Source organism: Heterocephalus glaber, unplaced genomic scaffold, assembly GCF_053883595.1.
Source record: "Heterocephalus glaber isolate CG9 unplaced genomic scaffold, H.glaber_assembly_v1.0 deba00001569, whole genome shotgun sequence".
Classification (NCBI taxonomy): domain Eukaryota; kingdom Metazoa; phylum Chordata; class Mammalia; order Rodentia; family Bathyergidae; genus Heterocephalus; species Heterocephalus glaber.
Window position 1 is genome coordinate 5,428,468 of NW_028258354.1, and position 144,179 is coordinate 5,572,646.

A 144,179-nucleotide genomic window follows, 5' to 3' on the forward strand; every position below is an offset into this window, starting at 1 on the left:
TTGACAATTCCTCATAAGAAAATATAATATGATAACAAGAATTCTTTCCCGTACAATGCCTATGAGAAGTAATAATTGTGGGAGCATAAGAATTCTCTGCAATAAAATGCACAAAATGCTTAAAATTCAAATATGCAATTCACTCCAAAGAACTTGAGATTAAAAATGAAATAGTGCTTGGAATATATATATTTACACTTATCTCTTGTAGAGCATATGGTTCCTTCTAAGCAATCCAAGGATTTACCATTTGCCATGTTTTCACACATTAAATATTGTTAAATCCTCCAAGGCACTGTTCTTAACTACTTCCAAGATTAAAACTAACAAAAAATCTATTTTAAATACATCCTTGTTATTTGACATTAGTTACTCTAAATCATAAAAAGACAGTCTATTTCACTCTTTTACAATTTAATACTGCAAATGTTAATCTATTAAATATTAATATGATGAAGAGAAAACCTCCAATCTAATTATCTATCTAATTCTATATTGTAATATAGTCGATACTTTTACAAAACAGGGATGGATATTAAAGTCTAGAATATTTTTTTACCACATTTTTCCTCCTCTATGTACAACTATGTGTTTATGATTTTGGCATCTTTTGCTTTATTTCTAAAATCTCTTATGAAAACAAATAATGATTTAATATGAAAAGAACACTTTGTATAACTTCCACGTTTCCTTCTTATGTCTTAATAGTAGGATTACTGAATTTGGAATTTGGGAGTATAATATTCAAGTGTCATGTCTAAATTAAAAATTATTTCCTTAAGGTAAACTACAATGTAAAATTATAACGCATGCATTGTGACTGCAGTACTGCAAATAGGGCAACTATATGCTATTTTCTGTATGCCTGTTTTAGTAGTTTTGTAATTTATCATTTTTATAAAGAAATTATTTTTGCTTGGCCTTTTCATATATATATATATATATATATGTATATATATATGCTAAAAATAAGAAACTTGACTCTTAAAAATATGCACTACTCCAAAAATTAATCATACAGAAATCTACCACCTGATAGACCTACAGCTAAATACTTGATATAAAACATCAAGCATTTAATAACTTCAGGATATGGACTTTGGTTCAACAGAGAATGATATTGAGTGAATTTTTATTGGATATTTTACAGAGGTTTTTATAATGGACCCATTTCTTTAAAAGTGTTTAGTCACAATTATTGTAGTCATGATATACATGGAAGAACAGATTGAGAGTTTCTTTCTAAGGGGAGTCTCACTCTTGTTCATAAAAAGTCTTCCATTCAGTTCTGGGAGGAATTTCAAAGTCTCATCTAGAATCTTGAAAGAGCTACAGGTGTTGGTAGACTTCCTGTAGAGCCTTTTCCCCAGCTCAGATGTGGGAGGAAACAGCTTTCTTATCTTAAAATAAAGTTCAACCAGTCCTTTCCTCAAAAGATTATTTTGATCATTAGATAAAATATTTGAAGCACTGAATGTTGATACACAGTAGTCAGTAAATCCTGAGTAAATATTAACTGTTTTGACAAATTTATATTAATATATTAAAAGCTCTAAGAAGTCTTGAGTGAAGATATTTTCTTCGCTTAACTTTACCTCAGGATCTGATTTGAACCTATTCACCATTCTCTATTTAGGAAACAGGAGTTTTTGACAGCTGTCTGCCTGTCCATGTTGTTTTTCCCTTTTTAGAAGTGTGTCTGTGTGTTCATGTGTGTGTGTAAATTGTCATCTACAATTACACCATCAATCAAGTTGAAGACCGTTTCATAAAACTGGCGTATAGGACTTCAAAATTTAGATATGAGTATTAAACATAGTAACATTGTGTCTTCTTTATAGGAATACTATATGAATTCCTGGGTCTCAGAGCTAGCGAGAGTCTCCCATGAAGTGATTTGTTCTTAATAGGTTAAAAATGTAAGTAAAATAATTTAAAGTCTAAGTAGCAAAGCCTTTTTAAAATGATACCTTCAACAGCTATATAACTCAGAATAATAATATTTTATTCTTAATTTCTAGCAGAGTCCTGGACAATGGTGTGAAACCAATAAATATTTTCTATTAACAGAACAGAAGCCATTAGCTATCACTACTGTTATTTCATCCAGAAAATAATTTTTATAATTTTATATAAATATCTATGGAAATTATATTACTTAAAGACATCCAACTGCACTATATTCTACACTTGAGCCTACCTAGGCAAGTCCCCTTTCCACCTCACCTCTTTCCGCCATTTCGCCTCTTCTTGACCCATCCAAGGTAGAAAATACTGTTTTGTCTAAACCATTCACAGCAGTTTCATTTTTCCAGCTACACATCTTTAGGAAAAGGAATAGGTGTAAATACAGTGCTCAGAGAACTGTCCATCCACATGTTGAAGATTGAATCTAGACCAGTATATTTTACCATGTACTACAGTTAAATGGATCAAAGATCTAAATATTAAAACAAACACTTAATCTGCTGAAAGATGAGATAGGTAAAACTTTAGAAGTTGTAGACATAGGCAATGACTTTTTTTTTAGCAAAACATTTATTGGTATGTTTTAGATATACATAATGATAACATTCATCAGGAATTTGTACCAGTACATGATATATCTTACTTCTTCTTTTTCCCATTTCCACTCCCTCCTCTATGTACAAAAGCTTTGTTTCCATTTTTCCTTTGATTTTCTCTTTTTTTCTTGTCTCTTCTTTCCTTTCCCCCTCCTCCCTTGTTCCCCTTCTCATTTGAACATTTTCTTCCCATTTCCCATTTCTATTGTACATTTTAGTCCTTATTTCCACTTTTGGTTTCTCATACCAGAGAAACAATGCAGTATTTAAACATGTGCATTTGATTTATTTCACTTAAGAGTATGGTGCATCCATTTAACTGAATGTCTCAAGCTCATCCTTCTTTATGGCAGAATAGTATTCCATTGTATAAAAAGACACATATTCTTTATCCATTCATTAATTGGTGGACATTTGAGCTGTTTCCAAGATTGAGCTATTACAAATTGTGCCACTATAAACATGGGTGTGCATATATCCTGTGGTATGATGCTTTTAATTCTTTTGGGATGATACCAAGAAGGGGAATAGCTGGGTCAAATGGAACCACCAGTTTTAGTTCTTTAAGGAATCTCCAAATTGATTTCCACAATGATTGCACCAGTCTACACTCCCACCAACAGTGGAGAAGGGTTCCTTTTCTCCCATAGTCCCACCAGACTTTGGTATTAGTTGATTTCTTAATAGCAGCCATTCTTTCTGGAGTGAGGTGGAATCTCAGCATTGTTTTAATTTTCATCTCTCCAGTGACCAGTAATGTTGAATGTATTTTCATCTATTTATTTGCTGTTTCTACTTCTTCATCTTAGAAGTGTCTATTCATTTCAGGTGCTCATTTTTGGACTGAGTCTTTAAATTTAGGGGATCTGACTTTTTTGAGTTCTTTATATATTCTAGATATTATTCCTTTGTCTGAGGAACAGCTGAAAATTTTTTTCCCACTAGCTGTACAAAAGCTTTTTACTAAGATGAGGTCCCAGTTGTTGATTCTTTGTGCTAGTTCCTAGGTGACTGAGGTTTTGTTCATAATGTATTTGACTACATCAATGTCTTCGAGAGTTCTTCCTATTCTATCTTCCAACAGATTAAGTGTTTTTGTTTTAATATTTAGATCTTTGCTCCATTTCAAATTTAGTTTAGTGCATGGCAAAAGATATATGTCTAGTTTTAATCTTCAGCAAGCAGAAAGCTAGTTTTTTCAGTACCATTTATTAAAGAGGATATGGCTATCTTTCTTCCAGTGAAGGTATTTGGCTCCTTTGTCAAAGATAAGGTGGCTGAGAATATCTGTAGTTATTTCTGCACCTTCCAATTTGTTTCATGGATTCCCAGGTCCGTTTTATTTTCCAGTATTGGTATAGGCAATGACTTTCTGAACAGAACCCCAATAGCACAAGAAATAACACCAAGAATCAACAAATGGGATCACATCAAATTAAAAGCTTCTGCTCAGCAATTGAAACAATCAACAGTAAATAGACAACCTACAGAATGGGAAAATATTTTTTCCAGTTACTCAAACAAAGGACTATTATCTGGAATATACAAAGAACTAAAATTTAGACCACCTGAAAATAAAGTCCCTATCAAAAAATGGGCAACTGAATAGACATTTCTCAGAAATACAAATGGCCATTAAATACATGAAAAAATGTTTAACCTATCTGGACGTTAGAGAAATGTAAAGTAAAGGAACCCTGAGATTCCACTTCACTCCAGAAAGAATGGCTATCATCAAGAAATAAAACAATAACAAATGCTTGCCATGCTAAAGGGGGAAAAGGAATCCTTTTATGCTGTTAGCTGGAATGTGAACTGGTACAATCAATGTGGCAATCAGTGTGGAGATTCCTCAAAAAACTAAAAATAGAAATTCCATTCAACCTAGCTAGCTTCTAGGTATCTTCCTGAAAGAGTTAAAGACACCATACTACAGGGCCGGGGATTTAGCTCAGTGGTTTCAGCGCCTGCTGCGCAAGCTCAAGGACCGGAGTTCGATCCCCGGTACCAAAAAAAAAAAAAAGACATCATACTACAGTGATATATGCATATAAATGTTTATAGCAACATAATCCATAATAACTAAATCTTGGAAGTAGCCTATAAGTTCATCAGAAGATGAATGAATAAAGAAAATGTGGTATTTATTAGCAGAGCACTACTCTACCATAAAGAAGAACAAACTTGTGTCACTTGAAAAGTGGATAAATCTTGAGACCATAATGTTAAGTGAAATAAATCAGACACATGAGCTTAAATACCCATAGTTTTCCCTCTATGAGAAATACAAAATATATAAAAGAATAAAATAAAAGATAAATGATAGAAAATAGGGAGATCAATCTTTTGCATAGGGGAAAGGGACCAAGAGATGAGGGATGAGTAAAGGTGGGAAGGGGAAAGGGATGAAAAAGGAGTTATGTACATGTACCAACTCTCCAGGAGGAATGTAATCATTATGTACCACAAATATGTACTAAAAGAATTGAGAAAAAAAATCTGGCAGCTTGTATATGGAGGGAAATTTTTTGAGGGAACATAGATTTTTTTTCACTTTAAAGTGAGAGTTTCTCTTTTGATGGTGATCATCATGCCATGTTTGAGTGTGATGATAGATCTTGCATAAACCAAAAACCAAAGCCAAATTTGTGTGGTTTGGAGAAGAGTGTACAGATATGGAAATAATAAGAAATATTTTTATTTTCTTACTGAATTAATCAACCCTGCATTTGTATTTTCCTGTTCTCTGAAGTTCTTGTTATGTGATTGATTTTCTTGTTAAATTAGTAAATTTTCAGATAAAACCCAACTAAGGTTATTTAAATTGTGATTTCTGTTGTCCCAGTCAGAGCATTCTAGTTGCCATACTTATCTAGCTCCCAACACTTTTACTCAGACCATTTAATCTCCCAATCTACTTTTTTGTATTTTAAATTTATTAGATGTGACACTTTTATTTTACTAAGATTATAGATGTTAGCTTATCTTCTCAGATTCAATAGCATTTTGTTATTACTGTTTATCTTGTAAACTATTCATGAGACTAGAAATGTTCTTTAAACATAAACACTTCTTACACTTAAACTTTCTGAATAAATAAATGCACAAGAATTTTATGAATTCTGAGTAATCTCATTGATGAATTTCCTATTTTTTAAATATGATGCTTTTGTTTCCTTCAATGAATATACAAAATACTGAAAAATTTAGCTTCCAAATTTAATAAAACTTAAAGAACATTCCAGAACTTACCACCTGATTGTAATTGAGACACTCTTTATTAATATCCATAATTGTGCATTTTAGTACTAAGATCTCTTGGGCTTGAAATTCTTTTGAGAGGGGATATTATGTAGGATTTAGTACTTACATGGCTCTTCAGTTCTCATCTCAGTATCTGTATGTCTCAATATTTCAGAATTTGAACACTGTTGGAGTCTGTCTTTATTTTTCAATTTGTGAAACATACATGAATAATATATTGCTATTTCTTTGGTGGAAAAATATAGCAAAAGCAGTGAATTTTCTTTATATGTTGAAATGAATCCCTTTCATTAAGAAAAATCCATCATATTAAGTATTGAATACACTGACATCTAAAATGCATATTTTGCTGGATAAAATAGGACTTTGAAAAAGAAAAATAAAATTCAACATAAAAGTATAAACTGGTGGCATTTTCATTAAGCTGTGAAATGATTAATTTTTACCCACCCTAAGCTTCTTTCAAGATTTTCTATTGAGACTCAGATAAGCATCAACAGATGATAAATCTTATTTATATGACTTTTTTGTTATCAATTTCACATAAAGATAGGCAGTTATTGAAGAAGGTAGTTGTAAAGCAGAGAAATTGTTTTCAAACAAACTGAGCCCTCCCCTGTAAGTTTTAAGAAGGAAAAGCAGTGAAACCCTATGGAAAGCAGTCATATTCTATACCCATGTTGAAAGGGAGAATTTACATTTTAAAAATTAGCTTATCTTATATGAAAATTACAGCTTAAAATATGATTTCTTTCTGTCTTCCTGCCTTCCTTTCTCCCTTCCTTCCTTCCTTTCTTTTTTTCCTTATTGCCTTCTCTCTTGTTTCTCTTTCTCAACGCTCCTCCAATGCTGCTATCTGATGTAAATTGTTACCCAAATATTTATGTGCATGGAGCATGATCCTCAGTGTGGGTGTAGGGGTGGTAGAATCATTAGGAGGTGGGGCAAAGTGGGAGGTAATCAGGTCATGGGGAATCAACTTTTATAGAGAGATTAGTTCTCCCACGGTGGGTCTGATCTCATAGGAATGGAATAGTTCTTGAGAGAGCAGATGGTTACAAAAGAATGAGCCATATCCTTCTGTAATTTCTTGTTTCCTGTATCATCCTATGATCTCTTCATTTGCCTACATCTACTTCCCCATTTATTTCTTTGTCATACTGTGACATGGCCAGGGACTTAGTATCAGCATGGGGATGAATCTTCCAGCTGCCAGAACTGTGAATCAAACAATCTATTTGTTTTATAAAGCATCCAGACTCAGGTACTTTGTTATAGCAACACAAAACAAAGACATGAAACTTTGACTCTAACATCCTTATCTCTCTCCTTAGCACAGTACTTTCCAATTTTTACTGCTGTTTTACCAGGGTCTTAAAATATCAATATTTATTAGAAGATTTTTGTTTTACATGCTGCCTATCCTAGGTGAGTTCACATGGCACCCTGCAGATGTAACTGTTAGTGAGACTGACCCATAGCAATAAGAACAGAGGGTGACCAAAAGTATTCTCTGTGGGCTGCTTGTGGTAGCCACAGAATGAGAATGGAATGGATTTGTCCAAGGTGTGAGGTAAAACCAGACATAAAGATAAAACAGTGAATATTTTCCTAATATATTAGGATAAAGTCAGAGAATACAACATGTGATTGTTAAAATGTATTTAACAAATATGTACTGAGTATCTACTGTAAGCTGTACATTGCTCTAGACTTTAAAAATGAAATAGGGAGATCTGGACCTTCTTTCACGAAACTTATCTTCTATAACTTTTAGTGAAGAATACAGCAAATTATACCACATACAAACATAAATTGTAATAATGCAATTGAGGTAAGCAAAGAAATGTACATGGTATAATGAGATCGATCCTACAATAGAAAATTGACCTGATCAGAGAGGGAGGTCAGTTTATTTATTTATTTTTATTTATGTATGTATTTATTTTGTACTGGAAATCAAACTCAAGGCCTTGCACTTGCTAGGCAGGCATTGTGCCACTGAGCTACATCCCCGGCCCAGGAGGTCAGTTTTACTTGAACTGAAATATGAAATATGAGCAAGAATGTACCAGATAAAGAGGAAAAGTGAACACCACAGACAGGAGCAGCATGTGCAATAGCTTTCAATTTCTGACATGATATTTGAGGAGCCACTGAAGTACTTGAGAAGAGATATCAAGATGTTGTGCATAGTAAAATACATAATTCACATCAAGTATATTTAGGAGAGAATCCGAAATATGATCTGAGACTGGGATGTTTTTGTTTATGACTTGTGTTTTGAGTAACATTGTGGCCATTCTCTTAATATTGTGATGCACAGTGTATTAACCCTTGTTATTCTTTATTTTGTTGTGAAATTTTATTTTAGTTTTTATAGAAGTAAGCAAAATTTTTTCTAATATTTTCTTTGGTAATACGTACATGTTTCACATTTAAAATTTTTTTAGAGAAGTATATTGAACACTTACTTGTGATGTGAAGTATAATAAGACATTAGGGCAATATTAAGGCTTGGGCATATATCTTGAGAACTCTAGACCTTCAACACTAATAGAAGAGAAAAAAACAAGATATCAGAAAGTAACCCAGCAAAAGAGAAAATCCAGAAGAATTTTGAGTTACAGACACTGAAGGGCTAGCATTTCCAGAAAGAGGTTCCCATTATTAACAACAGAAGGACTGAAGAATGTCAATTGCACTGAATAACCTTGTATTTATTGGGATCCTTAGAAAGAGTTCATTTGGTAGAGAATGAGAAAGTCTGTTGTAAACAGTTTGAGCAGAGGGTAAGGAGTGAAGAGATACAGATAAGTCTCCTGAAAACTTGTATTTTCAAGAGAACTGTAGTCAAAGAGCTGGTGTGGTGTTAGTAGCCAGGAAAGAACAATATTTTAAAGTTGTAATTGTTTTAATGTGCAAATTTAATGAACAATAGGAATAATACTTTGAGAGAAAAAAATCTTTATTTTATGATTTTCATAAGGCACTTGATTTTATCTTATTTCCTTCTTCTAATTTCTCCTAATTCCAATACTTGTTAATCTTGTTTACATCATCATTTGGCATTTTAAAATTTTGAATAGGGAAAGCATCATATGATAAAACTCGAAAGTATCAAATTAAGGATGTTGCTCAGCCATGAATTATCTGAAAACATGTATCATTTAAAGACTTCCTTCAGGTATTGACCTTATTTATTCATAACATAGTTAATGTCTATCATCTATTAAGTTTTTTCTAAATACTACGTATTTTACAGATATCATTTCTAATCTTTATCACAAGCCATAGAAGCAGGCTTTATAAATGTCATCTCATCAATGAAACCGTTAAGACTTGGAGACATCAGAAAACCTGTCCAAGGTCTGTAGCTTACATAATGATTGTACTGATTTAACCTGAATCTATCTGACTCCAGTGCACATGTCCTTTAATATCATGTTGCCTCTACTCCTTAAAATCACCTTTTCTAGTGAGATATGATCTGAAGAAATGTAGGGACAGGCTAGATACCTAACATTTCCTACAGGATTATTGCAGTTCTGACTGTCTAGTAACAGTTATTCACTTATTGCTTTAATTTTTCTATTAAATAACTTCTAGAAAATTATTAAAAATACTAGGATCACAGTTTAATAAATATTTGTTCATCAAATCTCTTTCTTTGTGAAAACAGTGCTCAGAGATCAGGTTTATTTGATTTATGAAAAGAATTGAGGCAAAAAAAGTAACTTTGAAAGACTGTATTCTTCCTAAACTGTATGCTTCTTCACGGGACATCACAGTGAATAATATTGATTTGTGTATAAGTTCTTGGTATTGTAAAACACAAGAATTTAGAATATCAGAAATTATAGATAGAAATAATTTATAAGCAAAACACTTTCTTCATAATTTCATTCGCTATTAATCTTACTTTACCCATCATTCTAAATAAAAAATAACATACACAACCAAGCATGTAATGTTTTCTGCCAACAAAAGATGACCAAAATATTTCAAATCATGCTTGATTTTTGGTATGTTGAAGATAATAAATGTATCTTCCATTTTTCCTGCTTCAATGAATAATTTTCCAAATAATTTTACTTACATACATATTTTTAAGGAATTTATTTTTATAGGAAATAATTTTTCAGTCTTTGGCAGGAATGAACATTAAAACAAAGTGGCTTTCATCTCCTTTTATTGTTTTATTGTCACACAGCATCTGTGTATTCTCTTAGGATGTATGCTAATTGCCTAAAAATGTTTGCTTTCAGGGCCACAATAGATTAAATTCATTTATGAAAAACAATAAGGTGGATGATTTCAGTATTATTATTGATATTAAATTGTATAGGATTATCCTTGATAAGTTTACCACACATTTATGAAAGTGATAATTTATAGAATTTAATTATCTTGGTTAAAGTACAATATCTCTAAAAGAAGGTTATGAATATATTTGTATTTACCTGTGTTTATATAAGTGTGTGTGCAAAGAAGAGGTGCGCTTATCTGGTTTTGGGGGGAATTGAACAAGGCCTTATGTGTATTAAACTTATGCCCTACCACAGAACTGCACCCCAAACTGCCTTTCTCTGTTTTGTTACCAATAAGTGTTTTGTTATCTCAGAACTGCTTCACTAAAATCTGACGAAATCGGTGTCACACACCTTAATACGGACACTTTTTAAAAAATTAATTTTATTGGTACTTTCAGGTATACAATATAATGACATCATTGGAAATTTGTACTTTTACATAATCTCTCTTGGTTCTTATTTTTTCCCCCATTCCCCTGCCTCCCTTCAACCCCTCCATCCCTCCCTATTTACAAAGACTTTGTTTCCATTTTTTCATTTTCTCATATTAATTCCATTCCCTTCTTTCCTTTCCCCTACCCCTCCCACTTCCCTTTCCCTTTTGCCCCTCTTCTTCCTAATACAGACACTTTTAAGTAAATAAATGTTGATTCTCTTGGATAGTGATGGTGAATCTTTTAGAGTTTTCAATAATACAAATTGCCCACTGCAGCATTCATGTCATAGTTTTACCACCACTGCTCTAGGTGATTATAAGTCCTGAAAATCCTAGATGCTATTTATTTTAAGACTTGCCTTCTTCAAAGGAGGTCCATTTTGGTTTAATATTAAAAGAGGAAATGAAGAATCACAAGATACTACACACATGATAAATCTATTCTACTCTTTACTCTTCTCATTCTCTTCTCCTTAAATAACATATGATGTAGATATACTTTTTCTAATTCTTCAGAAAATAAAATTTAGAGCTCATGTGGGAAATATATTATAAAATAAATAATTAACATTTCATAATAGTCTACAGTTACTTTACCCCCAATTGTCCATACCTTGATACTAGTTTACTTATTATAATTTGTGTTGCCATCCATAGTCATAAATATGAACTGAATTTATTTCTAGTAGTGTAGATCATTACTTATAATTTTAAAACATAAGCAAGTATTTTTAGAAAAATTAGAATGTTCTTTATCTTTTCCAGTCAATTGGTAAATCAGGGTTTTAGGTGATTTGGGTTTAAAGTTCAATTTTTCAAGTGATTGGCTTTGACTGTGACACTTGAGCAAGTTTCTTTCCACTGGTCTCTTCACTTGAAAAACAGGAAAATAGCACAAGGTCCCAAGTTTGATCCCCTGTACCAAAAAAGAAAAAAAGAAAAACAGGAAAATTGTGTTGACCCTGTGGAGTTCTCAGTCCAAAAAGTCAAAGAAAGAAGTATCTATTTGAGATTGTGTTGGCAAGAAAAGCTCTTGATCTGAGGTGTTTAAGAATAGAACATCGAGGTCATGACTGGGATGATGTGTTAATGCCAAACAACTGTTGGATATAACCAAAGACTTTTTTTTTCCTAACCTAATAGAAAACAGAATTCTTCCCTTAACTATGGAGGAGAAAATGTGACTTGTTTGAACCACTTGAACAAACACAGGAAATGAAGGCAATTCTTGGAGATGGATTTTAATAATCCTTGGTCAGACTTTTCATTTAGAGTAATAACTAATTCCTGACCCTCTATGATGTATCATAGCCCCTTTTCATTGTAACACAGAGAAAAAACATAAGTGTAATTTGAGATCATCTGTCACTGTTCATTGTCCATTATCTTTCCTTTTAGACCAATATTGTAACTAATTTATCTTATATATTGGTAACAACCTATTAATTTTGGGAAGTATGGAGTCAACAAATTGGAGAGGACAGTTAAGATATTGTGGGAATCATTGTTGGCTAAATGCAGGACAACTATTTAAAAGACAATTTTCTCTGTCACCATTATAACTTATCATTATTTATTAAGGGATCCAGGGACAGTGACATCATTTCAAGCCAGGATAGCCACATCGATATTTCATAAATAAAAATGAAATCTAAAAGTAAAAACAGTAACCAAATGAAATGCTCATAAATAAATGATCCCAAGACTCTTCCCCCTTTTCTAGCTTAGAAGAATTTATCATTGGACAATTTGCTTTGTTTTATTCTTTGGTTGTTGTGAGAAATAATTTAGATAATTTGTCATCTAATATGTTGTAAATATTGTATGTGAAGACTTTTAAATAATATTTTATAAGATCCACATGATAGAGTTTAAGAAGCACTAAAAATGGTAGTTATAATTTTTAGAGTGTACATACATTTTACTTAAAATCCTGAGGAAGATAGGACTTCAGAGGAATCAAATAAAGGACAGGTATACAAACAATCTACTGCCTAAAAGTATAGTGTCTAACATATGAAGCTGTTTCATGTTTATCTTGTGACACTGTCTCAGCCCATAAATGCTTTTCAATCTTTATTCTCTTCCAGAATTCACTTCCTTCATATATCTTAGCATCTTTTTCAAGCTTGTCTGACAGCTCTCTTTTTTTTGATGATTTCTTGCATTTACAATCTACCCTCGCTTCTGCAGCTCTTCCAAGGCTGGTTAAACATTGTGGTCATTACCCTTGCTTCTCTGATGGGCTATTGCCAATGTTTGACCTTCAGACAACCACAAACTTACTATGTTGACATCTAGCACTATGGTTTAGAAACTTTACTTTAGGTTCATCTCTATTATTCTCCATTCTAGTGAAAGTTGACAGTTTCCTCAATCCAGCTCCTGTAGTAAATCAGCAGTAGTATCTGGGCACGTACTCTTGAATAACTTTTTCTTCTTCACTCTTGCTATATGTTGGTAAGAACTAACACTCAGGTTTAAGTCACTAAGTAACATTTTCCATGGGGTATTCTATAGAGGATTATCTTTGAAAAATAGTAATGGGCACTCTTCCTCCTATTTCTCTGTGGATCCTCCTATTTCTACTGTGGTTCAGAAATGCTAGATCGCAATAATTCTCAGAGATTCACAAGGATGGTCTAGAGCAAGAGTGACAAACCTATGGCACACATGCTGCAGCAGGCATGCAGAGCCCTCTCTGTCAGCGTGCAAGCCAAGTCATCCCAGCAACCAAGCATCAGACAATGTATATAGGGGCCATGTGCATGCTTGGAGAGGAGTAGCAGTGTCAGATGATGATGTCATGAGGCGTGACTTATTAGCAATGACTTTTCTGAGCTTTTGCATGGCTGGTCAGTTTGCTGCCAAGTTTACAGTGGTGCCTTGGTTCACAAATTTAATTTATTCCACGATTCTTGGGAAGATGACCATAGTTGTGTTCATTATCTGATGTGGAGTTTGCACATGGAAGCAAATTTTTGCCAAACGCTTCTGTTTGTAAACAAAATTGTTGTTCATAAACAGAATATATATATATATATATATGCTTGGATTGGCTGTGAGAGGTTTTTTTTGAAATGAGTGCTTTGGTTTATTACTTCTGTGAGTTTTAATACGTTTGTTTGTATTAACACAAGATTTAGGTGTGAGTTTTCTTATGAAAATTTAAAATCTGAAATTCTTTTAATGTTGGGCTATCCTGCTGGCTTATTTGGTTTATATATTTATTTATTTCTGAGATAGGGTCTTACTATGTAGTTGAGGCGGGCCTTGAACTTACATAGCGCAGGCCAGCCTCGAACTCATGGTGATCCTCCTGCCTCAGTCTCCCCTTGAGTGCTAGCATTATAGATTTGTGTCACTGGGCCAGGCATTCTGGTATATTTGAATCTGCAGCATCATATTTAGTTGTTTGTGAGGAGTTTATAAAAAAGCACAAAGATTATATATATAAATATATATATATATATATACACACACACACACACATACATACATACTTGGGGAAGCTTAGAGCGGGTCTGACTTTATCAGAAGCTCCTACAAGGAGCTTCAGGGAATAGCCAATTCTTCAGTGTTAACTAATAATGTTAGATATTTTTTGTACAGGGTTAGATTTGTATTGAGTGCTTCATTTAAAAAAAAAATTGTGTTTTTGTAGACTCCAAGCCTTGAACACTGAAAAGTGACTACAGAAAAAAAAAAGCTAAATTGAAAACAGATAGTGGAAGATCATTCTAAGAGGGGTCTGGACAGAGTCATTTGGAGTGACTGAATGCAATGGGAAAGTATTATGTATTCTGTGTAGTGAAAGTGTTGTGTGTCGCACATCTAGTGTCAGATGGCACTTTGACACCAACCACAAAAACCATTGCTGAACTTGGTGAAACTGAAAGGAAAGAATTTCTTGAAGAGAAATTGAGAAAATAACATTCCAAGTATCTTATTTTTTGCAACTATCTTTTAAAATAAATCATCTGACAGCTGCCAGATTTCAAGTTTCACTGTGTATAGCAACACATAGTAAGTCCCTTTCTGATGAGGCTTTTATCAAAATGCCCATGTTGTCTAGGAGTTATTCCCTTTTTCATGAGTTCTCAAACAAGGATAAAATTGTGCAACTCATCTCTGACATGCAACTTAGCAAAAATACAGTTAAAGATCAAGTCCTGTATATGGAATGTGATGTCAACAGTTCACCACTGACTTACAAAGTTAGCCTGTTCCTCCATGTGCTTGAATAAAAACACAGATGCCAATAGTCATGCAAAGCTAGCAGTAATTTTGCATTATGCTGTTGGTGACATCATGAGAGAAGAGCTAATGAAACTGATGTTATTGCCTAGAAGAACACAATAGATAGATATCTGCAATGCTGTGATAGAGGCTTTTTGTCACAAGACATAAGGCCAGAAAAAGTGGTTTCAATTAATAGTACAGGGCACCTTGGATGGTGGGAGCAACATATAGTTTCATACAGTTTTTTGTTAAAGAAGCAAAACATCCAGTCACTCAGTTTCATTGTATTATACATGAAGAAGCAATTTTTGCTGCGGAAAGCAGCAACAAATTAGATGATGTCCTTAAAGAGCTCACAAAAATTGTGAATTACATCATGGCTCACGCTCTTGAATTTTGACAGTTTCAAGCATTTCTTGATGAGTTTCAGGCACAATATGTTTTACTTATGTACAATAATGTCTGGTGGCTGAGCAGAGAAGTCCCAGAGAGATTTGTAGCCTACTTGGATGAAATTAGGTTGTTTATGAATGCAGAAGGGCAGGAATATCCACAGCTCACTGATATGTCCTGGCTTAACAACCTCATGCTTTTTATAGATTATTAGACCATACTTCAATGTAATGAACAAAAATTACAAGATGTAGGGAAAACAGCAGAAAACATGTTCTGTGATATCAAAATATTTGAGAGAACATTGCAGGATTTTTTTTAAAGATATGTTTTTTGTGGTTTTTTATGGTTTTTTTTTTTTTTTTCTTTTCTTAAATTCTTTTATTGGTACATTGTAGGTATACAACACATTTACATTTCTCATTGGGAACCTGTACATTTACATAATGCATCTTGGTTCTTATTTTTTCCCCATTCCTAGCCCTCCCTTCACGCCCTCCACCCTTCTCAATTTACAAAGACTTTATTTCCATTTTTTCCATTTCTCAGCATTTTTCCTTTCCCTTCTTTCCTTTCCCCTGCCCCTCCCACTACCCCTACCCCTTTGGACCTTTTCTTCCTATTTTACATTATCGATTATTCATTCTAATCATTGGTACATTTTAGGTATACAAGATAATGACATTCATCATTGGAAATTTGCTCCTTTACATAGTCTCTCTTGGTTCTTATTTTTCACCCTTGCCCAGCCCTCCCTTCAACCCCTCCATTCCTCCCTATTTACAAAGATTTTGTTACTATTTTTTCACTTTCCTCATTTTAATTCCATTCCCTTCTATCCTTTCCCTTAGCCCTCCCACTTCCCCTTCACCTTTGCCCCTTTTCTTCCTATTTCACATTACCTAGTATACATTTTAGTCCTTATTTACACTTTCAGTTTCTCACACCAGAGAAACTATTTGGTATTTATACATGTGTGCCCTATTTATTTCACTTAAGAGTATAACCTCAATGTGCATCCACTTAGCTATAAATGACTCTAATTTCTCATTTTTTATGGCCGAGTCGTACTCCATTTTATTTAAAAAACCACATTTTCTTTATCCAGTCTCCAGTTGATGGGCATTTGGGCTGTTTCCAAGTTTTAGCTATCACAAACTGTGCTGCAATGAACATGGGTGCACATATATCACTGTGGTATGATTCTTTTAATTCTTTGGGGAAGATCCCCAGCAGTGGAATAGTGGGGTCAAATGGGACTTCCAGTCCTAGTTCTTTGAGGTATCTCCATATGGATTTCCACAGTGTTTGCACCAGTCTACACTCCTACCAGCAGTGGAGCAGGGTTCCTTTTTCCCCACAGCCCCACCAGCATTTGTTATTGTTTGATTTCATGATAGCAGCCATTCTTTCTGCAGTGAAGTGGAATCTCAGCATTGTTTTCATTTGCATCTCTTGAATGACCAGTTACGTGGAACATTTTTTCATGTATTTATTTGCTATTTCTACTTCTCTGTCTGAGAAATGTCTGTTCATTTCAGATGCCCATTTGCAGATTGGGTCTTTAAATTTGGGAGGTCTGATCTTTTTAAGTTCTTTATAGATTCGAGATAGTGGACCTTTGTCTGAGGAAGAGCAGGTGAAGAATTTTTCTCACATTGTGGGTTGTCTCTTCACACTGCTGGTGGTTTCTGTTGCTGTGCAGAAGCCTTTTAATAAGAAGAGATCCCATTTGTTGATTGTTTGTGCTAGTTCACAGGCAACTGAGGTTTTGTTCATAAAATCTTTTCCTACACCGATGTCTTCAAGGGTTCTACCTAACCTCTGTTCCAACTGGTTCAGAGTTTCTATTTTAATATTTAGATCTTTAATCCATTTTGATTTTAGTTTAGTGCATGGTGAGAGATATAGGTCTAGTTTTAATCTTTGGCAAGTTGAAGCCCAATTTTTCCAACACCATTTATTAAAGAGGCTATCTTTCCTCCAGTGAGGGTGTTTGGCTCCTTTATTGAAGATGAGATGGCTGAGTGTGTCTGACATTGTTTCTGCATCTTCTATTCTGTTCCACTGGTCTTCAAGTCTGTTTCTTTGCCAGTCCCATGCTGTTTTTATCACAGTAGCTTTGTAGCAGAGTTGCAAGTTGGGGATTGTGATACCCCTGACCATGTCTCTGTTACCTAGAATTGCTTTTGCTATTCTGGGTCTCTTCTTGTTCCAAATGAATTTTTGGATTGTTTTCTCAAAGTCCATGAACTATGCTGCTGGGATCTCAGTTGGAATTGCATTGAATCTACAGAGCAGTTTTGGAAGTATGGCCATTTTCACTATATTAGTCCTTCCTACCCAGGAGCAGGGGATGTCTGTCCATTTTCTGATATCATCTTCAATCTCTCTTTTCAGAGTGCCATAGTTTTCAGAGAAGAGGTCTTTGATTTCTCTCATTAGGTTGATTCCTAGGTATTTCAGTTTTTTGGATGCTATTGTGAAAGGAATTATTTGCCCTATTTCTCTCTCAGTGAGTCTGTCATTGGTGTAGAGGAAAGCTATTGATTTTTATGTGTTGACCTTGTAACCAGCTACTTGACTGAATTTGGTTATTAGGTCTAGAAGACTTTTGGTGGAGTTCTTGGGGTCTCCTATATAGAGTGTCACGTCATCTGCAAGCAATGACAATTTGACTTCTTCATTTCCTATCTTTATTCCTTTTATTTCTTTCTCTTGTCTAATTGCTGTGGCTAATGTTTCCAAATCTATATTGAACAGGAGTGGTGATAGTGGACATCCTTGTCTTGTTCCGGATTTTAGTGTAAATGACGTCAGTTTTTGACCAATTAGTATGATATTAGCTGTTGGTTTTTCATAGATGGCTTCTATCAGTTTGAGGTAGAGACTATCTATTCCAAGTTTTTGTAGGGTTTTTATCATAAGTGCATGTTGGATTTTTGTCAAATGCTTTTTCTGCGTCTATGGAGATAATCACATGGTTTTTGTCCTTGGCTCTATTGATATAGTGTATTACATTGATTGATTTTCATATATTGAACCATGCCTACATCCCTGGGATGAATCCCACTTGAACAGGGTGTATGATCTTCTTGATAATCTTCTGCATTCTATTTGCCAGTACCTTATTCAGGATTTTTGCATCTATGTTCATTAGTGAGATTGGCCTATATTTCTCCTTCTTGGTTGGGTCTTTCTCTGCTTTGGGGATCAAGGTGATGCTTGCTTCCAGGAATGAATTTGGGAGTATTGCTTCCCTTTCAATTTCATTGAAGAGTTTAAACAGTAGTGGCAGTAGTTCCTCTCTAAATGTCTTGTAGAATTCAGAAGTGAAGCCATCAGGGCCTGGGCTTTTTTTAGTTGATAAGTTTTTAATTACATTTTCAATTTCATTGGTTGATATTGGGTTGTTCAGAATTTTTAGGTCTTGTTCGTTCAACATTGGTAATTCATATGTATCTAGGAATCTGTCCATTTCTTCTGTGCTGTCCATCTCATTGGCATATAGGCTCTGGAAGTAGGTATTGATGATCTTCTGGATTTCTGCTGGGTCTGTTGTAATTTCACCCTTTTCATTCCTAATTACATGGACTTGGGCCTTTTCTTTCCTTTTTCTGACAAGGTTGGCTAAAGGTTTGTCAATTTTGTTGATTCTTTCGAAGAACCAACTCTTGGCTTCATTGATTTTTTTGTATTGTTCTCTTAGTCTCCATTGCATTGAATTCTCCTCTGATCTTTATAATTTCCTCCCTTGCATGAACTTTGGGGTTGTCCTGCTCTTCTTTTTCTACAAGCTTGAGGTTCAGCATCATGTTATTTAATTGGGCTCATTCTGTTTTCCTAATATGCGTATTCACTGCTATGAATTTCCCTCATAAGACTGCTCTCATTGTGTCCCGTAGATTCGGATATGTTGTATTGTCATTGTCATTTAATTGAAGGAACTGTCTGATTTCTTCTTTAATTTCCTCTGTGACCCATTGGTTATTCAGAAGTGTTTTGTTCAATTTCCACTTGTTTATGAAATGTTTTGAGTTTCTTTTGCTATGGATCTCCAATTTCATCACACTATGGTCTGATAATATACAGGGGCTAACTTCAATTCCTTTGCACTTACTTAAACATGTTCTATGTGTGAGTATGTGGTCTATTTTGAAGAATGACCCATGTGCAGCTGAGTAGAATGTGTATTCTGATTTTGTGTCATGGAAGACTCTGTAAACTTCTGTTAAGTTCATTTGTTCAAGAGTTCAATTGAGTTCTAGTATTTCATTACTTATTTTTTGGCTAGTTGATCTATCTATTTGTGACAGTGGGGTGTTGAGGTCCCCCACTACAATTGTTTTAGTGCATATATGACTTTTCATGTCTGTTAGTATTTGTTTTATATAGTTGGCACACTAGTGTTTGGTGCATAGATATTTATGATTGTCATCTCTTCCTCTTGGATTCTTCCCTTTACAATGATGTAGTGTCCTTCTTCATCTCTCTTCATCAGTGTTGGTTTGAAATCTACTTGATCTGCAAAGAGTAGAGCTACTCCTACTTTTTTTTGAGTTCCTGTCACATGGAGCATTGTTTTCCACCCTTTAACTTTCAGTCTATGAGTTTCCTTTTGAATGAAGTGTGTTTCTTGTATGCAGCATATTGTTGGATTTTGCTTCTTGACCCATTCTGCCAGTCTATTTCTTTTGATTGGTGAATTGAGACCATTAACATTGATGGTTATAACTGAAACATATTGACTTATCATTTTCATGACTTTTTCTTTTTGCCACATTCTCCCCCTTTACATTTAATATCTTGTCATGCCAGATGGGTTCATTCTGGTTTGCTTCCTGGGGTTCTGATCTTCTTTTTCTGTTCCTAGGATATTGTCTACAATTTTTTGTAGTTGTAGTTTGGTTTTCATGAAGTTCCTAAGGTGCTCTTTGTCATGAAAGTATCTTATTTTGCCATCAATTTTGAAAGGTAATTTTGCAGGGTACATCAATCTGGGTTGGAGGCTGTTTTCTTTGAGGGCTTGGAATATGTCACTCCAAGCTCTTCTTGCCTTGATGGTTTGTGTTGAGAAGTCTGTTGTGATTCTGATGGGTTTCCCTTTGTATGTGATTTGTTTCTTTTCTCTAACTGTTTGGAGAACTTTGTTCTTCTGTTGAGTTTCTGGAATCTTAACAATTATATGCCTATGTGTAGATATTTTTTGATCAAGGCCATTTGGAGTCCTATATGCCTCCCTTATCTGTATGTCAAGTTCTTTTCCCCTGCTTGGGAAGTTTGCTGCCATTACTTCTGTGAAGAGTTTTCTTATGTCATCTGCACTCTCTCTCATTTCTTCTTTGACTCCAATCAGTCTTACGTTATTCTTCATTGCATCATTTAGCAGCTGCTGGACTGATTTCTCATGTTCCTTTACAATTTTGAAGCAATTTTTCTTTTCATGGTCACTAATTTCAGTCTTCTATATCTGCAGTTCTTTCCTCACATTGGCTCATTCTGCTGTGTAGACTTTCAATGGAGGTTTTCATCTCTTGGAAATCTATTTGCATCTGTTTTATGGATTCCATTTGTTTCCTATGTTGGGATTCCATCATGTTCCTCAGCTCCTCTCTAGATTTATTAATCATGTCTTGCACTAGGGGCACAATTTCTCCTGTTATCTGAGAAATTATTTCTGATTTCATTTTTCCCAGATCCCCTTTTGTTGCCAGTTCAGTGGGTCCAGGTGGTTGAGTATCAGAGTGTTCCATCTCATTTCCCTTTGGGGTTGCTGTAGGTGATCTGGAAGTCTGGTTTTGAGACTTATTTATGTGTTTTCTCATTTCAACTGGGGTGGGGAGCTGTTAGCGCCTGCACAGATTACTTCCTCTGAGGTGGGTGAGGTGGGACAGGGGCCGGGAGCAACGGTAGGGATGGTGACCCAAAAGCCCTTTCCTGTGGGCTGGGAGCAGCAGGAGGGATGGTGGCCGGGAAGCCCCTTCCTCTGGACCAGGAGCATTGGCATGGCAGCTCAGAAGTCCCTACCTCTGGGCTGGGAGTGGTGGGAGGGATGGTGGCCTGGAAGCCCCTTCCTCTGGGCCAGGAGCAGATGGACAGATGGTGGCCCCAAATCCCTTTCCTCTGGGCTGGGAGCAGTGGGAGGGATGGTGACCGGGAAGCCCCTTCCTCTGGATCAGGAGCAGTGGGATGGTGGCTCAGAAGCCCCTACCTCTGGGCTGGGAGCAGCGGCACTCAGTACCATGGTCTTGTGGTCCGGTGTCTTCTGCGTCTTAGTACTGTGGAACCAGGTGGCTGTACAGGGGAGTGGGGGGCAGGGTCCAGTGGATTGTTGCCGGGGTGCGGGCCAATTCAGCGTGTTCCGCATGACTTGGGACCTCGGTAGGGCATGGGCAGACCTGCCTGTCTGCAGAGGGGTGATTTGGCGTGTTCTGCATGACCAATTTCTGGAATCTTAACAACTATATGCCTATGTGTAGATTTTTTTTTGATCAAGGCAATTTGGAGTCCTATATGCCTCACTTATCTGTATGTCAAGTTCTTTTTCCCTGCTTGGGAAGTTTTCTGCCATCACTTCTGTGAAGAGTTTTTTTATGTCATCTGCACTCTCTCCTGTTTCTTCTTTGACTCCAATCAGTCTTATGTTATTCTTCTTTGCATCGTCTAGCATCTGCTGGATTGATTTCTCATGTTCCCTTATAATTTTGAAGCAATTTTTCTTTTCCTTGTCCTTAATTACAATGTTATCTTCTATATCTGAAATTCTCTCTTCACATTGGCTCATTCTGCTGCGTAGACTTTCAGTGGAGTTTTTCATGTCCTGGAAATCTATTTGCATCTGTTTTGTGGATTCCATTTGTTTCCTATGTTGGGATTCCATCATGTTCCTCAGTTCCTCTCTAGATTTATTAATCATGTCTTGCACTAGGAGCACAATCTCTGTTGTTAGCTGAGAAATTATTTCTGATTTCATTTTTTCCAGGTCCCCTTTTATTGACAGTTCAGGGAGTCCAGGTGGTTAGCATCAGAGTGTTCCATCTCATTTCCCTTTGAGGTTGCTGTAGGTGATCTGGAATTCTGGCTTTGAGAGTTATTTAGGTGTCTTTTCATTTAAAACAGGGTGGGGGGTGCTGTTCACACCTGAGTCGCTCACCTTCTCTGAGCTGGGACAGTGGCTGGAGCAGAGGGACAGATGGCAGCCTGAAAGCCCCTTCCTCTGAGCCAGGAGCAGTGGGAGGCTGGCTCAGAAGCCCCTTTCTCTGGGCCAGAAGAAGTAGGACAGTGGCTCAGAAGCCTCTGGGCCAGGACTTTTAAAAATATCTTGAAAGTGGGAAGAAGAAATATTTTCCAAATCTTAAAAATGCATTCAGAAAATTCTACATTTGTAGATAATCCTGCAAGTCATCAGGAAGTATAAAAGGAATTTTCTAGCATTACAGCACCTGCAATAAAAAATTTTAGTAACAGATTTTTACAGTTATGTAAGATGGAGACAACCCTGTGTTTTCTTACCTCTCCAGATAAAGCCAAATTTGAAGAATTTGATCTTTCCTGCTTACACTGATCAGATTTTGGAAACATGGAAATGGAGCTTTTGGAATTTCAAGAAAGCTCTATCTGAAAAAATAAATTCTATTTTCCTGCATGCAACACTTGAGAAGAGAGAGAAGACAGGTTATGAAGGGATTACAAAGGACAGCAGAGTTGGTAGTTCTGAAAATGAAATCCTTAAAATGTGGAATTCTCTGCCAAATAATTTTAAGTCAATGAAAGCACATGGGATTGCTCTTCTCACTTTGTTTGGATCAGCTTATGCTTGTCAGCAGCTGTTTTCAGTCTGATACAAGAAACACACTAACAGATGACCTGAGTGCTATGTGTTTTGCTCTCAAACTAACAAAGTATTTGTTAGCCAAGGTTTCACAAATTATCAACATGCATAGAGCAAGAAAGATCAGACTAACTATGCAAAAGCAAGCCAATTGCAAACTTTTACCTTTCAATAAATAGCTGTTTGTAACATTGAAAGTGCTGTTGTTATGTTTTTAAGACAAAAGATATCAAGGTATGATTTGTTTTTACTAAACGAAAACATCAGTATTGAGGTTTAATTTCAATGTTGGCCCTTTGGAATAAATAAGTTTTGGGGTTTCAGTTTGGGCACTCCAGCTCTAAAAGGTTCCCCATCCACTGATCTAGAAAATCTTTGAGGAAAGACAACTGCTTATCCGTGAAGACTTTGCCTTTTCTGCCATAATGTACACAGAAGTAATCAACTTCCATGGTAATTTCCTAAATCCTTAGTAATTAACCCATGTCAGAGTCATAAATTGTCTCCTACAGAACTCGAGGTTTCTAGGACCATGCACAGAAGGAGGCAGAAGTGAAGACTTCTCCTTACAGATATTTTTGGACATCTCTTTAAAAGGCAGATCTCAGCTCAATCTTGTATCTACTGAATCTCCTTCTCTGAGGTGGGGCCCAGTAGTGTAATCAGTACAGCACATTGGAGTCCATTCTTAGGAAAGAACATTCTCTATCACTGCAGGGTGAATGAAATTCTAACTGAAAGAATAATTTGGTTTCATAAAATGATACAATTCTAACAGGATAGACTCCTAAGAAAGGACCACGGACGGGGTAGTAGGTAGGACTAGTTAATACACAATATTTTCAATTACTCTCCAATAGTTTGGAGTCTACTTCCTTTGAAAATTACCTACCTGTTGCCTGCAATGTTAACCAAATTCTTTATTCACTCTCTTTGCTACTCCCCATGCAATCTTGGGTTGGTCAGCACATCATTTCTTTTCATGTCTCATGTCCATCCTCTTTCCATCCTTTGTATATTTTTTTTTCATCAACCCTGGTCACTATTTCCTAGAAACAGTCTCAGGTTTCCTAATGTACACATCAATAGCTCAAACCCTTACACGCTTGAATCTGTGAAAAAACATAGGGACTCTTTCACACCATTAACTTATTAGTTCATCCTATTTTGTTTAAAAACTATGATAAATATTTAGGTTAGCATCATGGAAACACAGATATTTATGGGCTTGATCTTCCCCTTTGTCTCATCTTTAGTTAAGAAATCCAAACACTGCCCTTGGATTTTCATTTGTATGCTCATTGGCTTCCTGTTTAGCCAAGAGAATAAAGAGCTTGAGAAATATGCAGAAACTATGGGAATTATTTGCATTCCACTGAAATATTTCTTTAGCTGAAAGGGATCAAATCGATAAAATATGATGAAACCATATGCTCATTATTTCAAAAAAGAGCAGCTGCTTCAGGGAATATTGGGAGATTTATTAATTCTACCACTACTCATTAAGGCTAGATATTGTCAAACCTGATTTCCTAAATAAAATGCACCTCAGTAGGAATAATGCCCTTGTAAAATTTGTATTGATATTCTACTTGGTGTATTTTCATGATTACTTTTATGGTAGAAAAATCATTGTGCAATTTTAAATTTTTAAGCAAACAGAATTCATTCCATGCAAAAGGTTTACAGCATAGTCATGGTTTGGAAATGACATAGAGCATGAGTCTTGGGAAAATGTATGCTTATTGCTATGAGCAATATATGCATTTAATTGAGTTTGTAACTTCCCAGGCAAGATGCCAAATGGGTAGTCTACCATCTGGTAAAAAAGGTAATGTGTTCTATGTTCTTGTTCTCACCAGTTTTATAGGCAAAAACCCCCCACAGTTTTTGGTTGGAAGACTTCTTTCCAAATACAAAATCAAGCAAAGAAGCCAATGCATTTAAAATTTAAATGTCAAATAACCAATGCATTTAAATTTTAATTAATTTGGTTTAGACTCATATCTATATATCCAATGAAGTTCAAGCAGTGAAATGTCCTTGCCCAAATGATTAACCCCAATTATAAAATTTTAAAACAAACAACAGAAAGGAAGCAGTTAAACTAAACACCTGTGTCCTGTTCTTTAAAACAAAAAGCAGAAAAACCAAAGCAAATAAACAGCAACAACAGCAACTCAAAACTCTAAGAGGAAGTTTCATAATCTCTATTGAATTTGTTAGGGAGATTTTAACAGTACATATTTTGGTAATATACCCTTTCATACTACTAGAAGTTAAGACAAATTGTCTAAAACTGATGCAGAGAATTCTTTTTTTTTTGAGACAGGGTCTCGCCATGTAGTTCAGGATGGTCTTGAACTCACTATGTAGACCAAGCTGGCCTCAAACCTGCAGTGATCCTCCTGCCTCAGCCTCTGGAGTGCTGGGATTTCAGGTGGCCACCTCAACTCCTTGCAAGGATTTTTAAACATCTTTATTGAGGTATAATTGACATGCAATAATTTGCGCATATTTAAGGGTTTCTTTGATAAAACTGAACATTAATATAGTCAAAATGTTCTCTTTTGGTCATTGGAAGCCTCTCCTCCTACCCATTCCCATCACTATCTCCAGGGAATCAGTGAGCTGCTTTCTGCTACTATAATTTAGTTCATTTCTTAATAGAATTTTAGATAAATGAATTCCTAGAGTATGTCCTCTATTGTTTGCTAATTTTTTAACAAGCTCTCACTTTCTTGCTTGGGACCGTCTCAAACTTGTAGGCTCAAGGGATCCTCCCACGTCAGCCTCCTGAGTAGCTGGTGTGTGACTTATACAGAATAATTGTTTAGGGTTTGCTTAATTCTTCAATAGTATCAATAGTTCATTCTTCTCTTTTGTTGAGTACTATTTCATTGTCTGTTTATCCCATAATTTTTAGACACTCACCTGTTGGACATTAGGTTATAGTTTTTGCCTATCACAAATAAAAGTCAGGAAAGATTGTCTTCAAGTTTTGTGTTCTGTGGGGGCTGGATTGCTTTCACTCTTCATGGGAAAATTCCTTGAATGACATTCATGGTTGTGTCATAAGGTAGGCATATGTTTCTTTAAGAAGCTACCAAACTATTACTTTTCCAAAGTAGTGGTACCATTTTAATTGTCAGCAGTGTATGAGTTTCCAATTGCTATAGATACTCACCAGCTCTTGATATGATCCATTTTTAACTTCCAGTAACTTGTTGATGGTGTAGTATATCTTTGTAATTTTTATTTCCATCTTTGTTAAATATACCTTCATTGATAGCATATCTATTTAAATATGTTGCCTCATTTTTAAATTTAATTCTTTGGCTTATTAGTGAGTGGTAAGTCTTACTTATAAATACTCAATATCCATACACTTATTTATTTATTTATTTTTGGTACCAGGGATCAAACTTGGGATCTTGTGCTTTCAAGACAGGCGACAGAACCACTGAGCTAAATCCCCAGCCCTATATTCTTTATTAAATAAATGATTTACAAATATTTTTCTCCACATTAGTATCTTGACTTTATTTTTTGATAGTGTCTTTTCAACAATGTTTTAAATTCTCTTCAAGTCTAATTATTAACTTTTTAAAAATAGTTTTGCTTTTGATGTATAACTTAAGAGATGTTCACCTTATCCAAGATCATGATGAATTTTTACTCTGCTATTTAGGTTTATGATTTGCAGTGATTTTTATATGGTTTAATTAGGATAAATATTCATTATTTAGTATGTGGCTGCTCATATATTCCAGAACCCCTTGTTGAAAATTAATTTTTTATCATTTGAATTACATAGTAACATGTCAAAAAATAACTTGAGCTGGTCATGGTAGTGCACATCTATAATTTCAGTTACTCAGGAGGTTAAGATGGGAGGATGGCCAAGTTCAAAATGAACTTAAATTCTGGCCATAGGGAATTTTATTTATTTGTTTGTTTGTTTGTTTATTTATTTATTTATTTTTATATTGTTTGTTTAGCTGGAGATTGCATCCAAGGTCTTTGGAATGGTCTACAATCCCAGCCTGTTTTTGTTTTTAATTTTTTAAAAATATTTGAGCTAGGGTCTCTCTAAGTTTTTAAGTTTCCCAGGCTGGATTTGAACTTGGGGTCTTCCTGCTTCGGCCTCTCAAAGTACTGGGATTATAAATATATGCCCCCACACTTGACTCATAGAGAATTTAGAAAAGGCAAAACTCTACAGAAAATCCCCTATTTATGATCAAGTTGCATTCCTGGAGAACATAAATAGGATTCATTCATAATCTGAGAAAATGAGTCTTACACAGTACACTTGTGAATCTTATACAGCATTCCAGCGAAAGTGTGCACCTGGAGTGTTCAAAAGTCAGGGAGTCCACATATTGGCAAAATGGATTAGTCATCGACAGGAACTAAAATGAGAGGCAAAGAACTTGCTGCAGGTGCACACAATAAGGAATTTTTAGGGTAATAAAGTGATTTTGGTGGTGTTTACATGACTGCATGTATTTGTCAAAAGCCCAATTATTGCACATGAAGTATTGGTAGATCTTATTGTGTGTATGTGTGTGTGTGTGTGTGTGTGTGTATATATATATATAATACTAAAATATAAAAATATGTAAAACTGCAGCTATCTTAAATATCTAATGATAAATTCAAAGTTGAGAAAATTCCATGTGATTGCGCTTTTTGTGTGTGTGTAAACTATGGTTTTTATTGACATGGATCATTATCACTGTTGTACAAGAGCAGCCTTCCCTGCGGTGTGCAGCTGTGCTCACTGTTTGCAGAAGCCATGTGCTTGGGTGTGACTGTGCTTCTCAGGCTCATAGCTTGCTTTTGCAAACTGTTCAGGATAAAACTGAGGAAGCTGTAGTCTAGGGTACCTTCAATCTAATAGATGCTACTAAGAAGTTTAACAGCAGGGAACTGTGCTTCAAGGACCCCAAGATAAAGAACAACAATCGACTGTTTATGTGCAGCATGTAGTTTAATATGTTTTTATTTTTTATTTTTTTTGGTACCTGGGATTAAACTCAGGACATTGCATTTGCAAGGCAGGCACAGTGCCACTGAGCTAAATTCCCAGCCCTAATACGTTTTTTGGTTTTTGGTGGGGTTTTTTTTGGTACCAGGGATTGAACTCGGGTCCTTGTGCTTCCAAGGCAGGTGGCGGAACCACCGAGCTAAATCCCTGGCCCCCTAATGTGTATTTGAAAAAAATATTCTCACCTAGTTCTCCCAGCCATGCTCTGAGGCACGTGGAGGAAGTCATTTATATGTATGTATGTATGTATGTATGCATGTATGTATGTATGTATAGAATTTGGTTGGTTGTTTTTTTGAGACAGGGTCTTACTATGTAGTTTAGGCTGGCCTTGAACTCACTATGTAGCCCAGGCTGCCATCAAACTTGAGGTTATCCTCCTGCTTCAGCCTTCTGAGTGCCGGGATTACAGGCATGCATCACCATACCTCCTTCACCCCTCCCCGTTTAATGTGGGAGTGGAGACTGTTGTGATAGTCTCACTAAGTTGTCCAGGCTGGCCTCAAACTTAAGTTTTACTTTCTGCTTATTTGTTTTGTGTTTTTGAGACAGGGTCTCGTTATGTAGTTCAGGCTGGCATTACACTCGCAGGGATCCTCCTAGTCTCCTAAATGCTAGGATTACAGGCATGTGCCACCATGCTTGGCTGAACTTGTGATCCTCCTGCCTTAGAGTCCTAAGTAGCTGGGATTACAAGCATGCACAACTATGCCTGGCTGTGCCACGTTTCTTTAAATGCAATATGGCTTTTCTTGGTGCTAGCCTAAAAGGGATACTGTCCCGTGAAAGACTGCTGTTTTCTTTCTTATTGTATGCCTCATTCCACTTTTCCCTATGTGTTCCACCCTTCCTCCTGTTTCAGCTTTTGTGAATGCCGCTTGCAGGACCTGTATCTATGTCTCCTCTCCTGTGACTGAGGATGGCTCTTGGCCCTTTCATTATCTGTAACTAAATCTATACTGTTCTCTTTCTGATGGATGTTCTTCTTGTGCTGTATCTTTCCGTTTCTCTTCCTATCACTTCATTTCTTTTTTGTCCTCTTTGCTGTTCTGCCTCTGTTTCAACTGTCCCTTGTGCAGAAATGAAATGTGGTCCTGAGCAAAATAACTTTCATTTCAGAAGAGGGCTTCATTTTCTCTGTTGGGATGTGTGAAGTAGATGAATGGATGGAGACCTCCAACTTCTCTTTCAGTTCTGGAACTCAATAGGAAGACATCTGTGTGTGAATCTCAGTTGTTTTTCTTCTAGAAGCATTTTCCTGGTGCATATTGCTAATTCCTAAGGGAAGGTAGCAAGGACATGTAACCACTTGTCACTGGAAAAACTGGAGCTAGTGACCAGGACATCTGGCTCTCTCTGCCTTTGCCTCATCCGACCCATTGGCCCGGGGCTGGGGAGGGGGAGGCGTCCGCGGTGGCGGAACTGAAGCCTGGAGCGCCTCGGCCCTTCCCGCCACAGCCGGGCCCCGCCGCCCACAGCCACTCTCTCTCGCCTGGTGCGAGGGCGCGGCGTCCGCGCCCTCAGACGTGATTCTGCTTCTTCAATTTAAGGTACATTGCCTTTTGTTGTTGTTGTTGTTATCGAGGATCAAACTCGGGACCTTGAGCTGGTAAGGCAGGCGGCTGAACCACTGAGCTAAATCCCCGGCCCGGTACATTACCTTTTGATGGTACGATTCCCATGCATAGCATAGTAGCTATTTAATATAATCCAGCTGCTAAGAAGGAAAATTCAATTACCAATTAAAATTACAGGAGAAATTTAGGTAACATGAGATTATTGATGCAAGCTATAAACTCATATAAACTTACTGTACCAGTTCAAAATTTTTCAGTGGAAGATTTAGAATGAAAAGACATTCATGTTATTGTTTCTAAAATTATCACTTTCTTCTGATCTTGAGGTTTACTGACATGCATCTTCAACTTAAAGTGACCACACTTTATTTGAGTTTCCTGAAGATGAGCTAATAATGTATAAGTATGTTTTTTTTTACAATCCATTTTTTCCTGTTATTATGAAAATGTTTCTCAATTCAAGAATGCTTAACATTTGGAATGGTGTCACATAGCCTTTATAATGTATCATCAACATTGGGTAATGATTTCAAAAATACTTTTGAAATGTTTACTTTAAGTTTTGTATTAAATGTTGTGCATAAAGGGACCATATGGTCAGGCATTTTATAACATTTTTCAACTGGCATTATGGCAGAACTACTGCACTGAATGTAACTGAATATACATAAAGTCTTACTAAAATTTAAATGTTCAAACAAGAGCCACATTGAGTGACAACACCAGAATATAATAAAAGCCCTTTATTTACCAGCTATCAAAGGCAAACACACTTTAAAGTTGATGTAAATCAAGAAAAAAATCTGCTTTTTTTTGCAAGAAATATGCAAAAGAAATAGATGTTTTCTTCTTATCACAAAAGCAAAATTAACATTTAGATTCCAAACATCTCCTGTAGGTCACAGATGAGAACACTATTTTCCTTTTTATGTCAATTAATTTTTACTGTGTGGAAGATAAGTAGGCTGAACCTAATTCTCAAGCTGCCTGTTCTAGAATCTACTGACATAACCTAATTCCAGTGTAGACCTTTGGGGGCAATGGCAACAATTATTTTCAGGGATATTCCTAATGAAACACTAACTATAGAACCAATACACTGAGGTGACATGGATAAAGGAGAAAAGAAAAATATTACACATGGACAAAAGGAGAATATGTTAAATATATTATCATAGCCAATATGCAAGTGAAGTTTTGAAAAATTCAGACTATTATTCAGGAATTTTCTGAAACCTAAATACAGTGTGTTATAAGGTAATGATAGTATATATTTGAGCATTTTGAGACTGATATCAGATAAGCTATTCTAATTAACAATATCTTGAACACCTGTAAACTCTTTAATAGATAAAAAGATGAATAAGACTTTTAAGTATGAGCTTTGCATTTTTAATCTTCTAGTCAATGACTATGCTAATAAACTATGATAACAATGCAGAGCATGAAAAGCTGATAAAGATTTTAGGGTTACAAAAGCTTTTGTATACAATCAAAATATTTAAACCCAGGAATAGTCACTTATCAGAACCTGCTATTTGCCAGGGTTTTCCTTGTTTCTGGTTGCTCCAGTTGGAGCACTATATCAACACTGCCTTTGTCTTCTCTGTGAACACACATTCCTGGTTCAGTTGATCTTAGATTTTCAATTATTTTTTAAAGAACTGGTAAGTACAATAGATACAAGGATGAAAACAATGATCCTACACTGACTGTCTTATATGTGGAAATATTGGCAATGCTATTTCGTTAAAATAAATACTCTGTAGAATTCAGGGAAGAAATCAAAAATGATCTATCATGAGCATCTTATTGGATGATAACTGGTTTTTCAGAGAGTTGTGATAACTTAAGTGCAAAAGTAAGGTTATTATTCTTAAATGGATATGAAGTGTACATTACATGAAAGGCTTGAATAAAACCAAAATATGAATTACCAACCTAATTCCTGAGTATGCAAAATTCTCTGAGAATTTTCATGGGAAAAGAAATTGAAAGCAAAAAAAGATAAATTCCACATTTTATTTAATACTTCCAGAAACATGAAGTACCATGAACCATGGCATGGAAAGAATAATCCATTTACAACAGACTGAAATAGATAACCACTTTGTCTTTCCATAGTAAGATTGCAAAAGGAATTTAATCAAGTATACTGAGTGTTGGTATTTCAACATTTACTATTTTTTTGTTTTTTAAAAAGTAAATTAATATAACTTGTCAAAAATACATAAGAATATTATTCCCCTTTTCTACAATATCTTAGAAAATGTTTTTGAGCAGCTATAAGATACTTGAACTTCTTTTATAAAAGTATTTTTTAAATTATTTCTTTTCTAGAGTGCCCATATATGAAATAAATATGAGATTAATAAATAATTATAGTATGTAGTAAATGGCACACTGAAGAAGCACATTATTATAAATTTTTATGGGAAAAAATGAGAACTATTTTTCTGGTTAGGTCAGGAAAGAATGTAAGGTTGAAGCAGCGCCATACGTGGGCATTGCTGTAGTAAAGAGAATTTGCCATATTGGTAAAAATTATTTTTGAAAATCTGTTCATTATACTGTAAACTGTCAATTTAGTTTAAAATATGGAAAAAAGTATAGGTAGCAATGAAGATTAAATGTAACATAATATAAGGCATAAAGCTCAGAATGCAGACTTCCTATTTATTTGTGCTTTCCAGCTGATTTTGGAAAACTAAACCCCTTTGAATTGTAGCAGTTCAGTATCTAAGTATTAAGTTTACTGTGTGCCAGGCATATCTGCCGTACCCCAGACACTCCTCTAAGGAGGTAGTTTAAGGGCATAAAAAGGGGAAGAGCTCTGCCACCAGGCAACTGGCTTTCAAATGGGGGATAAAAGTAATATATAAAATGAAATTTTCCCAGGTAAGTGAATGATGTGCAGAATTCTGCTATGTGACCTCTGGACCAACTGACATATCTGCCCAGATCCTCTGGACAAAGCAGAAGCTTAGTAAGATTCAAGAAAATTTTATGTGTGTGAAAAAAATACATTGTTTTTCCAAATAAAAAAACTTCAAGAGATGTTCAAAGCAAATTATTTTGTTTTAAGGAAATGCTTTTGAATATACCTTTGATTTATGTAAGTGCACCACTATTCATGTGTTCCTAGAAAGCAAAACTGATAACTAGAATATGAATTTTATATTAAGAATACTATTCTTATAGGTAAACCATTATGTTCTATATAAATTTTATCTAAAGTTATGTTTTCATGTCTGGTTTCCATTTTAGAAGAAATGTTTTTAGTCTTGTAAGAACTTAGAGTTCACTGAACTGTACACTGATCTTACACTTTTAGCCTTGTGTGAGTTAGTTTTCAAAGAATTGTGGACATGGTTGGTATTGAAAGCAACACTCTACAGGTATAAGCTTCATGTCACAAAAAGGTAGGCCATGAATCAGAATTGGAGTATACTTTTAAAAATTTATGTGTGCAGTTATTTGGATGAATGATTTAATTTGTGTTGCTCTTAGACTACAGTGTTCTCACATATTGGCCTGTGGTAGCTAGAGGATGATTCCATATCCTTTTGGGTAGAAATGTAGGGTTTTCTGAAAATGGAACAGTACTATATTTGCAATGTCAAGCATCCTAGGAAGAGTTTTATTGAAGATAAACAGTAACACCTGAGATATGGACTTCTCTGCACCTCAAGACAAGTCAACTTTCAATTTAAATCACAGATATACTTAATGTATTTTCTAAATGTTCCCAAATACGTCTGTGTGTGTGTGTGTGTGTGTTGAGAAAAAAACTGGCTTCTTCCTACAAGGAGGAGACAAGGAGATAGACAAGGAGAGAGAGACCGTGATGGTGACTCTAGTCTTCTCGAGTGTGAGAGTAGGCATATTCATATCCCAGATCACATTACTCACCAGGTTGTATTTCTGCTCTGTCTTTGCATCTTTAATGGAATATGAATAAAATGATTGGTGTTAGCTAAGCGGTGCAGCAGGAATTGTGAGTCATGCCTGAATCATATTAGGGATTGGAGTTGGTTTGGAGTGGTATGGGCTGTCCTTCTAGGGCTGCACTAAGTGGGGCTCTCTAGGAGAAGATGACTGCACCTTGCTGAGTGCTCTGTCTCATCTGTTATTATCAATATGGAGGGTAATGAATTAATGTGCACACTGAAGAGGAAAATTGGAGGAATGCATTCCTGAGGACTTAGAAGATAGCTTCTTTGAGGGCTCTACAAATAATTGGAGAATCTTGTATAAAGGGCTTCAATGTCGATTTTTACTTGGGTGTTTAATGAGTGCATAAACTAATTACCCTCCACTTTCATATAAGGCCAGGATATGTTGGTAACTTGAGAGGTCATGAAGAGGAAGTGTTGGGTCCATACTGAGAGAAGGGTAAGGGGCTGTATCATCTTGGGTATTAATGTTGACCTCAAAAATGGAAAATCAGTCCAAGGAAGACACAATAACTACAAGACTTGGGACAAGTTCCACCTTCCCAGGCGGCACGGGTGACATTACACACTATGGGAATCTATTTTTTTCTAATCAAAGGAAGACAAAATATGAAATGACAAAACAGATAATTGTTACTTGTGTCTTATTTCCCCCAATATTTTCAGTTTTTACACAGTACCCAACATCCTGGGAAACTTTTGAAAATGATGATAATAGATTTTCTCATTAAATAAAATCTGAAATATTAATTGCTTAAATTGAGCCCTATTGTTATAGAAACAAATCAAAAACATCAGAACATTTAAGAGACAGTATAACCTGGCCCAAATCTACTTAAACAATCTCATCTCCTAATCCTTCTCTACATAGAATCTATAGTCATCTTTGTCCTCAGCCTTTTACCAGTCATAGCTTGCCTAATCTTGGTGCTCTGCTTTTGCTAGTTCTTCCCTAAATTGAGGCTGCATTTCACCCACAGCCAATGTCCCTTTATATGTTTGTATTTTATTTCAAAGTCACTACAGACTATTCAGCCTTTTAGTAAGTTTTATGTCCACGAAGACTAAATTGATCCTTATTTTTTTACTACTACTATATAATACTTTGGAACATTTGGCAGGTCATTTTGGGAGGGCAAAAAGTTGTGTTTAAACCTAAGTGGCACAGCCAAGGCTATGTGGTGGAAAGAGAACTATATTCCAGTTATGACAGATGCAATCCAGAGGCAGCAGCCTTTCATTTAGATGGGATTCTGGGTTTCCACCAATCCCCTATGGTGGTTGGCAGGTTTATCTGTTATTTGAGGATGCAGATTGAGCCTATTGCCACAAAGCAGGTGTTGAGCACCTTCCTAACTGCAGAAAACAACACTTGTTTCTATGGAAAGTGCTACTACTGCTGGGAAACAGAGCCAACATGTGCTAATGGAGACACAGTGGAAGGAACTGTCACACTGTGGCTTTCAGATGTATAGGATCAGCAGAAACACTGACACTCTGGGGACAGAATTTACCCAGAAGGCAAACTGGCCACACAGCTATATCCTGAGAGCTACAACAATGCTGTAGGAAAAGGCCCCATAATATAACTCATCCTCACAACTTGTGAGCATCAACACCTCTGTTTCTGATTACCCGATTGTCAATGACAACCACCACCACTGTGAGCGCTTTCAGGATTATGAAGGTGCTAGTCCATTCATGTCTCAATAATGACCAAAACCTTGGGAACCCCTCACTAAATGAGAGAAGCATTCTTGCCCTACTCTATCAGTGTTGCCTCATTCGGGTTTCCACCTAGGAAGACTGAATGACCTAAAAGATGGAGTGTTATATTTGCTTCAAAATCTGCAATGGCCCATGACTCCACCTGCCCTGTGCTCTTGCATCTTCACTGAGACACTGTGGACGCAAATCGGAAAGTTTACTGCTACCCAATTCTGTTGCAAAAAAAAAAAAAACCCTCCAGTGGCTTATCCGTACAGTTCAGTTCAAGCCATCCTCACATTCTTCAAGGCTTCCATTTCTTTGTCCTGCGGTTGCCACTCCAGAGTCACCTTCCATTAGCAGCTCACCTCAACCCATGTCATTTCTTGGTGTTCCTAAAAACTTACAAGTCCATTGTAGCTTCAGGGCCCTTTTATTTGCTTTTTGTGTGTGTGTGCCAGACAAGATCTTTTTCTTGCTTTTTGGTTTGCTACTTTATTCCTGTTTCTACTCAAAATGCCACCTTCTTAGAGAAATTTTCTCTGGATTACCTACTGTAGAATATCCCAAATTGCTCTAAAACCTTTGTTCCTCCTAACTTTCACTCAGTAGTTAACAAAGAGTCATCATTTTATAGTCAACACTCAAAAATCAACACCATTCCTATACATCAATAATAAACTCACTAAGAGAGAAATTTAGAGAAACAATATCTTTCACAATAGTATGAAGTAAAATGAAATACTCAGGAATCAACCTGACTAAGGAAGTCAAAGACTTCTACAATGAAAAGCACAGTATTCTGAAAAAGGAAATTGAAGAAAACATCAGAAAATGGAAAGATATCCCCTGTCCCTGGATAGGCAGAACAATATAGTTGAAATTGTTATACTTCCATAACGGTTATACAGACATAATATCACCCCAATCCAAATACCAATATCATTCTTGACAGAACAAGAAAAACTATTGTAAACTTCATATGAAAGCAGAAAAGACCCAAAACCACAAAAGCAATTGTAGGCAACAAGGGAAAGGTAGGAGGCAATACAATTCCAGACTTTAAGTTATACTACAAAGTTTCAGTGATAAAAACAGCATGATACAGTTGGCCAAAAAAGACTTTTTTTTTTTCCCATTGTGGATCAATGAAACATGACAGAGGATGCAGAAATAACTCCAGGCAACTCAGCTACCTTTTCTTTGACAAAAGGGCCAAATACTTTCGCTGTAAAATAGTCTTTTAAACAAATGGTGCTTGCAAAAGTGGCTATCCACATGTCAAAGATTAAATTTTGACCTATCTCTCTCACCATACAGCAAACTAAAATTAAAATGGATCAAAGACCTAAATATTAAAATAAACAATCTGCTGGAAGACAATATAGGTAAAACTCTTGAAGAAAGAGCCATAGGCAGACTTTCTGAACAGATCCCAGTTACACAAGAAATAATACTTAAAGTCAACAAGAGAAATAACATCAATTTTAAAAAATTCTGCACAGTAAAAGTAATCACCAACAGATTGAAGAGACAACCTACAAAATAGAAAAAAATTTGGCCAGGTACTCTTCAGACAAAGGATTAATATCTGGACTATATAAAGAGTACAAAACAATTAGGCCCTGTCAAATTTATAAACCATATCATAAAATGGGCATCTGAAATGAATAGACACTTTTCAGATGAAGAAATACAAATGGCAAATAAATACATGAAAAAATTTCACCATCACTGGCAATTTGAAAAATGCAAATTAAAGCAAAACTGAGATTCCATCTCACTCCAGAAAGAATGGCCATATTGAAGAAATCAAATAATAAAAAATGCTGGAGAGGCTGTGGGTAAAAAGAAATTCTCTTTCACTGTTGGTAGAAGTGTCAGCTGGTACAAGAACTATGGAGATCAGTATAGGGTTTCCTTAAAAAATTAAAAATAAAATTCCATTTGACCCAATTATTCCCATAATAGTTATCTTCCTGAAAGAGTTACACAAATCAGATTACCGTGATCCATGGATAGCCATATTTATAGCAACACAATTCATAATAGCTAAATCTTGGAAACAGCCTAAATGCCCATCAGCAGATGAAAGAATAAAGGAAATGTGGTATTTACACACAATGGAATACTATTCTGCCATAAAGAAGGATAAATTTGAGTCATTTATAGGAAAATGGATGCTCCTTTAGAACATAATGTTTTGAAGTAAATGCAAGCTTAAATATCACATGGTTTCTTTTATATGCGAACGCCAATATATACATAAAGGGCAAAATAAAGAATAGACATCAGGAAATAGTGAGATTGATCTTTGGCATATGAGAAGGGAACTGAAAGTTGGAGGAGAGAGGGAAAGGAGGAAAAAGTGATTAATTTTAAAAAGGGGAGGAGGATTATGAAGTCCTATGTACATACCAAGTCCCCATGAGGAAAGTGATTATCATGTACTACAAAAATGTAATAATAAGATACATATATCCAAGAGGTACAGAGAGGGAAAGGGTGGGAAGGTTGAAAAAGGAATTGAGAAATGTCACGTGTATGTACTAACTCCCCACGATGAATGTAATGATAATGTATGACAAACATGTACCAATAAAAATAAATAAAGCACATCCATCCAGAAAACAAAACAAAACAAAGCCAAAAAGAATTTTGATCTTAAAAAAAAGCCAAAATCTGTCTAGTCAAAAGTTGATATTCTTCTTTAAAAAGACACAAACACCTAAATTGGATCAGAAATAATATGCCTGGCAATGCACACAGGGAATGTAACATAACTCTCTCACTTGCTATCTGTCTTGTGCAACAAATTGGGATTACATTATAATCTAGAAAATAATGTTACCCCTCAGAAAGGAATGGACTGTGTTTGCTTTTGATCAGTAAATACTCATAATCCTTATCTTGAGATAATTACAGGACAGTTCAGCTCCAGTGTCTCTCAGGGAAACAAATGTGGGTCAGGTTCTGGTGTGTGACTGTGGTTTACTGTTATGTGGTGTTAGTCTGGGTGAGGATGACTCACTACTCAGAAGTTTTGTTCCAGAAACTGCAGAATCTGCATTGATGGAGAATGCTGAAACTCTCTAAATAACTCTATATATACCCAATACCTCTCATATATTCTATGTGTATTTTGTTTTTATATAAGCTGCAAAGAAATTTTTCATTTTTTTATTAGAGAGTCAATTAATTATCATTTAGGACAATAAAAACAAAAATATCAATTTAAAAATATTTACTTTCATAACTTGTCAGTTCTAGTTTTTTTAATAGATCCTATTTTCTGTTTGATTATATATAACTTCACTCTGACTTTTTCTCTCTATTGTAATATGTTTTATGGCAAGAGAGTCCATATTTTTCCTTTTTCTATAAAGTCCTTAATTTTTTATTTTTTTAATTAATTTTTGGGGTACATTTTAGGTATACAGTATAATGACATTCATCACTGGAAATTTGTACCTTTACATAATATATCTTGGTTCTTATTTTTTCCCCTTTTCCCTGCCCTCTGTTCAACCCCTTCTCCCCTCCTTATTTACAAAGGCTTTGTTTCCATTTTTTTCATTTTCTCATATTAATTCCATTCCCTTCTTTCCTTGCCACTACCCCTACCCCTCCCACTTCCACTTCCCCTTTGGACCTTTTCTTCCTATTTCATATTATCTATTTTACCTTTTGATCCTTATTTATACTTTCAGTTTCTCAGGCCAAAGAAACTATTTGGTATGAAATCTTTTATTTTTTGTGTGTTTTTAATTTTTTTTGTTTTTGGTACTGGGGATCAAACTTGGGTCCCTCTGCTTGAGAGGCAGGCAGCAGAACCACTGAGCTAAACCCCCAGCCTGAAATCTTTTATTTTAACAATATATTTTCTGGAGAGAGGATTCTTATTTGGCTTTTTCTTTAGATGCTTTGAAGATGTCACTCTATTACCTTCTCACATACATAATCTCTGATGAGAAGTTTTTCATAATTCTTATCTTGTCTGGATGGAAATTATCTGTTTTTATCTGTGTCCCTTTGACATTTACTTTTATTGCTGATTTTTAATACTTTGAATAGGATGTGCTTACATGTAGGTTTTATTTGTTGCATTTTCATTTTCATTTTTATCCTTGGTTTTTCTAAGCTTCTTGGATATATAATTTTATAGTTTGGGAAAATTCCTAGCCATTATCCCTTCAAATATGTCTTCTCTTCATTCTGACTCAGCTGGGTTCAAGTTACACATACATTGCATTGTCTTACAGTACCCTACAGAAGGTTTTATTCTCCTTCTCCCTCAACTAATGTAATTTATATATTTTGTGTTACAGCCTGGGTTATTTAAGTTAATTTAACTACAATAAGGGGGGTTAAATCGAGGGCCTTCAGACTGAACATCTCCAGTCCTTTCTTTAATTTTTTATTTTGTGATATGGTCTCACTATGTCATTAAATTGCCTAGGCTAGGATCGAATTTATAATGCTCCTGCTTCAGCTTCTCTGAGTACTGGAATTACAACAGCATAGGTAATATCTATTGATCCATCAAGGTTACAGATTCTTTTCTTAATTGTCTTATCTACTCATAAGCCTATCAAACACATTCTTCAACTGTGTCATCCATTTTTTCTAGCATTTCCATTTCATCCTTTTAAAAATTTTCTATGTTTCTGCTAAAATTGTCCATCTCTGCATCCATGCTATCCATTTTTTTTCTACTAGGACTTTAATTTACTTAAAACTCCCTGCCCAATTCTAATACTGTTGATTGTTTTGGCTTCTTACTTGTGAGTTGTATTTTTCTTGATTTGGCACTTGACATTTGCTTCTTTCTTTCTTTGCTTTACTTCCTAATTTCTAGAAAATAAGAGGTTAACATAAATAATATATTTTTCTAAATATATTATAAAACTTCTGCCTGAAGTGTGGTGGTTTGAAACTAGTGAATTTAGCTTGGATCTTATTGCTAAGTTTTGTTTGAGATTTATTGTTGCCATTGTAATCCTCAGTGTATACAAGCTTAAAATACTTCTATTGTTACCTCATGCTTAGTATGAAACACTGTTAGAACACCTACCCCAGTGTTCCTGTTCCACCTTCAGTTTTAAGTGTGTCCCCTTAGCCTGGATTTTTCTCCACACCCTTGTTTGGTAGACTGTTCTTATTACGTGTTACTAGATGTTCATTAATTTTATGGGGAGTAGGGTGAATTCTCTGTTGTCACATTCAGCTTATTTTAGGTAAAGTCTATCTACCTGGGAATTGGGGGTAGGATTTTTTTTTTCAGTAATCTGGCTTCTTACACAGTAGCAGAACATTTTTAATGGCTTATGTTCTGGATGGTACTTTTCAAGCCCAAGTGCAGAATTTTCTTTTACTTTTCCCTGGCTCATTGGGGTACATACAAAGAACTTGGTTTACTAAAAAATAGATCTATAAACCTTTAAAAAATGAAAAAAAACTAAACTAAAAATACAAATACATGTGAAAAGTTGTGTTCTGAATACAAAATGATATATCAAAGATAAAGATTATAGTCTATAGAACTGAAATTTTGACAAAAATCACAGAGTAGAAAATGCAGACTTCTTATATATTATCCAAAACTATCTTTTTCTTTCTTTTTTTTTGATGAAACTTTAATCTTTTGCCATAGTTAGCCCTAGTATTCTTCCATATTAGATCACTTGATACAAAGAGAATAATTGAAATTGTTGCCCTGCATTTTTCTCCAGTATAAGAAATCATGCAGGTAGCATCATTAATTTTCAAAACTTGTCTTCATTGAATAAATTCCTTGGAGGGCAAGCAAAAGGGAGGAGGAAGAACTGTTTTTTTGTTGAGTCTATTTCTTAAGAAAACTTATTTCTTCTGAAGGCAAGTTAAGAGTTGATATTAAAAAACAAACATACTCATTAAAAAGCAGTGATAACAAAGGTCAAGATAGGAGTTATGTTCATAATCTTTCTGTTAATTATTACTTAATTAATTAATTAAGCAAATCTTTCTGAAAGGCAATACTATAATACTGGAGCCATGAAGCAAATGGTTATTTATATTTAAATTAACAAAGATTATGTACAATTAAAACCCAGCATTTTAAATTATCAGCTTTTGATATGCTCAATAAGTACCTATCTCTAAAGTGTACTGTGCAAACATAAAAATTCACATTACTGCAAAGAATACTGTTGAAGAGTGCTGGCCTAACGGATACTACATCTTGTCCTAGAAACTAGGTTATGTAAATATATATAATCTCTGTCTTCAGGCATAAGATTATGTTGCTATATACAGATAATCAACATGTAAATTAGTAAAAGAACTTCATGTTAATAAAATAAAATGGGATGAAAAAAAGAAAGATAAAAGTCTAGGTCAGGAGTTCAACATGGCTATTTTATCCAGAATGAGTAGGGAAGACTTCTTTGAGGATAAGGCATTTTATGTACAGGCATTAGTCATGACCAAATGTAAGGTAAGAGAGTTCAAGTCAGAAAGAATAGAAAGTGCAAGTTCTCTGAGCTGAAAGAGAGAAAAAGAGGCAGTATGACTGGAGCATGCGGTCATTGAGGTCAGTGTTGCCAGATGAGGTCCAAAGAATGTGAAGCGGTCAGGTTCTGTGAAGTCATCGTGGCACAAAATGTAAGTTGTTTCACTCAGCATCTCTTTCAACCCTCTCTGTTTTAACTTTCTCTATAATGTGAAAATACATGCTCTCGCCTCTTTTCCAAATAGGTTGCCATATGCGACCCATGTTCTATCAAGTAGCTATGAATCAGAAGCGAGCATCTTGAAGTGGTACCATATGCAGGAAGACTGTATCATCAGGCAAGTAAAAAAGCAGGAGACATTTATTTGCTTATGACAACCACTACAGAAATTTTGACATTTGTTCTCTGTTGCCACAATCCTCTGAAATAATGAGGCATTTTCCCCAGCTTTTTTGATTCTGGTTGCTTAATATCCAGGACTATGTCCATGACCCTCCCATAGAGTTTATTTGAATAATTTTTGTTTGTTCATCTAGAAAGGATTATATTGTCTGACAATGTGAATCAAATACATGGTAGTTTTTCTGGAGTTGTGGAATGAGGAGCTCAACAAAACTTTCCCCCCAGAGAGCCAATGATAAAGAGGAGAAAGACAAAAATTAATCAGGAATAGAATATGGAACATCACTACTAACCCTACAGAAACCAAAAAGAACTATAAGAAAGTACTATAAAAAACTGTATTAATAGATAACTTTGAGGAAAGGTGCAAATTCTTAGAAATACACAATTATCAGAATCAACTCAAGAAAAAAATATAAATATGTCCACAACAAAAAGTATTGGATTAGTAATTAATTAGTAATTCTTTACAGAAGAAATACTATAGCTTCACAAAATCTTCCAGGAAAGAGTAGAAGAATGAATACTTATTTGGTAAGGATAGTCACTACCAATGAGTTATGAAAAGAAAAGAAAGATGAGAAAAAGATTTATTTAAACAATTTCTCTCTTGAACATGACCTCAAGAGATCCCTGGGGTGATGGTAACAGGAGTGCTAGACGGGAGTTGTTCTGATGGCCATTTTTCTCATTACTTCACTTCTCCTTTAACAACACACAATAACTGGTAGGGTCTCTGTCTCAACTGTCTTTGTCTTCTGAACTATAAACGTCCATGGCCAGCCCCCTCAGACTGTTCACCTTCTCTAGGTCTATCACACTTCATTACTATCTCTTTCTCTCCAAAAATTCTTACTTTCTATTACTATTTTATATGGTGAGTTACTTTAGAAAAGTTTCCCATAGCAGAGGTATGGGATCTTTGTACACAAATTTTCTTCTTTCCAGGGTGTTGGCTGACATTTCTGCTTTTGCCATCATATTACTCAGGCATGCCTAGTTGACCACACTTATCTGAGGGGCCAGTTGCTTTTTATCTTAGTTTGAATTCCAACACTGTGACCACATGAATCACTACAGTTACTGACAATTGATCATCTGTAGAACTTTCAAATCCTCTAGAGGGCGGTGTGGCTTAATCCTGAGTGTCTCCCACAGAAATTTCCTCAGAAAGGGAAATAATTGTACTATATTTGAAATGTGGGCTTGGCAAAATTTCTATATAAAGATGAGCTCTTCTAAACATTGATAAGGACAAATGAAAGCCTGAAGTTAAAAATTTTTTGCTTACCAATTTGGTCACATCTGCCAGGTTGTCCTCCCAAAATCAAACTCTCCCCCAGTGATTCCCACTTCATTTGAGATAACTCATACTTAGCATTCATATTTCCACAGAATTCTCCACTGCCCAGTTACCACAGACTTATCCTTTATATTTTATAATTCTGTGGCCCTGAGGGGGCTTTCTTTAGCTCTTCCTTGACCACCTCTCACTCATACCAAAATAACAAATTTGCATGAAAAACAAAAGACTTGGAAGTGAAAGTGTTACCAGGGAAGAAGTATCATTTTAGTAAAGTCTTAAATAGCAATCTTATGTATTTCAGGAAACAAATTGGAAATGTCTGAGATAAGCACGTAAGACTGAAGTTAGGTCATTGGTATTTTCTGCCACCAAAACAACAGGTCAACTCATTAGCTGTTAGTCTTTTATATGGCTTCCAAACTTAAATATGAAGAATATTTCCATGATTGTGTGGTGAACTTGAATGGAATAAATTCTTGACTGAAAACAAAATCAGTTTTAATTCTTGTTAATATTTATTTTAAAATGTTACATCTATTATAGCATTGTTTTATGGGAATAAAATCATACTCTAACTGTAGCTCCTACCATAGTGCATTGCAAATTTTTTTGTACATAGCAGTTTCTTTAATAAATATTTGCTCAATTGAGTTCACTTCAAATTTTGATTGCTTAATAAATGTAGTTATTGCACAAACCTTGGATTTGCTTCAAAACATGAAGCAATTTCTTGGATCATTAGTTGAGTGAAGCAAGCATAAGTTCTGAAAAACAGAAGTCTGGAAAGTCTAAATATCAGGATAAAATTCACTAGGTAATTGTTCAAGTTCCAAACTTGCCTTAAAAATGATTGAGAAACATTATCAATTGGCATGTGGTTAAAAATGGGTTTATATGAAGAAATTATTTTCTGTCTTCTGGCAAAAACATCTACCCAAAATAACTCAAATATGTATTGTGGAAGAAATACCAAAACTAGAGCTAACATTTTTGCCACCTTCAGAAATTACCATAAAGATACCTCATATGGAAGAAATAAATGCTTGTTTTCAGAATTGTCTTTATAAGCCTTCAGAGTTGCAGTGCTTTTGAAGATTAAATGATACTAGTTTTAATATAATAAAATGACCATTGTTTTGTTTTATTTCCTGTTTACATTTATTTCCTGTTTGCATTTCTGTCACATACAGTTTTAGACTTAGCTCTTATTTTCACTAAAATGAACTAGATATGCTAAATATTAAAATTCTATATATAGGAAATAGACAATGACACATTTTATTAACAAAGAACAGATCATATCAACACAATTGGAGAAGAGACTTAGGACTCACATATTAGTTCCTATGCCCATTGACCTATTGCATATTGATTCAATCCTATGAGAAACTCTGCTTTAAATGCTATGCACTCTTCTCAGTGGTCCAGTGGCTGATGAATGGGTTACAGCTTTAGGTACTGAATAGATACTAAACAAAGCAACACACGTATGTAATTTTTAAACAGGATGACTCCTTTCCATTTTCCTTTTACCTGTTGGAGACATTGAAAGGCTCCAGATAGAGATTTCATTTCCACCTCAGGAAATTTTGAAAATATTCAAAAGAAGGGTTGATTTTGATATGGAATGTACAAAAGGCAAGATTTCTTTAGATAGCAATGGAAAAAGAATATGTTGATTGAGGAGAACCAAAGGAACTAAAATAGAAATTACAGATAATAATAATCGTCACTTATTTACTATGTGTCTGGTAATTTATGTACACTAGTTCATGTAATTTTCACAATTATCTTAAGACCCTATTCTATAAATAGGAAAACTCAAGCTCAGAGTAATTTGCTAAAGGTCATACGCTCCTAGGTTGCAGAGCTGAATTCATTTCTTACTCTGGTTACTGCATCAGAGTTCATATTGGAGATAACTAACATTTAAAACTAGAAAACAACTCTAGGGAGCCCTGTAGGTGAATAACTACATCTGTCAGTAACTAAGCAATGTCTTGTTTCAATGACAGACATGATATTTACAGTGAAACTGACCTTCTTTTATATGTAAGAGATTCAATACAGAATTCCACTTACTATGGAAGGATAGGAAATTGACTCGTGAGATTTGACCTTTCTAGTACTTTCAAGGTAAAACTAAAAAAGAAAAAAAAAAACCTGAAATTGGCAAAGAGTGTATTACAACTAGTGACTAAATGGGAACACTGAACAAAGCATAACTGGAACACAAAAGTTTAACTTTTCATTAGCTGCAGTACACTCTGCCTTATTTCAGGTTCTAATACTAGATTTCACTGGAGAAAATGAGTTGAGCTTACATCGGTGCAGAGCAGCATGTCATGAAAATTATGCACAAACTCTCTCTATGAAATAATATTGTGCCTATCACTCAAACTCATAACTAGAGCTCTCTTGGATGCATGAACATTTCTTTTCATAAAATACATACATTACACTCTAATTATAAGTAAACTTGTCTACATTTGGGTCAGCTTTGAATTAATTTAGAAGGTAAAATATAAATATTACATATGTAAATTTCTGTATTTAAACACTGTCGTGATTATGGTGGCCTCAAAATATGGTTGAGGAGTAAAGCAGCAAAGGAAATTCACTGCTTTACTCCTTCACATACTTTTCACCTAGTTTCCATTCATCTTATTCACACACACACACACACACACACACACAGAGCTGGAGTAATCTATATCCTACTAGTAGGTGCACACTGAAACTAAATACTTTTGTCAGCCAAACATAGTATCAATGAACATTTTGGAATACTACCTTTTTGCCATACCCAAAAAACCCCCTATAATTTGCACTGTTGTCTATTTGTCTCGTCCTTTTTAGATACCGTGATGAAATTCCGTATGTGATGAAATTTCATGCTGTGATGAAATTAACTGCAATATTAAAAATAATATTTACCCTTTTGGAAATAAATGGTAAGATGGTATTTTTGGATCTCACCAGATTTACACATATTCAGCTAATGAAATGCAGATGGTAGGAATAAAAGATGAAGTATAAGAAGTTCACTGAAGCTATCTTTGAGTTTACAGTTTGCTGAGAAAATTCACTTCTTGCTTTTAACTACAAACATTTTAATAGAAATCACTTTTAATAAAATGGCTATATAATAAAAAACTAACATGCTGTAACTAATGGATAATTTTCAACTTAATTTCATTAATCTTGTTTTGTATTAAAGAAAATGATGTTATTAAATATAATTTGGCAATCTCTATAATAAAAATTAAACTGAAATTATACCAACTATAGTCATAATGGTTTAAAGAAAAGAAAGACATTTTTTCTTGGATATGCATATATTTTAGTCTGAATAAATCAGAAATTATGTCTATACCAGGAATCTCATCATTGCAATGCAAGGACTCCATTTAAATAACAGTTCACATAGAATTCGGTTAATTGAAATTCAAGCAGCACAAACTTCTTAGAATAATCAAAGTGCACTTGAGTGATCTCAGGAAAGAAAAGGCATAGTTTGTGTTTTCTGGGAATATACACAGTTGTTCCTCCCTTCTCTGTGGTTTTGTGTTTCATACTTACAGTTACCCATGGCCAACTACAGTTCTGTGAACCTTGTCAGAAACAAAATGGGACCTTTTTGTCGTGTCCTAAGAAAATAAATAAATAAGATTGAGAGACATATTGAGAAAAGGAATCTCATGCATATGTGCCTGGTACCAAGAAATCTTCACAAAAGATTCTGTCAGATCCATAACCTTGTAGAAAGGCCACTGAAACTTTCCATAGATATAACAGAGAATCTGCCAAAAAATTGCCTGTTTAATCTTGGACTTACACCACCTTTGCAATTGATCCCTATGGACAAAGATTACTGCTTCAAAGCATATTATGTAATCCTCATTTTACTTTTAAAAACTTCCCCTACTCTTAACCTTTTTGCATATGCTCATAGTTTGCTATGGCACATATATTCCCTTGTTGCAATGTTCTGCTATTCCAAAATAAGCCTAATAATCTTTGAAGCATTTTTCTCTATATGCCATTTAGGTTCATAGTATGAAAATATTAAAGGGAAACTCCAGAAATAAGCAATTCATTAATTATCTTTACATTGCACTGTTCATTCTCCAGGATAAGAATCATTTCTTGATCCAGTATATCCATACTGTATATGCTACCTGACCATTAGTTGCTTAGTAGGCATATCAGCTATCAGATCAACTGTCACAGTATGACAGTACTTGTGTTCAATTAAGTCACAATGCCTATGTCATTTGCCTCATTTTGTCTCATCCTGTAGGCACTATATCATCTTAGTCCATCACAAGGATTGTGTGCATAGAATGGTAGGATATTTTGAGAGGAAATGACCACCACATTCATATACAATATATTATTCTATTTTATTATGGCTTATTTTTCTTCACCTCTTATTGTGCATAACTTTTAAATTAAACTTTATTATAAGTATGTATATATAGGGAAGAATGTAATATATGTAGGGTTTGGTACTACATATGGCTTTAGGAATCAACTGGGGAGTCCTGAAACATATCCCTCATGAACAAGAGAAGAACCATTATAATCTCTGTTGTTTACAATCAAATTCTGTACTCTTCAACTTTTGGTGAGTATCAGATTCATGTGCATGGCAATTTGAGATTTGAGTTTGCTTTTGTTGGAAGCTCATAGATTAATCCATTACTGTTTCATGAGTGCTAGTAGAGGACATGAAACTTGAAGGTCAGACGCAAAGGACATTATTATTCACAGTGCAGCTGGTGGCATGTGAGCATCAACAGATGCCTTAGTTCTCCTTGCTCCCATGTTCCCTAGGGGTAATGCAAAAGGCTGTTTATGATGCCTGCACATACATTCATGTTGCTAGATTCCAAGTCACTGAAATAGAATTATTATTTGAATCCTTTAGCTACCTTTTGGTAAGGTTGTCACACTAAACGGTCTGCCAATCTGGCCTACTTGAGGTTACTAGTAGAAGAAATACATCATGCTCAGGAATTTTTAGAGTAGAATCCTAGATTTACAAAATATTTTTATTTTTTCCCTTCCCTTTCATTTGACCATTATTCAGGAGGCAGCCATAGCAGATAACCTCATTGTAACCACATGCAGTAATCAAACTTTCATAATAAAGTGAGTATGGGAAAGAAGAGATAAGAAAAGAACCGTCAGAAATAAATTATAGAGCCCCCCCTCCCGCCCCAAGTAGACAGGATGCAGCCATGCCTTTGGCCCCTGATGATCTCCGCGCCTCTGGATTCTGTGTTCTGGATGTTGCCACCTGCCAACTCCTAGCTGTCTCTATGTTTTATTTCTCCTACATGGAGGAGCAGAGGCACCAACCAATCACCCAACTTGATTGTGGACAAGGCCAATGCCTGAGAACAGAAGAGGAGACAATACATCCAGCCACTGCCCAGTAGCAACCATCCACCAATTCCAGCTTTGCATTTTGTATCCCCTTATCATGGGGCAGCAGAAGCACAGACTAACCAACTGACCTGATCCTGGGCCAGGCCAATGCCCAGAGGGCCAGCACGCCCAGGGAGAAAGTCCAGAACTTCCCAGTATCTTTAGAGATTCTAGTGTTAGCCACCCAAAGTGAATGGGTTAGAGACAATGACAGAAGACCACTGCAGAGAAGGTGCAGGTCAGACATACCTCCCTCCACAGAGAAGTTTAAGATCAGACTGTGAAGAATACAGGCCCATCCCTTTGTAATGAGAAATCAGGCCCATCAAGTGTTGGCATTCAGTCCAACAGTCTGCTTGAACACCCACTCCATAGTCTACATCCAGCAGAGAACAGAGAACTGATTGCTTTTTTCCCAACTGCCAATATAAGCAAGGATGTGCTTTAGCTTGGACAATTACCGCAGTCTGGAGTGAACGAACAGAGGGCCCTCTAGTGAAGGGAGAGCACTGCAAAAATGCAAAGGTAGAGAATGAAATGACTTCCTGGATTACAAGACTGCAGACCCTAGAAAGATACCACTCATTCAAAAACACAGAATTATTTTTTACTCAGTCTTTAAATTGTTTTCATTATTTCTCTTTCTTTCGTCATTGGGAGGTTGTGGATTTTTTTCTCCCTTGCTTTTTTTCTTCTCTTTTTTCTCCTTTAATCTTTTTCTTTCTTCATTATTATATTTAATTTCCTGTATTTTGCTCTCTGTTTTTCTCTTTTCTTGTTTGCTCTTTTCTGTGACTGTTTTATGATACTATCAATTTTCTTTTACTGCTTAGTAGGATCCCCATCTCACTTTTCTCTTCTCCTTCTCAATTTTAATTAATTAGTTTTTCAAATTTTACTTTTTTCATCCTCCAGTTCTCCAGCCCCTCTACCTTTACTTGTATAACTATTAAGTTTTATAAATCTTTAGTTCATTCTATGCTATAGCTGTTTAATACTGTTCTATTGTTAGTGGGAAAAAACTAAATTCCATTTAGTAAATATTTACTGTAGGCCACTATTTGGTTTGTCTTAGTGTTTGTAATATAATTATAGATCTCTTTTCAAAGGTTAAAGCAAACATTATTGGTCCTTTGCATTTGTCAGTTTTTAGTTTGTACTTAACATATGATTAATGCAAATTTTATTATTATAGTCAAAGTGAAATGGCTTTGCTATTAATTGTTTTTTCTGGAGGGTAATATCTGAATTGCCTTTGGGTCATTAATACTGTAGCCCATTAACAGAGAATTGGGTACTGGGCCAAATTCATTGTAGTCTCCCCTCCCAAATAAGCAGAGGTGGATGGATCCTGGGACAGAGGCAAAGGTCAATGCTTAATCCATGTCCAGAAGTCATCACTGAAAAGGAGACATTTACTCATTCCACAAGTCTCAGGGGAAAAAATAAAATAAAAACATGAGAAGACAAAGCAACAAAATGCCTCCAAAACTCCCAACTCCCCCAGAACTTCTGATCCATGGGGTATCAGAAGGGAGGAAATCAAAAGCCACACAGCTGAAATATTTGAAAGGAAAACAGAGGAGATTTTAAAAGGTCAATAAGGTTGATAAGCCAAAGAAGTTATAACTAAACAGACAATGGGCCTAAAAAACAAAATGACCAGTGAATCCATAGAAGACACTACTAAAAAGCTAAGCAAAATAATACAAAACACGATAAGAGTCTATTTCAAGGTTAATTGCTGCTCTTTGGTTCTGGAGTCAGCCTTCTGTCCAGTGTGTGAAAAGTAGCCATTCATCACCCAGCACTGGATATATTAACCATACTAACAAGATGGAGCCTTATTTCTTTCTCTTAGGTAAACAGAAAGTACATGCCAAGCACACTGGGTCCAGTTATCTCATTTGATTTTCACTACAATCTAGCAGGTAAGATTTTATTACGTTCCCTTAAATCACGAGGAAAACTATATTCAAAGAGATTAAGTGAACTGCCCAGTGCCAAAATCCAACAGGGAGCAAGATGGGGATTTGAAATCTAATCTGTAGGATTCCAAAGTCCATGGTCTCTGTGTTACACTATCATTCAAATTAGGCTTAGGAGGTAGCTTGAAAATATAAATAATGGACTGATAATCATGTGGACTGAGTGAATGGCAGTGGAAAGCTTAAGGACTCAGGAGGAAGACATTCAGATTACTTCTGGCCACCAATACTTGACAGTTGTGTGACATTAAATGTCTGTGTCTTTTTTCATCTCTAAAATACAGGAAAATACATATGGCTTACCTCTTAATACATTAATTAAACATTAAGTTACATAAGTAATTTGATGTGTTATTTATTTTCTCAATCCTGTGATATACACAGAGTAGATTCAGAAGTTTCATTAATAGTTACATGGTTACACTGACTACAAATTAAAAATAATTCTATTAAAAATTAAACACTTGCCATTATTTTATTTTTAAACTCAAAGCATGTATTCAAAATGCATGTTCAGTAGTGACTTCTATTATTTTTCTCTACAATCTTTGTTCAGAATAGTTATACTATTTACTTAAGTACATTTTGGGCCCTTTGTTTCTATTTGCATTTGTTTCTAAATATGTAAAAACCTCTCAGGGAAGTATTACTTCTTCCCTCTCTTGACCTTGTTTGTACTCAATTGGTCTAGGTAAACAATTTTTTAATCTTTGTATTTTCATTTCTCTTTTAGAGAAGGAAAGGGGGGGTTGGGACCAGATAAATATATGATTCCTTATTTCCAACATTTAAAGTTAATAATTTAAAGCAATACATATCGTTCTGCTCAAAAACCTTCAGTAGCTTCCTTCCCATCACCCTTGCAGTAAGTCCAAATACATTACATGATCCTCTAGAATGCAAATTATATTTCCCTAACTAATGTTCTAATTTCATCTTCTGGCATTTGACTGTCAATCATTCCACTATTTAAATGCACACCTGCTTTCTCTGCCTCTTGGTCTTTGAACTCGCTAAACTCTTATCTGGCATGCTCTTCACACACTTCATGCCTTATGCTGTTGACTCATCTGGCCTGCCGTCACCTTCTCAGAGCAGTTATCTTAGGCAACACTACTATTGATACCTTTGCCTTGTTTTGGTTTGATACTATTTGACATTAAGTAATTATTTGCTAATTTATGACTCTGAATGCCACTCAGTATAATTAACCTCTATGAAATCAGGACATTGTCTTGCTTATCATCCTATCACCTGTGCGTACAGTAGTGCCTTCAATAGTGGATGCTCGAGAAAATGAATTGATAAATTAACGAATCATTATTTCCTCCATGTCTTGCAGATTTTCCTTATTATTCTCATGTCCCCATTCTCTTTTCTCTTAGTGGCAATCAACTATGTTTTCTCTTGCATTCTTCCAGTTGGCTGTAACATTACCACCCTTTTCTGCTGCTTCCACTGCTTTTTTAAATTATTCAGTCATACTTTTCCACACAGTTTTTTCCTGAGGTCACAGTTTTGCTTTTTGTCCCTGCCTTTTTTAACTTTCATAGCGTCAGTGTCCTCTTGGGCCTTGTTGAAAATAAGTTTTTTCTAACCCCCTACCTTTCATCTTATATTATTTCAAGGGAGAACAGTTGTTTCTCACTGTTCAGATTGTATCACTTGTTCTGAATTACTGAAGCCTTTCTCATCCCAGTGATTTCCTTCTATTTGTGCTTCACAGTGGTAGGTCCAGTATTTGGGAATTGAGATGGTTTCTTCAAAGAGGCTCTATGTCTCTCTGTAGGTTGTGCCAAGGAGAGATAAAGGAGGAGGAAATTGTATTTATTGTGATTTTATCTTGCCAGCCTGGATGCTGAAGTTTTATATGTGATAGAATATAGAAGAAGTTGGTGCTCCGGGTAGAAGCATTTTCAGTAAGAAGCAACATTGTTTTCCTGAAGAAGGTGTGGTAAGTTTTCGAGGGCAGCCAATTAGGTCACTTACCTTTGAAGTTAAATGGCCACTCTCTGGGCAAGATTATTGTCCCATGGGTGTAGCAAGCATGGAACAAACATTTTTCAAAAGTCTTTGATCTTTTATCTATAACTTTCCCAAGGATATGGATAAAATTGTAATTGTTTCCAAAATACACATTAACCTTAAATCTGGGCCATCTTCCTCATATGTCCCTACGCTCTCATATCGCATATTACCAGAGTTCCCTAGATGTATTTTCAATTCGCTGGTTTACAGGCTATAGTAGAATTCGTTGTTCTGTTTCTTTCTCATTTTCTGTTTTTTGGTAGTGCATGAGGATTAAATCTGGGACCTTGCACATGCTAGGCACATGCTCTGTACTCAGCAATATCCCCAGCCTGACTTCACTATCTTTTTATATACTTTTTCCCAGTCAACTGAGAATCTAAAAGAGCAGTGTCAATTAAGGACTATATTTAAAGCCGAATCGTCCTTTAATTAATCACATAGTCTCTTTAAATTTTAATATTATATACATATAGACAAAACAGTGTAACAGTCCCTACAGATCACTTCCCAGTTTGTTTATGCAGCATATACAATTGACCAGTTATTGTTGTTCACCTCACCTTTTGTGAGACCAAGGCATTTTAGATCCATTTTCCATATATTGTGGTAAGAATGATATTTCATGAATCTCAACTTGTTTTCACTATCTATCCTTACCATATCAATATATCAGAGCCAAGATTTACTTTCATCAAATGAACAGTTTTAGAAGGAAGAGAAATAATCACTGATGGAAAGAGGGTATAAGAGATAAATAATAATTTTTAAATTGTTAGAGAAAACATGACAGGATTAGCACATTTGCTATGTTTTCTTTCTTCCCCTCTATCCTCACTGTGCCCTAAAAGGCAGGGGGAAAGGAAAGGAAAATTCTCAAGGGCACATTTTCCACAAGTCTCACTTTATTACTTTAAGATTGCCTATTCCACTCATGTCACAGGGACTAGTATTGTTGCCACCATATGTAAATATTGAAAATCTTTTCTTGGCCATTCCTCTCTTATGTTACTATTTTTGCTAGTCTTTCTTGGTTCCTAATCTTCTCTCTTCTTCTTTTAGGTTCTGGTCACATAATCTTGGATCTCACAATAAAATTGATTTTCCAAGTTTTGATCCTTCTGCTTGTCTAAGCATCCAGAACACTCCCCCCTGCTGGCTCTTGGTAGCAGATTTGAGCTGGTCAAGTTAAATTTCTTATTTGTGATTCAGAGAACAGAATATAGTAAGTAAGGGCATAGACTGAAAAGACAGAATGTCTATATTTGAAACATGGTTTCCCATTTAAGATCCTGAGCAGTAATTACCTCACTAGTTTTCTTATCTATAAAATGGGGATTATAATAATGTGAGTCTCATAGGATTGTTTTAAAGAGAAAATGGGCTAATGATAATATGGTGAGAACAGTGAGGGATAGATGACAATTGCCATAAATATCTTGTATGTAAATTTAAAAATAGTCCATTAATCTAACCTTACTCCCACAGGTTGAGAAGCAAACTAGGTATTGTTTTGCTTCTGTTATCCAAAAGAAATCTCTGGTTTTTAAAATCTAAATTATTTTCTGCTTTGGATTTACAAAATTCCAAACCAAAATCTTGGCCTGCTACTCTCTCTGGTTCTTTATGTTATGCCCCCAGAATGCCCCAAACTTAGCACTGAACAGTAATAAAATGAGTATTTGCAGAGTTTAGGGCTGTAATTAACCTAAAATTGCTCTATAACTATAAGGGCTTTGGATTTAAGGTAATACAAAATTTATAGACATATAAAAGTTGGATACTTCCTAGGGCAAGTTTTCCTCCAGGGCACCTGAAAGCCAGGGCAACAAAACTAGAGATCCACTGTAAAATTAATAAGATACCTAGATCCAAGTTATGTTTCATACATCTACTGCATTCAAGGAAGTTACTTTAAATGTACTTTTAGTTCACATATCTCTGATGCTATTATCAAGTAGGGACACTCAAGACATCTTTTACTTTCTCCCCTCATTCTCAGTTACACTCATTCTTGAGAGAACTTTAATTTCTCCAAATTAGAATATCTGATTATTTCTAAATGCTGGAATTCTCTCTCTGTATTGCCAAATTTCTGTAAAGGTCAAGTTGACTTTTTGCTTTGTTCAAGGTCATATACTGTACAAAGATTGAAAAAGTTCCCTATATTTCAAATTAGTTTGATTAACATTTATTTCTGCTGATTCTCATTAATTCCTTTTAAAATTTTTATCATATATTTTAATTCTGCAAATGTGTATTCTCAGTTTTCTTTGCTGAGCTTCTATTTCCAGTTGAGAGTATTTTACAATTTTTTCAGGCTATTTCTCAATATATATTGATTTGAGAAAAGAACATCTGTCTTTTATGACTAGTTTGTAAGAAGCTATGCCAATACTAGTTCTGTTTTCATGAAAGGAAAGAAAAACTACATGTGAATCAAAAGATTCAGCATGAGTTCTGTATAATGTGACTATAGTCAGATGTGATCACAAAACTTATTGTTCTTCCTAGCTACAGGAAAGAAAGGGCAAAAAGAAGGAGAGACTCAAATATAACCTTTTGGAAAGACTGTGTATGAGAATGAACTCCAAATCGTAGAGAAATGCCAAAATAAAAAGGTTAGAAAAAATTTTTTCAAAATATACCGAAGAGAGTCATTCGCCTCAGTGGTGCAATAAATGTTGGAACTTGTTACTTGACATCCAAAAGATTCAACAATATTCTGTTCAGTAAGTGGAAAGTAGATGGTTAAATAACAATTCTTTCAAAATTTTTTATACCTAATGTGGATTTTTTTTGTATAAGAATTTATGTGAATCAAAACAGCTGCCTTATTAACTTTCACAGCCTCTAATCAATCTAGAACTATGGTTCTCAAATAAGAGCAATTTGCTATGCAAGGGACATCTGGCAACATTTGCAGATACCTATAGTTTATATAAGTGGAGACAATAGTGGCTACTGGCATCTACTGGGTCGGAAACCAAAGTGCTATTAAAAATTGCACAGTGCGTAGGTCAGCGGCCCACAACAAAGACTTATTCCACCTAACATTAATAGTGTCAAAGTTGAAAAACTCTGGATTATGTGTTTAAAATTTTTTTTAAAAATCAAGAGAACAAGATTATTCATAACCAAGAACTCATGTCATTTCAGGGAACTTGGAAAAATTTGAATCACCTTTGAACAAGAAAATGAGACTGACAGAAATTTCAAAACATCTTTCTAGAAATATGACATGTGTTCACAGTTGTGCATTCTTTTTAATCTCATCTTTGGTTTCCTGGTGTAAGACTTGGGGCAGAGAGGGTTGTGGCTGTTATAATATGTTTGAAATACCTTGTAATATGTGGAGAACAATAAGATATGAGGAGCTATTGTAAAGATAACAGCCCAGGACATCCTTGAACAGGATTCTTTGTTGTCAAATGCTGTTGCTAACTTAGTGCAGCCACGCTCATTATTTTATTTAACCTACAGGTCATTCCCTTTGAGCACAATCTTTATTCTTACTCCTTTAACCTAGTACTTCCTTGTGATGTTTGTTACACAAAAACGTACTGAGACAGTTTTAGTATTAAGCTCTATTTTTCTGAACTGTTGGAGACTGGGTTTCAAATTCAATACAGATAAATAAAACCCAGTTCTTCTGTGGTAAATTGTTTTTTTTCCTACAGATGTACTTTCTGGCAGCTGGTAGAGCAGACAGCCACTGTTGCTCCAATCTGATAAAGTCTTCTGAAGAGCTTTAGTAACACCCAATCATCGCTGAGCCTTTGAGTCATGATTTATTGTAGTAGGTACACTTCCTGTTGCTTACACTAGGAGCTTTCACAAACAGCTTCCTTATTAGTTTCATACAGATTTGGGAGATCAACTTTTAGGAGCAAATGCTGTTGAGTTTTGCACCTTTGCTTTACTGATGAGAGAAGTCAAAGAATCTATAATCAACACAGCCAGAAAAAAAAATTCTTACTGTTTAGAGACTGGAGCTTTTTCAAGATGTCATTGCAACCTATGCTAGCAGGTAATTGTAAAGTTACATCGCAGGGTGTTAATTTTAGTTCCATTAGATATTGAGGGTTATTTCTCTTCTGTATACATCTATTCCTTCATAAACAGAAAATGACTCTTATTCTAGGTGAGTAGCTGTGAGTCAAATCACAACTCCATGTTGCTAAATCTAGGCAAGAATTATTTCCTATCTGAGCCAGAAGTATTTTATTTAGATTATCATACCTCTTGGCTCTAGATTTTCAACAAAGCATTATGAACTAGCTTAAAAATGTCTAGGGGCATTTAAGACTGATTTATTTATAAAAACATTCTACAACACATTTTTTCAGAAAAGGGGATAAAAAGAGTCTTTTCTAAAAAGCTCAGGCAGTTTCTCTTGTGTACCTCTCAACATGGAGATGTTCTGTGAACACTTACTAAGCCAATTCACATAAACCTGAAACTGATGGATGTGCTGTTCCGACCTCTAAACCTGAGAAAAACACTCCTCAATTTTGGAAACTTTCATTTTTGTAATATCTACCATTTGAAGAGATTTATTAATTTATTAATTGATGCTTTTATTTGTCATAGATGTAGTAGTTGTTAATTCCTGATGACATGAAGATTTCTTATGTGCTATAAGTTCCAAGAAAATTCATACATGAAATGTTATCATTTCAGTATTTTAATCGAAAACATTGTATCTTGATAATATCAAAAGAAGCAATTACAACTGATCGCTACATTAAACGCAGCCACTTAAGTGGCATTGTGACATGGTGGTCTGACACTACAAACTCATTTTTTGAGAGTTTCTATGTAAATATTCATTCTAGGTCAGGGTTGAATCTTAAAGACCTAGAGGTGAGGGCAGAAATGGGGGAACAGCCGCCAAAAACTAAACAAAAGAAAATGAAAATTTGAAGGACCTAATAAGGACCTTGCAACCTAACATGGCTTCTGTGTTTAGAGTATAACAGGGACTGTGTGTAGAAGAGGATGCTACCACTACGACCGCCTGAGGCTGTTGGTGTTCACTGAACAGCTGGGATTCCTTACATTTTCCACCCATTTTTTTAAAAACAGAATTCCCCAAATATTAATATTCATATTAATGCTTACCTTCTTTCTTTATCTCAGGAAAGTGCCATTCCTCTTTTTTAATGCAAATCCCCTTCTTGTGCTTTTAATTCCATCCCTTTCAGCCACCTCCACAACTGTATTCTAATTACTCTTATTTCTTCTATCTTGTTTTAATTTCTTTTTCTTGTCTGTTGGGATATAACATATAGTAAAATGTACAATTTAATTACAACTGTATAACTTTATATTTTACCTATATATATATATACACCAATATAGAAAGGACATTATATACATTCTCTCTCTCTGTCTCTTTCTCTCTTTCTTTCCCCTCGACTTCTATCACCATAGATTGCTTGCTTTTCAATCTCACATAAATGAGATCACAAAGTATATGCTCTTGTGTCTACTTCTTTTGCTTAGCATTATATTCCTGAAAATATATTGTTTTGTGTAGAAACAGTCCATTCTTCTTCAATGTTCAGCATAACTGTCTTGTATATCATGATTTATTTATCCATTTAACTGCTGATGTATGGGCCTATATCCAGTGTGAGGCTCAGTGTTGCCATGAACATTCTAATACAGTCTTTTGGTGAGCATATATGCTCATTTCTTTCTCAAATCTCGCAGAGTAGAACTGAAATACTATGTCCTGTACCTATGTTTAGCTTCATTGAATAAAACTAAACATTTTTTAATTGTGTGGTGAATTTTTTACTCTTATTAGCACTATATGAAAGTTACAATAATCCTTGTCATTCCTTGGTATGGTCAACTCTTGATTTTGGCCACTCTGGTGTAATATAATGGTATTTTAGCATGTATTTAATTTGTATTTGTAAGTGTTGAATGTTCTTTTATATACTTTATATACTTTTTGGCTATCAGAATCCTCATTTATGAAGTGACTGTTCAAGCCTTTTGCTCACTTAAAATCTGGATTATTAAAGTTTTTCTTCTAAGTTTTCTTTTTATTTTCTGGAATTATATTTGTATTAGGTACATTGCGAATATGTATCTTATTCTGTAGCTTGCATTTTTTTCTGGGCTTGGTTTGTCTTTTTGGAAAGTTCTTACTTTAAATGAAGTCCAACTTATATTAAAATTTTATTTTATGATTTTATATTCCATTTAAGAAACCTACTCCTGAGTCATGAAGATACTCTCGTATGTTAGCTGCTAGAAGTTATATTGTTCTACCTTTCTTATTTAAGCCTATGCCATCATTTGAACCACATTTTGTGTACATCATCAAGTAGGGGTTGTGATAAACCATTTGTTGAAAAGATAAGCCTTATGCCACTTAATCACATTGGTGCCTTAGTTGTATATCATGTGAACATGAATGCTTGGTCTGATTATGGAATTTTATTCTTATTCTGCTAGTATATTTGTATTGAGTCTACCCTACCTTAGCTACTTTACTTTGCAATAATTTTATATGTAGTAATATATTGTTTCCTCAAGATTTCCATGGAACTAAGGTCTTTAATATCTACATAAATTTTTGAACTGGAATTTCAGTTTACATATACATAATACTGAATATACATCAAAATGAAGAGAGCTGTCCTATTTATTTCACTTAAGAGTACCACCTCAATGTGCATCCATTTAGCTATAAATGCCACTAATTTCTTATTCTTTATGGATGAGTAGTACTCCATTTTACATTTTTTAAAAAACACATTTTCTTTATCATCACCAGTTGATGGGAAATTGGGCTGTTTTCAAGTTTTAGCTATTACAAACTGTGCTGCTATGAACATGGGTGTGATATCACTGGGGTATGATTTTTAAAATTCTTTTAGGAAGATACCCAGCAGGGGAATAGCTGGGTCAAATGGGACCTCTAACTCTAGTTCTTTGAGATATCTCTATACTGATTTCCACAGTGGTTGCACCAGTCTACACTCCCACCAGCAGTGGAGCAGGGTTCCTCTTTACCCACAGCCCTGCCAGCATTTGCTATTGGTTGATTTCATGATAGCAGCCATTCTTTCTGGGGTGTGAATACCAAATACTTTCTCTGGTGTGAGAAACTGAAAGTGTAAATAAGAATCAAAAGGCATAACAGATAATGTGAAATAGGAAGAAAGAGTCTAAATGGGAAGGGGAATTGGGAGGGTTTGGGGAAAGGAAAGAAGGGAAAGGAATTAATATGAGAAAAGGAAAAAATGGAAACAAAGTCTTTGCAAATCCAGAGGGGTGCACGGGTTGAAGGGAGGGCAGGGTAATGGGGAAAAACTAAGAACCAAGATACATCAGGTAAACGTACAAATTTCCAATGATGAATGTCATTATATTATATACCTAAAATGTACCAATAAAATTTTTTTATTTAATTCTTTTATTGGTACATTTTAGGTATATAATATGTTTACATTTATCATTGGGTGCTTGTACCTGTACATGATGTATCTTAGTTCTCATTTTTTTTCCCCATTACCTGTGCGCCCTTCACCCCCTCCACCCTTCCCTATTTGCATAGATTTCATTTCCATTTTTTTTCTTTTCTCATAATTTTTCCTTTCCTTTCTTTCCTTTCCCCTTCCCCTCCCACCACCCCTACAGCTTTGGACCTTTTCCTATTCTGAATTACCAATTATTCATTTAAATCATTTTAATCCTTATTTACACTTTCAGTTCCAATAAAAGTTTTTTTAAAATGAAGAGAGCTGGCATTTTAACATAAGTGAATATACTGATCATGATACTTTTCTTATTCATTTAGATATTCTTTGGTTTCTCATGGCAATTATGTGAAGGTTTGTGGTTGACATAATACACATTTTAGTTAAAATAATTTTTAGCATTTGATGTTTTGTAGATAGCATTGATTTTTAAACTTTATTTTCAAATTATGTATATCTAGTATCTAAAATGTATTTGACTTTTTAGCATTACATTTTTGGCATTTTCTAAACACATTTTTTGATGATAAATATGTCCTCCTAAAATAGCACCTTATTCTTTTTACTCTTTATAAATTTATTTCTTTTCATTTTCTTAATATACTAGCTAGAATTTTCACTAATCCTTCTTGAATTTAGGTTTCTATTCTCCCCAAGAGATGGAGAGACAAGAGCCTTGTATTTTTAAGTGCAGGGTAGAAAAAAAACGTGGATTATTTCATAAATCTTGTCATTCTCTGACATTTAACAGGAGATGGGCCACCCTAGAGACATGGCTTTAAATTAGAGTTTGGTTAAGGATAACTTTGTCACTCCTTCCAAGAGCAGTCCCTGCTACCATCTTCACTTCTTGTGTTTTTTTTCCTCAACTATTACATACTTACATATTTCCATTATCCATTCCACTGTTTTTGCTATGGTTTTCAAAAAGTATACATATTCTGTACACATATACATTTTTCCTGCAGATTTTATTTCCTTTGAGTACTATTTCCTTCTTGAAATTCTTTTCTTTGCCGACAGAAGCTACCACATTATTCTTATAATTCTTCTAACTTTTCAAATTTTCTTTTTCTTTTTCCCAAGGTCAGTCTAGTTGTCCAGCAGAGATCTTCAAACTGGGTGGATTTCTATAAGATTGTAACCGACAACCATCAAGTTACTCGGTTGTTATATTTTTGTAATTAACACAGCTGCTTCTTACCAAGTTTTTTTTCCTTTGCCTTTAACTAATTCATACCTGAACTCCTTGTCCAACACTCTAAATTTAACTCAAATATTATTTCTATGAGAAGCCTTCCCCTGCCCTTTAATGCTGATTTAGTCTTTCATCTTTTTCCTGACCATAAACCTTTGTTCATATCTCAGTTATGTCATTTATTATAATTATTAAAATTACTGACTTTAATTTTGCCCCAATAAGACATTTGTAGGAGCTTGTCTTTGTTGAACATACCTCTTTTAAAACAGAGTTCAAGCATTGGATGTGGAATTAGACTAAGATTTATTTGCAACCCTTTTAGTGTCAGGACTTTGTTAATTTTTCTATTTCTCATTCCTAATTAAGTGATTTACATTTGGAAGATAATATTTTTTAATCAATAGCTACTGCATGGTTTGAGAATAAAGGGAAGTTTGCAAGGTAATCTTCTCTTTCCATGATTTTGTACAATGCTGAAAGATAATTAAACAGAAGCGGCTTAGTATAGGCATCCTGAACATCACGGAATAGTTAAGACCCTCTCATGGAGAAAGATTAGTGAAATATAGATGGACCAGAGCTACTGAGATTCTCTTTCATTCTAGCTTTCAGATGAATAACTACTATGTATTGGAAAAGACCAGAACTTTTAAAAAATACACATTTGAAGACTCCACACATTCGTAAGTCATGAACTTTGATATGTTTATAGTATAGCATGCCTTTATTTAGCATGTCTCTTTTAGAACTGAATGCAAGCATTGGATATTGAATTGCACTAGTGTTTCTTTTCAACTCTAAACTTTGTGTTTCATTCATAAGACAACAGTAAATAGAAAAATGCATTCATTCCTCATGAATGAAATAAAGTTATTCCCTGATTTTAGTAATTTCCAAGTATTTGTTGTTTTAATTTTCATCTTTATTTCCAATTTTAATGTCATTTAGAATTTTTTTCTTTCAAATATCTGGTCAGTAATGTGAAAATTAGCATCTGGCAGAGAAAACTGTTCACTTCATGGCAGCCAGAAGCAAAGAGAGAGAAGGGGTGGCGGTACCAACATCCCCTTCAACGACACCTCCCAGCGACCCAAACTCTCTCCACTAGCACTATCTCCTAGAGTTCTGTCAGCTTCCAAAAGCACTCTTACCTGGAGACCAATACTTTGACACATGAGACTTTGAAGATTATTTATAATCCAAAATATCACAATATTGATTATCTAAGAAGTTCTTAAGATATGCCAAGCACTATGTTAACCACTACAAAGGCCTTATTTCATTTACTTTTCAAAACAACTGTATGAAGTTCATATTTCTATTATTCTCATTTTATAGATGAAATTGTTGAGGTTTAGAAAAATTAAGTAGTAGGTCCATATTATGCAGCACGTTGAAGGAAAATCTATAGGCCCGAAATCTTATTCTTGATGTTGCTCTGGCCCATTTTCCAGCTAGATAAATGTAAAATTCAAATAGGCTTTAGACAGCCACAGTGCTACTGAATGAAGATGGCACTACACTAGCAGTTTTCACTATCATTTTCCATACTCAACTGTCATTTGAAATAAAGATGTCCTCATATTTTTTAAAGTCCAGTCCCCAGTTTTGTTAGTTTTCTTTGAGAAAGAGTGAGCAGTCTATCAAAGTGTCACTAAAGTGGCCTCAAGATATGTACAAATCAGAAAAACAGCTTGCCACTTCAATGAGAAAATAATAGATGCTCTGTAAAAGGCCACCTGGTAGTAGAAGACATTTAGGAAACAACTTCTTGCAAAAGAGAAATCATTTCATGTAATACAAAGTGACATTTTCACATTGTCTAAGTTTACCACATAGCCTATCTTCTTTTATAAATCTGTAGAACTTCATTTACCTAGAAATATTTCATGCTAAAAACTTTTTATTTATTCCAAAATAAACTTTACTTTTAGTCTTTCTCAAACCTTCTTGGAAGTTCATATGTTCTTCAGTCTGTATATTTCAAGGGTTTTAAAAGACTGCCCTTTTAAAAATAAAATTAGGAAATGCTTTCCAAATATACACATTCCAGTCAAACTGAGAAAATGCTGTGTTTCAGAAAAAAAACTAGAGTCAGGCTGGTTTAATTCCATGACAATGCAGGTAATGAGATCATGTTTTGAATCAGTCATTCTGTTAACCTGATGAAATGTGATCATGGATACACAGTTTTAGGAAGTCTGTAAAAGCAAAAAGAGAAAACAAATTGTATGGGTATTGCTGCAAAATTGCTTTGGTCCACTATATATGATATAAGGAGGCAGATCTTGGTTTGTTATCATGAAGCAATTCATGAAAATATGGGCACCCAAGAGTGGTGGTAAGGTAGCAGGAAAACGGGGAATATGAAAGTCCCCTGGCCTTTATGCCTACTGTACTGCTTTCCTTATAATAAGATGCTCTGCTTTCTTTCTAGCGTATCATGATTAACAATGCAAATAAGGTAAAGTTCACTAATACTTTCCCATCTATAGAATCAAGGTCTGGAGTTATGGAGAATAGTGGGAGATCATGTTTACTGAATAATGTGATTTGCAGATAGGAAAATAACTGCTTACCTAAAAATCATGGAGAAAAAAATGGTTTCAGTAACAGCACTGATGAGAGTAGTTTAACTATAAATGCCACTTTTATATCAAATACTTGAGAATTCCAAACACATGTAGGCAATAGGATTAGAGAATCACTCATTTTCTTAGACTGAGGTCTTCAGCAGGCAATGAACAATGCTTAATGCCATATGGAGGTAATTTAATATAAATTTTGCAATACTTGAACAAGCATCATCACCAAATCTGCTAAATGGAGTTACTGATTTTGTTTCTCTCTAGCATAATGATTTAGTTATGCAATAGTGCTGTCACCAGATGAGATTAATCACAATAATGATGCGTCTTTTTGCTAAGCACATTATCATAAATCATTTCAATATAGCCCAAGAGAAAAGGTTTCTAGTTAAACTTTCTAAATGTTACAAAATGGTATTAAAGCATGAGCTGTTGGAAATAGGCATTATTTCATTTCAGTTTGGGGAACATATGGCAAAATAATTACTCATTGATGCTGAAGTGATTTAGCAAACACATACGCACACACAAAGTATATCTCAAGAGATGTTGAAAATAATATGCAGCAGTACTGATTGTATGTTGTTACATCTACACTAAAATGACCTCAGTTGATGTCATTAAAAATCCTTATCTGTAAAACAAAAATATTTCTTCCTTTCTCTCTCTCTCTTTCTCTCTCTCTCTCTCTCTCCTTCCTTCTTTTTTTCTTCCATACTGGAGATCAAATTCAGGTCCTTGAGCTGCTAAAAAACAACTCCGCCACTGGGCTACATCCCCATCCCAAAGTAATCTACCTTGAAAATACTCTGCTCTCTAAAAGTAATTCTTTCTACTCTTCTTTCTCCTCCTCTTCTATTTATTTTCATTTCTCTTTTCCTTCTTCTGTTTTCACTCTTCCTTATTCTCTTTTTCTATTATTAATAATACTTTTATCAGGTGAAACATACATTATATGTGCCTTTAAGGATTTTTAAGCTTGCTTCATCATCACAGTGCTAAAATTAAACTCAAGAAAAATCTTACTGTGCTAATGTGTTATGTTCCAGTTAACTCCATCATATCTTGAGATTTCTCTTTCTAAAATTCACATTCAGTTCATAACAATATAATTTCAAATTGACAATATAGTCCTTAGATGAGTTTTTAATATATGAATTTGAATTAATTACCTTATCTTTTAATACAACCAGTTTGAAACTATTGTGCACAAAATGTGGTTTAAAATATTCAGTTGGCAAAAATTATAATCACACAATCTATAGCACCTTCTTTCTTCATAGCATTATTGTGGAAATTAACTGAAAAAAACTGCAAAACTCATGCAAAATTCCAAATCCTATTGAAATACTATTAATGGAAAAACATAGAAAATATTCAACTAGAAATTTCAGTTAAAATAGTTTGTTATTTAAGTTTTTGTATTTTCTTCTGGCAGTACTTTCAGTTGATCACTAATCATTAATGATAGGTGAAATTCTTGATTCAATCACATACAGAAAACACTGGAAGAATGAGGAATAGATGAGATTGTCGTACTATTTGGAAAGGGTTAATTTATTTAAATCCCTTAGAAAAACAAGATTTTAAGAAAGTTCTCAACATAAACAGGCTGTATTTTAGTAGTAATTGAAATAGAATTAAGTTAATTTCAGTACACTCCAAAATATTTGAAACACCTAATGGTTGCCTTTTTTGTTTTAATAAATAAGATTTGTCTTAGTCTGTTTTGTATTACTGTAACAAAATATCCCACAATAAATAATTTATAAACAGTGGATGTCTAAGATCTAGGTGTTGTATCTAGGGTCTGGTGTGAGGGCCTACCTGCTTTGTCCGTGGTGAAAGGTAGAAGGGTGAACTATAAAATCCCCATCCAGCCCTTTTATTAAAAAAGCACCTAGGGCCGGGGATTTAGCTCAGTGATTCCGCCGCCTGCTTCGCAAGCGCAAGGACCTGAGTTCGATCCCTGGCACAAAAAAAACAAAAACAAAACAAAAAAAGATAATGAAAAAAGCACCTAACACCACTGGCAAGGAAGAAGCCTTAGTGGCCCAATCACCTCTCAAACACTCCATCTCCCAGTACCATACCAGGGGGTAACACCTGATTTTAGAGGAGACACATCAAACTATATGATCTCATCACACCGCAGGATACCAGAAGCAAGGAATCTGGCTTTCTGTAGTACACTGTCTATTAAACAGAATTACTTGTCAAGGAGGGACTTGAGTGACAAAAGTTGGAGTTTCTTCAAAAGGATAAATCCTCCTAACGGTAACCTGGGTACCCGTAAGGGAAAGGGAAATACCAATGTGTCTCTCCCATTTGCTTATTATTTCTGTGCTTCAGTTTTCCCATTTATAAAAATGGCAATGATAACAGGATCTGCTTACCTAGAGAAGTTGCTGTAAGTAAAGCACATCCTTAAAACCTGGCCCAGAGTAATGGCAAGGATGGAGGTGAAGGGGGAGCACTGTCCTGTTTCTATACTCCTGTGGTTTTCAGCATCTTTACTTCCTGTCCTCCCAACGGTCTCCTCTGCATCTTCTCTTCTCTTTCCTCTTGTGTTCTGGCTGTCCTGTGACTTTGGCCATATTATTGTTTTTCTCTTACACTCTCACCTTCTGATTATGAATTTTTTAAAAGTTTTTCTCTCTCTGAATTCCTTTCTCTCAGTCCTTTCTCTCAGTCCTTACTCTTCCATTATATTACTTAAGCTTTTAATTTTTATTTATTTTTGATACTGTATTCCTTAAGCTAACTTTTTCTTAAATTTTTATTACTACATATTTATGATATATAATGTTTAGCTTGACCTTGGAAAACTGATACACACACATATTGCATCTTGAATGTAATTATTCCCCCTACCCCAGTTCTGCTCTCCACTCTCCCCTTTCCCAGATCCTCTTCCCATTGCCACAGAGTCTACCTCTCTGTTTTTTAAACATCTCTCTTTATTTGTTCTTTAAAGTTTTTACATTTTGGGTCTCTCATAATAAAGAGAGCTATTCTTGCTTGAGTAAAGTAGAATCTCAGTGTTGTTTCTTTTTATTTTAGTTTTTATTAGTATAAGTTTGCAGAATATAATGATTGCATTTATTATGGCCACATGTATGTAACACATCTTAATTCTTTTAAATTGCATTTACCTAATGGCCAAAGCAGCTGAACACTTTCTTTCTGTATTTATAGGCCATTTGTACTTCTGTGAATGAATACATATCATTTCCCCTTTTGTGACTGGATCTTTTATATGAGTTGGTCTAATTTTTAATTCTTTGTATATTCAGATATTAGTTCTCTGAGAAATAACTGGCAGTATTTTTTCCCATTCTGTAGGTTATCTCTTCACTCTGTTGGTTGTTTCCTTTGTTGTGCAGTAGCTTTTAAATTTGATATGATCCCATCTGTTGATTCTTGGTACAGTACTTAAGGCTTTTCAAAAATAAAGTTTTTAAATTTTTCATAATCCATCTTCTAAGTAAATTTTAATATGATCTTCACTGGAGTATGACCTTAAAATATGAATGTTGACAAAAGGGAAGTCTTCCAGAGATTCTCTGAGTTGCAAAGAGATGTTCTTAGTGTTGTAGGTAAAGGGGACACAGTGGTGACCTCAGAAGGTAGCAAGAAAAGAAAATACCATTTCATTGTGTCTTCCCACAGGGGACCCTCATTCCTTCAGCTAGTGTATTTCTGCAGATTGTGAGGGGTGCTCGTCAGAGGTCAAATGCTAACTGTGGTCCTACTGCATAACTCATCAGGCTACAGTATAGGCCACATTACAAATGAATCTGTGTTTTACTCAGTTGAGAATCACAAAGCTGAATTGAAAGCTTTCGGCAGGTTGGAATCCAGTTGTTTGCTTGTTTCTCATTCTTTTTTCTCCCTATAAAAAAACATACTTCCTTTTTTTAATCTATTTTTTTTGTACCAGGATCAAAGTCAGGATCTTGCACTTGCAAGGCTCAGCTACATTCTAGGCATATTGCCTCTTTAAAAACCCAATAACAAGTTTGAAATTTACATGACAATAATAACTAAAATTTTTTATATGATTTCTACTCAGCTGAAAAGTGTAGAAATAGTGATATAAAATATTGTAGCTGTTTTACAAACTGAAAAAGTGATGCAGCATATGCCTGGGCACATTTATCTCCTTCCTCATTTGTGTAAAAACACACTTCTACTTCTACTTCTAAAAACACACTTCTTCTCTCTTAGTTTTTGTATCTAAGTTGATCTTAGCATACATAGTTTCTTAAATAGCAATCCATTGATGAGACTTCCCATTATATTCTGAGCTGTATTAATTATTAATGGTTCAAAGGCCAGCAAATTCCTGAGTATTGCTAAATCATCTCAAAGGCTGAGGTTCATTGTCAAGGATGACATGATCTTACCAGGCAGTAAAACTTTTTCTCTGAAGAATGACCACCTCTGAGGGTGACATAAACTATGATTAATAAAGTCATCACAGAAAAGATAGCATATTTTAAGAAAGGAAAGACCTTTGCTCTCTCCTATATAAGGGAAGATTGTGAGTTTCTTTTGAGGTTTTAATTTAACTGTTTTATTTATTCTTAAGCATAAAATAACAGTTTCATACTCACATGTGTTTCTGAGTATCAGAATGAGTGTAAAATCAAAAAGACCTCTGTTCACATAGAGATATTCTTGGAGAAAAACCAAGAATGAGAATCAGACACAGAATTTCTAAATTACAGACAAGAATCAAGTATTTGTATGTTTTTTACAGTCAATTTTGTGTGTTTCATTGTCCAGCTAACCCTCCTAAGGAAATGGGTGACATTGACAATGGAAAGTATTATTTTATCTATCTTCCATATGTGAAAGCAGTTTATTTGAATAGAAGAAATATTGGAAAATGGGGCTCCATTTCTGAACAGATTTAGATCTACAAAAAGCACATCACTCATGAAATCCTTCAGATGCTGTAAGGACTTCGTTATTTTACTAAAACTAAAGTGTCAGCATAAAAATGCATACCAGAAAAGTATAGACTGAGGAAACTAACAATAGCTCATATATTGGAAATTTACACATGAAATATCTCATTTTTGTTTGATTTCAAAAGCATATTTGGGGCCGGGATTTAGCTCAGTGCTTCCGGCGCCTGCCTCGCAAGTGCAAGGTCCCGAGTTCGATCCCCGGTACCAAAAAAAGAAAAAAGAAAAAACACACAAAAATATATTTGACCTCATTGTAAAACCTTATAAAAACATATTGCTTATAAACCAGTAAAAAGTAGTCTATAATTTATTAATGTGACAGAAACTTAAGTGGAAAATGTACTACAGTGACATGTTATAAAAATATAATGAGCAAAATGATATGCACATATATATGCCAACAGTGAGGTTTATTGCAGATTTTTAAAGGGAAAAATTTTAATAACTCAATATATCATGTAAAAATTATATTTTCAGGTAAATCATGACTGCTAAATATGTCTCAAATATTCCTCTCTTTCTCTGGCTAGGTTTTTCCTTCCCTTCCTCTTCTCTCTCTTTTTCTGTTATTCACTCATCCTTTCAATGGGAACATCTTTTATAGATCATAAAGATGTGAAAGTACTCATTATGAGAAGCAAGAGGAGAAAGCCAAAATTTAAAAGGGTTTCTTTTTTCCCCTCTTCATTATTCAATTAGTTATACTTGCAAAATTGAGGTTGAAAAATGTTACCTGAAATTAATTAATTTCATATCCTTTAAATGAATGCTCAAATTACCTAATTCAACAACAATTATAATGTACATGTTAAAATGGAGCTTCAGAAAAGACATCTATAAAAATGTACTTCATAATCTTTTCACTGTTCATTTTTGATCCTTTCATGAAGAAAAAAAATGCTATTAATTGAACCATTTTGAAACAAAATAGCTTCCTTTGTGCTTACACTGACAAAAGAAGATTAACATTGCATTTGTAAAAGCTACAAGGCTTTTAGAGAATTATTCATTATATGAAGAAAAGTCATTTGTTTTGTTTGTGACATCAGTAAAATATTCTATGGTAAGTATTAAATACAATCTACTCAATCCTTGTTCACCTAGAATTTATAACTGAAAATATTTCTATCTCTGTCTATCTCTTTTTATATCAGGTAAATTAGTCAACTTAGAATATTAAATATAGGAATCTTGAGACATATTGCAGCATCTGTAACCCTTCAACCATCCCATTGGATGTATTTTTATCTGGAATGTGTGTGGTGTCCTTCTTGCTTTTTACTTAATAACTGATATGCTCTGGCTCAGCATTGAAACAACAAATTTAACAACCAATAGATGGCACTGAAAGTATTCAAAACATTTTATCTTTTCCATTGAGTATGAGTATTTCCAAAAGCAATCGACAGTTTATATACTTAAATTTTTTTAAATGCACAATCAGAATGTCCATGTTGAAGAGACTCAAATATTTAATTGTTGAATGTGTTGACTATTTTAGCACCCTAACTGTATGAAACAATGTCTTCATAGGCTCTACCATGTTGCAGGTTACTAGTGTGTCATTCAAAGGTGTTTTACCACCACCTGCTAGGATTTCTGGGGAACTCTATAAGCTCAGTTGGTAGGTGTGATGTCTGCAGAGATTTCATTTTGGGTACTCTGTGCCTGCATGTGATCCTAGTGGGAGGAGGATTCCTAAAAAATCTAATTAAGTCTTTTCATTACTGGTCCTCACCTGGATTTTTCTAAAGCCAACTTTACAAGTAACCTTTGCATTCCCTGTAGTAAACAAGCCCCCCCAAATTCAATGAATCACACAGAATAAAAGAGAAAATACATGAAAATACATGTAAGCACTTCAGCGCAAATTGCAATGAATAGAACACTCCATTTATAGGATGGGACTGATTTCTCTCTAGATTTGGTTTACAATGGATTTGGTTGTGTAGACTTGGTAGGAAAAGTTTTAATGGAGTTTAATGGGACTTGCACTTTTACAGGCAGTCAAACTAGTTGGGTATCTGTTTTATTAAGTGAAATTCAGTGATTATACCTTGACCTTGGGCTTTTAAAAAAACTTCTGCAGTTTCATCAAGTGTTTCACAATGCCAAGTGATATTTTCAGAAAAGTGTTATCAGCATGATACAGCATCAAATACTATAGCTATTCCATCTTCAGGTTATACCTTGCCACTTTTTCAAAGCACTATCTAAAACTATTGAAGAAGCCAATGCTCTCAACTAAAATAAGTTTAAATCATTATTTGGTGAAAAATTAGGCAATAAATAAAATTTACATATATCTAGAGAAAGACCACATTTCAGTCTATTTGCTTATGCATAAAATAAAATATTTAAATTATAACTTTGTTGACATTAAAATCATTTCTTTTATTTGGGCTATCACCATGAAATAAATGTGTGTATTCATATATCTATATTTGCATTCATATTTCATAATGATATCTCTATAGGTGTACATGGAATGAGACAATGTACCTAGAGGGCCTAATACAGTGCCTAGTTATTTTTTTTCCTTATATATCCTTTTATTGGTACATTTTAGGCATACAATATAATGACATTCATCATTGGAAATTTGCACCTTTGCATAATCTCTCTTGGTTCTTATATTTTCTCCCTTCCCCTGCCCTCCCTTCAACCCCTCCATCCCTCCCTATTTATGGAGACTTTATTTGCTTTTTTTCATTTTCTCATATTAATTCCATTACCTTCTTTCCTTTCCCCTACCCCTCCCACTTCCCCTTCCCCTTTGCCCATTTTCTTCCTATTTCACATTATCTATTATACAAGTGCCCACTGTATAAGGTTTCAGGACAATCAGCTGAAGTCAGCTGAAAATCAGCTGAAATCTTGTTGCCTCTTCAAATATCAAAAATATAAATATGTATATATATTTAGTAATAATATTTGTACTCTTCTCTCTAATTTACTTTAGAAAAACCATACTTTTTAATACCTGACTTTACAAAAATCTTTACACATTATTCCTTTTAGGAATATTTAATGCCCTAATGATATTTGTATAAATGTGATCACATTCTCCCAACATTCTATGATTGCTAGCTTCATGTGTTATATAGGAAATGGCACAATTTTTAAATTCTTCTCAACAAGATTAGATATGTTTTCAGGAACTCTGTGACACCTGCAACCCAACTGAGATAATTTATTAATATTCCTGAGGAGGTTTGAAGTTGCCATGTAAAGGGGCACATCAAACAAGTGTCCATGATTGATATTCAGTGACTTCTGGAATTCTTTAAGAAAAAATCTACTATAGATGCTGTTGCACTGTAGCCTGCAGGAACTTTTATCTTTAATACAGCAGTGTGACTTTGATGCTTGGAGCATCCAAAATGACAACATTCATCTTGATGACTGCATTTTCATCTCAATGATATTTCTTTCCTTCTAAAATCATTAGCTTCTCTTTTCCAATAAAGAAACAAACAGACCACAACTACAATCTTGTTTTGCAAATTAGGTAAAATTTTAGAGTAAAAAGTCTGGAATTGTATGAATGTTTTCCAGTGAATAATCAGTTATTATACCTCAAGTTTGTTAAATTAAAGTTTGTTGCAAATAAATGGATAGATGGAGAGATGAACTATGAACAACGTTAAAACTTGCTAAATTTGGTTAACAGGACATAATTCATTTTAAGAGAAAATAGTAAATTTGGTTCAAAATAGTTGACTTGGTTAACAACAGCACAATAAATACCAGTGTGACACTGTGAGTCTTTTGTATATCATAGGGAAAAACATATATATCAGAGATGGTCTCTAATCTGTTTTTATGAACTCACCTGTATGGCTGATGAGCTTCAAGTTTAGGCTGGGAACCAGCAAATTGAAAGAGTACTACTCAGCCATAAAGAATGAGAAACTAGAGACATTTATAGCTAAATGGATACACATTGAGGCCATACTCATAAGTGAAATAAATAGAACACACATGTGTAAATACCGAATAGTTTCTCTAGTGTGAGAAACTTAAAGTGTAAATAAGAAATAAATGATTAAAATGAATAATTGATAATTAGAAATAGGATGAAAAGGTCCAAAGGGGTAGGGGTGGTGGGAGGGGAAGGGGGAAGGGGGAAGGGGGAAGGGGGAAGGGGAAAGGAAAGGAGGGTAAGGAAAAATTATGAGAAAGGAAAAAAAATGGAAACAAAGTCTATGTAAATAGGGAAGGGTGGAGGGGTGAAGGGCGCACAGGTAATGGGGGAAAAAATAAGAACCAAGATACATCATGTACAGGTACAAACACCCAATGATAAATCTAAATGTATTGTTTACCTAAAATGTACCAATAAAAGAATTTAAGGAAAAAAAAAAAGAAAGTGTTGACTTTAGGCAAGTTATCTAACTTCTCAAACTCAGCCTCCTTGTTAGTGTAATAATTTTACTTACTTCATGAGAAAGGTTTGAGAACTATAGTATATTTAAAAACACATAGGCTGACCATAAAATAGTGCAGCTACCATTGATAACTATTTTGTCAGTACTCAGTAAATATAGAATTGCTGTAAGACTCCATAATTCTACTCCTAGGTATTTACTCAAAATAATTAAAGACAGGCATTCAAACAAAAACCTGTGCCTGAATGTTCATAGCAGCATTGTTGGTGATAGTTAAAAGAATGAGAGCAATCCAATGATCATCAACTAAAGTGTAGAAAAAATGTCATATATACCTATTACAGGTAGTTAAATTAGGTAGCTATTGATAGTTAGAAAAGGACCAGGCCCAAGATAGAATTGGAAGAGAGATAAAACAACCTGTGATATAATTTTACTGTATAAACCCCCCCCTAGACAAAGAGCTCAATGGCACCCCATTTTCAGGACCACCCTTGCCTCTCAGAGGCTTTCTCTTAATAAAACTTTTCCTATTTTTAACCTACTTTGTCCTTGACTCCATTCTTTGATGTCCTGAGACATGAACTCAGCACTAACTCAATCTAACAGGTTGGGAGTGACCTCCCTTTAACATAGCTACAGTGGAAAATTATTCAGGAATAAAAATGAAAGAAGTACTGATGTCTGCCATAATATGGAGAAGTCTTGGAAACATGCTAAGGGAAAAGAGCCAGACATAATATGGCTGTGTATTATATTACTTAGAGGAAATATCCATAATGTGCAAATCCATTGAGACAGAAAGCAGTTTAATGTTGACAGGGGCCAAAGGAGAAGGAAACAGGGGGTGACTGCTTAATGTATATGGGGTTGCCATGTGTGGTCATGAAAAAGTTCTGAAACTAGGCAATGGTAATACTTATAGATTGTAAAATACTACGTTTTATGTTGTACATATCTATCATGATTTTAAAGATAAATAAAAGTAAACACTTATAAGAGAAAAATGCATGCAATAAAAATTCTAAGACTTCAACATTGATAAAAACTATTTTAGCTTCCCAAAATTTTTATGATGTGTTATGTATGTATAGATTGAATCACTCAAAGAAATATTGACAAAAGGTACTAGCCTGGATAAACTACAATGAGGTTATAGCTTTGAATCTTATTTTACATTGGGTCATTAGTCACAGGTTTGTTGTAGAGAGTTAAAGCTCTAGTATGGTATGGTTTTGGTAGTGGCTAATAACAGTAATAATAGTAATAATGGTAATAATTGTAATTATAATAATAAACATCTTATGACAAAAAAGACATTTATCCATGCTGCAAAAAGTGAACTTTAGAATCACGCACAGAATCCAGTTATATTTTGTTTACTTTAAAATAATTATTGTCAAAAAAAAGAATGTAGTAAACATGCACTGAGTGCCTGCAGGAAAATATACCCAAACTAATTTCTTCTGACAATGAAATATGGCAAAACTAAATAAATAAATACAATTTTTTAAATCTCTCTTAAATACAGACAGTTCTTATAACTGACAAAAAATACTTTAATTGTTGACTATACAAAAGAATAAAAGACAAATTACTCTACATTCAAACAAACAAACAAAAATAATTATTGTCTCAGAGTCTGTTAGAGGCAGTAAGAACATACAGATAATTTAGCCCAGCTGCTTCAATTTTTGGATAAGAAATCCAAGACCCACATTGGCCAAATAACTTGCTTATGATCAGTCAATGGGGGCAGCAACATTCTAATGTTGTCTAGACACTTTTTATTGTCAAAATATTGCCGAGTAACACTTTTCTACCTACTCCCAGCCCCTGTGTACCCATTAGTTAGTCAAGATGCTGGTGAGAGAACTCTATTAAACATACATTTCTTGAAAATGAATTCCAACATTTTAAAATTTCAATGGCAGCACATTCTTGACAAAATATCTCACTGCGCAGTAACGACTAGTGGAAGATTAGATACAAATACTTCTCTTCATTTTCAAATGATTTTCTAATATTCTAGAAATTGTTTTAAAACGTAGCTTTATATTCAAACTATGTTATTTCCCTTCCTTCCAGTCTCCCTCTGCCCAGGTGATCTGATCACAGCAACCTGTTTGGACATGTTGCATGCCAAGTCTTCTCCTTAGAGTTGGCTAACTTAGAAGAATATTCTTTTGCTACATCTTCCCTTAAAGGAAAAGTTCTCAGATGTCTTCTCAAGAACATCAAACTTTTTTCACATTAGGACTTCTGGCAGAAATTTCTAATAACCTCTGTGATCTACACTGTCATTGGCAGACATTAATAAATGAATGATGCACAATAAACTATGGATTTCACCCATGTCATCACTAAAGACAATGAATCATTTCTGAACAAACACAGGTAGTGGGACAGGGTGTATCTGAAGTCTCCTCCTGCCCTTCCTACTGGCACCCTGGTTGATGTGACACCTTGCTTGCACCCAGCTGTCAGTAAAGGTTTACATAATGAACAACCCAACCTTTTCTAGGAAATCTCCTTCTCAGGGACTATAAAGAATATAGCCTTTGAACACATCCTGCTTTTTGCTTGTTTGCATGAATTATACAGTGTTCAGAACTACACACTCTTCTTCTGAATTTGTTTTGAAGGATATTCCTTAGGTAGAGATTTAATAATAGGTGACCATGTCCATTTCTACTAGGTGTCTCATCTCTTGTAGCAGTGTATCTCAACTGTGCAAAGAATGTTGCTCATCTTTAGATCCAGACTAAAAAGCTTAATTTGACTCAATGTTTTTGTTGTGATCTGAAGGAAACCAGGCTAAGCACACCTCAGGCATACATGGGTTGATAGTTTGGGGAGTTATCAGCCTTACTGTATCATTACCAATGTCTGTCATCATCTATCATTACTAAGGTCTTTCCTAAATCATTTGGCTTTTAAAAGATCTAAACATTTCCCAGTAACACATTAGTGATTTTTATTATACCTTATGATTGGTGAGTAATTATTTTTTGCTTTAAGTTGACATCATATTTATTGTTATAAATGAGTTTAACACTGGGTATGATACAGGAAGATAGGGTGGCTAAAAGTGGCTGTGAAAGGAACATAAGCTCCCAGAACACATGTGCAGAACAGTTTCCAAAACCCTGCACCTGGGCTTCTCTGAGAACTCCAGCAGGTTTTCCATAGATGACAAAAAGGACAGTCCACAGTGAGCTTTTGCCATCGTGTTCTCTCTTGCATGGTGGCCCACCCTCATGCTGTTGGGTGCACTTCTTTTCCTACTTTTACTAGGCCCAAACTTGCTCCGCAGACCCTGTTTCTTTTCCTACCTTTAATAAAACTTTGCTACCATTTGTGCTTGTCTTTACCAATTGCTCAGGACAGAAAGAACCTAGAAACCACCTCCAGAAGGAGATTCCAGCAACCCAGAACCCAATAATATGTAAAGGAAAATACACATGCACATATTAATTATGTGTTATTTAATCCATTGACATATTTTGGCATATATGTTTCATACTTCTATAAAAATAATTGACTGAAGAAACTATCTTTCATTCAGTCTTGACTCTGTTAAATAAATACTTCCCCAATTCAAGCTTAAAAAATATGTAGTACCGGTTTACTAAAATTATGTAGTAATTCATCTATGTATGTTTGTACTAGGTTTGTATTTGTTTTGTGTTCAGTTTCTCACATAAGAAAATACCAAATCTGATCAGGAAAATTTCAAATGTCAATTTATGTAATGCATTGTGTTAGAATAGTGTATGTGTGTAAGTATGTGTATATGTGTAAATACATACAAGGATGCACATATTTTGTTTCTGAAAGAGGATAAGGAAGGAGTGGATATAGGAAGAGTTGTAAGACACAATTCATACCCTTAAAGCCCTTTTATGTATCGGAAGCAGTTAAATAAAGAAACCTTGTTTTCACCTCTGTGAAAGTGGTTTTGAATAATATTTGCTTATATACTATAATACAAAAACTGCCATAATATGAAAACTTCAGTTGCCTTTGGTACAACCCAGCAGTTCTTTTACTCAAACCTAAATGACTTCCTAGTAAATTTTCCACCAAAGTACTTCCAATTTTCTACTAATCTCAGATAGCTTGATCTACTTGTTTTTCTCTCTCCTATAAATTGATGACCCTTTTGCCTTTATTAAAATTAAGCCCATCAGATAAAAACTCACTCATCAAGATTAAGGTCATCAGATAAGAGCTCACTCAACTATGCTTCCCTTGTACCCGAATTGCCTGTGTTCTCACCCATGTATTTCTGTAATCTTCTTGCCTCAGGGGAAGTGTGCTTTCTGATCTAAGCCACATCTCCTTTCTATGCTTGACTCTCACTATCCCTACCTGATCTCTCTTCCTCTTGCTGACCTGCTCTAAGTTCCACAGAATAGCCTCATCAGATGCATCAGCCACTCACAGCCTCTGGTTTTTAGTTGGGTTTCACCATGGAAGGCATGGAATGAAATCGTGTGTGTGTGTGTGTGTGTGTGTGTGTGTGTGTCTGTGGTGTCAAGCTATTTAATCCCTCCATACTTTGTCCCATGCCTGCTTCACTGCAGTTTTAATAGAGGCTGTAATTTGGGCTCTGGCTTCTATGAGTGACCCCTCTTTCTCTGCTTCACCTCTCACCTGGACTCAACTAAATCGTTCATTCCTTCCCTTGCTCCAAAGTCCTACATGTAGTTTGACTTCCTGAAGTCTCTCGGTGCTTCACCCACCCTACTTGTTCTTTTAATCCTATTCACATATCTACAAATACTCCATCCTTTTGAAATAATTCCTTTGAAATGATATCTGTACCCAGATAGTACCCTGATCAATCCAAGTTTCTTTTATGTTCTCTGGGTTCAAACTTCTACTTTCTTTCTTCTAGGTTTATATGTCTAGCCCAGGATTTTCAAGTTTTTGTTTTTATTGATATGTTAACATGTCCAACTCTCATCAGTATTGGGAAACCCTCATTCATCTCTGTTACTCTCTCAAGTTGTTGTCCTATGATAATCCTCCAACCCTTTCTTCAAAATGTTGCCTACAAATATTAAAATGTGATATCTGCTTCCACAAATCCTTTCATATAGTTACATCTTATTTTTACTAATATATAATAAAGATGAGACGCAAATGTCTTCACAAACTTAACAAAGCCCTGTAGCCCACTCACATCTAGATTTAGAACATGTCAGCTCCCTGAAGTGTCTCACCCTTCATTAATTGTTGCACTAAACACTAGCCTGAGCATTATAGTATTCGCTGCTTTTCTTTACTTTAAAATATTATTCCTGAAGTATATGGCAGTAAAGAAAAGTTGTTAATTTTGCTGTTTTGGGATTTTATATAAATGAAATCATTGAACATTTATCCTACAGGGTTACCTTCTTTCCTTTAACATTTTGCCTTCAAGATTCATAAATATCTTTGCATGTATTTGTGGTTGTGTTGCTGGTTACTATTCCATGTAATATAAAGAGACTATATTTTATCTGTTTTACAGTTGTTGGAATTTGAGTGGTTTGCAGTCTTGAACTCTGCACTATGAACTCTCAAGTACAGGCATCCTAGTGAATAATAAGAAAGGATTTCTAAGGGGTTTATGTCAAGGCATGAAGTAGGCTGTGACATTCTGTGTCTGTTTTCTAGATCTGCAAGTTATGACCAATTGATTTCCAAAGTCATTTGACAGCCTACAGAAAATTTAAAAATCCTATTCATCTACATCTTCACTGATACTTGGTATTATCACACTATTTGCACTATTTGGTAATTTAAGGCCTGCATCTATTTCCCTGATTATTAGTAAGATTAAGCACTTGAGAATTTTTTTTTAAGTTTTACCCATTCTACTATTGTTTTCCTTTTTCTTACCACTGTAAAATTTTCAATATGGTGTGAGCAGATTTTATTGACTTTATGCATTCCACATATTTTTCCCCAATATGCAGGTTTACCCTTTTTTCTAAGTACTGTCCATTGGTGAGCAAATATTTTTAATTTTAATGTAATCCATTTATTACCTTTCTCTTTTTGCCAAATTCTGTTTGTGTGTGTTGTAAGAAAAAACTGTCCAGGCTGGGAATTTAGCTCAGTGGTTCCACCACCTGTCTCGCAAGTACAAGGACCCAAGTTCGATCCCTGGTACCAAAAAAAAAAAAAAAGGAAGAAAAAGAAAAAACTTTCCATTCTCAACCTCCTAAAGATGATGTTCAGAATCTAGTATATTATTTTTGGAACTTTTGTATTTATCACATTTACATTAAGCATTCATCTAGAAATGATTGGCTTTGAATGTGTTGGGGATGGTATTAAGTAGGATATAGTTTCATTAAATTTTGTGTTCTCTCTATGGATAACTAATTTATGTAGCACTCATTACAAAGAACATTTCCTTCAATTTTTCCAGAATTACTATTGCTAAAAAACAGGTGTTCATATTTGTGTAGGTTTTGCAGCTTCCATTCTAGTCCATTAATATTTTTGTTCTTTTGCTAATATCACCTACCATTAATTACTCTATCTTTGTAATTATTTTTGATGTGGTAGAGCCAGTGGTCATTTTCTTAAGGCTCTTTTTGACTATTTTTGAGCTTGCATGCTTTCACAAATGTTTTAGAGTTTGCTTTCAAGTTCCTCAAAAAAATTAGAGGAACTATCTGATAATTTTGCTATAATTACAACTTTATTGATTAATTTGAAATGAGTTAATGCAGTTCTGATATTGGATTATTCAACCCATTAACATAAAAGTATGAAATAATTCATGAATTTGTATATTAACCTTACCTGGGCCATTGTAATCACCATCATATTGCCTTAATATAGGCCTGTTGAAGTAGGAGAATCAGAGTAGGTGAGTTAGAATTTTAAGTCGTAGTCAAAAAGACAAGATACTAGAATTTAAGTTTTGGAAGTGATGCCACTCTTAGTAATAAGGTCAAGGTTATAACTATAGCCTTGGGTAACTGAAAGAGAACAGAAGAATTACTGGAAGTAAGAATTTTGAGCAACTGAAAGGCAGGATCTGGAAAATTGTAAAATAAGGATGGTAGAAATCCCACCAGTAAATGTCATTGCAAGTTTGAATGAGATAATCCATATAAAACACTAAGCACAGAGTAGATTGTAAGTGCATAATTATCAACTACTATTTTAAAAATTTTACTGTTTCTCTTTTGTAATTAAAATAGGCTTGTTTCTTGGGGAATTTCCAAGTTTGTGTATTTTGTTCAAATTCAGGTTTTTCCTTTTGATTCTATGTTGCTCGTTCAAGTAGGGACAAATGGGATTCATGTATGTGGACTATGTGTTTTTAAAATTGTATAGTATTTAGGCAATAAACTTAGAAATAGAACTAGATACAATGTTTTAAATCATGTATAAGACAAGTATGGATTCCATGTATGGTCTGCTTGTCAACCACAAATAATGTTAGTTCAAACATATATTAAATTAAAAACTATAAAAAATACATAGTGGTTACTTAATTTTTAACATGCAAAATACCTCTTTTGATAAATAAACATAATATTTCAAAACAAGAGAGTGCCAGCATCTATTCATTAAGTGATTTTGTTCTAACAAAAATAAACAAAAAAAGACAATAATCTAAACTCTTGGCTCCACTCAACTCTATAATACAAAGACTAGTAATAAATGTAAATTCACAATATCTTCATTCTAAATGTTCTGACCCTGGGTAAGATTAATGTATAATTTATGCAGTAAACTCTTATAATGATAACCATTGAGTCAGGCATGTTGATTAAATTTTAACACAACATCCTTACAGCCTTCTTAGAAGCAGCCCATTTTTAGCGTAAATTTAGTGTAGCTTCAGAAAAGCTCATAAGAATTATATGGAAAGATGACCACTGCAAGGCCTAGGAGTATAAACAAGAAATAAAAAACCCACTTGAGGACCAGTGGAACAGATTAGAAGATGCAGAAACAATGCCAGACACACTCAGCCATCTCATCTTTGACAAAGGAGCCAAACACCCTCACTGGAGGAAAGATAACCTCTTTAATAAATGGTGCTGGAAAAATTGGGCTTCAACTTGCCAAAGATTAAAACTAGACCTGTATCTCTCACCATGCACTAAACTAAAATCAAAATGGATTAAAGATCTAAATATTAAAATCGAAACTCTGAACCAGTTGGAACAGAGGTTAGGTAGAACCCTTGAAGACATCGATGTAGGAAAAGATTTTATGAACAAAACCTCAGTTGCCTGTGAACTAGCACAAACAATCAACAAATGGGATCTCTTCTTATTAAAAGGCTTCTGCACAGCAAGAGAAACCACCAGCAGTGTGAAGAGACAACCCACAATGTGGAAAAAAATCTTCACCTGCTCTTCCTCAGACAAAGGTCTACTATCTCGAATCTATAAAGAACTTAAAAAGATCAGACCTCCCAAATTTAAAGACCCAATCCAAAAATGGGCAGCTGAAATGAACAGACATTTCTCAGATAAAGAGTAGAAATAGCAAATAAATACATGAAAAATTATTCAACATCACTGGTCATTTGAGAGATGCAAATGAAAACAACGCTGAGATTCCACTTCACTCCAGAAAGAATGGCTGCTATCATGAAATCAACCAATAACAAATGCTGGCAGGGCTGTGGGGAAAGAGGAACCCTGCTCCACTGCTGGTGGGAGTGTAGACTGGTGCAAACACTGTGGAAATCAGTATGGAGATACCTCAAAGCACTAGGACTGGAAGTCCCATTTGACCCTGCTATTCCACTGCTGGGGATCTTCCCCAAAGAATTAAAAGAATCAGGCCACAGTGATATATATGCACCCATGTTCATAGAAGCGCAGTTTGTAACATCTAAAACTTGGAAACAGCCCAAATGCCCATCAACTGGAGACTGGATAAAGAAAATGTGGTTTTTTTAATAAAATGAAGTACTCCTCAGCCATAAAAAATGAGAAATTAGAGTCATTTATAGATAAGTGGAAGCACATTGAGGCAATACTCTTAAGTGAAATAAATAGGACACACATGTGTAAATACCGAATAGTTTCTCTGGTGTGAGAAACTGAAAGTGTAAATAAGGACTAAATGTATAATAGGTAATGTGAAATAGGAAGAAAAGGGGCAAAGGGGAAGGAAGTGGGAGCGCTAGGGGAAAGGATAGAAGGGAATGAGATTAATATAAGAAAATGGAAAAATAGGAACCAAATCTTTGTAAATAGGGAGGACTGGAAGGGTTGAAGGGAGGGCTGGGCAAGGGTGAAAAATAAGAACCAAGAGAGACTATGTAAAGGTGCAAATTTCCAATGATGAATGTCATTATATTGTATACCTAAAATGTACCAATGATTAGAATGAATAATCGATAATGTAAAATAGGAAGAAAAGGTCCAAAGGGGTAGGGGTAGTGGGAGGGGCAGGGGAAAGGAAAGAAGGGAAAGGAAAAATGATGAGAAATGGAAAAAATGGAAATAAAGTCTTTGTAAATAGGGAAGGGTGGAGGGTGTGAAGGGAGGGCTAGGAATGGGGAAAACATAAGAACCAAGATGCATCATGTAAAGGTACAATTCCCAGTGAGAAATGTAATTGTGTTGTATACCTACAATGTACCAATAAAAGAATTTAATACAAAAAAAAAACCTTACCTAAAAAACCAAAAAGAATAAACAAACAAAAAATTTAAAAAAAAAAGAAATAAAAAACCCGCAGGAACAAAAATGTAAAATATGCCAGACATAATCTACACAGAAGAAGCAGAAATAAACTGGAAAGGTGCTACCAATTTTAAATGCTTTCTACTGTGTAAACAGCAATATTTTAAAACTAGAACTATATAACTTAAATCTTCCTAGTTACTCCCAAGATCACAGGAAGGAAAAAAAGTGACTGTGAAAATTATTAAATCAGGAACCAATTTGAGGAAATTAATGAAAATATTTTGGGATTAAACTTCCCAGAGTATTCAAGCATGGAAAATTTGGTGGTAACAATATACTAGTTGACATATTTATTAGCCTGTATTTTTCTTTCTGAACACATCCAAGAGACCACTTCTGAAATACATGGAAGCTCTTCTTGTTGCACATGTTTATACCTTTTCCTGGAACTGCAGTGGAGGAGCTATAAATGTCCTGCTCACTCACAAATACCTACTTGCCACACTGCCAACTGCTTCGCCCTCAATCCAGTGGCAAGGGCATGTTTGAGGCATATTTAAATATGTAATTACATTCTTTGTTACTTATTACTTAAAGTTCTTAATGTCATGCCAGATTAATGAATAGCATGTGACTAAAGGCCTAGCCCTTATCTGAGTTCCACAAACTTTCTCAGTCTCTTCTCATATTGCTTTTCTTTTATTCATTTACCAAATATTTATCAAGAGGTGCCAATATGTTAGACATTTTGTTGTATTTAGGCATAGCAATGAGCTATATAGACATTTTACATGGACTTATTGAAATGTTAGTGCTGGAATAATCATTCATCCTCCTCAGTTATATATCCTATAATATTTATCACTATCGTGCAAACAAATTTTCTAATAAGTGTGTATTAAGAAAATCAAACTAAGAGGTTGAAAGGGCATTTAAAACTGAGAAATTAAATTTAGTAGAGAAAGTTCTAAATTAGTTTTCTGTAGCTAATGCATATCTTTTGTTTCTATTTTATTATTTCCTGAGGCCTGGAAACTGCTGTGGCAACAGCAAAACTCCCAAGAAGTGTGGTTATCTGTTCGGTATTAGAGATGTTAATGCCGCTCTTCCCTAATGTGGGGAGCTGGGTTCTGTGTGCCCAGAGAATGAAAATCAAACCAAAGTGGGAAGAATTAGGAGGTGTTAATTTATTATCAAGAGGAAAATTTGCTTATTTTTGCTGACATAAAATACATCTGACAGAGGGAGACCAAATACATACCATTTATTCTTCCAATGGTTCTTAATCTGTCTTGAGTTTGTTAATCATTTAACATTTATCGATTGCATTTTAGAACAAACTAATTTTGGTTTAGGAAAATATTTTCATGAATAGAAAAATATTTGCAAGATAGTGATTTTACCTAAGGGATATGTGGCTTACTTTGTCTTTGGAATGAGTTTATTGATGAAGTCTTCTGACTACTACTACTTATAGCACTCTGATCTTAATAATTTTTAAGAGCACAAGACAATTTAAATGCCTGCGTTATGTAACTTTCTATTTGAATAGAAATAAATATAGCATGAACTGATTTTCCCCAATATTTTCAACCTGTGAGTAGTTGGATTCCTGGACACAGAACTTTCCAATACTGGCTGAGTGTACTTGCAGAATAACTCCACCAAATACTGAATGAAGATACTTCAAAAAATACGTTAAATTTTTCAGATACCACATTGAGGGGACTTTGAGACAAATAATATCTATTATCAACATATGTAGTATAGCACCATTTTTTCTTTTAAATTCAAACTAACAGTTCATGACAAGATATCAAATATCTGCATATAAGTAAGAATTTCATTCTCCCCGTCTTAGAGTTTTGCCAACTGAGGCTTACAGAGGGTACTTAATTTGATTGATGAGATTAATAGATCTCAGGTGCAGAAGCTAGAACTAAGCTCCTTTGTCACCTCATCTTTTCTTTATAGTGCTCAAGACGAATTTAAGGATGCTCTAGAGAATTTAATCTCATTTGAAAATTGATTTTTTTCCTTTAATGATCCAGCCTGATGAAGAGGAAAAGACATAAAAGGACAGCATATTTGACATAAATTATTTGAAAAATGAAAAAGTTTCATCTTGTATTAATGAATAACGATAATATTTAAACATACAGCATTTACCATGTGCTCAGCGCTATTCTAAATATTTGGCATATACATCTGTGTAATCCTCATGAGAAATCTTTGCTATGAGTACAGTCTTCTCACCTCAACTTAACACATGGGAAAACAAAGACAAAGAAGTGCTAATTGACTTGTCCATTATCATACCGACAAAAATTGAAAAAGACCAGGATTCTAATCCAAGCTATTTAATTCTGGAGACCATGGTCTTAACCATGAACATGAAACCACCAAATTCATAGACCTGGGCTCTAGATTAACATAATCAGGAAATCACTGTTGTTTCCAGAACACTATTTTACTTTAAGGAAGCCATTTTGGGGGGTAATTTTACTTTCATTACTTTGTCTTCTTTAAAAGTAATTGAGTTCTGCATTTCAATTGTCCTGTGTTGGCTAGAATATATACATGTAATATATATGTATATCCACAAATTATTTAAAACCATAATAACGTTTAAAAAATAAAATTAATGTTCAGAAAAGCTAGATTTTTATCACATAGGCTTCAAATATAAAGTCCACAAACTGAATAATTACAAATGTTATCATGTTGGACGTATCTTGTTTTATATTATAATGACAACTCCTACTCAAAAATATTGAAAGGTCACTGGTATGTTGTTCAACATCAGATCTCTGATTTACTCTGTAATTAAATAACTTACTTTTAAGTAAAGATGAATTGAAAAATACCTTGCTACATCAGAGTAAGAAATTGGTTTGAATAAGTTTCTTATTCAACTGCTTTTAACCTATAAGAGAATAACTTCATATTGATCAATCCAAGAAAATCATACAGACTAAAATGCAAACTCCCAAGGACAGATGTTTACAATTTATGCTTTGTTTTCTGTTACTATTCATTCACATCAAAACAGTGCTTTAGCATAGTAAATAATAAATATTCCCTTAATTTGTAGAATGAATGAAAATAATGTATGAAAAAAAGAAAATGAAAAATAGAGGTTAATAACAAAATTTACAGTGAAAAATGACATATTTTTAAGTACTTTCTATAGTATTTTAGCCATAAAATTCAAAACTTTAGGTTTATGAAGTAAGTAATATTACTGGGTAATATAGTTATCTATCCAAGTTGTGAAGTCACTTAGAGACATTTAACTATTGAAGTCACTGAGCAGGTAAATTAACCTAGTAAGCTGCTGGCCAATGCTTCCTGTATACAACAGCAGTCACTGTGTGTGCTCTTCTTACCTAATAGTTCTTTATTTCTTGCTTCTTTTATTCTGTGTCCTCCCACACATTAAAAAAAACAAGGTCTTAACCTGTTTTGTTTAATATTTTATCCTTACTGTCAAAAATAGTGCCTGCCTACAGTAAACAATCAATCAATAGTTGCTGATTAAACAAGCAAATTGCATCTGAGTCTATGCAATTCCAGTGCCTAGGTTCTTAATTAGTGTATTCTGCCTGTGAAACAGAATGATGAAACGATGTAAGGACATCACTGCATTTTCTAACCCCAAGAGACCATTAGTGAGCAGGTTATCAGTGTCTGTCGTTAGGTTTTTATAGCTGAAGATATGAGGAAAGGTGAACGGGTCCCTATTTTGGAGCCACACTCCCGGGTTTGACGGAGAATAACACCCAGCTATTGGCATCATTGCTTAAGCCAGACTTCAGGGATAAAAACACAGAAGTAAAATATGAAATTTGGGGGGCAAAAACCTATATTTATTTACAAACTAGTTTAATTTAAACCAAAGAACAAAGAGATTTCTTGCTATTACTCCAGACTTGTTGGTTGCCATATATCATTATTACTCTTGAGATCTTCCTATTATTTCAAAATTGTGAGCTATATGAAGTTCAAATTAGAAAGGGGATTTGAGTCTCTGAATTTCCCAGATGAATTTCTTTTAACCTGAATAATTTGTGTGTGCTCTCTCTGGATTTTGGTTCAGTAATTTTAATGCTATTTATGAAATGATCAGGTTACAGCACTAAGTTAATAAGTAAAGACCGCAGTAGTGTTACAACAACAGGGCTTTGGTGGCATCCCAAAGAAATCAAAAGCAAAGGTAATAATGTTTGCTTAGATTCAAACTATGTAGCTGTTTGGAGTGAGTTTGTTCTGTAGTCCTTGTCTAAATTCATTCCAGGAATGTCCTTTTTCATGTTTCTGGATGGTACCTTACAATCATAATTAGTTATGTTCTGCTCTGCAATTGCTGTCATAGAGCTTCCTTCCAGCTGCTACCTTACAGATAAGTTTGTTTAGAGGTTGATTCCATAGCAAAAAGATTCATGAAATCATCTATATTCATTTTGCCAAGTTATGTAGACCTTGAAAGATACATGTATGGGAAAAACATTAATAAATAAACAAAACGTAACTCAGTAACATTTTGAGAAACTTAAAGTATGCAACCTATTAATAAAACAAAAACCTAGCCCACAGATATTCCTAATGCTAACCATTTTCTTCACATTGAAAGCCAAACAAGACATCTTGTTTCCCATAAAAAAAAAATGCCTATTACTGGGGACTTATTTACTAAAACTTACTAAAATTACTTTTGATTCTCATTGCATACATACAATAGCAATCATTCTGCCAATTCTTATATTAAAAATTTAGAGAATTGGCCGATAACCCTGGTTTGCCTGACTAGAAGGCATATGCAGTAATCTTAACATTCAGTTAAAATGCAGAGGAAGTAGCTTGTGGTTAGGGAAATATCTGGTCTTTGATAATAAGGTCTGCTTCTAAGTCACTAGAAATACTGCTAATGATTGCCTATGATGATGATGAGCTTTATGTCTAACATTTGTATTTCTTTTCGGAAAATGAATAGGTATGTATTCTCTTGTTATCCTTGTTAAGCTATATTTTAGCATATGTCTTTCCTTTCCTAGTCACAGAAATAAAGAATTCTTTCATGAAGAAGTAAACAACAACTATATCTAATAATTTGGAGAAGGGAATGTGGATACCCATTCATAACACAGCCAGTTCTTCCATTCATCATTCATCAGACTATTCAATGCTTACACTGTGAATAGACACTACCAAAAAGGAAATATTGATAATCCAACATAATAGCTTTCATCAGGAGACTCCCATAAGTGAATGTAAGACTTTGAGGTGTCAGGAAAAAATTCATTTCACCATTTAATTAAATATCTACTATTTTGGAAAATAATATGGCTTAGTATAATAAAATTTTCAGTCTTTGGAGCCAGAGAGACCCAAGATTCAATCACTTCCCAATAAGGCTTCAACTGAGAAAATATTTAACTTCTAGGGGTCTCCATAGTCTCATCTACAAAATAGAGATTACAGACCTGGATTGTTATAGTCATTAAATGAGATGATACATATAAAGAATTTAGCACATATCAATGCTATCATTATAATTGAGAGAGTACTTTCAATAAATTCTAGTTAGACTTTCTAAGTTTTAAGGAACAATACAGAAGCACAGGTTTTGTTTGCTTTTGGTTTTGTTTTGGTGACATCTTTAAATTACAAAGTAAGGCAGAAATAGTGCCTATGACTACCGACCTTATTTTGTTTCTTAAAGAAATACTTGACAGAAATAATATGGCCTTAAACATACACTCTCTCTCATTCTCTCTCTCTCTCTATCTCCCTCCCTCTCCTGGGTTGCCCTTCTCTCCCCTCCCCTTTTCCCTTCCTCTTATTCTCCTTCTTTTCTCTTCTTTCTCTTCCTTTCTCATATCATATTTAGAAGATTGAAATTTATTTTAGAAAATTTCAAAAGAAATTAGTAGTAATGTGTTGTTTGACAAAGTAATATGTGTCCACAGAGAAGCACTAGTATTAGCTAGCCTGTAAAGTTGGTAGTAATCCCTTTTTATCTCCCTGCCTGATCTCATATTAACAAGAATAGGCTGGATCAGAACTCTATAACTGCAGAGGTAATTCACAGCCATACATTGTTGCTTAGATCTTTCCTCTGCTTCACAGCCCAGAAATGGCTATCAGCTGATATTGAAGGACTCTAGATCAATTGAAAACACTCATTTAACCTTGACCTCTCCTTTCTTGGGGAATCTATTATCACACTGTCCCGGAATGCAAGCTCAAATCTTAAGCAGTTTGTCTCCAGAGGATTTGGGGAGGTCATGGCTCTGGGGGAGCCATTCTTTCAGAACCAAAGCTTCTAGTGCTCAGAACTTCTGCTTCATCATTAGGAAGAAGAAACCTTTATAGACCCACAATGAAGTCTATTGGATACTGCCTTTTCTGTAGATATCATTAAATATAAACTTTGTCTTTTGGATTTCATTTTGATAATCCTGATTTATATCTTTTTTGCTTTGTAATTATTCATATCAAATATTCAAGCCAATCTCATTGTGCCATGATACATTTTGTTAGAACATGATATAATGAAAAGTGATGTTCCAAAATTCTAAATCAATATTCTGCATCCAGATTTTATCGTTAAAGTTGAATTGGATACTGAGGCTAATTTTTCATTTAAAATGTTAATATACAGGGATGCCGCAATGACTAGTAATGTACTCAGATCAGAAATTTTTTCTGGATATAATATTCTTCCTTAGTATTTATTTATTTACTTATGTATAACAAACATCAATATATAACTAAGATTCATTTTCAGACATACTCTGGTCCTTTATTCACTTTATAAGAGATCTGATAAAGAGATGTTAAAAGAAGCTGCTTAATTATATTTATGGATATTGGGTCAGTGAAGTTAATTTTGTAACACGCTTGTCAGAAAATGGACAAACTATAATCAGTGTTTAAGAGAAATATTGAAAAGAAGAAAGTAGTTTTAAGAAGCTTGCATTATATTTAGATGAATGGTACATCGTGGTTATTAAGTAGAGAAAATTTGTTTTCACACCTACACTGACACCTATATATCAAGTGATTTAACAACCCACATAAAAATCATGGGCTACACAATCACAGTGTGTATTACTCCATTATATTTAGAATTTTTATTATATTATATTTGACATAGAACTAAAAGAACTAATGTAAAACATCCTGCTCAGTTCACTAACACACATATTTTGAGAAAAAGTCATAAGAGAGTCAGTTTTAAAACTATTTTCCCTAATGATGTAAGTGAAAATTACAATATAAATAGACACAATAATGGACAAAGAATCTGAATTTTTAAATTTTTGTTTTGGTTTTTCGAGACAGGGTCTTGCTATGTAGTTCAGGCTAACCTTGAACTCACTTTATATCCCAGGCTGGCCTTGAACTCACTGCAATCCTCCTGCCTCAGTCTCCCAAGTACTGGGCCACCAGGCCCTGCAAGAATCTGGATTTTTTAAAACTCAGGTCTACCATTGAAAATGGATGAGCTGGGGCAAATCATCTAACTCTTCTAAACACCATTTTCTTCCTTTATAAAAAATAAGGATAATCACTTTTACGTTCAATTATATTTTCCTATGTACTTTTAGGTTTTATTATAAGGAAATTGAATTAATGGGTTTTTTTAAAGACTTGGAGCAGGTAAACTGAAGAATGTAGCAGCAATCTCATGACTCCTCCATGCAAGGCACCTACGTCCTCACCTAAATTTGGCCAGCATAGTAGCAGAGTGTAGGAGTCAGGCCAATGTGACAAGCATCCATATCCTTACCAGCTCACCTGAGTCATTACAACTTTTCTTCCTTTTTTTTTCTTTTTTAACCTCTCTCTTTCCTATTTTCTCTCTTATTACATTCTCTATTGAAAGATTTCTTCCACACAAAGGAGAAATATAAAGATAATATATCTCACTGATTAGCACCCCTTCAAAATTAGCAAACTTAAAGTATTTATTGTTCCAGATTTCAAAATATGTCTACACGACAGGATGGTACTGTAAAGATCAATGGAATAGAATTGGGAATCAAAAAATAAAGTCTCATATTTATTCCAGTTGTTTTTTGACAATGGATGCTAAGTCCACCTGTGCTATTATAACAAAATACCTGAGCATAAATTCCCACACTTCTAAAGGCTACGAAGTCCAGGGCCAATAGGTCAGCATTTAGTTCGTGATGAAGCCTGCTCTCTACTTCCAATATGGAGCCTTATCGCTATGTCCTCACATGGCAGAAGAGAACACTTCATCCACACATAACGTAAGGGAGAAGGCAAAAAGGACTAAGCCAGTTCTCTCTACTGAGCCCTGTTAACTTTCCCCCCCAGTACTGGAGATTAAACTTAGGACCTTGTGCTTGCCAGACAGACACAGCACCACTAAGCTACATCCCTACCCCTTTTATAAACTATTTTTTTTAGTCCAACCCTGTTATAAAGTGCTACTCTCATTCACGAGATATAATCCTCTTCCAAAAGCCCCACTCTGAATACTGTCACACTAGGGATTAAGTTTCAACATGAACTTTCGAGAGACATGAACCTTCAAACCATAGAAGATGCCACGACAATGTATAGGGCAAAGAATAGTCTTTTAACAAATGGTGCTGGAATAACTGAATATTACATGCAAAAGAATAAGGCAAGGTCCTATATTGTACCCTGTAAGGGAATTAAAATGGATCATTTGGGGCCGGGGATTTAGCTCAGTGGTTTTGCCGCCTGGCGCAAGAGCATGGACCCAAGTTCAATCCCTGGTACCAAAAACAAAAACAAAAACAAAAAACAAATAAAATGGATCATGAACCTAAGTGTTAGACATAAAAGCTTTAAACTCTTAGAAGAAATCATAGGTGTAAATCTTCATGACCTTTGATTATGTAGTGACTACTTAGGCACTATACCCAAAGTACAAGGAAAGAACATTTTAGAAATAAAGTAGGCCAGATATGTTGGTGCATGCCTGTAGTCCCAAAACTCAGAAGACTGAGGCAGGAAGATTAAGAGTTCAGGGCCAGTTTGAAATGCATGGTGAGATCCTGTCTCAAGAAAACAAAAAGAAAAAGAAAATATGAACCGAATCATAAACTAAAATTTTGTGCTTCAAAGGACACCATAAAGGAAATAATAAAGAAGCCTTGAGAATGGCAGAACATATTCACAAAGCATTGAAAAAAGACATGTTTCTTGAATATATGAAAAATACTTTCAATAATAAAATACAAATAATCCAGTTAAAAGTGAGCAAGGGATTTAAATAGATATTTCTCCAAAGCTGATATACAAATGCCTGATAACTACATGAAAAGATGTTCAACATCATTAGCTAAAATGGAAATGCAAATCATAACACAATAAGACTCCACTTCACACCCACTAGGCTGACTATAATTAAAAAGATAGACAGTTTACAAGTGCTAGCAAGGATGTAAAGAAATTACAACCTTTATATACTGCTGGCAGAAATTTAAAATTGTGCAGCCACCATGGAAAAGAGCAGGGATCAAAATATTAAACATTGAATTACCATTTAGCCCAATAATTCCAATCTTAGGTACATACCCAAGAAAAGTGCAAGCATATGTTCTCACAAGGGCTTGCACACTAATGTTCATGGTAGCACTAATCATAATAACCCAAAAGGTGGAAAAAATCCAAATGACCTTAAACTGGTGAATGTATATCCAGAAATGTGATATTTCACACAATATATTATCAGTCATAAAAAACAGTAAGCTTAGGGCTAAGGATACATACTGCAACACAGATGCATCTCTATAAAATTACGCTAAATGAAACAACTCAAATACAAAATATCATAACAAAATCTATAAGGATAGCCTTTTGTTTGTCAGAGACTGTGGCAGGGGTGGGGAAAATGTCTGCTAATGAACACGAGTTTCCCTTGTGTGGTGAAGAAAATGTTCCAAAATTAAATACAAGGGATGATTGAACATCTTTGTGTTTATATTTTTAAAAATCGAGTTGTACATTTTATAAGTATGTAAATTATACCTCAAAAAAGTTTTTATATTAAAAAAATTCATGAACACAAATAACATCTCCTGTCATAGTTCTTTATAAAACCACTATATTTCTCAACATTGCCCACCTAGGAAAGACATGGGAAAGCAACATTGACGCAGAGTTTTTATTTTTTTTATTATTTTTCCCCCATTAACTTTATTGGTATATTTTAGGTATAAAATACAGTTACATCCATCATTGGGATCTTGTACCTTTACATGAGTATCTTGGTTCTTACTTTTTTCCCCTTCCCCTGCCCTCCCTTCACCCCCTCCACCCTTCCCTATTTGCAAAGACTTTGTTTCCATTTTTTTCCTTTTCTCGTATTTTTTCTTTTCCCTCTTTTCCTTTCCCATGCCCCTCCCAATTCCCCTGCTCCTTTAGACCTTTTCTTCCTGTTATACAATATCAGTTATACATTTTTTAAAATACAATATTAAGATCTAGGAGACATTACCACAGATTTTACAGAATTTTAAAGGATATAGAAAGCATATTTCAAAAGTCTTTTTTGAAATAAATTTGACAACTTCTAAGAAGTACCTTGGAAGACAAATTAATGAAACTAACTCTGGAGGAAATATAAAATTTGAATAGCACCTATTAAAGAAAGTATATTCCTAGCTTGAAAACCTACCTATATGACAACAGCAGGCTCATAAACATTTTAACTGATAAATTACATCAAACAATTAAAACAGAAAAAAGAAGGAACACTTCTCCCCTCATTTTAGGAAATCAACATTGTGCTAATCCTAAAACTGGATAAAGATAATAGAAGAAAACAGTATGAACATAGATAGAAATTTGTTTAACAAAACAAACTATTAGAAGTCAGATCTGGCAGGATGTAGAAAGTGGTTTTGTTATAGGGATGGCAGTGTTGGTTCAGCATTGGAAGATCCACCCCCAAAAGTCATCATTTTAACCGAGGAAAGGAAAAAGCCATATGATCCTGTCACTAGTTGGAGAAAAAGTATTGGACTAAATTCTACAGCTGTTCATGGTAAAAGCTATCAGGAGACTAGAAGTAGGACAGAACCTTCTCAACAAATTAAAGACACATACTCCATACTTCCAGTGAGAACGCCTTATATGAATGGAGAAGATACAATGCTTTCTCCTTAAGGTGGGGAACAAGGGCAGATATGCTTACTCATTACCTGTCTATTAAACCTTGAAACCCAGGCCCCACCAAAATAGACTGGCAATAAAATGACACAATTAGGATAGGATTGGCAAGGTAGAAGCAAAATCTTTATATGTAGATGAAATGATCATCTACAGAGAAAATACTAAGAAATCTCTAGGAGTCTCTAGAACTTGTACTTGAATTTAGCAGGCTTAGAAAACACAAGGTATATATAAAAATTCATGTCTGTGTATACATGCTATGAATGAAGAATTGGATATTGAAATTTAAAAGTTATGTAGGAGTACAAAGGACCGAGAAAAGTTAAAAATAAAAACAAAAACAGCGTTGGAAGATGTTTAGTACTTAATTTTAAGACTTCTTCTAAAGATACAGTAATCAAGGCAGTGTTGGTGTAAGGAAAGACATATAGATCATTTGAATAAAACAGAGAATCTAGAAATAGAACCACACCTACATGGTCCACTGAGTTTTGAAAGATTATTTAACATTAGCATTTTACAGAATATAAACTCAATTCAAGAGCCTAGGAAGAGATAGTGTTTTCAGCAAATGGCACTAGAACACCTGGTATCCGTATGTAAAAAATTAACCTCAACCCTTTATTTCCATACATGAAAATAACTTGAAAGGATCTATGAACCTAAATATGAAAGCCTAAAAGTATAAAACTTTAAGAAGAAATTATAAGGGAAAATAATTATGAATTCAGGGTAAGCAAGAACTACCTAGGATACAAAAGACAAGATGTATAAAAGAAAAAAATTAAGAAATGCGATTCCATCAAAATTTAGAGCTTTAAATGACATCATTAAAATGAAAAGTAGTCCTTAAACAGACCATATTTACAATGCATATAACCTATGAACAGAATATATAGAGAATTCTTAGAGCTCATTAATAGACAACCCAATTAAAATGTAGATATAAGAAGATGATAGATAGCCAGTATAGCACAAGGAAAGGTGTGCAACTCTAGAATCAGAAGAATACTAATCAATCCAATAATAAGACTGAATTATACACTCATTAGGCAGATGAAGTTAAAAGTTTTAAAAGCCTTGTCATGACTTTTTCTCTTTGTTGGATTCTCCCCCTTTGCATTTAATTTGCCATGCCCAATGGATTCATTCTGCTGGGTTTCCTGGGGTTGTGATCCTCATTGTCTTTTCCTAGGGTATTGTCTAAAATTTTTTGGAGTGCCGGTTTGGTATTCATGAAGTTCCTGAGGTGCTCTTTATCATGAAAGTATCTTATTTCTCCATCAGTTTTGAAAGATAGTTTTGCAGTGTATATCAATCTGGGTTGGAGGCTGTTTTCCTTTAGGGCTTGAAATACATCACTCCAAGCTCTTCTTGCCTTGAGGGTTTGCATTGACAAGTCTGCTGTGATTCTGATGGGCTTTCCTTTGTATGTGATATGTTTCTTTTCTCTCACTGATTGTAGAATTTTGTTCTTCTGTTGGATTTCTGGAATCCTAACTATTATATACCTATATGTAGATTTTTTTTTGATCAAGCCTAGCTGGAGTCCTATATGCCTCCCTTATCTGTATGTATGTCAAGTTCTTTTCCCCTGCTTGGGAAGTTTTCTGCCATCACTTCTGTGAACAGTTTTTTTATGTCATCTGCACTCTCTCCTCTTTCTTCATTGACTCCAATCAGTCTTATGGTATTCTTCTTTGCATCATCTAGCAGCTGCTGGATTGATTTCTTGTGTTCCTTTACAATTTTAAAGCAATTTTTCTTTTCCTGGTCACTAATTGCAATCTTTTCTTCTATATGTGAAATTCTATCCTCACATTGGTTCATTCTGTTGTGCAGACTTATGATGGAGTTTTTAATCTCCTGGAAATCTGTTTGCATCTGTTTTATGGATTCCATTTGTTTCCTATGTAGGGATTTCATCATGTTTTTAAAATACTCTATTTTTTTAATCTGTGTCCTCTCCAGATTTATTAATCATGTCTTGCACCATGAGCAAAATCTTTGCTGTTATCTGAGAAATTATTTCCGATTTCATTTTTCCCAGATCCTCTTTTGTTGCCAGTTCAGAGAGTCCAGGTGGTTGAATATCAGATTGTTCCATCTCATTTCCCTTTGGGCCTACTGTAGGTGATCCAAAAGTCTTTTTTTGAGGCTTGTTTATGTGTCTTCTCACTCCCCCCCCCGGGGGGGGGCAGTGCTTCTGGCACCCGGGTAGCTCAGTTTCTCTTCCCTAGGATCTTGGGATTTTGGTGGGGAAGCTTCCTTCTGAGTTCTGGGACCAGCTCAGCTTCTCTGCCCTAGGATCTTGGGATGGTGGTGGGGGAGCTTACTTCCGAGTTCTCAAAGATATAAATATTGAAGTAGAAACACTGAACTGGCTGCAACAGAGTTTAGGTAGAACTCTAGAAGACATTGGTGTTGGAAAAGATTTTATGAACAAAATCTCCGTTGCCCGTGAACTAGCACAAACAATCAACAAGTGGGTTCTCTTCTTACTGAAAACCTTTGCACAGCAAATGAAATCACCAACAGTGTGAAGAGACAACCCACAAGGTGGGAAAATATTTTCACCTGCTGTTCCTCAGACCATGTCTACTATCTAGAATGTATAAATAACTTAAAAAATCAGACCTCCCAAATTTAAAACTCAGTTCAAAAATGGTCTTCTTAAATGAGCAGACTTTTGTCAGACAAAGACATAGAAATAGCAAATAAATGTGAAAAAGTGTTCAACATCACTGGTCATTTGAGAGATGCAAATGAAAACAAAGCTAAGATTCCACCCACCCCAGAAAGAATGGCTGCTATCATGAAATCAACCAGTAACAAATGCTGGCGGGGCTGTGGGGAAAAAGAAACACTGCTCCACTGCTGGTGGGAGTGTAGAATGGTGCAGCCACTTTGGAAATCAATATGGAGATGCCTCAAAGAACTAGGACTGGAAGTACCATTTGACCCAGCTATTCCTCTTCTGTGTACGTTTCACAAAGAATTAAAAGAATGATACCACAGTGATATATGTGCACCCATGTTCATAGCAGCACAATTTTAATAGCTAAAACTTGGAAGTAGCCCAATTGCCGATCAACTAGAGACTGGATAAAGCAAATGTGGGTTTTTAAAAAATAAAATGGAGTACTACTCAGCCATAAAAAATGAGAAATTAGAGACATTTATAGCAAAATGGATGCACATTGAGGTGATACTCTTAAGTGAAATAAATAGAACACACATGTGTAAATATGAATAGTTTCTCTAATGTGAGAAACTGAAAGGGTAAATAAGGACTAAAAGGTATAATAGATAATGTGAAATAGGAATAAAAGGGGGAAAGGGGAAGTGGGGAGGTATGGGAAAGGAAGAAGGGAATGGAATTAATATGAGAAAAAGGAAAAATGGAAACAAAGTCTTTGTAAATAGGGAGGGATTGAGGCATTAAAGGGAGGGCAGGGGAATGGGGAAAAATTAAGAAACAAGACAGACTGTGTAAAAGTGCAAATTTCCAATGATGAATGTCATTATATTGTGTACCTAAAATGTACCAATAAAATCCTTTTTTTAAAAAAAGAATATGCACTGAGATGGAAAATCTCCGGCAGCCCACAGGGCAAAAGTCACAGTGTATTCTATCAAAAATTCAAATCATGCAAAGAAGCATGAATATATGATCCATAATAGTGAGAAAAATTTAGAATTTCAAACAGATCCAGTATAATACAAATGTATTAACATTAGAATTGAAGGATGAAGACATCAAAACAACTATGAAAGTTGTATATGTACACAAATTAGACACAAGAAAAATATTAAAAATCCAAATGGATTTTTAATGCATATGATAACTAAAATGCATGATATAAAAAATTTAAAAGTCCTGGCTAGGTATAAGAGCAGATTAGACATTGGCAGCGAAATATTATTGTAGACACTAGTAAAGCAAAACACAGGGAACACAAATGATAAATACTAAAACAAATCTGTGAGATGTAGGACAACTTTAAATGACTTCATGTAGTTGGATTCCCCTTCAAAAAAGGAAAGTGAAAAAAATATGAAGAAACAAAAAAATGAGAATTTACAAAATCTTACAAAACTACAAACTCACAAATCCAAGAAGCTTACCAAAGACAAAGCACAAAAAACCAAGAAAAGTAGTCCAAGGTACAAAATCAAATCACTCAAATTTTGTGATAAAGAGAAAAGTAACCAGGGAAAACCATATAACCATGCCATATGAATTAAATAATCACATTGTATATATGTTCCCTTTTGAGCTTGGCTTCTCTTATGCAGTATGAGAGAGTTTACATTCAGCTATGTTACTTCTTTTTTGTTGTATACTGTATATCCTACTGTATGAATTTCATACTTTATCTGTACACCAATTAAACATTTGAGTTGTTTCTAGTTTTAAGTGATTATGACTAAATCTGCTATTAAAATCATGTTATAATGAAGTATTTCTTTATGAGTAACCTTTTCATTAAAGATTTTCTCTTTAATGTTTTCTTACTCAGATTAAAACATCAAATCAATTTTGACCATAAAATGTTATTCTCACTATTCTTCTTGTACTTCTCAAAACATATTCTTCTTGCTTTGAGGGTTTGCATTGAGAAGTCTGCTGTGATTCTGGAAATCTGTTTGTATCTGTTTTATGGATTCCATTTGTTTCCTATGTTGGGATTCCATCATGTTCCTCAGATCCTCTATTTTTTTGTCTGTGTCCTCTCTAGATTTATTAATCATGTCTTGTACCATGAGAAAAATCTTTGCTGTTATATGGGTAATTATTTCTGATTTCATTTTTCCCAGATCCTCTTTTGTTGCGAGTTCAGAGAGTGCAGGTGTTTGAGTATCAGATTGTTCCATCTCATTTCCCTTTGGGGTTGCTGTAGGTGATCTGGAAGTATGTTTTTGAGGCTTGTTTATGTGTCTTCTCATTTCCACAGGGGGGCAGTGTGCTTCTGGCACCCCAGCAGCTCACCTTCTCTGCCCTAGGAGCCTGGGATGGCAGTGGGGGAGTTCCCTTCCAGGTGCTGGGACTGGCTCAGCTTCTCTGCCCTAGGAGCCTGGGATGGTGGGGGGGGGGGTTCCTTCCAGGTGCTGGGACTGGCTCAGCTTCCCTGCCCTAGGAGCCTGGCATGGTGGCAAGGAGCTTCTTCCTTCCAGATGCTGGGACTGCTCAGCTTTTCTGCGCTAGGAGCCTGAGATGGCGGCAGGGGAGCTCCCTTCCAGGTTCTTGGACCAGCTCATCTTCTCTGCCCTAGGAGCCTGGGATGGTGGCCGCAGAGTTTTTAATGAAATAAAACAAGCACTTCTTTTAAGATTTTAATAACTGACAAGTTCCATCTATATTTCCTATTATTAGAACTTTCTTAAATTTGCTATTTGGCCTGCAATGTAAACAGAAGTCAACAGCACTAATATTCTCCCTGAACCTATCATCAGATTCTGCTGAATTTTAGTTAAATTCATAAAGCCAGTTTTATTTTCCTGTTTCTTCAGGTGGTATTAATTTTAGGCAGTAATGCTTCCAACAAATATAATTCACCTCCCAATCAATCAGTTTACCATGCTATCTGTTGATATTTCAGAATAATGCCATTGATTTCCAAGTCAAGCTACTAAAATATTTAAAACTAATTTCTGTTTGTGCTCTATTTTATCAGAAGATTAGTTACAGTTTACTTAGGAGAAAATGCAAAATACACTGCCTTATGTACTCTATTACTATCATAATTATTTTTTCTTTTAATTCTACATTAAAAATTCAAGTAATTGTGATTCTTAAGAGAAAGTGATATTAATTTCATACTCTATCAGATAAGACAGAGAAACTCAGATTAAGTGAAAAAGAATTATATTCTTCTCCCACACAAAAGATCACCATGACTTGTGCCAGGGTCCTACACAACACACTTGTGTTTTCCTGCGTTCCATCTGTGCCCGGCCCTCACCATCTGGATGCAAGGTGGATGCTAGAACCCCAGCTATCACCTTTCTCTTCCCATTCTGTGCCTAATGATGGAAAAAGGGATAAGAAATCTCACAGAAGTTACAAAAACACTTACATATCACTTTTCAACATTTAATTACTTGATCACATTTAGCTTCAATGTTTAAGTGTATGCCACCATACACGCTCCTCAGGAAAACATACAAAATAGGAATTTTTATTACTAAAAACAAGACAAAAGGTACTGAAGTAAACTAGAAGTCTATATCATGTGTGTGCTCTGTTCTTTACTGTTGTTCTTACAATAGTCTTTCAAGTACTCTGCTTGGACACTCAAATTTATGCCCAAAAAGTATATATATATATATATATGTGTGTGTGTGTGTGTATATACATACACATATATATAATGATTATATATGGATATGCTAAATTTTATATATATATATATGGAGATGCTAAATGTGAGATAGCTTATCTTAAATTCTGTTACATAACAAGTTCTATGTGAAATGAAAGTGGTTTTTACCTGAAGTTAGTTTCACAGCACTGAAATGTTTAACTATCTTTCATTTGCCCACAATTTTGCACATATTTATAATTCCAAAAGTGAAAATGAAGAGCAAATTGTATTGAAATTACTGCCTTCTTCTATAAATAACCATTGAAAATAATTTTCCTGGTTACATATGAACAAGATTAATAATGTCCTCACATTTTAAAATTAAAATTTTTTCTTTTTCTTTTTTTTCAATGGGGGGCTACTGGGGACTGAATTCAAGGGTTTCACACCAATCTATGGCTCCAGCCCTTTTTAAAACATGTTTATTTATGTATTTATTTACTTTAGCGTAAGACAGCCTCACAAAATAACCCAGGCTGGGATCAAACATGCCATCCTCCTGCTTTATCACCTAAGAAAGCTGGAATTATGGACATGCACCACTACACCTGTTTGAAAAATTACATTTTAAATGAAAATATTATATCTACCCATTTAAAAATCAAGAATTATCAATATATTAAAAGAAATAAAATTATTAATTTTTAAAAAAATTAATTGAAAAATTGTCTTTTTCCTTCCCCTCTTCTGTTACCCAGAGACAACCACTTTCAAGTCTTTCAACAGTTTCTTTTGCTATTTAATTGCCATGTCTCCAAATAAAATATTTATACTTTTTCTTCTTAATTATTCATTTTATCTCATCATCTATTGTCCTCTTATGGCAGTAGAGATGATATATCTGAATTATACTTTCTCCAATTTTTCTTTCCTGATTCTCTCAAAATATTTCTTTCATTTGATTTTTTTCTTTTGGTAAAAGTAATAGGATTTATTTTCAAAAATGCTTAATCTGTTTTCTCCTGTGTCTCTCCTTTTTTGAAGGAGTAGGTATTGCATCTGGAGACTGAAGGCAGTCCTGGAGAAAAGAAAAACAAAAAAGACCTCAGCCATTTTTCTTAAGGATATCAACTTTATGGATGAAGCCTCTCTCATTATGAAGGGTAAACTACTTTGCCGAGAAACTATTAATTGAAATATTAATCACATCTTAAAAGCACTTTCACAGCAACATCTAGTTTGGTATTTAACAAAAACAGCTGGGCACCATTGCCTAGCCAAGTCTTCATATAAAATTAACTATCACAGAGTGTATGTACAGGAAAAGAATCTGTGAAGATATATTCTCATTTTTTAACAATGTATTTCCAAAAAATAAAGATATTCTTTTAAATAACCATAGCAGTTATCAAATCAGTACAAGAAATACCTTTCCATTTGCTCAAGCCTACTTTTCAGGGTTTTTTTGAAGGTAGTTTGCCACAGAGTAATTTTGAGCAGTAGAATGACAATACCTAGATGGATTTTAGAAAGTTTATATTCAGGTTATACACGAGAATTAATGTTATATTTTTCTGTAAACCATTGAGATGAGGAGTACATGACCTAAAGAACCAATATTTAGAAGGTTATGCTAAATGGTTTTAAAAATTTATTACATTGATGTTTCTGGGAAGGCAGGTGATTTGATAACTACCCAGATTTCTGATTGGGCCACTTTGCTGCACAGTGGTGTCAAGCGATAAGGTAGGAAACAGGCAAAGAATAGAATGGAAGGAAGAAAAAAACATTTAAAGTTCATTTCTTGCGTGTTCAGCTTCAAATGCCTATGAGACTATGTGTGTCATAATTGCTAATGTTATGTATCAATTTAACTGGACTACATGATGGTCAGATATCTGGGTAAACATTATTATTATAATAAACATTATTGTTATTATTTCTGAGTGTATGTGTTTCTGGAAAAAAATCTGTAAATAGTGTGCGGGCGTGTGTGTGTGTGTGTGTGTGTGTGTGTGTGTGTGTGTGTATTTGGCCCTCTTTTTCTGGACAGCCCTGTCTAGCACAGAGACACCTGGACTATCCCAGCTCAAGGCTCCCTTGGTGCCGCCCCAGGCTTCTGTGATGACCTAGCTGTCCTTGTAGGTATTAGCATGGCTCATTCCTCCTCATTACTTAGCTTTCAGCCCAAATAACATCACTTCAGATAGGATTTTCCTGACCACCTTGAAGGAAAAGACCCAGTCATTCTTTACTCAAACCTTGTGCTTCCCCTGAAGAGTTTAATTTTATCTAACCTTATTATAAATATGCTTATTGTCTAAGGAAGGAAACTTTATTCTGAGACAATGATATGACCTTTTAACCATTTTAGAGAGAGCTACAAATTGGCCTCTTTACAGAGGTGTTTTTCCCAATTACTATTTCCATTAACAGTGTATAAGAATGTATATTTCTCCCATATTTTGTCAAAAAGAGCTTAAAACATTTTAATCTTTATCAATCTGATATTTTAAAAATGTAGTTTCAATTTTAATTATGAAGGAGATGTTTCAAAACCTATCTAAAGGACTCTTTCATAAATTGTTCATCCATGTCCTTTCCTTATTTTTCTAATTGAAGGTATAATACACTATTCACAATCCATTATGTGTCTGTAGTGTCACTCATTGGAATATTGCATTTATTTATACAAAACAGTGATCAACTTTTGGCCTTTCTTTCTGGTCTTTAATGCTTTTTAATACCTTATTGAGATACTCTGGTGATTTTTAATGTGAGATTTGCAATGACTAAAAGTCTAAATTTTATAGGCCTGTACATTAATTTGCTACTCACTCTCAGCCTTTGCTTATCACCATTACTTAAAGTCAGAATTTAGCACTTTTCTTTGTCTCTTCATTTAATGATCACAGTTTTAGAAACACATAGGCTATAATCCTCATGTCTTTGCAAATCTGAATAGTTTTATATTGTTTTTACCTTTGAATTGCAATAGAGCTGAGTAGAAGTCTTCATTTACAGATTATTTTGTGTTCTGGTTGCAATGAATTTTGTGGGTGTATCTAGGTTCAGTCTGATTTTTCCATGGCCTTGTTGGTAAGTTTTCTTAAATTAGAATTCCTTCACCAAACTTCAGAGCAGTGTTGGTTTTTTCCCAAGTGGACACTTTATCTATGTCTCTGTGCACTTTATCATTCATGCATTTGACAAATGTCTACTAAGTGGTTTCCTTCTAATCAGCCATTGTTCCAGGCACTCAGAATCTACATGGACAATATGTTCACTCTCACGGAGAGCACAGTCAAGTTTATGGATACAGCACATTCTTTATAAGTCAATCTTTAAAACTTGACAGTTACTTTTTTTCAAGACAAAAAAATGGCAAGCTTTTAGCTACAAGTAACAGAAAACCATGATTCATGAGATGTGTTTAAAGTAACAAAATGAGTTGTTCACCTAGTCTTGTGACAAATATTTAGTACCAACAATGCATCAGCTACTGTTCTAGGCTTTAGTGGGAGGACTATGACTTTGCTTCATAGAGCTTTTGTTTATTGAGGAGAGAGAAAATAATATTATGTAACACTGGGCTCAGTAGAGGGTAAGTGATCCAGAGTTAATTGAGTTGTCAAAAATGCCCTCGGTTTGCTTTATCTGTTATAATCTTTGGTATTGACTTCATATTGCAATAGGTAGCAAGGTGGATACAGAAGTTCCTGATACCTCTTCTTCCAGAGAAAGAAGGCAAACCATTTCTTATCATTGCTTTCATTTGAGATTCCAACCCCTCAGCTGGCTTTTCCTTACTTTGAGTCTATAATATTTGGGTCCCATTCTAATTTCTGAACTAATTACTGGCAAGAGAAAAAAGGAATTGTCACAAATGGCTCAGGAAAATAATCTGGGATGGAATCAATGGCCAAGTCAACTACAATATCATTTTTGTAATTGTGAATAATATGAAGATTTTAAAGGTAAAGAGCCTTTGCTTTTTCAGTAGATGTCTTTTAAAATTTCACATTTTCTCTAAGAAGTCCCTAGACAGATAAAAGGGATTCAGGGTGTTTTATTGCTCTGTTTTATTCCTGATAAGCTGTATCAAATAGGTCTCTTTGGAAAGCTTATTTGTGTCTTATTACAATCTTCCAGGATATATTTTTTCCCAATTTCAATTAACTTGAAAGCAATCTAAGCATAAATTTATTAGAATATGAAGTCATACATTCCACTAATTTTGTAATATATTTCAAATATTAGAGTAATGTGAAAAATACATTCATAGGAGGAAAGTCATTTAATTTCTAACATGTAGACCAAAAGGCAAGTTAATTAAATCCAGTCTGAGACACCTAAAACATAGTTGTTTTATAGTGGGAATGAGTAAGTTTTCTGTATTTGTTGCTAAGATCACATCATATCTTCTTTTGTTTTTTAGACTCATCTATTGAAATGGTCAAAAACTTTTTTTTGCCTGTGCTCATTTTTGATAAATTTTGCAATTAGTTTCTAGCAAATATATTCATTACTAACGGTAATATTTTTAGATATCCTTACCTTGGTCACATGTAAATAATGCTATGCTGTTGTTCATCTGGGAGTGGGTACAAAGAAAAAGCACTAGTTATGCTATCTTAAAACAAATTCCCACTCTTTAAAAGATCTTATCTAGTAAAGTTATTTAATATGTCTTAGCTATCACTTACATTTATTTCTAGAATTTAAGTTTATAAAACATGCTGGTAGGCTTCTCTTTGAGTAACATGCACATTTAAGATTTGAGCAAAGTATATTTCTAAGTTTCACTTGGCAATTATCTGACTTTTGATTACCATGTTGAGTGCAAAATAGAAAACATGCAAATTCTAAGAATTGTGTCACATACGTATTGTTTCCAAAACTCAGTAAACAAATTGAAAAAGAAGATGAATATTCTGTAAGACAAAATGTCTTAAAGCCAGTAAAATATAGCTATCTTTGCTATCATCTTTGGTGTATCACATATGAGCTATGAATATTATGAGAATACAATGTTAATATGGTATTAATATTATCAGAAATTTCATATCCAAGTGCTATGTACTACCAAGTAGTCATCTTGAAAGACAGTATCCCTATTTCAATGATGCTCTTCTTTTCCATATTACTATTTGGAATGCCTCTCTTCAGAGTCCTAATCTCTTGTATAATATAGCAGTCAGTCTCATCACTTTAATGTTATACCTTTTTATTTCTTCTGTCAAAATATTACTCACCAGTTTAATCACCACATAAGCATTTGATTTGTATCCAAGTGATGTTCACTCATTCAGAAAATAAGTAGAGGAAGTACATCATCAAAAGAGAGAAGTTAGCTAATCTTGGTAATTATTTTGAAAAGAAATGAATCATTTGTAACAAATAATGTTGAAAGTTATGGGGGAAAGTCTCAGTCTCAAATAGTTAAAGACTGTAATTTTTTAATAAATTCAACATGTAAGAAAACAATTACATCATCGCTTATATTAAATATATGCATATTGTTTGTAAGAGCATACATTATGCGGATAAAGTGAGTTAGGTGGTTTTTGAAGGAAATACTGAATATATCTGACAGGAACAGTACATCTGTACCACTACTTGTTGATGCTTTATTAGATAGTCTCATGGTCTCTCCAAGAGTTCAAATCTTTCTTTATGTATTTAATTCTTTCCTCTTCTTTTTTTGGCACTTGTTTTTATTTGTAGGAGGGATAGTTGGGGAGCTAAGCATCACTTTATGATAACACATTTTTAATTTTGTTTCTTAAGAGATGTAAAATAGAACAATTTTAATCTCAGTTTGGTTAAATCCCCAAGTCAGAATTTCTAACTACTTCAAAATAAATGACTAAACAGGGCTTATTAAAAAGCATCTGGAAGATAACTAGGTATTGAACTTTTGTTCTTCACTCTCCGAGTATTTAAAGTGAAGAAACTGAAACATTGAAGATTAGGATTTATCCAGAGGAAGTTATCTACAGGTGGTAATATCTATGCTATCCTTATTAGAAGATGGTGGGGCATGTGAGTCCCATTTTTAACCTAGGAAACTATGCATCGAGAAACAGCTATCTTCTGGATCTTGAGCAATAGATACTTACTGGCATTGGATTCAAATTTGAGAATTCTAAAAGACTAATTTCTAGCTCCTCTGTCTGTGGGGGAAATGCCAAAAATGGCCTGCATTCCCACATACAGGATACAAGACTACTTCCTTCGGAATATACGAGGGCACTTGAGCAAGCAAGGATGTCTAAGGCTATGTTGCATTCTGCCCAAGAGGGCCACATGGAAGTATGAGGAAAGCAGTAGAGAGTTTTAGGTATGTGCGATTGGGTTCCTCTGGCTTGAAGAGACATATAAATTACTGGATGTAACCAAAAATTCATTTTAAGGAGCCTGCCAGGAGATTCTCAGTGGTGCAGGGTCTCCAGAAAACCCTCAAATCAGTCCCTGAGAGAAGGTGTCAGTTTCACACCATTGCCAGGCCCAGAAAGCATAAGGCCAGCTCACAATCTTACACACTCTCATGCAAGTGAGAATGTACCTGATACTCCCCCCCTTCCTGTGCCCTCAGAGAAACCACAAGGGTGGAGGATGAGAATTATAGGCAGGAAAGTAACAATAAAGACCACTGCGTCCCTCATTTGCATTGATATTAGTTCACCTGACACAGGAATGTACTAAAAGTGACCACAACTTTAAAAGAGACAGATCAAATCCAGAAGTTATTTCTAGAAGAAAACAATAATCTTTGAGTTGAAATCAATGGCATTAGTGGTTAATAGGTAGCCAAAATAGAAAAAGCAAGAAGATAACATGAACAAATGCCTACTTTGTTCCAGCTCTGTACCAAATTGTGTATATATATATATTCTGTGTATATATTCTGTGTGTATATATTCTGTGTATATGTATTCTGTATATATATATTCTGTGTGTATATATTCTGTGTATGTATTCCGTGTGTATATATTCTGTGTATATATATTCTGTGTATATATTCTGTGTGTATATATTCTGTGTATATGTATTCTGTGTATATATATTCTGTGTATATATATTCTGATACTCCTGATAATTTTAAGAAAAGGTGTTATGAGGCTGTGAGTGTATCACAATGGTGAAGTGCTTGCCTAGCATGTATGAGACTCTGAGTTCAATCTCCATCACTAAAATAAAGAAGGATCAAAGATCTTATAATGCCAATTTTCATTGATGAAATCAAGCATCAGAAAAGTTAAGTAAAACCTTTAGAGGCCAAATATCTATTTTAGTGATAGAGACAAAGTTCAGGACAAATGAATTGAACCCTTTCTTCTTTATACCCTATCAGGAAATCTGAAGCCATTTACATGGGAAGTCTTATAACCTTTGTTATTTTCTGTATTCTTACTCGTTGTCCTTGTACTATATACACATTCTATACAATCAGACTTCTATTTCTTTCACCTCCCCTTGGATTTATTTGAAGATGCAGTCTATCATTCCAGTCCATTCCTTTTAATATTAAATATTAAACATTAAAAAGGCAGAAAAAAACATAAACAGTACATAAAGCCAAACAAAGGTCAACCCTCACAATACCTCTCTGGCCCTATATTTTCCATGACTGACAGTCTTCTAGACACACTGACCCTTAGCTATCAGCAAGTCTGGCACAGGGCCCCTTCAGAGCCCTTGTCCTGAGAGCCTTCCTCTCTTTCTCCAAACGTTGGCACAGCCAGTTCTCTCTTCTTGTTTTGAAGAAGGTGATATCATCTTGACTTGATATCACCTGCTCCTTCAGAACCCTACTCATCATCCTACTTACAACCTTCTCCATAAGTCAATACCTTTGATTCTTCTTGCCTTGTCTTATGTTTTTGTTTTATCCTTCCCATAACACTTATCCCTGTGGGTTTGTCATTGTTCTTCCTCAAGCATCTAAGACCATGTAGAACACTGTATACATATACCATAAACTTATTGCATGAGTGAATTACTAAATACTTACTTTTCATCCCTACCAAACTTCTCACATACTATGTTGACTTCCTGACACCTTGCTTTTTGGTTTTGTCTCTGTTTTACTTGCTGGTGTTCATTCACTAGTCATCCTGAAACAGCCCTTTCTAAAGCTCCCTCTGTGACCCATCAGACCTGTCTGGGTTTCAACTGCACATTCCCTGGACTTTTCACACCCTAATCCTGACTAAGACTAGCCTCCATTCTGATAATCTTTGTCAAAGTCAAGTGGCATTTTAAAAATCTTATTTTGATAGCATTTATGTTGCCAACATATTTTCGACTTTATTAATTATACCATTGATTTTTTTTTTCTGGTACTGGGGATGAAACTTGGGTCCTTGCGCTTGTGCAGCAGGCGGCAAAACCACTGAGCTAAATCCCCGGCCCTATACCATTGATTTTAATACAAATATACATATATAAACTTCAACAAAAATGCTGTGTTTCATCACAGTGAATTTTGATATATGGGTAAACTATAGTGTGTACTATGTAGGCTCTTTTTCAGATTTTGTATATTGATTTCTGATTCAACTTTGTAATTATAGTATAGATATGAGCAAGCATTTCCATGTAATATATCGTAGCTGATTTTGCATGAAACTTGGAAAGAAATATGTGACTGAGATTGGCATAAAATAAATTTAACATTGTCTATGGCTGTGAAATTCATAATTCTTAACACTACAATGAAAGATACCTGGAGAAAATTATCTATTCAGGGCTGTTCCCCTGTGGATCCATTTAGTGAAACTTTACTTGGAAGAATCTGTAAAAATGCTAATAAACCACAATACTCACCAGTTCAGGTCTAGCTCTGTATTTGTTTCTGGCTTTGAGATAACTTTGAATAGGCAATATAGTGTCACCATGGGTAATGAATGATGCATGCATGAAATAGTGACCTTAAAACAGCACATTTCTCTTAAAGGAATCAATTTACGCAACAGTGCTGCTTAAATTTTACAACTAATTATGTATCATGTCTTTCCTACATAAATGATAGAAAAATCTATTTTAATCTACATTAATGTCTATGACATTGTAATTTTGTAGTTTTGATTAACAAAGATAAACTAGATATGAGATATAGCTTTAAGAAAACACATACACATTAAGGAGCGATACAGCAAGAACAGAGGGAAAACGCACTTTGCTTGAAAAGTTCAATGTTTTGGGAAAAAATACAGGAAATCTCAGTAGTGTTCTGGGGGCATAATATGACTAAAAATCTTGGCAGATTCACCAGTTGTGGATACATTGAGAGAATACTGCTGTAAATTAGAAGACACTCCAGTACTTCTCAAGTTTAAGGATATTATTACAGTACAGATCTTCAAATATTTTCTTTAGTTTCAATCTTCCAGAATCATAATTTGATTCACTATTATTAATTTTTGCTTAACCATACTAATTTAGTGATTCCTGGTGGCAACATAATGGAGGTGGGTAAAATGTGGACAGATTTAAATTCACACCATGGACTTAGTATTCTTTATAAATAGCCTCAACTTTCTCACCAAAAGAAAATAACATCAAAAACACTCGATCCCTGAATGAACCCAAAAATCTACATTCTTTTATCTGAATTCACACAGAATCTTGTGTGAATCACACAACTAGGCAAACTGGTATCACTATAAATATTTTCTCACAAAACTCAATTGGATGCTTACAATCACATGGAAATCTCACATTTTAAACTTCCACATTAACCATAGCAACTGTTTTATACATTCTTAAATCTCCCCTTAACTACTTCCCTATGACCATTCCTGCACCCTTCATTTGATGGCTTTGTTTTATACATCCTATAGGGAAGACTAATCATACAGAAAGAGACCCACTTTCCTACCAGTAAATCTGCAGCTCTGAACAGGCTCTGGGTCAAATCTCATTTCATCACTTACTAACTATGGGAGCTGGGTGAATTACATGTACTTTTTTTTCATTAAGTTTATTGGAAAATTTTAGATATACATAATGATCACATTCATCATTGGGAATTTGTGCCTGTACATGATATATCTTGGTTTTTCTTTTTCCCCATTCCCCTCCCCTCCCTTCCAACCCTCCACTCCTCCGTATTTACAAAAAACTTTGTTTCCATTTTTTCCTTTTTTCTCATATTTTTTCTTTCCCTTCTCCCCCCTCACTTCCCCTTCATCTTTGGAGCTTTTCTTCCTATTTCACATTATCTGTTATACACATTATCTTCTTACTGTTTCACATTATCTGTTTTGGTGCTCATTTACACTTTCAGTTTCTCACACCAGAGAAACTATTTGGTATTTACACATATGTGTCCTATTTATTTCACTTGAGAGTATGGCCTCAATGTCCATTCATTTAGCTATAAATATCTCTAGTTTATCATTCTTTATGGCTGAGTAGTACTCCATTTTATTAAAAAAAATGTACTTTTTGTGCCCCTCTATAAAATAGTGATAATAATATTAGTCTTACAAAGTTATTGGGAATGCTATGATACTACATTAATTTAATCAATGTATTATTTTTATAAAATTAACATATATAACAGAAACTAGCACACAGTAAAAAATTAATGTTAGCTATCATCAGCAGCATTATCATTATCATTCATTATTCTCTCATGTTAGAAAAAGTATCTCTTCTTTTACCAAAGGTCCTCTACCTGTCCTTATCCTCTCAAAAATGTTTATCCTTCATTGTTGTTCTTCCTGATGATCAATCATTCTCACTTATGCCTTTCCCACTATTATACGAATAGGTGCCACTATATTTTGTCTCTAAAAAGTAGCCTTTCCTGACTCTTAGTCTCCCGTTTTGACCCTATTCTCTACTTCCTTTTTTTCTGGTAAGAGTCTCGAGGGTAGAATAGACCAGAAAACTGCCCAAATCTTTTAGCCACACGGAGAGCACTTTAATCATCTCAGAGCGCTCTCTGAGACTCTTAACAGATTTGATCATCCCATTCTTGAAGCCATCTTTTCCTTGGTATCCATGATAACATCAATCTACTGCTTTTCTTTCTGTCTTTTCTGCTCAGTCTCATTTCCTCACTTCTTTCTTATATAACATCTTGAGCTTCCTTATTTTCTTATTCTGTACCAGCTCCATAGGAAAACACCATTATTGCCATGGATTAAAATAAAAATCTAAGTAATGTGTTCTCTCATTAATAAAGGTGATATACTAATACCTACCCCCATAAGACCGTGCTTAAGAATACAGTAGATAATATGTGTAAAGCATCAACAATATAAATATTCTATCGATGTAAATTCCCAGTTCCTAAATATTCAAGATACCGTAGCTAGCCCAATTTTCCAATATTTTCATACAAAATTGTATTCATTCCCAGGCTTAAGCTACACTGTTATTTTAGACTGCAAATAAACCTGAGATTTGTGTCAAATCTCTGTCTTTAGAAGGCATATAAAGCACCTGGCATTGTTAATCAAAGTATAAATTCCAGGCCTCCACTCACTAAAATCTGGCTCATCAGATCTGGAATGAGACCAGGAGTTTCCATTTTGATGAATCTTACAGAGCAAATCAGGTGCTGTAGTAACTTCACTCAGAAGACCATTGTTTTACAATATCCTGACTTGAAATACAGTAATATTTCCAGCTCCGGTAATGTTTCTGACTCCAAGTGTTTGAGTGAGCCACTCGTAATAAATGAGACTATCTTTCCTGAGAGGGCACATTTATTTCCTTACAAGTTGTGGGTTTATTCAAGCTGCTTTATGAAATAAACTTAATGTTGAACTGAGGAAATATAAGAGCCATTCCTTTCCCAAAGGTACTGTTTATCAGGCCATAATATAAGCTATACATAAATCTTAAGTCATACCAGCACATACTCTTGTATTTGGCAAAATATTTTATCTACCAATCAGAAGAAATGATGTGAGTAATAGCTAAGAGCACATAATACCATGAAACAAAACAAAAATCAGAGAATAATTTTATCTATAATAGTTAAACAGATGAAAAAATGCATGTTTGAAGGAATTGTGGTGGTCAACGAAAAGACTTGTAGTTAGGAGAGTGCAGGAAAATACACCCTGACATGAGCAATGTCAGCCTCCTCGGTGTAACTCTCAATCAGGATCCTCCACCATTTCTGCAACTGCTGTAGGCTTCAGATAATTACTTTCATAAAAATCAATGTGAAAGAAACCAGCATCCTTGTCCTCGGGTAGTTTACATCCCAATACACAAAACAGAGAAAAAAAACTATTAAAAACTGTCTAATTCTATGTCTGCTCATGATATAAATGGTCATAACACATCTTTGTTCCTGCTGTAACCATAAGGGGAAAAAACAATAACCTTACAATATAGGTTTAAAGGAAGTAAATTCCAGGTAGAAATAAGACCTTGCTAAGAGAGCAGAGAATTATGACCGGTGGGGCACTTGGCAAATCTAACACAATGTGGTGCAGTTCATTCTGTCAAACATGCAGAAAAGCTGTAGAAAACATGTAGTCCTGCGAAAGAAAACAGTAAGGCAGTAATGTATTAAGTTTTAGTAACAAACTAGAAGCAGAAAAAGCCCAAAATTCAAAGCTAATTTTTTGGTTCCTTCACTGACTCTTTCTGTGGGGCTTTTACTAAGTGCTACACAGTGCTGACTGCTAAAGTAGAATCAGATAGCAGAGCCTGAGCCAGAAAGCAGAAAGTGACCTCTACCGTGTCTTGACACTTACATCTCAAAGCCCTTCTATTGACCTGTAGTAAGCATAGGTCCAGAGCTCAAAGCATTTTAAATTAGAACAGAAAAGAAACTAAATTTAGAATCCAGCCTCAATATAATACAATTCCTGATTGGTCAGCTCCTCACTGCAGCGACCTAATAGAAAGGATGCATTGAAGAAAAATTCTATTTATTTCAATCCCTGTGATTAAGGTACAAAATGAAAGTTTGGGGAAAATGGTGCCAATAACAGCAGAAATCTTACATAGAACTCATTAGTTAGAATTACCAAAAACATTAAAATAAATATTATAAATATGTTAAAGTAACAATGAAAACCTGGACAAAATTAATGGAAAGGACTACTCAAAACAGAGTTACAGAATGCTAATCCCACAATAGATCTTATAAAATGAAAATGTGCAATATTTAAATAAGTATTTACTACAGAATTTAAGAGCCCAATAAAAATGGCCAAAAATATTGACCAAGCACAAAACAAAATAGCTGAAAAAGTATAATTACAGAAGAGCAACCACTGATAGAACTAATATCCCAACAAAAGATGTACATCTATATCAAAAAATCAATCCAAAAAGACAGAAAAAAGAAAAGTAGAAAAAGAAAATATACTATAAATAGAAAACAAATAATTATGTATCTATTTTAAAGTTAACATTATAATTAATCACACTGGTTGGGCATGGTGGCACACATCTGTAATCCCAACACGCGAGAGGCTGAGGCAGGAGGAATGCCATGAATTTGAGGCCAGCCTGGACTACAGAGTGAGACCCTATTTCAAAAAGTAACAACAACAATTTGAATGGTCTAAACATACCAATTAATAGAGATTGACTTATTTCCAAGTGTTGCCTACAAGATACCCGCTTTAAATACAAAGACACAGCTACAAGTTATGATAGAAACATAGGATGAATGTCTAAATTTAAAAATATACATATTATTACAGTAAAAAACACATTTCCATTAATCCCTTTCAAAATATTAATCCTGGTTTAGAAACACCCTTATTTCATCCTTCTTGCCACTTTCTAAATCAGTTGTGCGGTTGGGACTGCTTCAATGTCCTAAATCTATTCAAAACGTTTACCTTTCATGGTCCTTTTGACTTTGGGGAAGAGGCAGAAGTTGCATGGTGCCAGATCCAGTGAATAATGTGGAGGAGGAAACACAGTAGTTTTTTTATGACTGCCTTTCCTTTGAATGACACTTGGCAGCAGCATACACCACATTTTCATTCATACATCCTAAAGACACAAAAAAGGACTTCCACAACTGCTTCAGAAAGTGGCAAGAATGATGGGATAAGTTTGTTTAAAGCAAAAGGGAGCATTTCAGGGAGGTTATTGGCGATGTATCTTGTACAGTAATAAACTTTTTTATTTAAACATTTGTCGTATATTTTTATTACTCTTTATAGATTAAAAATAAAAGAATGATTTTGCTGCCTGCTGCACAAGCACAAGGACCTGAGTTTGATCCCCAGTACCAAAAATAAAAGAAAATAAAAATAAAAGAATGAAAAATCTATACAATGTTAATTTTAATTTTTAAAAAAACTTGTTTTATCTATATTGATATCAGATAAAGTATATCTCAAAATAATATGTGAATCAGATAATTGAGGCTACAACTCTTCTAAACATGTATACAACCAACATAATATGTAGACCAAAAGCTGACAGAGAAAGCTAATAAAGAAAGCAGATAAAGAAAAAGACATACCCAAATTATAATAAAACATATAACGTTCCTCTCTCAACAGCTGATATAATAGGTAGTCACAGAAATCAAGTATATAAGAAAGTTAAATGCCATTGTCAAACAATTTTATCCACTTGGTATTTGTTGAATGCTCCACCCAAGAGAAGATGAAATGTACATTTGTTGGAAGTGGATTCAGAACATTTACTAAGTAAGAACATTCTATGCCATAAAACAAGATTAATATTAAGTAAATATGGGCCTTTCATAAAATGTTCAAACATATACCTACCATGTGGCACAGCCTTTACACACCCAAGTATGTACTCAATAGAAAGGGAAGAACTGTGCATGAAAGTTCCCAGCCATTTATTTTTTTAATAATCTAGAACTGGAAGCAACACAAATGTCATCAAGTGTATAGATAAATAATTGCAGTATTCCCATAAAATGGAATCTTCTTTCCAAAAAATCTAATGAAGTTTTGACACACAGGAAAACATTAACAAAAATCAAAATAATTACAATAAGGGAAAGAAGCCAGAAGAGCACATAACACATGATTACAATAATAAAAGATCCAAGAAAATTTGAACTAACTTACAGTGACCGAATGAGATAAGTGGCTACTTAGGGACAAGAAATAAGGGCAAGATGGAAAGAATACAAAAAAATCTAAAGAAGCTTTTGGATGTGATTAACATATTCATTTTCTTTACTGTGACAATAACTTTATGGATGTATGCATATGTCAAAACACTGAAATATACAATTAAAGTACACATATTTTTACCTGTTGATTATAACCTTACTCAATCTTAGAATAAAATAGTAATATTTAGGGTTTCCAGGAAACACCAATGAACAAGTTAAAATATACATATAAGTTCCCAAAAGGTACTGTGGTTAAAAAACATTAGCAACAAAGACTAGGTTCAGTTATTTTTCTAAAATTACTCATCCATTAACTTATCCAGAAGAAACAAAATTATTGACAAGACTTTTTATTGTGATATCTATAAAATATTCATTGGAATAATTCTGACATATAGAACATGATTTCATGATTTAAACTTCTAGTGCCATTAAGTGTAGAGGAGACTTAATTTATTTAATAATTCCCCAGTAAGCTAAAAGAATAAATACATTTGCTAATGTCTCTAACCAAGTCCTAGGTTAGAGAAAGAAACCTATGAACAAAGTTTTCTTTTTCTTTTTATTAACCATTCTAAAAGTCATATCAACCTAATATTCAAATAACTAGATTTACATGTATTAAATGCAGATTAATAAAGCCTATGCTTCTTTTCATGTATTCCTGTGTCAGATTACTTAGTTTTGGAGTTGGATATAAATTTTGAATTTATTATAAATAATTGAACATAGTTTGCTATCCTTAGATTACTAATGTTCTTTAGATCTTTTATTTTCATAAGCTTTGCAACTTTTCTTTGTTTACTTCTCATGGTGCCAAATGCTGAATTCCCTAATGGACAGATAATTAAGGAAGAAACATATCTTCTAACAATAAGTAAAACAGTCCATCTTTCACCTTTAATGTTTTGATTTGAGCTATCAACAAAAATCTAAGGATGATCTAGGATGCTGATTGACACTCTATCACAGAACTTCAAATGTTTTCTTTTTTTTTATTCCTACAAGAAGGAACACTGTAGCAGAGCTGCAGAAGAAGGACATGATGTAATAACAATAGCACAGTGGAAAGGAGGCCTCTGAAATCACTTAGATCACTGTTGCACACAACACTCTTTCATAGAATATAATAACAGTGAACTTAGGCGTACCTGGCATTTACCTAGCACCCAACCTTTTCAAAATACTTCCTTGTACTCTATATCTATAGAGGATCTGAGTTTTGCTAAATTATCAAGTGCTAAGTGTCATTATGGCAACTAAGAGTCAAGGGATTAGACTGAAACAAACAAACTAATTGCAGGTAAGTAATAGGTGTTTAGGATGGATAGATAGATAGATAGATAGATAGACAGATGACAGAAGATAAGGACATGAAAAATTGATTTGCCTACATTATGAATTAGTATATCTTTTTATAGCAAGTGCTAGGTCAAAACAAATTGATTTTTCTATATTATGCTTTAATATTTTATACTTACATGGAGTAGTTATTTCCTTTCCAAAAAATAAAGAGACTCTTCTTGACATTAACCATATTTCACTAACCAAACCAATGTAACACAAACACCTAGCATAATCTAATATTTGCAATTAAACATTAAATCAAAAAAAGATTGTGATGGATTCAAAACTATATTGTTATTTTAAAAATTCATGACATATAATTAATAAATATCTTAGAATCTAAAAATAAACTGAATTGACTTTCAAATAGAATTATAATTTTATTATCATAGATAAGAACAAGCAAAATATTCTTTCACTCAGAAACACAGTACTTACTTTCCAAATTTTAACAATAACTGCTATCGTTAAACTTTGCACTTTATAAATGTAATCAATAATATCTCTTTCCAAGTTTTAAAATAATAATATTATTTAAACATTTTTGCATTTTATATATTTAATATTTCAATATAACATTTCTGGGGGATTTGGTCATTTAAATTTGTCTATTACAAATCTTGTTTGAGAACTTGAAAACATACATTAATTTGATAAACTAAAGGTCTTGATATATCACTTTTTCCTATGATGCCTATTGGCCTTTAGAAAAATGTGTATTTTCTTTTTTATGTTTTATCTTTTCTCAAAAAAAAATGAACAAAAAACAAAAAGCCTTTGCACTGTGAATCTCAAGGTGACATTTAAGACTGACATCCAACTAGCAAAAGAAGATCTCAAAATTTATTCTTGTCCTTTGAGAATAAGCGAATCATTAATATAAGAAGGTATCAGACCATTAAGTGCTTTAAACGTCAACAATAAAACTTTAAAATCAATGCAAACTCCGACAGGAAGCCAATATGAAAACTGGAGGACAAAAGTGATGTACTTGGAACAGGTAAGTAGCTTCACACTGTGAATGAGTTGAACCTTAAAGACTGATTTATAAAAAAATCGAAACACCAAGATGTTGAACCAGTGCAGTCTCAGTGATTATCACATTGCAGTAGTTTCAGTACCACTAACACATCTTTACTCAAAAGGTATGCTGCAAAAGATAATTAGCTCGTAATAGGAGCACCATTTTGTACTGAAACCAATAACTGGATTCAAATTAATAATAATGCTAACTTTTATATTATACTTTAGAATATACAATATGCTTTACCCAATAGCACCCCACATGATCTAGGGACAAGAAGACTGGCAATTGAAAGACTATATTTATGGGCTTACTCTCGTGCCATTATTAATCAAATAATAAACAATTGTTGAATAGAACTATAAAAATGTGATTGTTACCTTGTTCTAAACTTTACTCTCAATCTGCAAATTTTCCAGTTAATGGGAAATACTTCTAATTCTTTTTCAATATGCTTTTGTGCATTTGATCCCTTACAAGAAGATAATAATAATAGCTAACAATAACTGAGCACTTATTATGAACCAGGTATGGAGTAATTTAATTTGCTATAGCTATGCACATTTTGCAGATGAGGAAACAAGCAGATGGGCAAAATGAAGTAACTAAGATTCTGTAACTTGCAAATGTCGGAACTAGGAATTTAACCCCAGAAACTGGTGTTATATGTGTCTCATATATACACACCATCTTAATATATGCTCTAAGTTAGGCATCTCTCTGTATACATATATAGTGTGAAAAAATCATGAAATTATTGTTACATTTCAAATATATAAAAAGCAATGTGAGCAGCAAATATACTCTTCCATCAGTACAGTATCACCTTTTCTTTATTGAATAAAATCTTTTGATGCTAGTATTTATACACAAGTGACACCAGTGGTTGGAAAAGTTGTTCTGTTCATTTTTTCCTCCTCTTCTCTGAAAAGAACCCCACATAATGCATCCTAGCCTTGATTACACAGGATCAGATAATTGAAATGATATACAAAATTTCCTAAGTTGTATTCACATTTGCCTTTATTAAAAATAAAGAGTGTAATACAACAGGAGTCAGAAAGTACAAGAAATCAGCAAGGCATTCCAGCCCCATCTTCAGTCAGAGAGTGTGCACTTTGTTTTTAGATTGTGAAAAACAAAAATATGCACAAAGTGTCTTGATTTTAAGGGGATCCAAGCAAAAGTCTACTGCAGGGTCTTTTACATGCCACTACTCATGTAATAAAGCCAGATGTTAAATAAGATGTAAAATATCAATCTAGACATTTCTACACAATATAGAGAATCTTGCACCAGGTCCCTCTGGGGATGTTCAAACTTTTAACATCATATTATAAGTCACTAATTAATATGCATCATCCTTTCCCTGGCCAATGATTAGTTTTAAGTTTTTAGGTGTCCATAGAAATAATATACAGCTGTCCTTGTACCAATGCAAATGACCTTACTTAAACACAGTGCTCATAATGATTGAAGCAACTCATTGAGCAAGTTCTTACTAAGTATGAATGGACACTAGACTACTCAACACTGAACACTCAACTAGTACTTCCTACTCTGTTGGCCTCACATCTTATTAGAAATAAACTAGCCTTCTTTCAGAAGGAGTGATGATAAAAATAAGACATTGATAGTAACTATAAGTCTAAAAAAACCCCTCTCCTACAATTCAGAAATTATGAATGACAACATTATAGCCACTAAGAAGAGGAAAAAGTGGAAACATTCTTCTCTGGAGTTCAGAGATGCAATTTAATGCCCCCATTTCTTACTTCTTTAACAGATAAAAACAAGAGACTAAAAAATGGGGATATCAGTCTGAAGCAACAAAGAATCAGACAATTCATTTGAGTGAGCTGGAAACAGACCACTGCCATATTGCTCAGAAAAACTTATGCATAGCTTATGTGTATTTAATTTGATTGCTTCCAAACAGAGTACAAATGGCAGTGCAGAAGGGTACCTGTTACTGGGTACAGAAGAGCAGTTTGCAACTCAGAATGTTGTCATTGTCACTATTTTCCTTAAACTGTAAGAGATAAATCATGTTGCTATTGCCACAATCCCTGTATCATCATGCTGACTTTATGTTGCAAACTGATTCTATCTTATAAATTTATTGTTCCTATGGTTACATTATTATGTATCTGATAAATAATTGTAACATACCATTTCTTTTTCATTTTAAAATAAGCATTTATAAATCAAAATACAAAGACATTATAAATCAAAATACAACTCCTCAGTGTTGAATAGCTACATGAGTGTTCAGGTCAAAGGGTCAAGGAGAGGGGGATTAGCAGAGGTATTAGAAATGGAGAGGAGGCATGGGTGCATGGGCTTCCACCAGGGTCCCACCATTCCATCAGTGAGTGTGCACAGATCTCAGGGAGCAGCTGTGTGGCCCAGATAAATGTGGCTGCAGCGGATCCCGGTTGGGTGTCTGCCCGGACCCCAGAAGCTCCTGTACTACTGCCTAGACCTGGGGTCCACCCTGAAAGGAGCTGCACAGGTGCAAAGCCAGAGGCCCGCCATACCATTGGCCACAGACAGGGACCTGCCTAGAGAAGAGCTGTACAGGTACACAAGCAATACCCAGAGGCTTACCTGATACCATTGATAAGTGCATGGAGACCCTAGCCAAAGGCTGTGCAGACAACAGAAACTGGGGTGCACAGCCCCCAACCAAAGGCCCTCCCAGACAACAGCTACATAAGAGGCCAAGCAAGAAGCACACCTAGATACCATCCCAGGTGTGCACAGGTCCCAGCCACAAGCCCACCCAGACAACAGGTCAGCTCAGGGATCCAGAAGACCGCCACTCTGAACCCAGGAATTGGTGTACTGGTGAGCAGCAGAGTAAAAGCTGTTCAGTGGCTTGGAGAGAATTCAAGACCACTGGATGAGCAAAAGGTCACCTCAAAGAAGACACAGCAGGATGCATCTGTTGAAATGAGAAGACACATAAATAAGTCTCAAAAGCAAACTTCCAGATCACCTAAAGCAACAAAGGGCAATGAGATGGAACAATCTGATACTAAACAACCTGGACTCCCTGAACCGGCAACAAAAGAGGATCTGGAAAAAATGAAATTAGAAAGAATTTCTCAGGTATCAGTAGAGATTGTGCCCAGAGTACAAGGCATGATTAATAAATCTAGAGTGGACACAGATAAAAACACAGAGGAGCTGAGGAACATGATAGAATCCCAACATAGGAAACAAATGGAATCCATAAAACAGATGCAAACAGATTTCCAGGAGATTAAAAAGTTCCATTCAAAGTTTACGCAGCAGAATGAGCCAATGCAAGGATAAAATTTCAGATATAGTAGATAGAATTGCAATTAGTGACCAGAAAAAGAAAAATTTATTAAAAATAGTAAAGGAGGGGCCAGGCATTTAGCTCATTGCTTGACTTGCAAGTGCAAGGACCTGAGTTCAATCCCTGGTACCAAAAAATAAAAATAAAAAAGTAAAGGACCATGAGAAATCAATCCAGCAGCTGCTAGACAATGCAAAGAATAACATCAGAATGATTGGAGTCAATGAAGAAATAGGAGAGAGGGCAGATGACATTAAAAAAACTGTTCACAGAAGTGATGGTAGAAAACTTCCCAAGCAGGGGAAAAGAACTTGACATAAAGATTAAGTAAGGCATATAGGACTCTAACAAGCCTTGATCAAAAAAACTACATATAGGCATATAATAGCTAAGATTCCAGAAACCCAACAAAAGAACAAAATTCTATGAGCAGTTAGAGAAAAGATACAAATCACATACAATGGAAAGCCCATCAGAATCACAGCATACTTGTCAACACAAACCCACAAGGCAAAAAGAGCATGGAGTGATGTATTTCATGCCCTAAAGGAAAACAACCTCCAACCCAGATTGATGTACCCTGAAAAAATATCTTTCAAAATTGATGGAGAAATAAAATACTTTCATGACAGAGAGCACCTTAGGAATTTCATGAATACCAAACCAGCACTCCAACATTTTTAAACAATATCCTAGGAAAAGACAACAAGGATCACAACCCCAGGAAGTCCTGCAGAATGAATCCATCAGGCATGACAAGAAATTAAAAGCAGAGGGGGAGAATCAAAAAAAAAAAAAGAAAAAGTCATGACAAAGATAAGTCAATACCTACCAGTTATAACCATCAAGGTTAATGGTCTCAATTCACCAATCAAAAGAAATAGACTGGCAGAATGGGTCAAAAAGAAAGATCCAGCAATATGCTGCATACAAGAAACACACTTAATTCAAAAAGAAGTTCATAGACTGAAAATTAAAGGATAGAAAGCAATACTCCACGGGATAGGAACCCAAATAAAAACAGGAGTAGCTATCCTCTTTGCAGATCAAGTGGATTTCAAACCAACACTGATTAAGAGAGACAAAGAAAGGCACTACATCCTTGTAAAGGGAACAATCTAAGATGAAGAGATGACAATCATAAATACATATGCACCAAACATCAGTACACCCAACTATATAAAACACATACTAATGGACATGAAAAATAATATAAGCACTAATACAAAAGTAATGGGGGACCTCAATACCCCACTGTCACAAACAGATAGATCAACTAGAGAAAAAATTAACAACAAACTACTAGAACTCAATCTAACTCTTGAACAAATAAACTTAACATATGTTTACAGAGTGTTCCAACCCACAAAATCAGAATACACATTCTTTTCAGCTGCACATGGATTGTTCTCCAAAATAGAACACATATTCTCTCATAGAACATGTTTAAGTAAGTGCAAAGGAAGTGAAGTAATCCCCTGTATATTATCAGACCATAGTGCAATGAAATTGGAGATCAATAGCAAAAGAAACTGCAAGAATTTCAAATACAAATGGTTATTCACTTCTGAATAACCAATGGGTCACAGAGGAAATTAAAGAAGAAATCAGACAGTTCCTGCAATTAAATGACAATACCAATACAACATATCAGAAACTATGGGACACAGTGAAAGCAGTCCTATGAGGGAAATTCATAGCAGTGCATACTCACATTAGGAAAATAGAGCAAGCTCAATTATACAACCTGATGCTGAACCTCAAGTTTCTAGAAAAAGAAGAGCAAGAAAAACCCAAAACTCATACAAGGGAGGAATTTGCAAAGAGCAGAGGAGAAATCAATGCAATGGAGACTAAGAGAATGATACATAAATCAATGAAGCCAAGAGTTGGTTCTTCAAAAGAATCAACAAAATTGACAAGCTCGTAGCAAACCTTATCAGAAAAAGAGAGAAAAGGCCCAAATCCATGCAATTAGGAATGAAAAGGGTGAAATTACAACAGACCCAGCAGGAATTCAGAGGACTATCAATATCTATTTCAAGAACCTATAAGCCAATAAGATGGAAAATACAGAAGAAATGGACAGATTCCTAGATATGTGTGAATTACAAAAATTGAACAAAGATGACCTAAAAATTCTAAATGACCCAATATCAACCAATGAAATTGAAAATGTAATTAGAAACTTATCAACTAAGAAAAGCCTGGACTCTGATAGCTTCACTGCTGAATTCAACAAGACATTTAGAGAGGAACTACTGCCACTACTGTTTAAACTCATCAATGAAATTGAAAGGGAAGCAATACTCCCAAATTCATTCCTGGAAGCAAGCATCACCTTGATCCCCAAAGCAGAGAAAGATCCAACCAAAAAAGAGAACTATAGGCCAATCTCACTAATGAACAAAGATGCAAAAATCCTTAGTAAGATACTGGAAAACAGAATGCAGAAGATCATCAAGAAAATCATATACCCTGACTAAGTGGGATTCATCCCAGGGATGCAGGGATGGTTCAACATATGCAAATCAATAAATGTAATACATTATATCAGTACATAGAACCAAGGACAAAAACCATATGATCATCTCAATAGATGCAGAAAAATATTTGACAAAAGTCCAAAAGGCATTTATGATAAAAAAAAAAAAAACCCTACAGAAAATTGGAATAGACAGTCTCTACCTCAATCTGGTAAAAGCCATCTATGAAAAACCAACAGCCAATATTGTACTACACGGTGAAAAACTGAAGTCCTTCACACTAAAATCAGGAATAAGACTAGGATGTCGAGTATCACCACTCCTGTTCAATATTGTTTTGGAAACATTAGCCATAGCAATTAGACAAGACAAAAAAATGAAATGAATGAAGATAGGAAACAAAGAAGTCAAATTGTCATTATTTGCAGATGACATGATATTCTATATAGAAGACCCCAAGAACTCCACCAAAAGTCTTCTATACTTTATAACCAAATTCAGTAAAGTAGTTGGATTCAAGGTCAACATACAAAAATGAATACATTTTCTGTACACAAAAAACAGACTCATTGAAAGAGAAATGAGTCAATCAATTCCTTTCACAATAGCATCCAAAAAACTGAAATACCTAGGAATCAATTTAACAAAAGAAATCAAAGACTTCTACTCTGAAAACTATAGCACTAGTTTTATAGCACTTTAGAATCTATAAAGAACTTTTAAAAATCAGACCTCCCAAATTTAAAGACCCAATCCAAAAATGGGCATCTGAAATGAACAGACATTTCTCAGACAAAGAAGTAGAAATAGCAAATCAATATATGAAAAAATGTTCAACATCACTGGTCATTTGAGAGATGCAAATGAAAACAACACTGAGACTCCACCTCACACCAGAAAGAATGGCTGCTACCATGAAATCAACCAATAACAAATGCTGGCAGGGCTGTGGGGAAAGAGAGACCCTTCTCCACTGTTGGTGGGAGTGTAGACTGGTGAAACCACTGTGGAAAACAGTGTGGAGATATCTCAAAGAACCAGGATTGGAAGTCCCATTTGACCCAGCTATTCTGCTGTTGGATATCTTTCCCAAAGAATTAATCATACCACAGTGATATATGCTCACCCATGTTCATGGCAGTACAATTCATGATAGCTAAAACTTGGAAACAACCCAATTGTCCATCAACTGGAGACTGGATAAATAAAATATGGGTTTTTTAATAAAATGGAATACTACTCAGCCACAAAGAATGAGAAACTAGAGACATTTTTAACTAAATGGATGCATGTTGAGGGCATATTCTTAAGTGAAATAAATAGGAGACACATATGTAAATACTGAATAGTTTCTCTAGTATGAGAAACTGAAAGTGAAAATAAGAACTAAAAGGTGTAATAGATAATGTGAAATAGAAAGAAAAGGTGCAAAGGGGAAGTGGCAGGGTTAGCGGTAAAGAAAGAAAGGAATGGAATTAATATGAGAAAAAGAAAAAATGGAAACAAAGTCTTTGTAGAGAAGGAGGGGTGTAGGGGTTGAAGGGAGGCCAGGGAAATGGGGAAAAAAGAAGATCCAAGATGAATTATGTAAAGGTGCAAATTTCCAATAACGAATGTCATTATATTGTATACCTTAAATGTACCAATAAAATTAATAATAGAAAAAGAAATGGGGAGATGATATGTATAAAGAAATCAAAATGGAACTACATGATTGTTTACACTGTAAGTCAGATCATTATATTATGATAATAAAAATTGAACTTTTATGTCATATATTCTAGTGTACTTTGTATATATCTTAAAGTAACATGAAAGGGTTAATATTTAGCCGCACACTAACCAAGGTAGGTAAGATAAAATCAGCAAATTGTCTTTACTGCTATAGAATTTCCATATCCCCATTTATATCAAAAATAAATGTGAAACAGCAGGATGTCAAATTACTTTTGCCTCCCTGTAGCCACACATGTGTAGTTTATGAAAAAGCATGAATACTGATAATGCTATAGGGAACATGCAGAAATGAGACTTCTAAAATAACGCTTATAGTCAGTGAGCTAGATCTTTGACTATCATCTGTTCATGCTGATATCTTCTTGGGAAGCAATTTTCTATTGTTTTCCCTAAAAGAAACTGACTTTTGTCCACTGTTCCAGTGGTTAGAGTGCATACATATCAATTCAAATTCAAATTGTACCAAAGTCTTATAAATGCTTTTTAATCTAAATTTGACAATGCCTAATAATAGAGAAGTAGACCACCCAGAGAAGATAAGACCACTTATCTTTTAGTGAAAATTACCAAGTTTATCAGTTTGTATCATGAGTGCATTTAATATTGTATCAGTTCACTCATAAATCTTTGACTTTTGATAGGATAATAACAGCCCTGTAAAATGACATTGTTTCTCAGCAGGAGAAACTAATCATTTGCTTAAATCTGACAGTATTAATACAGTAGATATTCATGTTCATTCAAGGAAACCAAGATTTTTTGTGACCTGCAAGGTAATTGCAGCACAAATTCATCAGGATAATTAAAGAAGTCTTCCCTTCCTCAGGAGATTCCTTCTTTGTCAAATTCCAGTTACCAGTATAATATGTTTGGTAACAGAAACAAAGAGAAAATGTGCTGAGTGTATAATTTAAAAGAAATGAACTCTGTAGCCTAATTGGACTGTTTCAAGAAGTTGGTTTGTTTTTGCCCCTATAAGGGCATAAGAGTATAGGGCTCATAACTTATTTGTCCATATATGATTGGAATCTCTTTGAGCACCATCTTCCTTTCTGGAAGAAGTTCTTACCAAGTTCTAGGAGCTGCCATCCTCCCTTTGATCATGCAAGCAACCCAGGGGCTTATGTAATATGAAAAGGATGCTCATCTGGCCTCCATTTCTAAGCAGAGCAGAGTGTTCAGGTTTGTCAGTCCATGACTGCAATGCCTACTTTTCTGCCATGCTGCCACACTGCCCTCCTATAGAAAATTGATTCTCCCTATATCTCCCATGATGCTGCAGCAAAGTTGTACTTTACTTAGCTTCATACTAAGGGTTTCTTCTGTTGAGGATACTCAAAATGTGAACCTTCCTCCTTTCCATCATCCTAGGCTGACCTCCTCCCTACCCCTTAATGTTCCATCCAGTACAGAGCGCACCTGGACAGTCATTTTCCTCTGAAGTTTCATTGTCCGAGACGCTTTGTCCATAAAATTTTGGGCCTAATGCAATCTCCAACTACTGCTCTTCTTTCCCACAGATATTACCAAAGACAGCTCTTTTTTTTTCAACTCCTGAAACACAGAGTCCTTTCTGCTTTCCTTTGTTCAGGAATAGCTTGTTCTTGGGGAAATGTTGACTTTTATCCATAGTAAAGAAGATCCCGACCTTAAAGTGGGGAAAGTTCTGTTTAACACAAAGGTGAGCAAGGAGTGCTCTGTTAATTTCTTTTTTTTTTTTTTTTTTGGCACCAGGGATTGAGCTCAGGACCTTGCACTTTCGAGGGAGGTGGCAGAACCACTGAGCTAAATCCCAGCCCCTAGTCTGTTAATTTCTGAGCATCCCCTACAGCCAGGAAGTCTAATTGACATGGTGCTGTGATTTGTTTCACCTTTGTCCTCCTGGCCTTCTTGAGGACTTAGGCCTATCTAACTGCCTATAATATTTCTACCTAGCTCATCTATCTATAATATTCCCCCCTCTGAAGAAGTATCCCAAAGTGCCATGAGGGGGCAAGGGCCAACGAACACTCCAGGTACTTCAGGCTGAAGACAGTTGTAGTTGTGGTGGGCAGTCAGGGATACCCTTTAGAAGGTCTATCTGAAGGTCCTCAATAGGTATGATGCATTTCCATCGTGGGTACACATATAGCTTTGAGTCTGGAGGGGACAAGGCCAGAAAGACAGTTAAGTATACATGAGCCAAACAATAAGATCAACAGAAATATTATGAGTATAGCCAACAGATGTTTCCACCAGGAAGAGCTAGTAATAGCCTTCCACAGGGAGGATAAGAAGAAGTCCCAGGGAACTTCAGAATCCATCGCAGAGGTAATTTAGCAGTTATGAGTTGTTTACAAGGTCAACCTGGTGGATCCCAGTAAAAGAATTCTAGCACTTTTGTCATTGGTTCCATTTGTATGAATGGAGTATGGTAGCCTCTAGGCAAGAATAAATAAAACTTTTAAGAAATTAGGGCATGTATAATCTAAGGCAGGTTGGGAAGAAAGTCACACTTGGAAATTGAAATAGTGATTGTAACCTGCTGGCTCTTATAGATTCTATCATAATTTTTTCCTAATGATCCATAGCTGTGGTCAGCTACTGGTGTATCTAGAAACTGCCAGAAGGGGTCAGTGACTGGATCCCCTTTTTATATCTACCTTTATTACTATGGCATTATTTTATACCTCTTTCGGTTATTCTTTTCTTCTGGGTGTTTAAGGCCAAGTTAAAGTGTGACCTGTGTCAATTAATATGAACCTCTTGCTGTCTATCAAGGTCAGTTAAGTCTCCTCAGACATTACTTTGGAACCATGCATAGAGCCTCTTAACTTCTCTGTCAGCGTCAGCCATCAGGATGGGTCACGGCCTTGCTTGGCCGTGTGACTTTCAGTGAAAGCATGGGAGACTTTTCCCTCTTTGTGACCCTCCTTTGGCACATGATACATTTGTCCTCTGGTGCCCAGCAATCTCCCTGCTCAGGAGGTTGAGTGACTTACCAAAGATATAGGATCCTGTAGGAAATGTTCCTTTGCGTCCTGGATTTTTGTTGACCTTGAGGGTCCAGGGCCAAAATATTGGCTGTCCTCATAGCCCAGTTACCTTTCTAGTTTTGGTTTCCAAACATCAGTTGTTGAACACCCAGGAGAGAAGATCAGTGACATAAGTATTTCAGTAAGAACAGTGAACTTAACTACTATAATAGTTAAAACATCAAGCACTTTTGAAGTATAAAGCACAGTTAGAGGGCTGTTATTTCTTCCCAGCCATGGTTGTTTTAGTAGTTGAATCCCTGCAGAATGTTAAGAGACAACAGTTATATATTATACAGAAACTTAAGATCAAGAGCTACACATAGTATTTTAGCATGACAATCATGATGGCATTTTCTTTGTAACATTTACATGTCCATCTTAGTATGGAATAGTCTTTTAGTCAAACACCTCCATCTGATCACAAGACATTAAAAGTTGTAAAGAAAACTCTTATTTGTTATCCTTTAGTAGGATGCCATCTAAAGAGAACATACATATTGGCCTATAAATGTACCTTAGGAGTTCATCATTTCTAGGCTCTAAGTTTAGTGTGTGACATTGTTTCAACTGTTTGGTGACTGAACATCCCTAAGTGTGGTGACACATACAACATACATCACATAAGTTTTTAAGAAGACTATTATTTGACTGGTTATCTCATTTTGGCTTGACATGTACCTCTTATCACAAGTAGCTGGAATGCTTGGGAAAGGCAGATACCTGTGTCAAAAAAGCTCATTACCATAAACAATATCTTAGAAGACCTACACACCCAGAAGGCATGGATGTATATGCTATGAAATAACAATGAGTATCAGTTACATGAAACTCTTTGTCCCTTAATTTTGTTTTGTACCAAGAACATTGAAAATAAAACCTTGTTTTCCCAGAGAAAACTTAGACCATGACCAATGTATATATATCACAATAATATGTTTAGCAATGTATGTCCCACAAGGCTCTGGAAATTATTGGGCTTTGTGAACAAAGGTTGGAATAAAATTTTCCAGGCAGCTGCTCCTTTACTTACCAAGGGGAATCCTGTCCAGTAGTTTTCCTAAGCCCAAGAGTCTTTATTTAATTATCTTAACAAATTTTTAGATGACCTGTGAGAACCAGATCATAACAATCAACACATTATTTTGACCAATGAAAGATTCCCAAGTTATACATAGACAATAATATGTACTGTATTTGTAAAACCAGTTGACATTATTTGGATCACCTGGCAAACTGGGGGAAGCATGACTTTAATTATACTTATCTATAAGCCAACTTGAGTTATAGGCAGACATCTTAAAAAATCCAAAATGCCAAAAGAAAAAAAAACTCAGACAGCTGTATGCATTTTAACAAATTGAACAGACAGACAAACACACACATAAGACAACTTGTTTATAAACCAGAGTGCATTCAGATGTATTTGACCAAGTTGAATTGTAATAGCTTTTCTAATTTTTAGGTTTATAACTATAAATAAGACTACTCAGAACTTTGTAGATTAACAGAGATCTCTTGTAATAAGAATTAAAAGGAGTAAAAATCTTCTACACCTGTGAAAGCAAAGATGGTTTTAAGACAATCATTGTGCTGGCAGCTTATCTGACTGGAATACCCAGCTACACAGGTTCCTCATTGTTGTTTTTATAGCCATAGTTGTTCGATAGCCACTTGTAATTGTTTCCTCTAAAGGGACAAACTGTTAGATATCTCCAGGGGGGTGCGCTCAGGCCAGGTTTAGGTATAGAAGAGATTAGGTGATACTCTTTGGAGCTAAGTATGAATTCTAAACAGTGAGGGAAGAAGGCCTGTCAAGGATCCAACCTGCTGTGCTGCAGATGTCTACCTATGACAGTTTTTTTTCATATTGAAAAATAAAGGAAAAGAAGGCATCCCTGTCTATCTCTATTGTTCTGTGCCCAATCTAAGGTGTCCCTTACATTTTATCTCATCCAGTGCCAGTGGCAGCTGACTAGTGCAAGGAAGTGGCCAGAGCCAGGTTACCTGTTCTTACCATTCTCTAATTTTGCCTAAGGGCTGAAAGGCAGATAAATCTGGACTAAAACTTTTACATTTATTTCTTGAGAGTTTCAGGATTAAAACTAGACCAGCTTTCTACATGGCCCAGAGATAAATGAAGGTCAGTGTTACTCTGGAAGGATTCCAGGGAGGGAAGACTCACCATTCTGGAAGCTTTGTCTTGAAATCCAGCAGCCACAGAAGAGGGAAGTGCCTCAAACAAAACACTGTTGAGAACTGTGTTATTTCTCAGGAGCAGAGCAGTGGAAGAGGGATAGAAGAGTGCCTTTAAGTATAGCACAAGAACAAAATCTTAACCATCTCAGTTGTAGAAGGACATTTAGGATCAGGAGTTTTTCCAGAGTGGATCTGCAATCCTTAGCAAAACATGTCTCTAGAGACAAAAGCTATGATTGACTCCAACTGAATTATCAGGCAGAAAAATCAAACCGATTATCAAAGTACCCAAATGGCTGCTTTTTGCCTTTTGAAAGAGAATAAAGGTGTCTTAACTATATTGTTCAGGGCCTTTTTAAAGTAAATTATTTTGAATCTATAATATCTAATTTATGACTTAAATATCCTACAGGCTGTTAAGCAGCTTCCTGATCTTGTAGAAACACTCCCAAAGCCATGTCTCACCTTTTATTAACATACAAACTGAAATGGTGTCCTGTAGGTAGGCATGTAGAAGTGCTTGGTTAAGCTGCTGGAATGCAGTCTGGGAACCAGGTTCCCAGGTTAAAATATTGCTGTCTTTTGGGGTTTTTATAAGCTAATAGAGGGGTCATGCAATCTCACTATATCCTGTTATCTGAAGGCTACAAAAGCCTGTAATTTCTAGAAATGTCCTTAGCTGTTTTAGAGTCTTGGGCTGTGGAAAGGAAAGAATTGGTTTAATTCTTTCTTCCACCGGTCTTTTGGTTCCTTTAGGTATAATAAGGCCTAAATATTTTACCTCAAGGCTGCAAAGTTGTGCCTTAGATCTAGAAACATTATAACCCCTGCTGTTTAGAAAATTCAGCAGAGCTAAAGTCTTGGCTAGAAAGCTCTTCTGAGGAAACACAGCATTATACTACCTACATATTATAAGACTCTGACTTTGGAAAAAACCATAGTACTTTCTTTTATCAAATCAGGATCTAGGAATGTCTTCATCTTTTTCCTGATAAATAGTTAACAATTTAAAATAATTGAAGGGCTTAGTCTCATCTTTCTTAGATCTTCCAGAATACATGCCTGAAAACATCTTCTATTTTAATCTATCTGATTCACAGGCCAGTAGGGGCTTGTATAGAAACTGCTTGTGTTCCAGTAGGAACCAGTTGTTCTCTTGGCTGCCTGTCTTTTGAGCTTCCAAAATTCAGATAATATTTGTCTGTATATGTAGTAGCAGTTTGTAATACTACTTGTCTCTCAATGTTTGATTTAAGAGCAACATAACATCTTTCTAATGTAGTCCACAGGTCTGAGTAAGTTCTTCAAAGACCTCAATGTACATATCAGGATTATCTGAAAACTTTTAGATCTCATTTGACCTGTCTTAGATCACTGAGAGAAAAAGACACGTGAATGTAGGTAGTCCCATATTTGCCTTTTACTTCCTGGAAGGGATACTGTCTTTGAGGGGTTTGAATAAAATTAGCTATGAGTGGATATAGTTCTGTAGAGGCTTTAATTACAGCTGGCTTGGGGATTTCACCCTTAGATTATAAAGGATAAGGGGGAGGGATCTCAGGCTCTAAAAGGCAAGTGGGAAAAACTTCAAGTTTGGTGGTAGGTGGAGCTTTCACTGGGATTACCTTGGAAACTTTGTCCTCAGGGTCCAAAAAGTGAGGGTGGAAAGCTGCAGGTTTAATGATAAGGACCAAAGGAGTCTGGTCTTCCTGCAGCTTATATTTATACTTTGAACACAAATCAGGATTATCTCTTAATGCAGAAAAAGATCTGGATGTAAGGCAATTTTGACCATCTTCCCTCTTTTTACAGTATATAATTCTAGTTGTGAAATGACATCATAATTAATACTTCCTTCTGCATTCCATCCTGGATCTAGAGGATAGGCAGGCCATGCACAGGTGCAGAAGAATGTTAGGCTGTTCTGTCTTAGTATGTGAGGATTGAACTTCTGCCAGTGTTTAAGAATATATTCCAAAGGAGTAAGAGACTTTGACTTGGCATTTCCACATTCTGGAAAAAACAAACAGAAACAAGGCATCCCTATGATTCTGATTGATTCCTTATGCTCCTAGAGCATTCTCTAAGATCACAGCTCTATGGCAGATGGCTGCCATCTGGAGAGAGCTCAGAAGGTAAATTGGACTGGAGTAGCCACTTTTTACCAGTGGGCAATCTTACCTTCCCCAGGGAACTTGTGTTTTTACTCCCATATGAATTTCAAAAGCCCAAGATACAACGGATTTTAGTTGTAAAATCATGTCTTTTTGAAGGAAACATTGTTAGCCAAACTAATAATCAAAAGTATCAGTCACTGTTTTCTAAATCTTTTAGAGAGAATGAGGCGGATAGATTAAAGAGCTGCACCTTTTTCCTGCAAAAGAGATCACGGTTAGACAGAAGCAGACCAAAGCCTCAGGGGATCTTCACCTGCAACCCACCAAGACAGGTGTGCTATCTGATCACCTAGGTAACCTCCAGCAGCAAGACAAAGACTATACTTTGTTCAAAGTTCACAAGACACATTCATCAGGTTTCCCCAAGCACATAGAAAAAGAGAAAAGCTATTTGAGATCCCTTTTATTCCCAGTTAGCAAAGCACAAATGCAAACCATTTCTCTGTTATCTGTTCCATATAAGGCCTCCTAGAGAGGTGTGATCTACTAGTAAAGCAGCCAAAGAGTTCTAAAGTTAATTCCCAAGAGCTTCAGAGTTTCTAGCCTGTTAAAGATTTGTCAAAAGACCTCTACTGACTGTTTTCTATTTGTGTCTATCTTACTAGCAGAGAGAGAACAGCCCCATCCTGCAGCTCAACTCTTAATGGAAGCTTGAGAAGGCCCTACCAGCATTGTTTCAGGTCACTCTGAGACAGAGGCTATCTGATGATCACTGAAAGGATTACCTTTCACCTCACTGAGGAGTCCAGTTAGGGAACGATAGTTATGAGGAGATTTTTCTACTAATAACCCATTTGGGCTATTGGGAGCCAGTTTCCCCTGGGGGACCTTCAAGCATCTGCCAGAGAGTACTCCTGACCACAACTTCTCAGTTGTCACTCCAGTTTTCACTAGTTCCATGCAATCAGAGATCCGTCTCCTAAAAGGAATCTAACTGCCTATCTTTCCAGCATTTAGTCTACATTTATTAGCTGAAGTATTTTTCTCATACATAAGTGATGAGAGAGAGAGAGAGAGAGAGAGAGAGAGAGAGAGAGAGAGAGAGAGAGAGAGAGAGAGAGAGAGAGAGAGAGAGAGAGGAGATTCTCCCTGAAACTAAATGTGTTTTGGTCCCTTTAGTGTTGTGCTTATGAAAATAGCTCCTTCTGGTCTCACCCAGAAGTCGGTTCTTTCCACAGGGTCTCAGGTGCAGTCTCCCTAGGAAGACTGTTGCCCAGAGCACTAAGCAGGGACATCAAGTTCATGTGCTCTCCTTGACGGGCAAAACCTTGATGTCTCATCTAACCCAGGGATGGGTTATGTTTCTTGATCTAAAATCTATCTTTCTCTATTTTTGGTATTGGCAAGAATGCTCATTTTCTAAGGACTTAACTTAAAGGATCTCAGGAGAAAGACATTGAGTACTTCAGAGATCCTTGCTGACTTTACATGTCTCTATAAAGGAGAGTATAAGATTGGCAGGAGAGATTAGAAGTGAGACCAGGAAAGGAGGTCTTTTCTTCTCATGCTGTTGGTGAGTTATTGAGACAACTTGCCCCTGAGTCATCACTCTCAGCCTGGAAAGGCAAAAGTGGGGAATCTCAAGAGCTAAGACTGCCTCCCCACCAGTGGAAGAGCAGACCAGAAAGGAGACTGAGGCAGAGCTGGCTCAACATTTCCTCTAGAGTATTGAGAAGGATTGGGCCAGAATGCTCAGTGAAACTTGTTGCCCAAGTCTTAAGAGTGGCTGCTGGCCTACTGCCTTATTAATTGACAGCTGGGTTCCTGAATTTTATCAATAGGCATGTACATTTTTCAACTATAAACTAGATTTTACAGAGTCCTATTTTTACTATATTTTCTAATTTACTTGTAATTATATGCCATTAGGTGACAATCTAACACTGCTTAACCTTAGGATTGTCTAACAAGTCAATCAAGCAATCAATAGAGAACAGAAACATAAAACCTTGTCTACAAAAGTAAAATATACTTTTAAAGAAACACCATCATTTTAACAAAATGCCAATGTATAAGAAGTCAAAGTACAATGTATTTACAAGAGGTACAAGGAGTGACAAACAAGAATGACAATTTTGGTTACTTAATATCAATCAATGAAAGTAAATCCTTACCTCCTATTAATTATTATCTTAGTGGGACCTCCAATAATGTTGCAGGAAATATGAAATATGAAATGTTATATCTCCCAACCTGTTAACTATATGATATGTTGAGTTCTTGTTCTCTAGAAATGGAAGAATGAGTCCTAGGAATGATGGAGGTTAAAAGTAGGAAGCTATTATTGATAGGAAAGCTCTTGAAGGGCAGGAGGGGTCCTGAGTGGGTAGCCCAAGGAAATTTTTTAACAAGTACCTTCAAGTATTCAAATCTCTGTAAACAAAAAATAAATTTAGTAGAAAGAGTAGTTGAATATATATATATATATAAATATATGGTCAAATATATATATATATATATATATATATATGGTCAAATATATCTCTATATGGTCATATATATATATATATATATATGGTCAAAAATGAGCACTTGTTCATATACTCACATATAGGTGACTATTAAAATATTTTTACAGGAGAATTATCAGTGTATGAACAGAAAGAAAATATAAAAATTCAGAAAATATGAGATATTGACACAACTATGCATCAGTCCTTTATATTCACAGGTTCCACATGTATGAATTCAACTAACTACAGATCAAAAATTTTTTAAATATAGCTGTATTGAATATATTTGGATTTTTTTTGTTATTCCTTAAAAATATACCATATAAACTATTTTTATAACTTGTACACTGTATTAGGTACTATAAATAATCTAGACATGATCTGAAGAATACAATAAGATGAACATAGACTCAATGTAAATATTATGCCATTTTAAAGAAGGGACTTGAGAATCTGTAAATTATTTTTCCTTCATTAAAGTCCTTATTAAAGAGGCCCAACTCAGTTTATTTGCCCATTTTGCCATACAGTGATGGGGTGAGAAGGAATCATCTACTGGGAAAGGGGCCCTCTTCTGAATCCAACCATGTCGGCATCCGGATCCTGGACTTCCCAGCCTACAGAACTATGAAAAACAAATATTCTTTGTTCATACACTACCTATATTGTAACATATAGTTGTAGCAGCCTGAAGAGACTAAGACAAATACTATGTTGAAATTTAAAAAACAGTTCAACATTATATTTTCATGTAATATAGGTCAATTAAATAATTTCTATTTACAAATTTTTATTGTAAAAACAGAAAATATTGACATTTTATCAGTTTATCTATATTCTGATTTCACATTTTATATAGCCTCATATGCTTTCCTCATATACACAAAAAGACATCAACACCTATCTTTGACTAAGTACAAAAAGCAATTTTAAATGGACCTATGTCTTAAATGTGAGATTCAAACTATGAAGATACTAGAAGAAAACATAAGGGAAATATTTTAGGACATTGATCTATGCAATGATCTTTTGAATACAACATCTAAATAACAGGTAGTAAAAGTAAAAAATAGACAAATGAGATTTCATCAAACTGGAAAGCTTCTATATAGTAAAAGAATCAATCAATAGAATTAAGAGGCAGTCTACATAATGAGAAAAATGTAAATGATTAATCTTACAAAAGATTAATCTCCAGAATAAAGAACTCAAACATTAACAATGAAACAATTCAATTTAAAAATGGGAAAATGGGGCTGGGGATTTAGCTCAGTGGCACCATGCCTGCCTTGCAAGTGCAAGGTCCTGAGTTTGATCCTTGGTACCAAAAATTAAAAAATAAAAATAAAAATAAATAAAAATGGGCAAATGCTTAGAATAGATAGTTTTCAAAAGAAGTTACAGGAATGGCTAATCAGCACATGAAGAAATGCTTAACATCACCAAATATCAGGGAAATGAAAATCAAAACCACAAAGATATAACATGTGACCATAGTTAGAAGGGTTGTCTTAGTTACTTTTCTTGATGCTGAGACAAAATATCGAACACCCACAAGCGAAAGTAGAAAAGTTTACTTAGCTCACAGTTTGTAGAGATTTCAGTCCATAATCAGCTAGCTCCAAGGCAGGGAGACATGACAGAGGGGTCATGCAGAGGAGAAACAGTCCGAGATGTGGAAGGGCAGGTAGGAGGCAACAAGCAACAAGCAGAAATACAAAGCAGCAGCAGTAAGCCATTTTATATTACATCCAGGCTGTAAGCCTATTGATTAGTGCCACCCACACCAAGGGAGGGGCATCCTGAATCCCAGCATCACATCCTTAATCCAAATTCACACATCCTAATCCGACCACCTTCGAAACTATCCACCTATGACCACAAGAAGGTTTAGGGGAACATCTAAATAAAAGCCATAACAATGGTTTTTGCCAAAAAAGACAAAAAAATATTGGATGCTGTTGAAAATATGGAGTGTGTTTCCATACACTACTGGTAGAAATGTAAATTAGTACAAGTATTATGAAAAATAGTATTGAAGCTCCATAAAAGAACAAGAAATAAATCTATCATATATAATTTAGCAATCTTACCTCTGGATATACATAGAAAAGAAATGAAAGGTATGTATCCAAATGAAATGAACTCAGTATGTTAAAGAGACATCTGCACTCTCATGCTTTTTGAAGAACTTTTTACAATAGTTAACCAAGGTGTCTATCAACAGATGAATGAGTAAATAAATAATGTATATATGTACAATGTAGTATTATTCAGCCATAAAGAATGAAATCTTGATATTTGTGGCAATATGGATGGAACTGGAGGACATTATGTTAAGCACAGAAAGACGATAAGTACCACACTTTCTCATTCATTTGTGGAAGCTAAAAAAGTCATCTCCTAAAAGTAGAGAGTATGCTAGTAGTGTCATTTAGATAGCTTGCCTAACATATGTGAGACCCTGGGTTCAGTTCTGGGCCTGGTACCAAGGTCGGGGGTGGGGGAGACAGAGACAGAGAGACACACAGAGAGATAGAGAAATGAGAAAGGGGAGGAGAGAAAAGAGGAGGAGAGGGAGGAGGAAAGGAAGGAAGATGAAACAGAAGGGGAAGAAGAAGCACAAGAGAAAGAAGGGAGAGAGAAACGAAGAAAGAGAAATAAGTAAAGAGTAGAACAATGGTTATCAGAGGCTGAGAAGGATGTAGTTGTGGGAGTGGAGATAAGGTGGTTAACAGGTACAGGGAAGCAGTTTTTAGAAAGAAAAATTTCTAATGTTTTATATGTAGCACAGCAGTGTAACTATAGTTGACAATAATTAATCTTATATTTCAAGATAGAAAAATATGAACTTTTAAATTTTAAAAAATTTACTACAATAAAAACCACTGCTGTTTATCCTCCACAAAATGCTCCCCCTTGCTTTAAATACATCTATCCCACCGTTCTTGCTACTTTCTAAGCAGTTCTGATCATCCTCTTATGTGAGGATTTTTAGTTGTGCTGTCTTGTCAGTTCAAAATGTTTACTTTTCATGGTCATTTTGACTTTGGGGAAGAGGCAGAAGCCAGACAATGCCAGGTCCAGTGAATATGGTGAAGGCCGGCACACTATAACGTTTTTTATAACCCTGCCTTTTTGTTGGATGGCACTAGGCATAATGACACTCAAAAGTTTTTCTAGAACTGCTTCAGAAGTAGCAATAATGGTGGGATAAGTGTGTTTGAAGCAAAGGAAATAATGCCAGTGTGTCTTTCATTGTAATACATTTTTTAAAAATTTAAACATTCACCATATATTTTGATCACCCCTTAAAAATGTTTGAGGGGATATAACCCCAATCTGATCAGTACACATTTTTATGTACATATATGGAAATATTATATTGTACCCCATAAGTAATTGTTGTGCCAAATTAAAAATTTTTCAGTATTTTAAAGCAATGGTATAAAGTTAAAATCACTTTCAGTAAAAAAATTAGTATCATGAGCACTTTAACATTCTTTATTGGATTATTCACTCCTTAGTAATCATTCTTTAATGTTGTAATATGAAGAATTGACAAATGTCAATAAAGTGATCTAATGTACTCTTATAACAGAAAAATATTTTAGGCTGAAAGAAAAGTTAAGATTATTTAATGGGTAGTAATGCATTCACCATTAATGTGAAAAGATATATTTTAAATGACAAAGCAAAGCACAGAATATTGACTGGTTTGCTTCTTTTGTAAGATAAAAGAGGGAAAATAAAAAAACATCCCTATATAAAAACTAGTAGGATACACGATAAACCAAGACAAGAGATAAAAAGAATGAAAACAGCAAGGGTAACTGTATACCTTGATTTCTGAACCAGTTTGAATATACTACAAATTAGAATTAGATTACATTGGCAGATTAAAAGATATAAATAAGCACCAATTTGCAATTATATTTTTTTCAATATTATAGTACTGCTGTCACAAAGATGCCTGATGCTAATCATAGCATCAGTTTAGGGAAGAAATTTGGTCTCAGTGTAAAGTAACAAGATAGAGTGTTTAGTGCAAAGATTATCAACCTTTCTATGACAAAGTCACACAGGTACTTTGTTAAAAATTCATATTCTTAGGTTCTAGTCTAGATTATAAATTAGTAGGTCTAAAGTAAGAGTTTAACAATATGCATTTTAAGAAGCACTCTTGGTAATTTTTGACCAGAAATTTATTTGTCCTACTTTGTGTGATCTTGTTTAAGTATTAAGGTTTTTAATATATTAAAAAATCTTTGTGCTATTACAACCTTAACAGATTCTCAAATATAATGAAATCATCACTTTAATGTCTAAAAATAATTTCTAACAGGAATTGTTTCCGCTTTTATCAAATTTGATAGGATTTTATTGTGTTCATTGACTTAATATTTGAAGTCCAAAATTTTCTTTGCATTTAATATTAACAGGTAATGTTATATAATAATAAACTATAACAAGATACCAAAGAATATGTAGCTTTGTCATTTAATACAAAGGAAAGGCTTTGTATTAGTCAGGGTTCTCCTGACAAAACCAATAGGATATAAGAACAAAAATTTGTTAATGGGAATTGGCTCACATCATTATAAAGATCCAGAAGTCTCATGATATGCCACCTGCTAGCCACAGAACCAGAGAGTGACTGGTGTACTTTAGTATCAGTTCAAAAGTTTGAGAACCAGGGAAACTAATGCTCTATGGTTACGCTCTGTCTGAGGCAAAAGCCTGAGAATTTAGAAGGAAGGAAGGATGTAATCCCGGAGTCCAGAGGCTGGAGAACTAGCTATGTCTGAGGGCAAATGAAAAATACATGTCTCATCTTGAGAAGAAAGAGAAAGAATTTACATGCCTTTTCATTCTACTCAGAACCTGAGGGACTGATTGACGACTGGCCACACTGGTAAGGGTGAATCTTCTGGACTCAGTCTACTGATTCAGGAGCTAATCTCCAAAAACACCCTTGCAAACACACCGGATAACATTTTGCCACTATCTGAGATTCCTTAGCCTCGTGAAGTTGGCATACAATTTTTAACCACCACAGGATCCAGTTACAGAGTAAACTTTACGCATTTCAAGTTCAGTAGCAGACATTGTTAATATTTGCACATGCCAGTCTTCTGAACTTCGTTCTGTGCCTGGGAAATTCTCCACTTTCTGAGTTAGATTGAGAGCCAGGAAATTTCTGGACACTCTCTTTTCAAAACATTATTTAAAGCTGCAACAGGACTTTACTCAGATTTGGGAACACAAAAAGGAGTAACTGCATTCCTGCCTGCACCAACAGTCTGGTTCTCTGGTCCTATGAGAGACACTGAGCTACCCAAGCTCTCTCTAACATATTTCCTTTTCTGTTTAGTAGAGTACGATGAATTGCTTCTGGCTTTTGGTTTGTTGTTTGTGTTGTTTACATTTAAGGGCATTGACTAATACATGTGAATTTAGGTTTGAAAATCAACTGAAATATCACATAGGGTAAATAAATGCAAAGGAAAACTAAATAGGTATAGTTGACTCCAGCTTGATACAAATCAACAATGCTTCATGCTTTTCCAAACCACTCATATATACCTAGGGAGAGGGAAAGAACTGATAGGGTAGAGACCAGGACAAGAAGAAAAGATGGCACTTCTGATTCTACAACTCCACATTGGCCCACGGACATTTGATATACAATGTTCAATTATGGGCCTCTATTTTAAAGAAGCATTCATAAATTAGTATTTCCAAGAAAGCCTTACACAAACATATCAAAGAAATGTCAAATCAAATGAATATGTGCTAATTTAAAGAGCAGCGAGGATAAAGAATATATAAACATTATACTTGAATAATCCAAAGATTTTCTATTAAAAAATTAGAATATTATGTTGGTACCAATGTGTAGGATTGTCACAGTATATTTATCTCATTGTAAGGTTTCCTTTACAGTTAGATCTACATATAGAAGGAAATATTACATTCAATAGAAGCCTAATGATAACTTGTCAGTATGTTCAAAAGATATGTCTAGATTATTAGGTAGGAGTTCTAGATTATTAGGTGGAAGATTCAGATTCATGAATCAAAAATCTTTAAAACCTCTTTAAATAAATATAAATATTATTTTCAATGAAATTTTGTAATCTACTGGAGTTAGTACAATCTTATATGTCATTTGAAAGTGTAAAATATATGAAAGCATAATAGGTAAGTTTCTACCAAGAATTAAGTAGTTTAGCCAGTGTAAGTAGAGTCTGCTTTTAGACATAGTGCTCCAATATTTTCAGTGTTAAAGAAATATCATGAGAAAGCTAGTAGTGTTTCTTATGTCATCTTTATTAAGATTGGTTACTTTGATAATGAGTTGAATTATAAAGTACAATGATTTTCTAAAAATAATTTGAAATATTCCCCAAGAAGACACGTAGCTAATGTGGTGAACTTAAAATTGGATGTTACATATAAAATTCACTGAGAAGTTTAAAACATTATTTACCTGCAAAATTAGAATCATCCTAGTCATCCTTAATATCAAAAAAATCTTTCTAGCATCATGATATGTTTAAATATGTGAGAATGATCTAAAATCAATCTCAATATATGGTTTTGAAGCCACTAAGGACAAGAAAGAAGGAAGGAAGGAAGGAAGGAAGGAGAAGAAAGAAAGAAAGAAAGAAAGAAAGAAAGAAAGAAAGAAAGAAAGAAAGAAAGAAAGAAAGGAAGGAAGGAAAGGAGAGAAAGAGAGGGAGAGAGAGAGAGGAAAGAAAGAAAAGCAAGCAACCATCCAAAAAAGAGATAGGTTGTGACATTTGTCTAGGTGTTAATCTGGCTACATAATTTGTTGAACATAGAAAAATAATGTGATCTTTTGAGATGAAGTATTTAAAGCTTTCTCAAGATAGACATGAGTTCTTTATAGCGGTGAGAATTCAAAGGCAAAGGATGGATAGATGTGCTTTAGCCCACTTAGAGGCTAGAATATGAAAAGTAAACATGAAATCATTAACAGCACTAGATTTAACAATAAAAAGCACTACTCATTTTTTAAGTTTTCAATTCTGCATATGACCCTGAGAAATGTACTCAATAGAAAATTAGATCAAAATCTGGTTATAACTATGACAGTCCCACAGATATCATTTTTATATGTCATATTTTAATACAACTAAAAGAGAAGAGAAATACTTGGATAGATTTTCCAGGTAAGTTAGGTTTTCCAATATAAGCTAAGGCACACAGACATAAAATTAGTTTCAGATAGATATAAACAGAGCAAAGTAGATTGAAGGACCACATTGTTTCCTTCTGACAGATCTCCCTTACTCCTTTTTTCTTTCTTTTTTTTTTTTTTTCTTTCAGTACTGAGGATTGAACTCAGGACCTTGCCTTGTGAGACAGGCATTGGAATTACTGAGTTAAAACCCTGGCCCTACCCCTTTTTCTTGAAAAGCACTTTTAAGACTAGTCCATTTGTGGAGCTCTTAGAGTATTATGATTCTTAAATAACCCCCAAAATAACATAACCCTAGTATCTCCACATCTTCTGGTCTTCTGAAGATCACTCATTATTATTATCAGACAAAATAATAGAATATATACTTATTTCAGAATTTTTAATACTTCAGGCATATTCTTGACTTAGGGCCTTTCCCTAGACAATTCTAGCTGCCTGGACTACTGTTCCTTCCACTCTGAATGCCTTTCTTTGACTTGTCTTTAAATCCACATCGTAAGTAACACCCATATTGGGAAATGTTCTCTAATCATGTAGTTTGAACTAACTTTCTTCCACGCTTGAGGCTCACACCCTCAATTGCTGTCATATGGACTTTTATTTATCTCAGCAGTTACTTATTTTTTAATAACTAGTGAACTTTCCTCTACTAAAATGTAAAATCCAAAGGCCAAAAGAGCCTACCTATATACCTTTTTCAGCACCAGACCACCAACTCTAGAATGTTAATAGTAGGTAGCAATAGGTATTTAAAAAAAGGAAGTGAAAATACAAAGAGATTTTCTAGATCAAGTGTTAAATATTAAGACAGAAAATGTCAATTTCATTTAAAAAGCAAGTGTACATTACTAAATAAAAGAAGCCAATGTGAAAAGCCTGTATACTGTATGAATGCAGCAACTACATGACATTCTGGGAAAGGCAAAACTATGGAGACAGTAAAAAGATCAGTGGTTAGCAGATTCTGGTGGTGGATGGAGGTGAAGGATGAAGAGGTGGATCATACTGGATTGTCACTGCAGTGACAGTACCTTGTTTAGTATCATAATAATGGATATATGTTGTTATACATTTGTTTAAATCCATAGAGTATAGAATACAAAGAGTGAACCTTAGTGTAAACTGTGGAGTTTGTGGGAATTGTTAATGTAAACTCATCAATTATAATAAATGTACCATTCTGGTGGGGATATTGATAATGGGGTAGGCTACATATGTGGGGTTGGGGGGATCTCTGCATCTTCCCCTTAATTTTGTTGTGATCTTAAATTTGATTTG

The 144,179-nt window shown here is 34.7% G+C and overlaps 1 long non-coding RNA gene and 1 pseudogene across 1 annotated transcript; both read left to right on the forward strand.

Moving 5' to 3' along the window:
• The first annotated feature begins 29,560 nt into the window (after positions 1-29,560).
• LOC110345155 (uncharacterized) lies at positions 29,561-102,746 on the forward strand. Its single transcript, XR_015443394.1, has 6 exons — positions 29,561-29,646; positions 42,072-42,164; positions 46,395-46,489; positions 50,833-50,902; positions 52,810-52,913; positions 101,850-102,746. It is a non-coding gene; the product is annotated as an uncharacterized LOC110345155 (long non-coding RNA).
• Positions 34,706-36,051, forward strand: LOC101714589 (glycosaminoglycan xylosylkinase pseudogene; annotated as a pseudogene).
• Positions 102,747-144,179: the final 41,433 nt, after the last annotated feature.